At 39.8% G+C, this 144179-nt stretch overlaps 3 protein-coding genes across 6 annotated transcripts in view; 1 reads left to right on the top strand and 2 right to left on the bottom strand.

Annotated features, from left to right (window-relative positions):
- The window catches only part of DHX15 (DEAH-box helicase 15), a 40868-nt gene extending 9998 nt beyond the window's left edge, over positions 1-30870 (bottom strand). Inside the window, exons 1-11 of the mRNA XM_042870494.1 lie at positions 30718-30870; positions 26543-26885; positions 21995-22188; positions 21013-21172; positions 20392-20610; positions 11716-11883; positions 7295-7381; positions 5755-5904; positions 5505-5613; positions 4293-4484; positions 1187-1309 (exon numbers count right to left, since the gene is read on the bottom strand). Coding sequence (XP_042726428.1) covers positions 1187-1309; positions 4293-4484; positions 5505-5613; positions 5755-5904; positions 7295-7381; positions 11716-11883; positions 20392-20610; positions 21013-21172; positions 21995-22188; positions 26543-26885; positions 30718-30782 — 1810 coding nt within the window. The 5' untranslated portion in view covers positions 30783-30870. The remainder of the gene's footprint in view (positions 1-1186; positions 1310-4292; positions 4485-5504; positions 5614-5754; positions 5905-7294; positions 7382-11715; positions 11884-20391; positions 20611-21012; positions 21173-21994; positions 22189-26542; positions 26886-30717) is intronic.
- A 38932-nt stretch (positions 30871-69802) lies between these two features.
- On the top strand, positions 69803-71531 carry SOD3 (superoxide dismutase 3). Of its 2 annotated transcripts, XM_042870676.1 has the most exons (3): positions 69803-69959; positions 70072-70198; positions 70620-71531. In XM_042870676.1, the coding sequence occupies exons 1-3, from the start codon at positions 69818-69820 to the stop codon at positions 71359-71361; spliced, it is 1011 nt and encodes a 336-aa protein (XP_042726610.1). In that variant the 5' UTR covers positions 69803-69817; the 3' UTR covers positions 71362-71531. The 2 variants fall into 2 exon arrangements, with proteins under 2 accessions (XP_042726610.1, XP_042726611.1); XM_042870677.1 differs by lacking the exon at positions 69803-69959 and having other exon boundaries at positions 70097-70202.
- An 835-nt stretch (positions 71532-72366) lies between these two features.
- On the bottom strand, positions 72367-124709 carry CCDC149 (coiled-coil domain containing 149). Of its 3 annotated transcripts, none has more exons than XM_042870673.1 (12): positions 124619-124709; positions 115171-115332; positions 114619-114657; positions 103855-103962; positions 98369-98485; positions 96719-96891; positions 95179-95251; positions 93487-93571; positions 92192-92336; positions 85633-85709; positions 80447-80554; positions 72367-76415 (listed from the first exon to the last, which is right to left on the bottom strand). In XM_042870673.1, the coding sequence occupies exons 1-12, from the start codon at positions 124664-124666 to the stop codon at positions 75823-75825; spliced, it is 1728 nt and encodes a 575-aa protein (XP_042726607.1). In that variant the 5' UTR covers positions 124667-124709; the 3' UTR covers positions 72367-75822. The 3 variants fall into 3 exon arrangements, with proteins under 3 accessions (XP_042726607.1, XP_042726608.1, XP_042726609.1); XM_042870674.1 differs by having other exon boundaries at positions 72367-76412; XM_042870675.1 differs by having other exon boundaries at positions 124628-124691.
- Positions 124710-144179: the final 19470 nt, after the last annotated feature.

Here is a 144179-nt window from a genome sequence, read left to right as displayed (position 1 = left end):
AAAAAAATTCCCAGCAGATCAAAATCAAAACGTGTCAAATTTACTGTATTTGGATGCATTTTAACTACAAAAAAAGGCAAAAGACCCAATTTTCTACTTTACATCATGCAAAACTGAAGTTCAAACTGCACATTCAAGTAGACAGCGCAGCTTCATGCTTTATACGCAGCCCATATTAAGTGGAGCAGACAAACACGTATTTCTTATATTCCAAAGGTCTTGACTTTTCAGCCCAAGTTCTCCACATTTTGGTTCCATGTATTTTTAGAAACAGAACAACTCCAGCAGGTAGCCCTGAGAGATTTAGGCCCTGACCTCATCACATATTAAGTTACTGCCAAGGACATCAAACAGTCATTTTCCTTTGATGAATTATCTAAGGCTGGGTTCATTAAGGAAGAGAAGACTAACCTGAGCAGGAAAGCATCGGCTCAGGAACATACATACAAGATACCTTCAAGACAATTTGGGTCCTGTTATCTAAACAATTAACAGAACCAATTGATAGGTATCTCCCAGCTGCAAGTTTTAATTAGAAGTTTAAGCTTTTGGTTTTTTTTAAGACAGTTCTGAATACATACATTGGTGTGTTTAATTTTTAAGACACCCTTGATTACAAGATAAACAGTGTTTGAATTGTTTTGACACAGAATTCCTATATCAAAACTACAACAGAAACGACTACTAAGTTTTTACTTTTGTTGCTTTTTTTCATCCATTCACAACAAACACAGCTAGATCATAAAACATTACTTTTTACTTCCAACCAGATTAAGTCATCTTTAGATTTACAACCAGGATAAATTACACATTTTCTGTGCTGCTCACCCCGAAAAGTTACTGAACAATTATGCTTTTCTATGATTAGCATCAGATAACAAGTTTCCAATATTATGGGAAAGCTTGATTCCTCCTGTTCAAGGTTACCAACATTGATTTAAAAGCCTGGCCTGATTCCAGACTTTCTTTTTTTAAACATGATCTCTTTACCAGGTTTTGATTCTCTCTCCTAAAGAAAGTAGCATTTAATTAGCTCTTTTACATACTTAAAAGAAAATGTTAATAATCATAATAGAAAAGTATAAGAAGGCCCTATCTAGTCTCTCAACTGCCCACAGAACTGGGGAACAAAAGCTGCCCGCATAGAAAACATGAAGTTATTTTGCTACAACAGGCACACACTTACTTTGTTTGAAAGCATGGTAGACATTCAGCAGCGTCAGATGATCTCCATCAATGTGGGCAAACCTCATCTTGGCTTCATCTGCTGCTTTCTTTGCTTCCGTGGGACGAACAAAACACTGTGGGACTAAACAAGGTTGGTATGGGCCCAACACAAACGCCCATATCGATGAGTCACGCATTCACAGATAGAGGAACAAGGCCTAGCTAGGTCAGTTCACAGAGCATAGGGCAGGGCAGGATGGCCTCCAACTGCATCTTGGACTGTTTACTACCTTGATTTGGTACATCAACACCTAACCACATCTGTAAGACAAGAGGGTTTCAAATCTACAGAGTACCTGATTATTTTAATAGAATTAAACGTAGGCATCAAAATCTCTATTCTGAAGGCCATCAATGTTACCTATATATACTGGAATTCTCAATAGATCTTGGTTCAAGGCCCAGTGCTGATAGCTCTACCAGGAACTAGTATCATATAACAGAACACTGGAAATGCAAGTTTGCTTTCTCAGAAAGCCTCTGTCCTCTGCAGTGGATAAGAGCAGAAGGTAATTCTGGAACTATACTCACTATCACAGTCTACACAAGCGTTAGCTTTATTACAAGTCTGCTACTAAACAGAACATACCAGTACAGTCATCTTCCCAATATGGTATCGTTATCAGCACTGGTATACAGAAGCACATGTGAATGAAAATACCAAGACAAAGTTGTGATGGTAGCGGTAGTGGTGGAAGGTTAAACCGTCCTCTGACACTACTTGAAATAAAAACTGTGATGTGATGATCTCTGCCCACTGTTACACTCTCCAAAGTCCGATTTGGTCTTATTCTGAGCTGAATAAAAAAAAATAGTTTTAACATTCCCTTTCCAAGTGCAGACCACCGAAGACCATGAATTAAGCTTGCTACAATAATATCTGCGGTCTGTCAACATTCTTACAGGTTTGCAATTTCAATACAAATTTGCAATACATTCAAAGCGGTTATAGATCTTACTTTACAGAGATGAACAGGAGAAAAAAGCAGTTTAAGGAGGCCACACTGAAGATGTAATTTTTAAGAGTTTAAATTTCAATGAATCTAATGCCGAAGAAGCATTAATTTTGCAGCTAACACTACAAATCATTCATTTTTTCCCCAAGACTACAGTAGCCTGCTCATAACTTAAATCTAATCTCATCTGTCCCCAACAGATGACAACCTTTGTGTGTTCATTTTTAAATCCCATAAAATCCCAAGAACCACTGCATTTCAGAAGTATATTGAATTGAATACTAGATGTAAGTTCAGAAAAATGCAAACAATAACACTGAATCACATGGTAACAAACCAGAAAGTCTAATGCAGTAAATAAAACTGAAATGCAGGTGCAAAGTAAATACGCCATATTTTATGTCCTCTATTTGGAAGCAAAAATATAGACTATTTTAGTTTCAAACACACTAATAAAAGTAAAAATCAGTAACAGAGTAAGTTGGAATAATTCACTGTTTTGATTAGTAGCACTTGCTCTATGGAGAAGTTAGATATGTGAAATCCCATGGCAAGACAACAGAACTCTACAGCAACTTCTAAATTAATTACAAGCTTTTAATCTGCTGATTTATGCTATACTATTCTCTATTATTTTCTGGTATGCAGCTTTCATTTTAGTCCAAACTATTAATACTTGGATTCCTATCCACATCCAGCCAATCTATGTATGCACTTAAGGCATTATTATGTATACTGTCTACCAGATGCTGCATCACCTGTTTAAAAAAAAAAAATCTATGTGGAAAACAGCCCACAAATATGAGGCTGTTAAGTCTTTACGTAGAGTTTTAGTTACTATCTCGACAGTAACCAGCTTCAAGACAAATGTTTTTAAAAAAAAAAAAAAGCACAGAACAACACCACCTTACAAAAAGGGTTGTAAAAAAATGTCAATAGAAAAAGGACTAAGCCAAATCAACTGACTACAACAGACAAATCCTAGACTTCTGATTTTCTTTTAGTAGCTATTTCTGGGGTGGGTAGGGAAGAGTTGGGGGCAAGAGAAAGACAGGCACCAACCTACCACCACCTCCGCAATTAAGCCTACCATTAATTTAAAAAATTAAAGATTCTGCCCTGCCCATCTGCTCTGAGTCTGAACAATCATAACTCTCAACAAACATTTTAGCTTGCTTTAAAAAAAAAAAACTTTCATATAAATATACTGTAAGACTTAACCAAAGCAGCAGATTTTAAACTCAGATTTTTTTTTCTCATTGTCCAAGTTAAGCACATAACCAGTAGTTCAACTGTAAAGAGCCTGTTAAATAACAAACCCTAGAGACATTGCAATAATTGCGAATACAGAACATCCTGACTTTCCTAAGAACAAGATCTTGCTGCTTGTCCTAGAGAGACCAACTAGAAAATGAAGTCAGTTCTACGTAAAGTGGAGAATGAGACGCAAGGCTTGCTCAACAACATTTTTCTCTCAAGATCTCTCTTGACAAGCAGCTGTAATGACAGGACTATTCACTTTATGCAAAGTACAGCTGTGCACACAAATTAACTATCAAAAATATACACCCTCCCCCAAACTTGCTTTCTTTCCTTTAAAAGTAATGAATGCTTTTTAGCTTCCCAATAAAATTAATGACTAAAAATCATATCACATACAAGTTTAGCAGTTTAATATAATTTGTGCTCTAATTCTTTTGGAAATACTGGCATGTATCGCCGTGCAGAAGACTGCACTTTGATATTTCTCCTTAACAGAGAATGGATTTCACTGCCTTAAAAGCAGAATGGTTGAGTCGACATTTTTAGTCCTGATTATGAAACTAAGAATAAATTTACATTCCACTAGACTGAAATGTTCTATTAAATCTAATAAACACAGTTTAACTAAAACTTAATCAAAAAGTTTGATCCTATCGATGCGTGTTGATTTCTTAACATTAATGATTATTTGCTGCAGGTCTACAAGCAAACCCATGATGGATTAAATTTCTGACAAATCAGCTTTTATTAAAATTAACTTCAGATTGCTTGTGTTTTTGATGTGGAAAGCTCAAACTTCCCCCAAACTGAAGATTTGCACTTTGGTATCCCTTTCCCTAATATTACCTGACAACATGGCAGTAATAGATAGGACCTCGTTAGAACAGTTGTAGTCACAACTTGCAATAACCATTTTAGCCAGTTGTGGGTCCAGTGGAAATTCAGCCATCATGGATCCCAACTCAGTCAAGTCTCCATCGTCATTTAAAGCAGCCAAATAATTCAAGAGCTCTAAGGCTCTCATCAGAGTTTCAGGAGCTGAAAGAAATATTTAGGTAGTTGTATTAATCAAAGTGCTATTAATAAGCAAGAACAAAAATGCACAGACGACTTTTTTTCCACTCTCCATTCAGCTGGCTTCCAAACACAAAATTGTTACCAAATCCAAATATACACACCCAGATATGAATGAACTAGTAGATAAAAATCACTTCTGTAAAACAGCTACTAACTGGTTCAGGAGTCTTTGAATATTTGAAGAGTACCAGTTGTCAAGAGTCAAACAGCAGAAGCATTGTTAAATATTCACATAGTAATATCAATACTGTCCCAGAGCACTGACATCTTCTTGTTCAACAGAAAACAAATTGGGCACAGTCCCAGAATTTCAACCATGTGTTTTACTGAATCTGAACCTTCAAGAACTTCCCTTAAATCTGCATTTCTTACAAGTATATATTAAGCCTCCAAGAATAAAACAAAAAAGAATTCGGATGCCTGCTAAGCTAGCATACACACCACATAGCACTGTGCTAACAATGCAGTTCAGTAAAACTGCTTAAATGCTTATAGACATTTTTATTTTAAGTGGAAAAACTCAACCAGCTTTGACGTATTTATAGAAAGCTGATCCGTGAGCTTAATTTACAACACAACCCTGCTATTTTCAAGGTATTTCTAACATTTAATACTTTTACTAGATTCACATTAATTTTTTAAACTAATCCAAAAAGCATGTATTCAGCTTTAAAAATGCTAGCCAATTTTATTTACATGCAGTTAACTGATGTGCAATTAGAAAGTGTAATCAGGGTGATGAGTAAAAAATTCACCCAGCAACACATTTTTTAGTGCACATAATTTTGTCATATCCTTGCAGGTAAGGGGCATTCAGTAGATTTCCTGTTTCCACTGGAAGCTCTTAGGCAAACTGTTATTAAGATGCTTGTTTCAGTGAGAAAATAACATTTCATGTCGTTGTATAAAATATTCAACAAAATTAAAGATTGCAGAAGTTGTCTATGCCCATAGCAGACAAAAAAAATATGAAACAAATACCTGGAGGATCCATAAAATCAAAGTGCACCAAATCATCTATACCAAGCTTCTTGAGCTGCAACACTACAGATCCTAAGTTAGACCTCAAAATCTCAGGGTAGGTGTTATCCTAAGGGAAGGAAAAAAAAATTGACAGTACTGCGTAGTTTGGTGCTCGGAGGTACAGGCATTTGATTTTGCTTGGCAACACAACAATTGGCTACTCAGACCAAGCGCTGTTACAGATGCATTCCAGAAAGAGTAACCTTACCTGCATTTCAGTTTTGTAAGCCTTCTCTGTGTAAAGCCTGAAGCACTTGCCTGGTCTAGTACGACCAGCACGGCCAGCCCGCTGCTGAGCAGAAGCTTTACTAATTGCAGTCACCAAGAGAGACTCCACTCTGATACGAGGATTATATACCTATTTCAAAGTAGAATAGGAGCAGGAAAAGGAGATGAATGAACATCACTCATAGTAAGACTTATCTCAAAAATAAAGAGAGCTTTAAACTTATTTTCAAATGCAAGTTTGGACTAGAAATCACGAGCTGTATGAATCTGAAAGGGAAAAAACAATTTTTGCTCCATAATCCTTTGAATCAGTTGACAAAAAGCTTCACAACTGCCTAGAAAACAGCAGTTACTTTTAATTCTTTTATTAATATCATCTCCTGCCAGGCTTCCCATCGTCCTTAAATGTGTGTGTATTTTTAGATAAGATTTTCATGGCAGAACTAATGTGTCTAATTTGTTCTAAACACACTCTTGATGCTCAAGTAATTCCACGCAAAAACAAGTTGTCTTGATACAATTATAAGGTTGAATAATTCTATTCTACAGGTCAGAGAAACGTAACATCAAGGCTTGAATGCAACTGTAAAATCACACCAATTATAAAGCAAGATTACTTCAGGGCCACATGTTGATTTTCACATACAAAATACTCTGATATACTGCAGTATTTTCACTGCAGTTATACATAAGCAGCAGCCCACCCCCAGAGTTCATGAAACAGAAGAAAAAAATCAAGTTCAGATGAAAACCTCCTTCAGTTCATGGTCTAACACCCCCCTGGTATAAACAGGTGTAAACCATACTCAAAAACCTTCAGTTCTTATTACAGATGGTATTCAGCCAGAAGAGTTACTCACAGAAAGAGTTAAACCTAAATTATTGCAACATGTGTATTTAAGCTGCTTTGCCTGTACTCACATTCCGCTTTATTTCATTCTGCAGAAGTGAGAAAGGCTGACAACGTGCATGAGTGTTAAAGGAAAAGCCTTAAGAAACCAAGATATTAAGACAGTTACCAGTGAAAGAATTAAATGAAGTTCAAAAAACTTGAAATGTATACTTCATTTAGTTCGTGGTTTGACTACAAGCAATCTACTTCAGTTCTCTGAACGTCCCTTCATGTTCCAAGAAATGCTTCATGGTATGTGATTTTCAGAGCTGCAAGAGCATCCAATGAACACTGACAAGAAACAACACTAGCCTAGGTATTTATTACTTCTCTCTTCTCATTTTAGTGCTAGAGTTTCCCACGCTAACATGACTTAAACACGTAACTTCCAGCACCAGTTTTGTTTATTTTCAGCAATAAAGCATTTAGGAAATTCATATTCTACACAACTTCAAATGCTCTTACTCCAATTTTTGAAGGCTAGAGCTCTACTGAGCTGTTATACACTGTTGTAGCCAAATTTAAAAAAGGCAAAAAAAAAAATTAAGCACTGAGATTTCAATCGAGTAAGTCCTGTCAAAATGTTTACAAAGAAGAATTACCCAATCAAACCAGATCAACTACTTACCTTTTGTTTTGCAAAGCCAGGATCGATCACAAACACAACGCCATCTATTGTTAATGATGTCTCAGCAATGTTAGTGGACACAACAACCTGTTGAAAAATGAAAGTTAATAACTACTTGGTCATGAAAACACTCATACAGAGCCCTGATTCCCTGCAGCAAGAATTGTCAGCAAACTTTCTTCCACCTCATCAGTAACGAGCAGAGCTCTGCTCCAAAACTTTTGCTGGATCTGAAGACAACCGGATGAACCTGTACTGAAGTCTGTCCAATTTTGTCCACTGTATTTCTGTTCTGTTTCACTAATAATATTAAAAAGATTGTGTAGAGAAAAAAAAAAACAGAAGAGCAGATGTTTATAAGAGAAACTTCTATTCAAAATTTTGCTTAGCACTAGTAGAAAATGAGAAGTCACACCTGTTCTCCAACATCTTCTGTTGCCTTCTAAAGTCCTTTTTAAGCACAAAGATGGCAAGCTGGTTAAATAATATTCCATCAAGGGTTATGTAATCGTACTTTGATGAGTCACATTTATCCACAGATGCTCCCCTCCAGTTAAGCACTGAGGAAAGACTTCTCTGTTTTACACCCCAGATATTAACAGCCAAAATAGATACATGCTTATTATTATTACTCATACATTTTTTCACTTGGTTCAGAATAAAGCATTATCAATACACTCCAGCAAAGATCCTCAAACCCTGTTTAATTTCAACTCTGTCTTTTAAAAACACTGGAGAATCGAATACTCTCATATTCACATATTTTCAAGGTTTTGGTTTTGAGCTTCTACAGAATTTCTGCAGTCCATGAAAGTACAAAGGCTTATCTGAGTTCTGAGGGTTGGTTCACTGCCATTCACACACTTACGTTCGGTACAGCACTCCACAGATATTTCTAGTTCTCATCTCAACACTTTAAGTCACATTAAGTCACATATCACACAATAAAAGAAAACCTGACCTGCTGGCTTAAAAAAGATTCATAAGGAGTTCAGGGTGTCAGTTAGACCACTTACCTTTTATTCCTTAATTTTAGAGAACCACCATCACAATCTTCAGTTTAGCAATTAGAATTTGATTCTCCTAAAAATTTGTTCTGAATTACAATGAAGCTAGAGGCTGAAATAGATTGATAATCCTAACAATTTCCTTCTGGCCAATCATTTTGACAGACATTGTTCTTAACTCATTGCATCCAAAGTAGACTTAAGTGTCTAAGCTCACCTAGAAGCTGCTAAATAATGAATGCAATATTTAGGGGGGGGAAGCAATTTAGGATCAACATGGTGTTCCATCCTGAAATGATATGCTATTTAGAAATTCTTTAAAAAATACACCTCTCGTGGAGGAATAATCTACAAAAAAAGCAATGCAATTAACTGGTGACACAGAAGCACAATTGCACTGTCACAAAAATTTTGCAAGTCATTAAATATGCAAATTAAACTAGCACTCCCATGTTAAAAGGCTGGTCAAGCCACATCCAGCTTGCTGCTGCAGAATGCATTTTATCAGAAGTCTGAACTTTTTCTGGACCTACTAAAACACAAAGCGTTGCCCCCAGAAGCTTCACAGTGAATTACAAAGCAGCACTGAAAGGTTTCTGTCCTGCTTTTGATCATCAATTTCTACCAGAACACTTCTTCAGTACTGATAACTCAATACTGTTAATATGACTAGCCCACAAAGGCTCATCAATTTAACTTGAATTTCCTGGTCTTGTACTCAGAATTATGCAGGACTTTCCAGGAGTAGAGGAAAAAAATAGTTATAACAGTGGATCCCCTTGTATGTCCATATCTCCCTTGTTAATGTAACATTATTTAAAAAATAAGGAACAAATGTAATACTGCAAGAAATCAAAAACAAACTTAAGTTCCACGACATCTGAAGTATAAATCAGAAACAAATTTACATGGAAATCAGAAGAAGGAAATTAGTGCTGAATTATGTAAAATAATAAATTGTATCTAATTACTTTTAACTGCAATTTTGCAGTTTTAACTGCACTACTGTAATTAAAGAAATGGTTATGGCAAAAAGATTTCTAAATATCACATTAGCAGTTTGATACTCCAAAGATTTTCAGAGATTAAACAGCTTACATGGAATATTAACAAGCTACATATTAGCTAAACATTAAGATCTCTACATGTTGCCCATGCATTAATCAGCAACTCTTAAGTTTCCTGGAACAAAAAATAAAACATCTGGAAATTCCATTCTGTTATCAGGAACTGCTCTGTTTGTAGGAAGTGATGGGCAAAACTAAATGCCAATTTACACTAAGAGATTAGTCCCACAGTCTAATACCAAGGTATGTATGTTATCTTGCACAAATTTCAAATGGATCACAGAGCAGAGCAGTCAGATTCAATGCACCTTCTTTCCTCCTCCCAATTTTAAAAGGCACGTGCTAACCATAAAAGAGAGAATAATAAGGAAAAGCCCTCCCCACTTCACGATTTACCAGTAAAAATACCACTGAAAAACCCTTAAAAAAACAAAACAAAACACCATAATTTTGATCCACTTTAGATTCCCCCTACAAAGAACATGGTCACTACAGGTAATTGCTCTCAAGTTCAATACTGAAATGCTTAAAATTGCTAACCACAGTTTAATTTTAACTATTAAAATTTGCAGGCAGTTTATTAACTTCAGAAACCTGAAGACTGATGCAGAAGACATTGCTTCTCTCGAGTTTAACACTGGATTGATCACAACTGACTAAGTTACTAGCATCAACTTCCAAGTAAGACTCCCAAAATCACTTTCTTAGAAGTTGGTAACTCATAGAAACCAAAGCTGAGGAAATAATCAGACATCCATGCCCTTTGTTGTACATATTTATTCCTACACCTAAATGAGCCTTTCAAATGATTCAGAGCTTCCGAGCTGTCTTTCCTCAGCAGCTCTGAAAACCAGGCTCAATTGCCACCAGACTGGAATCAGGCACTCTGTAACACAGCAGAGGCTCAGCACTCACGGTCCTACCTGACACAATTCGATCACTAACTGAAGATAAAACAGTACCTTCTCAATTCATCGATGCGTTTTTCATTCCTAGATTTACCATAAAGAAATGAACCTACACCAGAGCCAGAACACTTCAGTCAAACATATAATTAGAAGCATAGCAAAAGAAGGGGAAAAAAAAAAATATATCTGTCAACACAATGATTTCATAGGTTTGAATCTGTTGCTTACATATTTTATACCCTCAGCTGAAACTTTTCCAGACTGTCAATTTCTCTTGTAGAAAGATAGTTACTACAAAGAGAGTCTCTTCAACACTGATACACTCTTTGACAGATCAACATAATGAGAAGTCCATGGTGCATCTGCCATCCTCTTAGCAAGATTAACAGAAACTGTCTATTTTGAAGTCCACAGTTTCAAACGAATTTAAATGAAACACACAGCTCTGAAAATCAGTTTCATTCACTGGAGGTATTTACTAATACAATACTAATACAATTGACTTGCAGTGTTAGTTTTGTGACTGCAGAAAGCATACAATCCAAAACACTGATAAGAAAAATAAGATGATTTCTCTTAATTTATTAAGTAATTTATTATTACAGAACACTAAGAAGTTGTCTGTACTATTCTACATACATTTTACTGTCCAAAAAGGCAAACAATCAAGGAATAAACCCCACCTAAAGCAGATAGCATGATTCAGCTTTGGCTGTAAAAAAAAAAAAAACTAACTTAGTAAATGCTATGATTTCATGCAGCAGTAGTTTAGCCTCAAGATGCTCTATCAGATTCCTTCAAACATCCATCCAGTTTTAGAGAAATATCCAGTTTCTCATGTGGTTTTTATATGCATTCAGGAATTGAACTATTATAATTGTGTGAAGAACGTGCACTAATACCATTTTTCAAGACTTGAGTTTTTCAATTCTTTTTGCCTGATGATTGAAAAGAACCCCAATTTCTTAGTCAGAATGATCCTCTAACTTGACAACTTGTTTTAACTTGTACATTCCCATAAGACTTTTGAGAAGCAAACAGAACATGACCAACCCCTTATAGGACATTACCTGGCAGTTTCATTTCCATAAAGAACACATTTCAATAATTAGTCAGGGAAAAAATCCCATCCCTCCACATATATCAAGTGGCTGTCAAACTCAGTATTTGCTCCAACTTCTCTTCCTCAAAAGAAATTTGTATGAATGCCAGTTCCACTCAGTTAAATCAACCTTTACTAGTAGAGTTTTGCATCATATACAGAAGGCAAAATTTTGAACTGCACAAAGAAGTAAATGTTTAGGTAATTCTGATTTCAAGTGATAAAGATTAAGGCTTCATTAAAGCTTTCTACTCATTTCTGTACACTTAAAATAGCTGTAACTGACTTAAATGCTCAACCAACTGTGAAGAGCATATTAAAACAGCACACTACTTACCTTTCTTCCTATTGCGCCGTTCTGTTTTTTTGGTGGGGGAGGTTCAAAAATCCTCTGTTGCTGCTGAGGAGGAAGGGTAGAATACAATGGAATGATTTTGATGTCACCCACTTCAGGACCTAAGTCATCAATTTCACGTTTTATCCTCTTGCAGGCTTCATCAATCTCCTGCAAAACAACAACAGTGGTTGAAAGAACTCCAAAGGAAAGCTAATCCATTCTATGTTAGAACATCTCATCACAATTGCACTATGCCTTTACCCAGAAAAACAATTACAATAACTTAATAAAAAACAAAAAATCCCAGGTGCTTGCCAAATTTCCAGTTAAATTTTCATGAAGCTCCCAGATGCCTCAGCTTCTTCCATTCTCTAATGAACAGCCTCATTTGCATGCAACATACTTTTTCTTTTAGTCATGTTTCCTAATTAATTCTCTACAAATTGTACTAAAATTGAAATCTCTCACCCTGGAATATTCAACTGCACTCATGACCTTTTCAATTTTCACAATCTACAAGAAATTGATGTGCAAGATATTTAAAATAAGCCAATTATGCTTCAATGTCACGTATCACTAATGCAATTATATGGAAGATTTGCTTCATTGTACCTAATGAGAACAAACACCTTTACAGTATAAACATGGATGCTCAGAACCAAACCTCTTAATCCAGTGCTTGAGATTTTGAAGTAAAATTAAATGGAATTCCATTTAAACAGCAGAACATACAGAGCAACAAACTCTGCAGACTGTACAGATTTTCTCAGGCAGTTCTGACCTCAGTAAAGTACTGCACTTGCTATTGCTTCTTACACAAGAGTTCAATGCAGCCCACTTATAATTAAGTTGCAGTTTAAAACAAAAGATGCAAGTCAGCTATATATAGCCTATAGATATGACAAAATGTAATAAAAATTAGGCCAAAAGAATATTACAATTCATTAACTTCATCTTAAAATTGCTAATATAACTAATTAGTATAATTAAGAGGTACTCTAATCAACTACTGATATTTCTAGTGAACCACTGATGGGAGGATAAAAATCACTGTGACAAGAAAAACAGTAAGCAAGAACATGTCTACAACATATTCCAAGAACAGAGGCCAGATTTCCCTTACAATTAATTCATCAGCCTGGAGTTAAAGTCATGCCTAGACTTTAACAGGAGCACATAAAATATCAGTTAATGTAATGCCTCTGTAAAAATCATTGTTTTAAATCATAATTATGGAAACAAAAGCAGCTTCCTTTGTAGAAACCATAAAATTCAGGCAGGACGTAGAACAAACTTGACAAGATTTGGAGATCATCTTTGAGACTTCTCAGTTTTCAGCATAACTGCATTCAGCACATTTTAAAGAGGCTCACATAGTACAACACTCATGTTCTGTACTGATCAGTATATATAATTAACAGAAGCACAGCAAAGCAACAGGTGCAAGGCCTACCTCTTCGATGTCAAAGTGCTCCTTAATAGCAAGCTTAATGCCTTCTAGCATTAGATTGCCCGTGTGAATGAACTGCACATATTTACAACAAAAACAACTTTCAATCAAAGGTGCATTTTGCCAACAAATCCAATATACCTTTCACAACCTAAGAGGCACACAAGAAACTGAGCTGGAATGCCCCCTACTGGTTCATTAACAAAGAATGAATTTATTTACATCGAAGCCAATACACAGAGTTCTTCTGACAAACCCTTCTAGAAAGTTCAATAGCCTCTCAGTGAGAAGTAAAAAACCTAATGTGGATGACACAACATACACAGTAGTGCAGTAAATTCATAATTTCATGTAACCATCCTTATGACAAAAGACTACATGTCAAAAATAAGTAGCCGACTAACTCAGCAGCTCAACTCTGCACATAGAGCCAAGTCTTCACAAGCTGCTACTGAACATCCATTAGAAATATAGTAAATAATCAGGCTGTATTACAAAAACATAAGAAGTTCAACACTAAATCTAGCACAGAGCTGAGCTCCTGATATGAAGATCAGGAAACCATTTCAAGGAATTTGAATATACTGCACTACACTGGAAAGATCAAATGTTGGACACCATGGACAGAATCAGCAGAAAATCATTCACACCAGAATCCCCTTGAAGAATGCAAGTCACCAAGAGCCAGTGCCACTCGTGTAAAGGCAATACAAGAGAACCCTGTAGTACTGGACTTTAATAAAACAAACTACCTCTACTTCAACAGCCATAGAGATAGATACGCATCTCTCTCCTCCAGCTGTACCCACAAGCACTCTCCAATTCCTGCAAAGCACAACTGTTGTTTCTGTCAGAAAGCTTTCCGAAAAGCTATCCCAAACCAGGCAGTCTTAAAGACATACGTAGTTAGAACAGTTTGGAGATACTGAGGATTCAGCTGTCAGATATGTTTGTACAACATGAAAGCATTTAAGTCTAACGGTATGACAGGTATGGTTGAACACACAACCCTAACTTCAATCCTCAGAGGGTTCAGCAAGTCTAATTCAACAGTCTCTATACGCAAGTATTGAAAGATTTTATTTTTAAAATAATTTTAATGCTTGCACATTGAGTCCGTTACAAAATCCCTTGAAAAGGAATTATTCCACCAACAAACATGTAAGATTTTTCTTCTTGGAGGGAAAAAAAGGGGAAGTATAGCAAACTTGTCTTACACTATGTCTGAAAAGCTCCTCTAAGAGCCCTGACAACTTCACCAGCTACTAGAGGATGTCAGTGCACTGGCAGCAGGAACATGTATGGGATCGGGGAAACCAGTCCATATGGGAAGCAATACTTTCCAGTGCTTTGTTTATAAAACAAAGCAAGAACACAGTGCTCAACTTGAATTCTTTTCAATTCATCAGAAGTGGAAGTACAGCCATCTGTATTTTCCACAAAACATGAAGTACGTTACTTATTCTTCTTGAATCTGACAAGATTTTTACTCCATCTTAACCCACTTTTCCAAAGAAGGCAGGCTGATGACTAGTGCCTAAGCAAGAAGAAACACAACAAAGAACACCGCCTTCAGAAATTTTTATCCTTCTCACTGAAGCTATGCTTCCATGCAGGTAGAAATGCAAAGAGTCACCAAACAACAAGGAAAATCTCAATTTGATGCTTGTTGACAGAAAAAGTCCTGAATTCTCAGAAAGCCAGGACTGCAGCTTTATATGACATTCTGGAAATAGCAATAACTGCTACTCATATCAAGTTGTCAATGAATTGAGAGCACAATGGTTTATTCTTCCTCTCACAGCTGATCAATACTTCTACAAACACACATGCAAAGATACTACTAACTAACCAGAGAAAGCATTAGCTGCAGGTTGTTACTTGAATGCTTAAGACAGCATTTTCATAGTCTTTTTTGTCACCCATCCATTTCATACTGCTCAGTACTGCTTGCATACCTTACCCCAAAGGATCACAACACCACTTCCTGCTTTCACAATACACAGAACAACTATTTACGCTGCAACAAGACAAATTAGGATGGTAGAGTTGAAATTCCTATCCTCAAGGAACTAAATCCCTTCCCCAGCCCATCCAAGAGAAAATATAAAACCCTTTATGGTGCTTGAAGCAAGGCATGAGGATGGGAAAAAAAGGGTAAATATCAAAAGAAAAGTTTCTTCAGCCCAGCAGAGGTGATCAAGGAAGACAACAACAAGCCGTCAATATTTAAAACTGAAAGGGTTCTAACTGATGTGGCTTAAACTCTGACTCACCAAAGGGCTTAATGAGTGATGAATTCCCACTCCATATGACCCTCCCAGCATTGATTCCTATCAGCAAATACTAGAAGAAAGTAAGACTAAAAACACAAACAAAGCCTGATAGTACTGTGGGTTTTTTTTGTTGCTGTTGTTTGTGGCAGCGGATGGTTTGGCTTGTTTCCTGGAAGATTCTACTTACGAAAGTCTAATCACAGAAAATCTTCTGGATATGACTTTTGGAGATATCTGTGCCAATTTAATTTAGAAATATATTGGTTCCTCAGGCTCTGCATCAGAACATAGTTAAGAGTAAGCAATAAGTGAAGCACAACTACGTCCCCAGCTCCCCCAAATTCTTCCAATACTGCATCTGCACTGTTAAGTGTGTCACCTCACTACTCCAATATTCCCTAGCTCTGAATCAAGAAGGCTTTGAACATATAATTACCAGTTCACCTAAAAGGAGCTGTATAAAATTAACCACAGAAGGGATCAATTTTGCTTCTTATCAAGCAGAGAGCTATTCCACCCCTTCCCTCCACCTACTGTTGAAAATAGTCTTTACTATATTATTTAAACTGAATGATCACTAGAAAGTCATTCATTTTCTCCCCGATGGTATTTATGCAGTACAGAATGAGGCACACCTACTGAAGGCTTATAGGAGGAGCACTTATGTATATTATGGAGTTAGAGCATCACAGCACAAGCAGCAAGTTTGTACTGAGAAAGTAGTTCTGCTGAAATGGTGGTTAAAAAAAAGTCTAAGAGGAAACCTGGAAAGACTAGTTGAATGAACTGTGAGTTCATGAGCTTAACTAATGAGTTAAGCTGCCCCCTCTAAGCTAGCAATTCTATCCAATAGTATGAATATCCTGCCCTTTGTGTGCAGCACTCATCCACAATACCATGGGCTGAGGCTTTACCTTGCACTGGAACTCAATAGCAGCTCCAAATGACCAAAGCTCCCCTGTGCCTCAAGTACCAGCAACCATCCTGGCTCAATTGCTAACGTGACCATCCACACAATTTGCTGGTGAAGCTCCAGCTCATCTTAAGACTGAAACCATATATTATTAGCTTTCAAAAAAAACCCAATTTTACAGAAAGACTGCAACTAATGCTGTCACTTTAAGAACACTTAGTACAATCATCTATGAGCAGAAAAAAATACAGAAAAAATAATTGAACTATTCTGTAAACATGATTCTTTGGAACTTGATTTCAGAAGTGCTTCCTTCTTCAGTTGACGCTGTACTGGAGGCCTACACAAAGAATCCCTAAACATCAAAAGAACTTCAGGACTGCTCCAGCTCTTGAAATCTTTTAAATAATTGCCAGCACAACTACAGCAGATCAGCTGATACACTACACAGTTAAGATACAGTTTCATCTTGGATAAATGAGCCAGTCAACTTTTAACCTTGAAGAAAACAAATGCAAAAAAAAAAAAAAAAAAGTCAATTTTATTTTGTGTAAAATAATGGGGGTGGAATACATCATTAAAAAAAACAGAAAGGCTCCACAAGCCAGAAATTTTTGTAGACACCTTAGGAATTCATAGAAGATGAAAGAATGACAGACAGGGTACAGCCAACCACATCTAGCTGTGATTTACAGAGTTCGTCTTTGTACTCAAGGGTACCTGAAACTTCATAAATTTCTTTCTTTCTGCCAAGGAATGAATGCAAACAGCTAAGATCAGAAATACTAAGATCAGAATAAGCAACAGCTACAATGACTGGTCCTCTGAAATTCACCATTCTAGAAGATGCTCACAGATTCAGAGAACCAAAACTTTGTAAAATACAAGATAGGAGACAAGGAAGGAACAGTCTTACAAGGATAAAGTCAACACTTCACCAAAGCTGAGAACTCCCCTGTCAACAAGTTAACACTGAACTTGTCTCAGCATAACTGAATACTTTTCAACTTGTTTTAGTGGAAATATCCAATGCTGGCATCTCAAATGAAAAGCAAGAAACTTCATGTGCCGTTAGCACTCGACCACAATTACTGGCATTACTCTTCTTCCAGTTTACAAACCTCAACTCATTCTACGTGAAGCTGAATAAGACAACCTGTGTTCACTGCAACCCACTACACATTAACCACCTTAATGCCACTCCCTCACTGCTGAGACTAAAGAAAGTTGTTAATTTTGCCTTCAGTTTCCCCAGAAGAAAGTCTCTGTCACTTTGTTTCACAGTTTCAGTGATTCAGCAACCTGTAAAGAAAAAAGTGACCTTGAAAGCAGTCTATGTGATACCACACACACACTTTCCAGCTATGGCAAAGGAAAACTGTTAGCGATATAGAAATTATCCTCATCCAATTAAAGACGTACTTAAGATTTTGGTTTCTGACAGTGTTTCAACTGGGCCCAGCAATACAGTTTTCCCTGATAACTCCTGCTTCCATCAACCTTGTCTTAACCACAATCCAGTTTATCACCTATATAAAAACCACTTCAGACTGTGGGAAGCCAAGATACCCTCTACCCTCTTCCTGCCTTAGACCACTGCGATTACCAACCTAAAATCTTTTCAAAAGATAACAATTTACACCTGCATGCTTACACTTCAGACATCCCAAACTTCATTTAGCATTGAAAATCCATCTTTTAAATAAGGAATAAAATCATCTTGCAAGTAATTTTCCAAAATAAAAACAAGAACTACAGAACATTACTAGCTGGGAGGAAAAGAAACATCCAACCAAGAATACAACTGTAAGACTTGAGCCACCGAGCCTACTGGATCTGAATCAAATAGCAGTACATACACCACACTTTCCAACTCTATAAATTCTAACAGATTACGTCACTTCAGATCAAGCAGTAGTACTAGACTTCATTATGATATTCAAAGATGGACCTAAAAAGAGCTCCAAAACATCATGGATGAAGAGGACAGCATTTCAAAGCATTTCATCTTCTCCACAGATGCTAAACCAGACTTCAACTTCACCCTAATTAGCTGAATTCACACCAATTCCAAGCAGAGCTGTTCCACTGTCATGGATACTTGGACTGGAGCACTCTATATAAAAAAAATAAAGAGAGTGGCTTACAAATGCAAGTTAATCAATTCAGTAAGACAATATAGGGACATCATTAGACATACTTACGCATAACTGTCTGCATGCATATCATATACAGAAGTTTTTCAAAACCACATGAATAACACCACTGTGTAAATTAACTGCGGAACTCAAAGTATTTATTCATACAATAGAACAGAGCCTCTCTCAAGTAGTAGTGAGTACTAAGGGATGAGTTCAGAGCCATTTACTCAATGTGAAAGTAGAGTTATGCCAATAGAGTCATTAACACCTGAAGATTCTGCCCCACAAGAACAGCCAAATTGTTGTATTGCATGATTAAGATCAACACATAGCAGTTGATGAGTTGATGCAGTGGACGTTAATCAAAAATTTAAAGGATAATCCTTAGTTCCTCCTGAAAGGAGAAAGATCAGTTTGATTAAGCACCCCGGCTAAAGACACCAAAATCCGCTAAACAGCTGCACAGCATGGTTTAATTTTTATCACCACCAATTCCATTCACCTATTTAGAACAGTTGATTCATTAATTCTCCTATCTACCAACCAAACACCTCTAACCTGGACCTTGTAATCAAAACCATAACCAGCAGGCTTCAAAGCTATGGTCCTTCAATTTTTTCCACTCTCCATGTTTTAACTTGCAGCAATGTTCTAAGTGGAAGAGGACTAATGTAAAAGCCCCAATTGTTCCTCTTAAAGTATTTTATTTTTGCCTCTAATGAAAGAGATTATCTGCCACAAGACTTTTTTAAATGGAATACCTTAGACCGATCTAGCAGGCAACATACATGTATCTGTATAACCAGACCTACACAACAGACCTGTGTACCTTTAGCAGCACTGATTATCTGTGTAGTTTCTTTCACCAGTTAAGGCTGTCTAAGTTTAGATTACAACAAGACACAAAGCTCTTTAAACCATTTGAAGGATCTCTTCAAGACAAGCACCTGCAAGAACAATGAGCTAGAGGAAGGTGTCTTGGAGAAGAGCAGAGACAAGGACAAAATGAAGAGGCTACAGGCTTAAAACAAAACAAAAATGCTGAGCAAATTGTCTGTTGAAATGAAAAGACTAGGCACAGTAAAAAAAAAAAAAAAAATCACCTGAGAATTCCCATTAGCAGCATCTCCACTTCCAGAAAAGAGTAAAAACAAGAACCCCAGTTTTGCTAGCTGCATTTTTTTCCTCCCTATCAGAAATAGGGATTGTACATAATTGATTGAATCAATTTTTCACAAGGCCTAATTTTTTTCTTTTTCACGTTTTCCTCCATCAGTCTACCAGATATTCAAAAGAATGTAAAAACAGATTAATAAAAATATACAGTTTACACCGGACAAAAGATTTAAGATTTCCACAAAATTATTTCTTGCAGTTCAGCTTAAGCATTTTTGTAAAATCTTTCACAAGTCACCAAGTACATTTCTGAGATATAACTCCCACCATTTGTGGTACAGAACAACCATGATGTAATAATCAAAGCTATTCATAGAGGGGAAGAAAGAAACATTTTAATTACAACTACTTCTGAGAGCTCTCAGCATCAGAAGCAAAGCGGGAACTCTTTGGTTACGTTGTACCACACATATCCACAAGTGAACAAACTACATTCTCAGTCAAATCCCCCATGCTACCAAATACCCAGATGTTTTGAGTTCTTTTCAGTACAAACCTGGGTTTTACATGCTGTTTCTATTTCAGAAACAAACGACTAAGATGAAAACTTTCACTTTACAGACATCTCGCATTCATTTCAAGTACTTAACTGCAACGTATGGCAAGCAGAGTTCCTCACACCACATCCCAACGATAAAGCAAACTGAACATTTCCACCTGTACGAGCCATTCTAAACAGTTTCTGCATGAAACAGTGTGTGGAAAAAGGAAAAAAAATACCTCCTGTCCAGTAAGAAACAGCAGAAGATCTCCTTCCTCTTCTTCACACATGTGAATCTGGATCACTGTTCGAATGGCAGCCTCAAGGTAATCCCTTTCTGGTTCTGGAGTATAGAATATCTCCACAGGATGGGTGCGACCCGGAATAGTTAGAAGAGGACAGTTATCAAAGTAGATCTGAAACTTGCCAGCATCCAAAGTAGCACTCATAACTATGACCTGTAGGTTTAGACAACAAAAAAGTTCCCTCAAAGGTTGACAAGAACCTGTGAAATATTACATGTATAAAATACAGTAGCAGGAAATGAAACTCCATTCCAGCCATGATTTAAGTATGCTTTTATCACTTCAATACAGCACCTTTATTTCCAGGTCAAAAAACCCATCCTAATAAAATACAGAATGGTACAGATGTAACTGTGCCTTCCCAGTATTTTCTTTAATACAAACTGCACTAAGCCCTTCCTAGCATTGTCTTTCTAATACAGCTGACCATTAACAGATCAAAAAGCCTGTTGATCTATGTCAATTGATTATTTTTCTTTATAATTAGCTAGTGGTAAACACACAGACACTCCAGAGTGATTAAACACAATGTTGCTAGGCTTCATCATTACTGACCTTCAAATCAGCTCTCTGTCTTACAACTTCTTTCAGCACTCCCATCAAAATATCCGTAGCCAGTGTTCTCTCATGGGCCTCATCAAGAATTATAACGCCATAGCGCTCCAGCAAAGGATCGTTCATTGCTTCACGAAGTAACATACCATCAGTCATATACCTGAATACAAAGACAATTTCTATTTATTAAATCTGATCTATAAAGAATCTTCTTCCTTATTATTCACTAGATTGCTTGAAGAAAGCCCTTATAAACCTTATTTTTAGAACGGAAGCATTAGTAAACTATTTCCAGCACAGCAACAAATCCATTTACATTTTCAGATAGAAGTTACCAAAGGGCGTACAAATGAAATCTGGCAGTAGAGACACAGTAGAGACTAAGCTTTAAAAATGAAAGTCAACAAGTTTTGGCAACATTTATGAGTAGTTTTAATATTACTACTGGCAAGCTTCCAGATCTACAATTAAAGACTGGAAAATAAAGGGAAAAAAAAATACAACTCATATCCTAGAAACACTATTCCTGCAACAGTTTCATTTTTAGCTGACCATTCTGAATGCGATCTGCAAACCATATATTCAGTGAGCTCAGTTTCACCTACAAAGCACTGATATCTAGAACAGCTGACAAAAAAAAAAAAACAAGAGCATACTCAAACTTCAGTTATGTGCCCTAGATTTAAGCATAGATGAGTCCTGAAGCTCACTAGTACCTCTACTTACTAATGAAGTAAACTCCAAAGTTCACCAGAATTATTTTGGGTGTGAAGTTACCACTGACAGAAGTCAGCTCAACACATAACTTTCCTTTAAGAACAACTCATTTTCAAGTCTATTCCACACCCCGCAGCCTATATTTCGTTCATCTGACACTACAGCCCCTATCTCTTTTCCACTCACTACTACTTCCTCATTATTCCTTTCAAAACTTTGCTAACACCCTGCACAGGGTCCCTTATTGGACAGCCACCATACTTACTTGAGAATAGTTTTTGCACTGCTGCAGTCTTCAAATCGAATGGAGTAACCAACCTCCTGGCCCAGCATTACATCCATCTCATCAGCAACCCTCTGCGCCACACTCATGGCAGCCACTCTCCTCGGCTGGGTACATGCTACTCCCCTCTTTGGTCCAGGTAACGAGCGCATGTAGTCAACACACCATTGAGGGATCTGTCAAGAAAAAAAATTCTGTTTCAGCCACAGTTTTAATAGGCAGATGCAACGTATATAACAGAGTAGTTATTTCAAGTAAATATATTTATAATTCCACTGAGGTGACAACTGGGCGTTCAAAACTGTCCAGACTAGGGAAGCAGACAGTCTAGTTAGACTCAACAATCAAGTAAACCACGCTTCCTTAAGCGAACATGTAACCATCTCTCAAGTTATCAAGGAAATAAACAGGCTCACAGTACCTCTGTTAGTTCAGTAGCTTACACTGATAGTTAGCAGCAGCCATCATGCTCAAAAGGAAAAGATTAAAGCTAACATGCAGGACTGAGATCAATAGCACAGTCAGGTGCTTTAAGTTTTACAGTAAACAAGTCATATTTCGTGTCTTAAAAAAAAAACAAACACTGCTTATTAATGTAGATTAAACAAAAATATTTTAATTATATAAAACCCGGCTACTCAGAGATCATGACAAATAAACAAGTTACACTCATTTGGTTAACTCCTGTTCTTTGACATTGTTATAAACAGATATGAAATCCTGGTGTTTCAGTTCCTATAACAACATGCTTTGCTTATTTGTCATGCACTGGTTTTCCAGGAAAGCAGGAATAATAAACAGCTTTACTCAGAAGAATTTGTAAGGTCAGTAAAAGCTTGAAGAAAATTTAATATTAACATGTTCCATGTGGTGTTTTATGAGGAGACAACTTCCAGTCCTAAGTCTCCAGATGACATAAAATCTACTCCTCCTTCCTAATTGATTTTAAAAGTACTCTAAAAAGCTCACAATTACAGCAAAAAAAAGGGTCACCATTTGTGCACTGAACCAATACAGAGCAGTAGAACAAGCTGTGTAGTTTTAAGTAACACAGGCAGATTTTTCTTCTCAAGTACTGTATTTCTGCAGCAAAATGGAAATAATTGAATATATGTATAACAGACAACTGTAGACTAATGAAAAGCTGTTTTTTCTCTTAAAAGGGAAAACAAATCCCCCATCTTAAGTACAAAAAACAAAAGGAAAGCAAAGTTTAACAACTCTGAACAAACAAATGCAAGTAGGAAATTCTATTCAAAACTAAAAATAGAAACAGCTCATGAATACTGAAGACATGAATCTGGAACCCTACCCAGTAGCACAAACACACTTCCCAGGAGTGGAGCGTAGGAAAATGAAGCTGCTTCTCAAGTGACCAGTAAAAACTCAACTCTGAATGAGGTGAAGCTTCTCAACTTTAAACAGAGCCATTCCTGACATCAGCTTTAAAGCAGATTTCTCAGGACACAGTAAAGGGAAGTAAGTAATTTAGAGGCCATTTTCCAGGAAACAACAAAACCTGCAACACTGGTATCACATGAAAGACAAAGCCCACGTGGATTTCAACGCATTAATGTGATTTAGAAGATCACCAGAACGTCCTGCTTTAGAAAAGACAAAGGACCACGATATCCATTTTCTATTTCTGATGACCACTTTTGGGAATATGAACCAGCTTCCATCATCCAGATCTTACAGAACATAAAGTTAACTTCACTGATGCAAAAAAAACCTACCTATAAAAATCCTAAATTTTCTTAACAACAAAAAAAAAAAAAAAAAAGATAAGCACCTCTCAACCTCAATGACTTCAATACAAAGACTTTCAAAGATAACCACCACCAAAAAAAAAAAAAAGGCAGAGACAAACACAGAGGCCTGCAGTGAAGATTGTTAAAGTCTATTTTCAAGCCAAAAGCCACATTTTTTTAAAAAAAGAATGCAAGACAGGAGTGGGAAGAGCACTGTTCTTCTGCCTGTTCCAAGATACTTCAATCCAGTGAGCTTTCTGTTAAAAGTTACAGTAGGATTCCAATTTTCATTGGTCAATAATGGAGTCCACTCAAGCCAGCTCTCTTGTACGCTACAAGGACAGCAGGAGATAAAGCCATGCTCAGAATAATGCTGCTTCTACATTTTCAGAGCCACAAAAACTTAATGGAAAGTGGCTTCCCTTGTTATGGAAAACATCCTATGCCTTATAGTTAAAACTCTCAGTAAAAGCAGATGCTACCCTACTATACTATCTAAAGAATACATTTAAATTATTGCAGCAGGACCACAAATAATCTCACACTTAAAAGGGAATGTACATTGCAAACAGCATATTTAACTTCTCTAAATGAGATTCAACTCATCCATTCCATAATTACAAAACTGAACTTAGTCTGAGAATGTTTAAAGAAAACAATTTAGAAGCTTAAGATTAAATTACAAAGCAAGCCAAGGCAAATACTGGAGAGATGAACAATTAGCGGCCTACATAAAATACACTTCAGTTTAATGTGGAGTTGGGGTTGCTTTTTTTTTTTTTTTTTTAATTTAAAATAAGTTTGTGGAAAAGGCTTTCATAGAAAATCCCATTTCTTCCTATTAGTTCCACTGCCAGGGCCTAACTTTATCAAACCTGGGGCTCATCAAGACTGAAGCAAAAAAACAGGATTTATGAAGGGAGGGGAAAGACTTGCCAAATGGCAGCTCACTCAGAAGTCCTGCAACTACTACAGCCTCTTTGCCATGAAAGTTAAGAATCACTTTGGAAGGACAATTCCCACAAGATTTCCATGGATGCTAAGTTTCTACCAGAAAACCTAAATAGCTCGTGTACATATTTCATTTGAATATTTAAGCACAGAATATTGTGTGCTATGATCAATGTGAGGAGATGGAAGCAAGACAATCATTCATCAAATTGTTTAGGACTTAAGCATTAAGAATGCAACACTATCACATTCAAAGCAACAGTTTCCCTAATTGACAGCAGGATCGTTTTCAGTGATACAGAGGGACTCAGAAGACCTGCAGCCTCGCAAGGCCAGGACTCATAGGAAGCACCGAAGACTCCAAGTTAATTTATGTGCTTTTGATAGCCTAAATCCCACTTTTAAGAAAGATGCATGGGGTTTCTTAAGTCTTTTCCATAAATTAGAGGTAAAGCAGTAACACAATTCAACAGCTGATGCATCTTTAAAAAAAAAAAAAAGCAACACAGCCCTAAGGAACTTTCTATACAAGGTACTTAAAATGTACAGTAAATAGCACAAAACATCACAACATTCAAGCATATAGATCTAAAAGGTATTCACTGTACTGTGTCCTTCACATTTTCCAGACTACCAAATTTTATAATAAAAAAATTTTTTAGGACTCGCAGTAAGTTAGCTATAATCCATTTTATGAAGATTAGAATGTATCCTTCAGTTTTTAACTCTGTCTTAGATGAAAGGCATTCATCAGATTATAGAACAAAGCTCTTTTTAACATCATTTTTCCACAAATATTTTAAACATCACACCAGAGAACAGCTCAAGACTTGAGCAAGTTCGTCCTGCTATAAACACAACGCAGCATGCCTTTTCTTGTGTCCTCCCCGTTTTCCCAATCCCCCAAACTCTTAAGGGCTGGTGAAGCTCTGCATCTGTGCTGTCACTGAGGAAGACATCAAATCAGGACCTGATATTTCCACTAAGTTCATACCTGTAGCACTGCATTTCACAAAACACTAACGTGATCTTATTTTTGCAACGTTTTTCCTACTTTCAAGCAACCATCTACATAAACAGCTAAAGGGATAAAAACTTGAAGCCAACACCTCAGTTTGTAGATCAGTACACTTCTGTCTAACAGTTAAAAAAAAAACAACCTATCTTCATTTCCCAAATATGTTACTACCAGAGAGCCTACAAAAGATAAGGCCAGAGAACACAACTGGGTTAAAACAAGGGAAGGCAAAAGGTTCTCAAGTATTTCTGTATTCATTGAGCAAATCAAACATTCATCAAGTAAGTTTTGCTTGTTACTTATGAGGTGTTTTGCATAATGATTTTCAAAGAAACCAAACGAAGTTCCAACCCCCTCACTTAGCAACCATCTCAACCTTTAAGAATTCCACAGTAAGTGGAGAAAGCGTAGAGAAAAGGCAGCTCTGGGGTGACCTCATTGCAGCCTTTCAATGCCTAAGGGGAACCTACAGACAGGAGGGGAATCAACTCTTTGAAAGGGTTGATAACTGCACGACAAGGGGAAATGGTTTTCAGTTGAGAGAGTGGAGATTTAGGTTGGATGTCAGGGGGAAACTCTTTACCCAGAGAGTGGTGAGGTGCTGGAACAGGCTGCCCTGAGAGGCTGTGGATGCCCCGTCCCTGGAGGTGTTCAAGGTCAGGTTGGATGGGGCCCTGGGCAGCCTGGTCTAGTATTAAATGGGGAGGTTGGTGGCCCTGCATGTGGCAGGGGGGTTGGAGATTCATGATCCTTGAGGTCCCTTCCAACCCTGGCCATTCTGTGGTTCTGCAAGTGTAAGTAAGAACCCACCTGTGTTGTTTTACCAGACCCAGTCTCTCCAACCAGCACAAATGACTGATGCCTAATCAAAATATCCGTGAATCTTTCTTTATATTCCCAGACAGGAAGCTGTAGTCGTTTCTTCAGTATGTCATAATAACGAGGTGTATGTGGTAGATTTGTGAAAGGGTTAATACTGTGTGGAATCATTGCTGGTTTCATAGGTGGTAACCCAGCAGCAATGAGCGTAGAGTTAGATGCAGCTCGCAGCTCCTTTTCCTTCTCCCTTTCTCTGTCACGATCTCTGTCTCTGTCACGATCCCTGTCACGATCTTTCCGGTCATCACGGTCCCTGTCTCGGTCGCGATCCTTCCTAAAATGAGTTAGGAAAGAGCAGAAAATTAGATACTTCTATATTTAAATGTTATGAGGAAATTTGAGCGCAAATTGGTTTTAAACATCTCTAATACAAAAGCGAATATAAACCAAATACTTCAGTGATTCCTTCCAACAATTCTCTGGAGTACAAAGCGCAACCATTTACATTTCTAATACTGTGCATCAATCACCATACACAATTACAGCCACAGTTCCTCTTGTCATAAGCAAGACTATGGAGAGCACCATCTTGACCCTCTTCATTTAATAGTTATTAGCAACCTGCTACGTATTCTAGACTTCTTACAATTCTTCCTGCAAGTGCACAAAAATATGACCATTAATACTCTTCTTGCCTAGTTAACAAAAGAATTAGGCCAACCACAGAAACAGATGAGAAACGAGCCCTGAAAAAGTTTGATCCTAATACGCCAGAACTACTTTGAAACTTCAAAAAAATACTTTCTCTTTTACAACTCTTCCATACAATTTTAACTCAACTCTGACTGTTGAGTTAGAAACTTAGACCCAAAACTAATAACACATTTACCCAAAGAACTGCAGGCACGTTTCCAATAAAAATCCAAAACATATCATGATTTAGCACTTTGAAATAAGACCCACTTTACCAATAGAGAAATTGCATTTTTAAATCACATTTTAAACCACTACAATAAAAAACATTATTGGCATTTTTATCTGTGAAACTTTTGAGCTAGATCTAGAGTAGAGTAATAAGCAAATTTCTAGCTAGAGTAAATTAAATGGACAGCAAGTGTGAACCAAACTGGAACTGTTACTCCCCAGTCACTGTTATCTCATTAATTCCTCCAGCTGTTCACTGGAACCAGAAAAGGAACCTATCAAGTTCTATCTACATTTTGTAAGTCAAAAAGTCTACTTAAAGGTCAACCAAGAGAATTGATTCTCTGTTTCAAGCATTTAAGAACAATACGAAAGAGGGGCTCAGATGTCAGCGCAGAAAAAAACAGACCACACATCACGTCCTCAAATCTAATCATTAATATTCTTTTTAAATAGTATTATTTTCCTAAAAAATGTCTCTCAGCTTTCCACTATCACTGAAATCTAGCATGCACACCAGATGCCTTGCATCAAAACAAGGGACAGGTAGAACGACAGTTACACTGCCAAGTGTTTTCACTAAAATTTCTGGCAGTTCTTTCATTAAGAAAATGTCACATTTAAGTCACTCCTCATCTCTGCACTTAACAGATTGACCATAAACCCTAAACCAAACTAATGTAAAAGAATCAGAACTTAATCGCGTTTGTCTTGTCCATGAAGTTCATAACGATCTTCATAAATGGGAAGAGTTTGCTGGTGATCGTGGGTTCTGTTGGGCAATTTGTTTGTTTGTTGGATTTTTGTTCCCATTTGAGGTTGCCTGATTTGCTACCTGAACTCCTTATGCCCACTCATACAACACAAATTGATGAAAAAACAGTAAAAATTACTTAGAGCACATAAAACTGCAAATGGAAAAGAAATGAGGTTAAGCCGCTATTCATCACAACAGAAGTCTAAGCAAATCTAACATCAGTGATATGCATTTTCGCCTCTACTAAGGCAACACAACAATAGCTGTTTGCAGTCCATGCAAACAAAAGCAGTTTAATGGACATCGCTGCTCTTTACATAAGAAAACAAAATCAGTGAAAATGATACCATCACACTAACACAGCAACTGCAATGTCACAACACCAAACAAATATGCTTAGAAAAAAAATCTATCAGGCTTTAAATTGTGTGTATGCAACTTGCACAATAGCACCGTAACAGATTTTCAAACAATTTCCATCTTCCCCAGAAGTCTTTTTCTTCACAGAATACTTCAAGACAGGTAGATAACAGACGTGGTGTCAGGCTACTAAGGCTGCAAACCTACAGCATCACTGCCATGTAGGGTTCCACTGAAACAGGGCTCAATCAAAAAATAACATAGCAAAAACTCAACATAATTTTACATTGTAGCCAGGTGATCCATGTTGAAGGCAAGGTATGCTGCTATTCTGTACACAATGTGGTATCTATTCAAGGAGCTAATTCAGCTTAATCCAGTTCCAAAACTGATTAAATTTCATAAAGCCACACTGTGCAGAATATGACAAGAATACACATGTTGGTAACAAGAATCTGTGCATCTCAGCCTTCTGTATAATGGAAAATCTACCAACCCTTACATAAGCCAGGACAATGAAAGACGAGTAGTGTGCTTTGTGCTAAATGAACTAAGATCTCAAGGAATACTAGAAATAAATTCAACAAGTCCACAGTGACCAACTCTTAGTCCTATGCCATTTAAAGCTTTTAATGGCAGATGAGGAAAGGACAAAGGGACACAAATCCTGCACCTGTGTAGGTTTTAGGTGCAATAAGGTCCAGAGACCTCTACATAAGAATTTTGTACCACTGTTGAGCACTGATAACAATTTTTAGGAAATGTAAGAGTTCTGAATGGCAGTAAAAACAATGTCAAATTATAAAACTTCCAGAAATACAAAACCCATCAGTCTCCAACAGACTTTTCATTATCCATACAACCAAAACATACCAGCTGAAACATTCAAGTAACACACAATTTTGACATCACCATTTGAAAATTTCACAAAAATCCATGGATAACAGAAAGTGAATTTGCACGACTTTTCTGTATACAAAAAGGAGTAATGTCAACTTCTGGCTAATGAGGAGAAAATGCAGTAGAGGAAATAAGCAGCTCAACTCATTTAAGAAAAAAAGATTACAGTGCTCCTATATGCAGGGATTAGTTGGTCAATAAAAAGCATTCTTTTCTCTTTAGCAGAGAAAAATGCATTACACTTGTGGCTGTAAACTGGAGTTGCACAAACTCACCTTTAGAAAAAAAGGCAAGTTGTGCTTCAAGACTGTTCATCAATAAACACCAACTGTTGTGGCAGACTTTCAGCTCCTGCAAGTTCTGGGAGCAGGAATAAGCATTCTTCTCAGAGCAACACTCTCACCTAAACAATGCTGCTGAGTTTCAGGAAGGAGCAGATTCAGGATGGGTTCTGTGCTTCCCAAGAAGGGCACGACAGATAAGTACAACCCTCCTTCCTGAGCCTTCAGAACACTGCAGCCTTCGGGGGCCCTTCACTCCCAAACCAAGACTAGGGAATATAAAATACAAAAAGACTGCACTAAAACAGTAACGGCACATCATCTGTGTTCCCACTGCTCGATGAAAGACCGCTAAAGCTGGTGCATCGAGTCCTAAAACGAACTTGGGCAAAACAAAGAAACCTCCTCCCTCCTTGACACCCTGCCCCAACCCCACCTGGCACTGCCTCCTCACGAGGCGCATCCCCGCCGGGCACCCGGCGCAGGCAGCTAACAAAGGAGTAGCGTTCCCACCCGCTCAGGCACTGAGCAGGCGCTACCTCACGCTGACCCCTTGGATCACGTTTACCACAGAAAGAAAACGACAGAAAGGCACCAAAAAGGAGACGCGGAGAAGGAGATACCGGCGGGCCGCACACAAAGCCCCGCGGGTGCGCGCCGAGCCGCTCCGCCCCACCGCCCCCGGCCCAACCAGGCCCGCGGCCCCTCCTTCCCCTCCCCGCCCGTTCCCCACCGCCGCCATCCGCCTCCCCCATTCGCAAGGCCAAGGCCAGGCCCAGGCCCCGCGCTGAGCCGCACCCGGGCCTCGCCGCTCCCATCCCTTCCCGCCGCCCTGCACGGCGGAGGTCCCGTCCAGCAGGGAGCGGCCCGGGCCCAGAATGGGCAGCGGATTACGCGGGGTCGGCGCCGATCTCCCGCCCGCCGCGGGCCGCGCTGCCCCTTACCCGTCAGAGCGCTTCTTGCTGGAGCTGTAATCGTCGCCCAGATCTAAGCGGTGCCGTTTGGACATGACGGCGGCCGGAGTGGCGGAGGGCCGCTGGGTACGGCGGGGCCGGGTACGGCGGGACGCGCTCTCCGCTCCTCGAGCAGCAGCAACGGCAGCGGCGCCGCGAGGCCAGGCGCAGCCACTAAAATGGCGGCCGGAAGGAAGCGCCGGGGCTGCGCGAGCCGCTGCCGCGCGCGCGCACGGGAGTGAGCTCGGCGGAGCCGCCGCTCGGCCCCGCCCCACGTGTTCCAACGGCTGCGGCCGGGCCGGCCCGATGGTGGGCGGTTAGCTCGAGGTGTGTTCGGGGTCCTGTCTTAGGGGCGGGCGAAACTCGTCTCCACAGTCCGTTCCGTTCCCCTGGACAGGCAGGCACTGGAAAGGGAGTTTCCACGGTGGAAGTTAAGAGCAGGATACTGCTGGCGCGTAGTTTTTGTGTGCCGTTGCATACGTCCGTGGGTGTAGAAAAAGGCAATCCTTCACAAGTCATCTGAAGCAGCAGAAACGAGAAAATCAGTGACATTCAGACTACAGGCTCTAAAGGCACGTGCATTTAGGATCGCTAGCACAAGTGAAGCCCACGTCCCTAGTACCAACAGGCATGGCTGCTGCTATTACATCAAAGTTCTCGAACGCAAACTGGTGTTTAGTAACACAACTGCTGAAGTGAGCGAGACACGTGAGCTAAAAGTGCCGTTTTCTCAATACAGTTAGCAGGTTTTGCTTGTACACTGATGCTTTATTTTCACACTTCCAGCAGAAATCTATGGCTCAGGCTGGCTCCAACAAACCTGTCTTCAGGGTTGTTTCTATGTCCTGACCTGTGTTCCTCATCTCCAGCCTCCCCCATCACCATCCAGGAGCTGGGGTAACCCATCCACACAAGCTGTGTTTGTCCCATGACTGTAGGCAGAGATGAGGTTGAGCAGAAGATGAAGTCAGGCAAATGAGATATCCCTAAATGAGATGCCCTAAATGAAAAGGATGTGGACTACTTCACCACTGATAGGAGCACTCTTATTCCTCGGCAGACCCCTGTGCTTTCACAACTAGTTCCTTCAGCTGTTTCTCCTCTAAGTCTTAGCAGCTGCCTTGCTTTCCAAAACAGTCACTTGATAATGCAGCATAGCTCATAAAAGGCAATCTTTTTAGACCTTCTGGAAAGGACATTTCTTGATGCTTATCTACTGTTGGACATTCTCTTCTCTGTTCCTCCCTGCTTTCCCAGTATATTTCATGCTTTCTCAGTGCTGCAGTAGTGGTTTAAATTGATATCTTAGATAAGATAGGAATGAGACGTACTACCATAATATTAACCTATCTGTTCATCTAGGTACACCTGATGAAAAATACATGTTTTCCAAGTCATCCTCCCTGCCTGTTTTCACTGCCTTTCTGCCAGAGATTACAACAACCTTCACCTAGCTACTTGCAAGAGTAGTCACTCCCCAGGCACTTTGGTCAAAGGAGTTAGGTTAGTTCAGATGTCTTGAATAAGAATTTTTTGTTAACTTATGCAAATCTGAGGCTAAGGGAGTATTCTCACAAATGGTTCAGCAATGGAAATGCCCAGAAAAAATCATTTAGCAGCAGTGACCTGTTCCACAGGCACAGCCAGTTTAGCAAATAGATGTTTGCCCACACTCCCATTGTTCTTCTGGAGTTACATCAGTATAACTACTGAAACATTCCAGGAAGACAAATCCTCAGTGTATATTTAGTAGAAGAGCATTTTTGACACTCGTTTTAAATAATACAACAAAATGACACCCTCAGCTCAACTGAAGTACTAGGCACTACTGCAATAAAATTTTTTCTGCTTAAAGTGATCAACTGAAATAAACATTCCAGGAATACTGGACTTTGAGCTTTTCATGCAAAGCTGGAAGTAATTTTCCAAGTTATAATACAAAAAACTCTGGAATATCTATGTCAGAGTTTGCCGGGGCTTAAGTGTAATAGGTTTCTCTCTATATGCCAAATATCAAGCTTATTTTCTCTGAGGCAGCATACACAGTGCTGCATTCCCAGAGAATAGCTAGAGAAAGCTTTCAATGCATCTCCCTAAGTGGCCTTTTAAATGATGATCTTAAGCAAAAGCAAATAATAGTGGAAATAGAGGAGACATTGAGTTTATTAGAGAAGGAAGCAAAAAAAAAAAAAATCTCCGTGGAAAGTGGGAAAATTGAAGGAATGCAAAAGCATTACATGCATTAGCTGTGAAGAGTAACTACTGCTGTGTGATTTTCAGAAGGGAGAGGCTGTTCAACAACAGGTACGTGGAGAGTTCTTCAGCTGTACATTGCAGATCTTGATTGCTCCTCCCTGTGCACAGCAGCATAAAGGCACTTAGGTTCTTGATCCAGGTTACCATGTGGCCAACCCCAGGAAAGGTCCTGGTTTAGGAAGAGAGAAAAGTAGAATAGATGTCTCAGCAGGTATGAGACCTTAAAATGGTTATACCTTCCCAGCCATAGGAAAAAATATATATATATATATAATATATATATATATATATATATAGTGTCTATTGGGGTGAGCTGGAGTACTGTGTCCCAGACTGATATGCCATGCTCTAGTAGTCTCTATTAACAGTTCTTTGCAGACTGCTGAACACACACTCCACCCGTGTTTTGAGCTACTGGGTACATAATGAACAATTTTGTCCCAGCATCCTGAAAAATAGTCAATCTAAGGCTTTCATCCTGCAAGCACACACACACTTTATTTTACTAATGCAATTAATCCTTTTAACTTCAAAGGGATTACTACAAGTAGCAAAATTAAGCATGTAGGTAGGTATTCACAGGATCCTAGCCCAAGTATAAGATGAAGTGAGAAAGAAAGACTGAGAAGCACAAATTGACATAATGACAAAGTGGTAAGCATTATGTCAAAAGCCTAAAGGATAAAAGGAATGTGCAAAATAGGGCATATTTAAGCATATTTTCCGCCTTTTCAAATACATTTGTTAAATAAGAATTTGGTTCACCCCAAGTCTTTTATAGCCATCTATAAAAATGAAAATCTCAGATCACTGAGGTAGGAGATATTTACGAGTTGCCTTCTGAGTGTTTATTCTTCTCTCAGTGTCTTACCCTAGTTTTTAAAAGTATACTCGTTGGTATCAAAATCCTCTTAGACAATTTTTAGTGAATATTTCTTTGATTTTCACGTATACATAATATTCTCATGTAATTTGGGTTAAAAGGAGCATTAACATTTAAAACTGAGACAGTGGCTGAGAAGAGTAACATCTATGAAATACTATATTTTTTTTCTGATTTTGTGTTGCCTTTTCCCCAAAAGACTAAGTATGGGTCTTAAGCAAGTTGTAATTCAAGTACATGCCCTGAAACAAATGAGGATTCTGACAGAGTAGTCCAGTGTGGCAATTTATTACTGCATGCAACTAATTGTTTCACCCCTCAGTAGAGATTACCAAGCCTATAAAGGGAAAAAGAAATGACATATATCCAGCCTATCATCTTAGCTGAAACACACCTTCCCTGGTTCAAGCTAAAACAAGGCTGTGGGTGATGTGAAACCACACTTACTCATCCACTGCAGGAATGGAATCAGAAAGAATAAGCACAGTTATAAGACAGACAGCTATGGGAGGGGGGAAGGCATTTAAATTTGCTGTAGCTTTACTGTTAGAGCCCTAGAATCTCTGTAGTATGTATTTATTACATGACTGGCCAGCTGGTGGTAGAATCAAGAGCTATGTTTTCAGTGCCATGGCCACACTTACTTTGCCAATATTTACAGTTTGTTTTGTAAAAATCATAGAATCATAGAATCCCTGGAGTTGGAAGTGGCCATTAAAGGTCAGCTAGCACAACTCTCCTGCAACAAGAGAGATATCCACAGCTAGATTAGTTTGCCCAGGGCCTGATACAGTCTCGCCTTAGAAGTGTCCAGGGACAGGGCACCCACCACCATCTCTGGGCAACCTGTTCCAGTGCCTCACCACGCTCACTGTAAAAGACTTTTTCCTTATATCTACCCTAATTCTACCCTCTTTTCATTTGATACCACTTCTCCTTGTCCTTTAACCACAGACCCTGCTGAACAATCTGTCCCCTTCTTTCCTGTAGCTCTCCTTCAGACACTGAAAGACTGCTATCAGGTCCTTGACAGGACCTTGGAGCCTTCTCTTTTCCAGGCTGAACAGCCCCAACTCTTTCAGCCAGTCTAACACTCTCTCCCTCTCTTTTTTTTTTTTTTAATCTACAGCACATGATATTAAAGAATTTCCTGCAAACTAATTTAATAAAAATAATAAAAAATTATTTATGACAAAGCAGTCTACTTTAAAAGAATATATATAAATGGATAATGTTCTTATCAAGTTACCCAGGAGTCTCAAATGCAAATGCAGATCACAGGCAAGCTCTCATTCTGTCCTCCCACCAAACCCGTGTGAACAAATGGACCTAATGCTGGTGTTCTGCCACATCACTGGAGAAAGAATACTTGAGACAAGAGCCCATAATCAGAGCAGGTTTTAAAATGTTAGACTTACATATTTTTCAAATTTAAAAACGTGGAGATGAATACATAGACAGATATAAATTTCTGCAGTGAAGAAAAGAGGCAGCTTCTCTGTAATTACAAAAACTAAACTTTGCAACACTTGAAATGTATATAAATCAATACTTTGAATTGCTCTGGGAAGTGTGCTCTAGGAAGCCAGCATAGTAACAGCAGTGTTGCTATGATAGCCAGCTTTATCAGCCATAAAGAGACTATCTGAACTTTTTGAATGGTCTTTAAACGTTATCCCAAATAGAACACATCTGTAACAGCCTGGAGGTCAGGAAGGTAGGAATGATCTTAGTAAAGTTTCATAAAGAAGACAGAGACAGAGATTGCAATTGCATATGTTAACAGCAAATTTCATTTTGAGCCATTCTAGCAAGCTGAAACAGTGGCAACTAATGGCTTAAGAAAATTCACCACATCTTATTGACAAACAAAAAATATACATTCTCCAATAACAGGGACAGATATTGGATTACCAGTACAATTACATCACCCTATCATAGTTGGGTAGCATTGGGTAGCATTTATAGGCTTAGGGACAAGTGGCTGGATGATTGTGAAGAGGTAAGGGACGTGGGGGTGTTGGTTGATGCTCGGCTGAACATGAGCTGACAGTGTGCCCAGGGAGCAGGGAGGTGATCATCCCCCTCTACTCAGCACTGGTGAGGCCGCACCTCGAGTACTGTGTTCAGTTTTGGGCTCCTCACTACAGGAAAGACACTGAGGCACTGGAGCGCGTCCAGAGAAGGGCAACGAAACTGGTGAGGGGTCTGGAGCACAAACCTTATGAGGAGCGGCTGAGGGAGCTGGGATTGTTCAGTCTGGAGAAGAGGAGGCTCAGGGGAGACCTCATTGCACTCTACAACCTCCTGAAGGGAGGTTGTGGTGAAGAGGGATTTGGCCTCTTCCCCCAGGCAACGAGCAGGACATGGGGCAATGGCCACAAGTTGTATCAGAGGAGGTTTAGGTTAGACATAAGGAAAAACTTTTTCTCTCAGAGAGTGGTCAGGCACTGCCCAGTGGTCAGGCACTGGAATGGCTGCCCAGAGAGGTGGTGGAGTCGCCGTCTCTGGCAGTGTTCAAGAGGCACCTGGATGAGGAGCTGCAAGATATGGTTTAGTGCTTGTGGTAGCGGTGGTAATGAGGGGACGGTTGGACTGGATGATCTTGTGGGTCGTTTCCAACCTTGTGATTCTATGATTCTATAATTTCACAGAGGAAAAATTAATATCTACAGTCTTCTGAGGACATGATGTCTGTGCACCAGCTAAAATAGAAAGGAGCACCAGACATAAGAAGCTACAACTCTGAAGTTTATACCCACTCTTCACTACAATATGAATAATCAAGTGTGTATTCTCAAATTTTAGCCGAGAAGTAACTTTGTAAGAGTACCTGTATCTATTGGAGCAATAACCAGAGTGACAATTCACTTCTGAAAACAAAACACATTTTCTAGAAGGAAATACACTGCTGTAGATAAGAAGCTATTTTCAGCCTCTAAGTCACTTGCCAAGGCCTTACGATCACCTCTAGTCCCCTTGAGAACCTTGCAATAGCAGATAATCATTATGTGCTTTGAATAAAATCTGAAAAGGTAGTGTTAATGCAAAATATCACCACTGAGCAAACTAGGTTGTAAATCTAATTTATATTCATTATACACTGAATTTACACAATGTTCTGGTAACTTCTAGGTCTTTCCAGTTAAAATAGCATTGTTTTAATACCTTCCACATTTGGAAACATCTGAAACTACAGGCTAATATGTTGTGTGTAATGGCAGTTTATCTTTTAAGCTCCTTATAATCTGACTTCTTCCTAGGCCAACTGAAGTCTTGGAACAAGCTCCTTAGATACAAGACATTTTTGGAGAGAAGTAAATATTTCATACAGAGTTTTTTAAATTCAAAGATCAGGTTTTCAAGCTTATTGTTTGATCTTCTGCTGAAGTAGTAGAATTAGAATAAATGCAAATTTTTCAGTTAGCACTTCTTTTGCAGAGGCCTTATTCTGTCTTGCAGTTGCTTTGCAAGTTTTTCACATCCACAGAGGGCAAACATACTACAGTGGTATGTATTTTCATTCTTTTTTTTTATTTAGTACAACCTCTTATTTGGTCAATTCACTATGGCGTTAGCTCCCTAAGACTTCTTTTTCTGAGTGGAAAGTCCTCTCTTTAATAGAATCTATAAAACATTCATATTCATGCCTGAGGTTAGGCTTGCTGGATCTACCAGTGTTACATCTTTGCTTTGAGTATTTGCTTAAGTATTAGGAAGCTCATCTGCATAGTTTCTGCCCACCTCCAAAAGCTACTGAACTGTGAAAGAGTTGATCTAGTAACCTCTACCTTGTGAACTACAGATATACAAAATAGTAAATGCTAGTGCTTATCTTCATAACTTGCATAACAAAGACTGCATAACAAAGTACAAAGCAGTAGAAAACTACACAGAATAAAAATCCATCATATCCTATAAATAGTCCATAACAAACCATAAACATTAATTATTGTCTCTTGCCCAGCTGGGCCAAATTTTTTTAACTAATGATCTTCCTTACTCTTTTCCCATGCAATCAAGTCTTTTTCATTCAACTGTATTAAAAGACCACTTGCAGAAAATGTCCTCAGCAGTGAGTGAAAACACTGAGAGTGAATTTAAACTTCCCCAGCCGTGTCAAAATGGACTGTATCCTGCCTCTTGACAACTTCATTCTGTAATGCCCCAGCTTGGCAAATTTAGGTCATTTGTTAGTGTGTGTCATTCTTCTATTCACAGCTTGGAATAACAATCAGAAAGGCAATATAAGAATCCTAAAGGAACAAAAAGAAGACATTCGCTAAATTTTCTTCCTTTTTCTTTCTTATTTAAGATGTTATTATACTACATTGCTTGCTCTGCACAGATATCCTTCTCTGTCATGAGCAAGTCTGTTTCTAGAGAGAAAGAAGAGTGTGCTGCTACAGCTGCTGCTTCTTGCAAAAGCAAAGGGAGTGATATACTCTGGTAAGTGACTTTTTTTGGTAGAGATACTGATCAACTTGTTTCCCCGTGGAAAACAAGGCAAACTCTATATTTCCTGCATTTTTTTTTTTAATTGTAATAGCTACGTCTAGATTAACATAAAGAACTGTCTGCTATCACATGTATCCCAAGGCTCATTTTGGTATTTCAAGCACTGGTGACCTTGCTGGTTACACAAGTTCTGCCTTTGCAAGGGTGAGCCATATGTACAGCCTTTTTTCTGTCTTATAACGACCTGCTCGAGGCACATGGATTACTGATCTGTATGCATGGGGATTGGATTTATTATATAAGTGCTGGCTTTTTGTCCACATTTGGAAAAAAGTACTGGGGAAGAAGGTGGTAAGGATCATTAAGGATTATACCGTTTACATAGTCTTGCTCAGACTCCTTAGACATGCAACTGATAGCAGAAAGCAGAAGCTGCTCACACTCAGGATTCATTTTCTTGAATCCCATCTTGCATCATACAAGTGCACATTTCCTTGTCATAAGAGATGCCTCTAGAAAAGAGAATGACTGGGAGTCATCTATGCTTGGTAAGTCATAGGCAGGCTACATGGCCCAAATAACTCAATGCTGGTTCAAACCTCTTTTCATTTTCTAAAAATATGTAATTATACTATATACATACTCTATGTTGTCATACTGTGCAGCATTGTATAATAATGACAGAATATTTTTCATGTAATATGTGAATCTCTAATGCTACCTTTATAGCAGTATGACACTATTATTATAATGCTATTGTAATAAGAAGGGGAGCAGAATTACGTTACCACAGGTAAAGAAGTGCTCCATTCTGCAGTTTAAAGGTTTTTTGAAGTGGCTCCTGCCTATGCAATGTCGCATGAAATATGTAACACACACAACCAGTGGTATGTCATATTTAACATGCAGCACGTGGTTTCAAGGGAGAAAAAGATTTTCAGAGAGGGTACTGCAGCACTGTCAAAGCAATCCCTGTCCTTCCCAGTCCTGACTGCTCACTCTTGTCTCTGCAGAACCCTTTCCCTTGTTTTAGCACGGCTATTTGGATAGTGCATCAGGCTGTGAAACTGATAGGGCTAAAAAATAGCCTAGCAACAACAACATAAAAGCAGTTTCTTAGCTTGTTTGGTTTCCCAACAAGGACAACAGATGGAGTAGCACAGGGACGCAGGCAAGCAACTGGAGACAGGACACTGTGTCAGCTGCCAGATCTCCTGAAAAAATCCATGACACATAACCACCTGACACTGCTCACCATGAAAAAAAAAACCTAACACTTGAATACGCCTGTGAGCAAATAATTATATATTTTCTTACATGAATAATATTAGCTCTTAGAAAAACACCTATTCAGCTTTTTGCATTTCTCAAAGATACCACATCATTTTACATTAGCTTTATTTTCCCATAGATTCTAATGGAAATTAATATAATGGAATGATTTTATAGTGAAGATTTCTAGATTTCTATTTTTCACTTTTTAGAATAAGAGAATGCTGCTTAGCACCCCCTGTGTGAGGGCTGGGCTAAGGACTTCAGTACAAATACTCTGTGAAAAGCATGCAGTGTCCTACAGCAAAACGTTTTAATCTGCAGGAAGACTAAAGAAAGAAAAGACATCTTGAGTCCTCCAAAATAGAAGCTGAAATGCTATAGACCTTATCAAGCATATGAAATCATGCTATATTCTTATATCCTCATCTTTTTAATAGCATATTTACTTGAACATTTAACAAATCTAAAATAACCAGGACAAGACAAGATATGGCTTAGTAGCGTAGTGGGTAGTAATGGTTATAAGAAGATGGTTGGACTAGATGATCTTGTAGGTCCTTTCCAACCTTGTGATGCTGTAAGTCTAAGACTTGTGCAGCTGTGTTGCCTATTTGTTGACATTCATTCAACAGAAAGCTCCAATATCCCTCCTGCTTTTTCTGCAACTCTGAAGTTCTCCCACATATAGTTTTTATAAGCTTTCTGATCAACTTTTATCAAGTCATGCACGTTAACCAAGGACAGATTTTTGGACATTTTTAAGTTACCCTTTCTCTTTTGGATAGAAATGAGTTGGGGAACACTATACATCAATTTTTCTTGGAAGACTAGCATAGCAGCAAAGTGTTAACTATCCAGCAAAGAAGCCTTGCTAGGAAGCTGGAGGTAATGAGGTCTTGTAATCCCTAGCATGGACCTAGTAGAGCTTTTCCATCTCTCTGCCTGTACAGATCCTGCAGGTGGTTCCCATCTCTGTCTTGATTGAAAGAAAGTGCCACTCCTGGCTAATGCCATGGTGGTTAATGTTACTGACTTAAAACATTCTCAGTAGTTAATACTACCACTAATTAACAGCTAACACAGGCACTGCTCAGCCCAGCTGGCAATGTGGCCACCATGTCTGCGCTGTACAGCTGCAGCTCTGCCTGCAGTTGTGGGCTCAGCAGCAGCCACGCAGTCAGTGCACTACCAGCACTGTGCTGACACTGAGAGCAGGGCACAGGGAGGGCAGTGCTGACTCAACTGATGGCAAATAGTTGTATGCATTTTCATATGTTGGCTAAACACAGTGCTCTGAACAGTGAAGAATACGCAGCCATGCTTTCTGTTTTGATAAAGAACTTTGAGAATAGATTTCAAGATTTCAAATAAAAAATCAATTTGTTTATGACACCATTTCCAGTTGTTATAAATACATTGCTTGCAAATTCTTAAACGGAATGCATAAAGTTGCAGTCTGACATTTAACTCAAAAAACTAATCATGACACTTCATCAGACTTCCGTAATCCCCCTCTTACCAGAGAGAAATATCCTTCACTTCACAGTCACACCTCATTTACATACATATTGTCGAAAGCTGGTGAGGTTTGTGAACAACTGCTTTCAAGGATGAAACACAGGAAGAGTAAAGTTTCCTCAAAAATCTGATATACCCCTTGAGACCTCACTAAGAGTCGCAGCCACTGCCATTGAACCAGCTAATGGTTGCACAAAAACAGTCAAATATCTCACTAGTCTTTTGGTTTTTTCCTCTTTCTCAATGTTTTAAGAAAAATAAAAATTAAAATGCTTTGTTACCTATACATTAACAATATTTTATGTTTTATGAGGGCTGCTCCAAAAGTAACACTACTTTATGATGTAAGCCTTCAATGTCAGCTGCAGTTGTTGGTGGTATGACAACAAAGGTTGAAGCTTCCCACTAACATTCCTTTACTTTCCTTTGTGGTTGCTTTGTGACAGATGGCAGCAGAGGGGTAGTCTGACATGGAAATACAGCTAAAACAAAAGGCATGCTGTTGATTTCCTCTAACAGCACCCATTGACATTCATGGATGCTAGCTGAGTGCATATGGAGACCAAATATTGGACATGAACACAGTGAGGAGGTGGTGTCGTGCTTCAGCAGTGGCAACAGTGAGTCACCACAGCTAGTGCAGATTTTCATTAGCACAGCACGCAGGCTGCTGTTCATTGCTGGTGAAAGATGCGTAGTTAATGGTGGTGACTGTCTTGAAAAGTTTCATAGCTGAGAATTTGCTCTATCAAATTATCTTATTGTGCTCTTCAAATTGGTTATATTTTCCATGGAAATAATTAGGAGGCATTACTTTCAGAGCAATTTCAGTAGCACGAGACACTTCCTCTTCATTCAACGTAGATCAGGAAAGCCAGAAGGTTGGACATCCATGAGTTAACAGACACATTCATAATCTGGTTTATCTTGCAAGAAATTGCTTTTATAAACTAACTCAACAGAAGTTAAGATTGAAATTAGCATCAGTGCTTTCAGTTCTCATCTTACTGAGCTGGTTGTTCTGAATTTTCTCTTGTTTCATAGGGTCAATATAAGAAAATGCTAATTAATTTCATCATAAGGTTTTTGAGATGTAGTTCACCCTAGCAACTCTACCTTCAGAAAGTCATCTCTTTCTACTTACACCTATCATTTGGATGCTCCAGGAGGAATCCTACTTTAGAATCACATCAGCTCCAACATTATGTTCCCCCTGGGGGAAGGAAAAAGAGCAGTGTGTATAAAAGATGAGAATGCCAAGAGGAAAAGCAGTAGTAGTGCAGGGGCAGAAAAACAGAAGATCTGAGAGATACAAGAGAAAGGGAAGCAAAAACAGAAGGAAGATGAAGAGAAAAAATATCTTTCTTAACAGAGACTCTTCTCAGACTTTCTAAAGGGATATGATTCTAAAGTAAAGACGGAAGAGTAGTAGGAAGAGACACTGAAAAATAAATCATTTAAAGAACAGGAAGGGTATCACAGTTTTTTGGCTTAAGACTCATTCATTTAAGGGGCAAGTTTGTGTCTCCCTGCCATCACCTTGGCATGAAGTTCTAAACATCAGCCTGAATTATCCTATTCCTTACAGTTGTTCTCCTTTAATCCTAATGTGTTAAAATATGTACAGCTCATGGCTTGACAACCCTGTCCATCCTAAGAAGCCTTTCTCTACTCTGTGCACATACTATGTATGTATTCCTGCATACAACATTTACTCCTGATTAAAAAAAAAAATAGAACTTACCAATGCTTATAAATCAATTCTAAACAGAAACAGAATTTAATTGGAGGAAAAAGAAGAATACAGAAGGAAGACAAGAAATAGAACAAATAAAGAGAAAAAGCTGCAGGTGAAACTCTGGTTGGGGAAAGGCAAAGCGGCCATATGTTCTAGGTACAGTGACACAGGTGTCCCAGGAGATGAGCCCAGATGCTGTGTAGTATGCAACTGTGACTTTGTCATTGAGGGAGGTGAGAATAAGAAAGAAGAAAGAGGAGCAGAAAGATTCTTTGTATTAAATACCATATTAATCTATTTATCCTTGGCTGAGACAGGAGCACAGCTAAGCATTATCCTAACTTCTGAGCTCACTGACGTTCAGTGAATACAGTTTTTTAAGTTTCATCATATTCCAAGACATGTTTTGCAGTACATCTCAATCTGCACAGGTGCCACTTTCCTACCTGCCCTCTCCTTTACGTGGTCTTTACCATCCTTGGTATGCATCAACACTGAGCTGCTGCACTGCATTTTTGATTTCTTCCATCAGCTTTCATTTTGATTCAAATAGATCTGCAGCTATTGCCAGCAGTTCCATAAACCAGGTCTGGAATATTAACAAGGTCTTCTAATTTTGAAGAGGAGATAAGTAAGGTTTTCTTTATCACTGAGCACAGTGTTCTTGTGCTTTCAACAAGAAGACTCCCTCCCAGTACAGATCCCATATTTCTAAGTAGATTTTTTCTAAGTAGATTTCTAGAAATATGTGCGTATTGCCATCCAACTAAGTTTCGTTCTTGTAACGAGTGTTAAAAGCATTACTACTCCCCCAAAAAATCCCAGAGCATTTGACTACTTCCTCTCTCCAGCAAGAAGCTTATTAAAAGTAGCAACCAAGTAAAAAATTGTATTTTCCTTTATATTAATTTGATGAGTATTCAAGTAATGGCGTGTTGGCCTGCAAAAATAACTTCATTACCTTCTCTTTTTAATCTGGGAGAGGAGTGGACACAGTGTATTCGTGCTACCAGATAAAAGTTCCTACTGGAATGATCTTCCTGAAACCTTTAATCAGCCCCCATGACGTTTGGAATCATAGCCATGACTGCGCCAAGAGTTGTGTGTTCCTCTACAGTTCTTTAAGAGCCATAGGTCTTTGGGGTCAAGGTCCTAATTTAAGGAACCTACATTAAGAACTCAGTAGCTGAGGATATTAAATAGAATCTTTTCTTAAGTCAGCTGTGAAGAGAGTAATGGCCAGGGCATATACCAGGGCATATCTGTATCCAAGTTCAGAGCCCACAGTTTGAAGGGAATGTTCACAAACTGGAGATGGTCCTTCAAAGACAGGGGCATCACATAGGAGCCATCAGTGAGCAGTGAGAAGAAGCTGAGTGAGCTGAGCTAGTTCAGTTGAGCAAGGAAGAGCTAAGCAGTAATGTATTAGCAGCCTGTTGTTCTTGAATGGGAGCCATGCCATAAAGATGACAGACTCAATCTTTTCTCAGTAAGGACAGAATATATAACAAGGGGGGCAATGGACACAAATTTTGTTTAGAGGGGTTTGGACTAGACCCATGGAAAACTACTTTCAGGGGAAGACACCACAACATGAGAGTGGGTTCATACTGCTGTTCCCCCAGGGAGACAACAAAGTCTCCATACTCCAGGGTTTTCAAGGCTCACCCAGAAAAAGCCATGGCTGACCTGATCCAGCAGCAGTTCCACTTCACATGGAAAGTTAAACCAGATGATCTCCGAAGGTCCCTCTCAGTGAGCTGAAAGTAAGAAGTGCTCTGAGACTACTTTAGTAGTGGCAGAGTAAATTTGAAGACATTATCAAGTAGCCAGCTGACACTTGAGGTAAGGTAACTATATCCAAGTTGTGCAACTCAGAATCTTTAATGACTGCTTCAGTAAGTCTTAGTGATATAAGGCACATGGATTTTAAATTGCATTAACCTTTCTACTACAGAGATGTAAATTGCTGCAGACTACTAGTGGATAACTTGCATTATAGATGTCCAGGCCAAGTTTCATTTATACATGAACACTGCTATTTCTCATCTTTATCAAGCTAGCATTTTTTCTTAAAGAAAAATTCAATTTTAAATAAAAGCACTGAAGAAGCAAACAAATTATCTCCATCTAAAAACAAAGCTTCCAAACAGAGTCTCCAGAAGCAAATGGAGAAGAAAAAAAAAAAAAATTCAGCCAAGGGTAAGAAAAGAAAAATACTGATTAATGAGATTTGTTTGTTCTGGGGTGTGATCAAACAGACCAGCACCACAGTCAATGATAAAAGGAGGCAAAGTGCTGCACAGACTGTTACATTCATCTGCTTAAAATTCGCATGGTCTGAGCACTAGAATAATTTGCTCCACACCATCTGGCAGATATAAGAAAAATGAATATGTAGTGGAGGAAAGGTATGAGGAAGCTTTCCACATTTTTTATAGCATGTAAAAATACTGGAGTTTGCAACGTAAGTCACACATGGCTGTTCAGTATTTTAAATGCACAAGCTTTAAACAGTCTAACAAATGCTGATTTTTAAACTATACAGAAAAAACCTATAACATGAGTACAATCCAACTCTGTATTTGGAAGTGGAATATAACGGCTATGAAATGCAATGCAGAAAGCAAGTGCAAGTATTACTTTCTGGACAGTGCAATTTGTACATTGCCCAACACAGCGAGGATAACTGCCTCATGGCTCTCAGCTCCACTTGCAAGTTCTGCTAGCAACCTCCAGTGTTGTTCAAGAAGAGAGATTCCAAAAAAAGCACATACTCCTAGAAGATTAAAGCTGCTATGGGATACAGATATGTAGATTGAACTTGTATGTCTCAAGGAAGTATCAAGCCTTCCCCCCCCCCCCCCCCCCGTGGAGTGTGTTTCTCCACAGGAAACACAGTATTCTTGCATCTTTCATTTTCATTGTTTGGTGTGTGGTTTGTGTAGCTTTTCCTCAATTTTGGTCTGTTATCAGCCAAAACAAAGATTCATTGAAAAAAGTAATCATAAACTGACCTGGATGCAGTCGGGCATAACATACGTGTCTTCAATCAGCCACAAAGCTCAGGCGGACCTGAATGGAATAAAGTTGTCTCTTTTTTGCCATAATTTGTCCCTCAGCTCTTAAAATAATTTTTTACATTGGAGAAATCATGTTGTTACTTTATTTTTTATTAGTGATCACATTACTAGCTATACAAGTTTTTTTTCCTGTGGAATACTATTCTCACGTGTCAGAGCAACTACTCCATGAAGTTGTACTTCAGCTTTTGTCACTAAAGAGTACTTAGAAAGCACAGGAGATAGCATTGCACATGGTAAGCACACGTTTCTCTCACAGGAACACCAGAGGACCTGTAGGTAACAAGACAGAGAACAGAAGCTGAGTAACTGCTTTCTCTAAATTAAAATAGCTGTAGCAGGGAGACCTTGTCACGCCTTTCAATATACTGGCTAAACACAGCCCTGTGAACAGGGAAAATATGCAGCTGTGCTTTCCGTTTGGATAAAGGAACTTGACAATAAGTTTCAAGATTGCTGGAAAAAACATCAATTTTTTTGTTTATTTGCAACTCCATTTTCAGCTGACAAATAAATTACCTGAGGATTTTGAAATGGAATGCATGGAGCTGTAACCAGACACTCGACTTAAAAATCTAATTGTGTCTCTTCACCAAACAAGCCCTCTCTTGACAGAGAGAAATACCCCTCCCTTCACAATCACACCTCATTCACATCACTGCTTTTTGGTAATACATACATTTGTGAAAAAGTGTTTCTAAGGATAGAACATAAGAAAATATTTTTTTTTCCTGAGTTATTATATCTCTGGCAACCCCTTTGAGACCTCACTAGAGCTGGAACCACTGCCATCAAAAAAGCTGATGCATCAGTTTCACAGAAACAGGCTCAAATATCCCCCTCATCTTATGGTTTTGTTACTTTCTGTAATGTGATTGAAATACAATGGAAAGCAAAAGACAGCAGAGCAGCAAGACCCCAGATTGCAGCAAGCAAGGATCCACTCAGACACAACAGCAGTGGGCACAGAAAAAAGTAGAAAGTGGAGAAGGAAAAAAAAAAAGGGGGGGGGGGAGGGGAGAGGGGAAGGAAGGAAGAAAACCCAAACCATAAACTACCTACATTTAGAAGGATCCAGGTATGCAGAGATCTCCAGCAAGACACCCTTACTTCCACTGCCAGCCCTTAAATGAGGTCTGGGAAGGGGTGCATCCTGGCTCCACCCCTTCCAGTCACTCAGGTTCATTGCATGCACCTGAGCTCCCCTGGGTTGGCCCTGCCTTCCCACTAGGTGCTCCATAACTCGTTCGGGCCATGACTGACACCTTCTTTTTGGTATTAATAAGAATATTAATTATAAAAATAAGTGTTGTTAAATATATACATTGTATTCTATATTTTATGAGAGCTGCTCCAAAAGTAATGCCACTTATTTTATGATGACGGCCCACAATGCCATCGGTGACTGTTGGTGCTATGGCAGCAGAGGCTGAACCTTCTCATCAATGGTCCCTTGCATGTTGTTGCCGTGTGACAGATGGCAGCAGAGGGGCAGTCTGACAAAATGGTGTCTGACACAGTGCGGATGAAGCAAAGGTGTGTCACTGAATTCCACCATGCAGAAAATAGCTCCCACAAACATTCATTGGCTCCAAACGGAGACCAAACAGCGGATGTGAGCACAGTGCAGCAGTGGCTATGTGTTTCAGCAGTGGTGACAGCAACAGCGAGTCACACCCACTGGTGCAGATTGTTACAAGAGCAGCATGCAGGCACTTGTTCATCACTGTTAAAAACACCTGGCTAATAATGGTGGCTGTGCTGGAAAAAAAGAGTACTTTGTAGCTGAGAATTTGCTCTGTCAAATAATGTTATTGAGCTCTTTGTATCAGTTGTTTCCATGGAAATAATTAAGCGGCATTACTTTTGGAGAAGCCTGGAAGACATGGCCCTCAACAGCTCCTCTTCAGTCAGAGCAGCCCAGCCAAGCCGAAGGGTTGGACCCTCCTGAGGTAACCCTTGTGCAAGGCTCCCTGTTGTGTCAGCACATCTCAGTCACCAGCGTTTCCTTTTCTGCAAGCCACTGTGAAGGCTGGTTAATTACAGAAACACTGCTAGGCAGTGCTGTTGCAGTGTTGCAAGGCAGTCATAGAGGCTGAAAAAGCATTTTTTCTTTTAGGCTTCTGTTAAGTGGCTTATAATAATTTCAGAATGCAACCTTTACAGCCCAAATTCATTGTGCTTGCATTCTACCCAAAGCTAATTTAATTAGGAAGTTCCAAACCCAAAATAAAGCAGAACCATATCAATTGTTCACCATGTTTTGTGTTGGCTAGGTGATAAAGGAGTACCTTTCTGTTACTGTAACATTTGAATAATTATTTCCGCAACAGAAATTTTTGTTTTATTTCATGCGTTTACTTCATTTGCTACATGCAGCCAGGTGCTGCATGTCACAGCTGAAGGATAGCCTCATTGCATGCAACCCCTTTTCAGACTTCTCTGCCACTCGCAGTTGAACAGCTTTCTCTCTCAGGAGGCTCTGATAGCAATGAGCATGTATTGGCTTCTCCTGTCTCAGCTCTGTGTTCTGACTCTCACTAGAGCTATGACAATAGCAAGTGTTGAGCAGAGAGCATTCTTACAGTCACTAAATAGAACACTAGGGCTGAAGAGCCTGTTGCAGTACAGCTTACTACATTTACTTCTGAAATATGCTTCCTTATCACACTGTGGAACATCTAGGGATTGTACAACTGCTGCTTGAGAAACACTCTCTGTGGGATCATCTACAGTAGGGATTTCACTCAGTTCTGTCGAAGTAAGGGTCAAACAGCAGATAGCCCATCCAGAGTTCTGAGATGGCTGCTGCTTCCATCTTAGCCTCATGGTAGAGAACGGAGTTTGGAAAAAAAAAAAAAAAAAAAAAAAAAAAAGAACAAATAAATAAGAATGGATCAGAAAAAGGAATTTAAAAAAAAACTGGGAAAGAAAATCCTCACCATTATTAGATAATTACCATCTTTAACTAGTTGGATTGGAACATTGCTGAGATACCCATCATTCTTACTGTAGTTTATAAAATCTTCACTTGCTGTCATGGTTTTTTTTCTTTTGCTTCTCTTCTCAATTTCCTGTGCCTGTAACATTCATTCCATCTGTATGACTATCTATTTCATCACTTTTTTATGACATCAAGTGTAATCTATTATACATACAACTAATACATATTATTTCTAATTGTTAATTTTCTTTTAACACTAAACCAGGATGACATTTAGCCAAATATTTTCTTGACTGTGAAACTGATTACTTTGGCCCCTGTCTGAAATACATGCATGCATTTAGAAGGCCAGGAGTAAATTTTGAAGGAAACTTCATTTACATCAACAAAAATATTGCGCATATTTTATCTGAGATTAAATGAAAGACAAATCTAGCTGTCTGTTTTGTACAATGTATCCACATTTCATTGCATCAGAATGATGTCAGGGAAATAAATTTGTGGGTGAAAAAATTTAATTACCTGTTAAATACAGTTTGTATTGTTCTAAGTGTAAAATATGAAACCAATTATTAAGAATCATTAGTATTATATGATAATTTAAGTCTATATGTAACTGAGGATTTCTTATCTTCAAGTTTACTGTAGAGAGCTCATTGGATTTCTAAAACAAATCATTGGGGACTGGACAAATGATATTTACACTCTTTTAATTACCCACTGAGATTAGTGTTTGCGGTCTGTGTAAGTAGGTCAGAAACACGGTGATGGAAATTAATTGTGCTATGGAACAGCAATGATTCATATGTTTCCTAGTCATAATTCTAGTAGCGTTTTCAAGATAAGCCTCCTTAAATAATTTATTTTTACGAAGATCTATTAACAACATTAAAAGGATGCTTAAAAATCTGAACAAAACCACTCACAGGGGAAGCCATTCCTCCCTGCATCCATCCAGTTTTACTTTGCTGTACAATTGTTACCATTTTTGGAGATATGCAAAGTCAGCACTCTGTTGCACGTGCCGTCTGCCAAGATTGTACGCTGTTAGCTGATTTTCTTCAAGTAGAACAAATGGGAAATATGTCACTGTTCCGAGCCCACTTTCAGTAGAAGCATGCAGGATTTGAGCCACTTGCAGGCACACCCATGTTGTTCCTTCTTACCACGCTCCGGAGTTCGGTACTTTGCCGTGTTCTTGGTCTCAGACACTTACAGCAATGCTGTACAACGCAATGCTCTGCAAATGTCAGATGTGCTGCAGCTCCCGACTCCCCCTCCTACTCGTTAGGCTCGAAGTCATGCAATTTTAAGGAATTACCAACTGGCACGGGTTTATTCTTTCATTACGCCCATTTGTTTTAGTTATTGCATTAGTTCCATTTCCACAGTCATAGTTACACTAGTGTATCGGCATTTCCCACTTCGGTTGTTTTTAGTGCATTAAAAATTAGGCATAAATATTGTTTCATGATCAAATTTGGCATAACTTGCTTTACAGGTCAAGCAAACACATTTTTCTTCCACAGATTAAAAGCAAAATCTGCTTGATCAAATTCAAGCCATTCCATTAGTTGGAAAACATTTAGGTTTATTAATTTGGAGACATTGTGCCAAGTTCTGCTCTTATTTATACCACTGTTAATCCAGAGTAACCCAACTTTGTTCAGTAAGTTAGTTTGAATTTATACTTGTTTCTATAAAAACAGTAAAAAATTGGTCCCTCTAAGCTAGGAAGAAAAAAAAAAAATAGAAGAAAAAGGAAAGAAAATAAACACTCATTAGAAAACACAACAACAGCAAAACAAATCTTGCCTGCCTGCTTATTTAGGGGTCCAAATGAGTCGGTATACAATGCTTTGCTGCTTCAATACCTGCCCCAGGAAGGGAGGCAATGGCAAATGCAACTCTCACTGACACTTCTGTGTTTCCAGTTTAGCTACACATCTAATTTATTTGTATGTGAATTACCGAGTAGCACAAGGAAACTGGTGTCCCAAGGAGAAAGGCTGCCTCTCATGTGTAAACTTTAACCTATTTCACACACAGAATCAGTGATTTACACACAAGGAGAGTTTCTGCACTATGCTCATCCACAAACCATTTGGATCACATGGAAACTTCAAAGTTTAAGTGTTCGAAAACCTGACAACATTTATCTGGTGCTCAAAGCATTTTACAAGGCCAAGACCTGCCATCCTCATGTCTTCTCAGCCACATCTGTTGCTCAAAAACCCAGTGCTGTAAGAGCTGCTTTAAATGATGTTTTAGAACGCTTTGATCCAGGTGGTGTATCTTAAAGCTGGGATTTCTGAACAAGGTCAATCGAACAAATCATGTTGGAATAGCTCTTTGGTAGGTTTTTAAGGTTGCAAATACTGACGAGCTGTTCCCAAGGAGGTCTCCAGCCACTGTACTATACTCAGAGGATTTCAGGATTCCACAGCTGTGTAAATCTTTAGTTAAAATTCCTCTGCGCATGTCTTGAGTTAGGCTGTGGTGTTCTCCATTCAGGAAGGTTGGTTAACTGCTCTTCCCATCTCCTGCCTGCTGGCTTTACCGGGTGATAGCAAGCACTTCTACTGCTGAGCTGCACTTTTGGCACCTTTTTGAATTTCTGCATAGTCATATATCTCTCTGACAAGGATATTCCTGCCACCTTCTGTTTGATGGCTGTGCCACTGATGGATTCCTTCTCCAAAACCCAGCAAGGAAACCCTTCCAGCTCAAATGAAGATCAATCGCACCATGCCTGAAGTTTTGATAAATACTTTTCATCATCCAATAATGACTAATTGCTTCAGGAGAGCACAGTAATTCTGATGACACTCATTTATCAGGTAAGGGAGAAGAGAAACTCGGACCTTTATAGCAAAGTCAGTCATTCCATTTTAGCAACCATATTTTACTTTATACAGTGTAGGTCAGCAAAGAGAGCCTCTCCTACCCTGTTTAAATTAATAGATAAGCCTTTCTGAAGACGAGGAGTGAGTAGCATGAATGTTGTAGAAAAGGATGCATTTTTTTTACACAGCCTCTGTCCTTATCTAGTTCATCTAATATTGATGATGATTATCCACAGAAAAAAACACAGTGCACTGTCAGTTAAAGGAACTGTTTCCATGTCTGCAAACAATGCTTTTCAGTCTTGTTGCTGTCTCCTGAAACCTACCTTTCTAATGTACCCATGAGTATTTTGAGATACTATATTACACATTCATACCCATGGGAGAGAGATCCCATTTGGGGGAATACAGAGCTGGGAGCTATGCTTCTCTCAGAACTTACCCAGAGAATGGCCCTCTTGCCAGTTGTCTCTGCCATGCTGGGGACCTTCCCGAAGGCCACAGCTCTCCCTTCCTCCTGCGGGACATGCTGGCCCTGCCTATTGCTCTGGTGGGCCTGCAGGTAGAAGTCCTGCAGAAGGAAAAGAGGCACAGAGGCAACTTTCTGAGACAACAAGAACCCAAGAACATACAGAGGCCCAAATATGGTGTCACTGGTGGAAGTACTGGAGGGACCTCACAACCCTCTTCCTGAGGGACATGGCAGATGTCCTCCCGTCCCTTCTGCAAGCGTTTGTGAACCAGTAGGTACCAGGTGCACCTTACGGACAAGTGGAAAATATCTGGTACAGCTCTTCCCTCCCTCAGATGTGTACTCTGTCAGTAGTAATGAAATACTGAGCCTGTGAACTTCTGAACTGATTGACTGCTTCTGTTTTCCAGAGTATTTCATCATGATATCGTATCAGGACTTTCTGTGCTGGCTTTTATCAGCCACACTTCAAACAACAGCAAATTAAACCTCAGCATTTTCCTCACATTTGGGGCTTCTGTTTGCAGTCCAGCAGCTGAAGATCTTCCTGCACTCATCCTGCCTCTCTCCTGGAGATCAGCAGCAATGGCAGAACAGGCCTTTTGTCTGCTCCTACGGGCTGCAGGAAATGGGCAGATGTATTCATTTCAGCCACCAGTGCTTTAGTACATGCTGTAGATCACTGCTTCATGCTGAGTGCAAGCCATGGGAGCAGATAACCTATTCTGTCTTTCTTGTGATGCAAAGCGATAACTTATCTCAGATGGTGTAGCAGTCAGTAGGGTAATGATCTTGTAGTTACCTGTGCAGGACTAGAGGATCAGAACCCTTGCATGTAAGTGGGAGCGATTGTCTCTTTGGTTAGTTCACTAGTGAATTCCACTCTTCCTGCTTATATACCTCTAGACGGCTTCCAGATAGTTGACTCAGCTAGTACCTGCAAGGTTTCATGCATATAGGTTTGATGGAAATACTTTCAATTTTAGAGCTGTGGCCATTTTGGTTGAAAGCCTCTGGGACAAACCTGCTTTGCAGTGAAGGGAGAAGAGGTTTCATTTGACCTCTTCCTTAGTAGCCAGTTCTCCATTTTCATCTAAGCAGTCTCCATGGGGCTTTGAGCTGCCACCTGCACTTAGAAAATCTGGGCCAGATTTCAGGTGCTGTGGATTGTTGTCACCCTGGAGGTCAAATGTCTATAAGAGAGAAGCATCTATAGCAGGAATGCTCTTAAGGTATACATGTACATCACATACAGTGCTGCCTTTGTTACATCTTGATAATATATTTGCCACTTTTGGGTTAGGCAGTAGCTGATAAGAACTTAACTTGTCCCAAGACAGTTCTCGAAGCTGGCTCTATGTACATAGATATATAACTCACTTGTTACCATTAACACAAAAGAGCATACTGATGAGTGCATTCAAATTCCAAGACCTGGGTTTTTCTTTCTACGGCTGCTGGTTATCATTCTCAAATCACCCCAGCATTACTAACAGCACTCCTCAGAAGCCAGCCTACAAAATTCTGATCCTTGTTAACTCCCCATTGATGTTATAGGAGATACAGAGGAGAGCAACAAAAAAAAAGATTGCATGCATGAATATTTCTATTTCCTACTTTAATGATAAATACATAGATAACTAGATAATTCTGATGGGCCTACCAAGACAGTGACTTTAATGGTTTCTTGGTGAAATGGCATCTAGCTTCAGATGCTGGCTCAGAGAGATACTGCCTTCCTTTCAACCCCAGTCCTCTGCAGAGAGAGATGCTGAACACCTAGTTCTTAGTTTGGTCATCACAGTGGTTCATAAGAAGCAAGAAAGCAAGGCTGAAGAAGCCAGTTAAAGAACTGGGCAAGACCATGGTGTGAGGTCTATTTCCTTCTTAAGTTCCCCTTGCTTGTTTAGTCCAGTTTTACCGTGGAAAGCAACAACAGTTATGAACCTGTGGTTAAAGCAAGCATAAGTGGTTGATTCAGTATATAGACCCCAGGCCATCCAGATACTTGAATATAAACAAATATCATTTGTTTATGACAAATGAAATGACAACAAAAACTAACATCCCCGATGGACATTTAGTACCCTTCCCTTTTTTGCCTCATAAGTCTGCTGAGCATACATAAACACACTACTATCTGTGCATAGTTGTTACTGTAAACTTGTACGTGTGTTAGAGAACAGAAGGTGTATTTGGTTACATTTCTTTGTGGTGGATATGTTAGCAATTTGCACTGGTTTCATTCACTGCAGTATCAAGAACTAGAGCTGCTTCTTCTCTTCCTAAACAAGAAACACAGCTCTAAGCTAAAGGGAGTCAGTGCTCTTCAGGCAAATTAGATAAACGATCAACGCTTGGCAGCAGTCACGTCTAAGGTGCAGCGGGTGCATGTATTTATGGCTGAGGCTAACTATTCAAGAAAGGGCCCTTTCAGGGCAAGCTGACTCTGGTGAAGCAGAAGATGGCAGTGTCCCTAGCTTCATGGTAGTTTGCTCCTGTTTTGCAACAGCTCTTTCTAGCTGGAGAATCTGCTACAGCTGTGATAAATCAGTGATAAAATAACCAGCAGAGGAGGGGTATTTCTGAGTCTGCCAGACTCCAAAAAACTGGTGCCAAGATGTTATATCAGGAATATCATGGTTCAGTACAAAACACTGCAGAGCTGTTCACCTTTATATTGCCCTCTTCCAAATGGAAAGAATATAGCACAGGCTGAGATGCCATACTCTGTATTCGCAGTCTGTAAGTTGGTTTGCTCTACCTATATATTGATGCAAAACAATTTATGTGTTCCTATATTTGCATTGTTCTTCTCAGCCCTTCCTTGTTAAAGATGTCAGTTTTTCCACGACCTTCTGATTCTGGGATTTAGTGTCCAAATTCCTTTTCTTCTCTGAGGGCATATCCTCTTTAATTCATTATTGTGTTCTGGTTTAAAAACCATAAAAAAACTCCAAAAGAAAAAGCTTTTTTTGTCTACATTTACTTTCCATACTTATATGCACACCATTTTGCCACAGCATAGATGGGCTTGTGTTTCAAAATGATGTGTTTTATGGATACTTACTTCTTGTGTCTGAAAGAATCCACCGTTCCTTGCTCTTAATTTCCATGCTCACAAAATCAGGCTGTTTGGTAAATAGCCTTTTTGTTGAGCAGCGTTTTCTGCAGGTGACAGCTCTGCATGGACGGGTACCAAATTCCTCAGCTTCTTATTTAAAGCATTATTTTAACCACGTCAATATTATCTTCAACAGAACCAGTGGCTCTTCTTCCCTTAGAGGAGAGTACCTGTTACTGTGTTCTTCTGATAAATATTTAAACATAGGACTATCAACTTACAACTCAGTATTTCTTAGTGCAAGTTCTTTCTGGCAGTGCACCTCAGATTACCCGTGTTTAATTCTCTTCACAAACAAATTCTGGCCAATAGCACTAATAATCCCAAACCACCACCTATTTATCTCCAGTGCAAAGGAAGAAACCCATGGCAGCCTTACACCTAAAGCTAATCTTACAGTTCCTGGAACTGTCTCCCCAGGTTTTTCACTCAGCTATTTTTGACTGATTGATATTTGAAGCATCCAATGATATTTCTTCCATCCCTACATAGCACAGTTCCAAACTACAGTCTAGATTTTTCCATAGGTAACCTATAGAGCAGACACAGTATTTTGAGCTTCAAGGATTTAGGAACAATCTGTTTATTCCATTCCAACACGATTATTACAGGCATGGCGTGTATGTTGTGTAGAACAACCAGTACTGACAGCCAGCATTACTTTTCTTAGAATCAGGGAACTGCAAAATGACTTGGGCTGGAGGGGACCTTAAAGACCACGCAGTTCCAAACCCTGCCATCATCAGAGACATCTTACAATGCATCAGGCTGTCCAGGGTCCAACCAACCTGGCTTTGAACACTTCCAGGGACGTGGCACCCACAGCTTCTCTGGACAGCTTTCTTTTTGCAAGACTCGTTATACTGTGTCTCCTGCAATCACCTTCTCTTAAATGCTGAAAACCTTTTGATCACTACTGTATAGGAAAGGCTGTCCTAAGCCAGGCTGCAAGTCAAACTACTCTGCCTTCTGTGGGCTATAGCATACGAGAGGAATTGCAAGAATAGGACAAATGGGGCAGCAAACACTGCTAAGAATACTCTTTAAAGCCTTCCCCAGCGTCTTGAGACAGCCATGGAGTTTGTGTTTTCCACATTTCATTTTATCATGTATTACTGGAACCGTACTCACTATATAATCTGAAATAATCTCACCTATCTCCTTCCAGTTCACATTTTGCAGGCTTTTTCTTTGTAGTGCCTATTTTTGCCCAGATACTGCATGTGACTGTCTGATACTATCTACTGTGGCAGCCACTTTTCTTTTCAAAACTCACAGCCTGTCTGAGCACACATTTTGCTAGTTTTCATATGGTTTGGTTCTCAGATGGGTGGAGGCAAAGGCCTTGGAAGCAAAGTTGCAAGGTGTGTTTCTATGGCAAGATCCAATCTCTTTTTCTTACAGGCACAGTTTAAGACAAATGAATCTGGATCTTGATGTGCAGTGAAAGTGCTGCAGTCTGGATCATATCTCTTTGAGGGCTGTGCATCCTCACTGATTGCTTTCTGCCTTTCACATCATGTACTAATAAACAAGAACAGGGAAAATATTGAGGAAGATGTATTACATCTCAGACTACTCTGTAATCTGCCATCTCCAAACATCTCTAATGCTGGTCCCTGCCAGCAGCATTACCTAACACATCAGTATTCCTATGCAAAAATAGGAACAGCAGCTCAGTATTGTGGTGCAGATATCAGCAGATGTTTCTTTAAAAAACTGAGAGTGGATCAGGAAGAAAAAATATTGTGTAACCTTTGTGTGGCTTCAGATTCCCATTCTGCAAAATGTGAATTGCAAAACTGAGCTCCGCTTGAAAGAAAAATTATAAGCTTAAGTAATTCATGCAGTGTAATTCATCAATATCAGTATGAAGAAGGAAAATTGGGTACCAGTGCTACAAGCTCTGGATTGTTATTAAAATTAGATTTCTATTCTCATATTAATTGTTGTGCTTACACGCAGAGCTCCTTTGGTAGGAGAGCACTCCTGTCCCAGTGGTCAGGCTGTAAACACACAACAAAAGCTGCTCCAAGTGTTTCCAGAGCTGCTGCTCAGGGTTAGTTGGAGCAGAGTGGTTCTCCTGGGTCTTCTCTGCTACAGGCCAGGATGACAGGTTTCCCAGGGAATTCCTTCCTTCTTTCCCCCTCCTCTACCCTATCTACAGCTCTCAATATATTTTACTGTTACTATAGTTATTCAAAAGACCCATGGTTAAGCTTCCCATGACCCAGTTCTTATGGTAAGGTGAATGTGCAAGACCACAACTGAGCAATCAATCTGAAGGATGCAACAATTTGAGTTGCATAGGACTCTACAACAGATAAGGGGAAATGGTTTTAAGTCGAAAGAGGGAAGATTTAGGTTGGATATCAGGGGCAAGTTCTTTACTGTGAGATGGTGAGGTGCTGGAATGGGTTGCCCAGAGAGGTTGTGGATGCCCCATCCCCGGAGGCATTCAAGGCCAGGTTGGATGGGGCCCTGGGCAGCCTGGTCTAGTACGAAATGTGGAGGTTGGTGGCCCTGCCTGTGGTGGGGGGTTGGTGATTCATGATCTTTGAGGTCTCTTCCAACCCTGGCCATTCTGTGATACACTGGCACAGTTTGAAGCTGCTAAGGCAGAAGCAAACTCCCTCTATTCTTTATTCTGATATGGAAAAGTTCAGAGAGAGAGAGTGATACACAGGAGAGAGCTATGATAAATTATCTTTAAGTTTGCACTTTCACTCTGCATGCTGCATAGCCCTCAGGAGCATAAGTTAATGTTCCAGTAAGATGAAAAAGAGATAGAGTTTTGGGAGCTGGTGCCACCTATATACACACTGAATATCAATGTCATTTATTTCACCTGACATGCTTACACAAATATGTTAAACTTCAAGAAAATTAGCTTTTCATCTTACTCTAGAAAGTTGAATTTGAGCTTTGGAAAGAAACCACAGAGCAATTCTTTATTTGTTAGAAAGCTTTAGCTGCCTTCTGAAATAAGGTGCTGCTGAGAATAGATGCATTGATCAAAGCTGCTCTGATCAGAGGGGCCAAGGGCTTTGTTATTGGTGTGGGTTTTCTGTTTATGTTTGTTCTTTTGTTTGTGTCAGCTTGTTTCCCTGACTCCTTTACCCTCCCCTCTCTCCCACACAGGTTTTTCTTTTTCTCCTGAGGAGAGCTCACAGATATCAGCAGTGAATGACCTGCAGCTGTGGGGGTAGTACTGTTAAAGGTAGTGCCGAGGATTTGCCATGTTGTGCCTCAGTCCTGGACCACGGTTTTAAGCAGAAGGATCTGGCCCACGCTTCTTTTGGGTTTGGACTATTGTCTCTGCTCTGATTTAACACGGTCCATAAGAGCCAGCAAAAGCTGGCTGCCTTCATTCCTCACAAGCCTCCATTATGTGGCTTGCAAAAACCGGATGCCTTGCAGCTTCGTTCTCAGTCCCCAGCCACCCAGTCCCCATCCAGTTGGTATTTTTCAATTCAAGCACTTTTGTTCTCAGAAGCAGGTGAGATGCAAGATTAAACAATCATTTTACAACCACCTTTCAAATACCTGCCAGAGATTTCTCCAATTAAGTTAATCCTCCTCTCTCTCCTTCTCACACAAACATTTTGTATGGAAGTAAATTCTGTAATTAGTCACCTAAATCCTCTAATCCCACCTGTCTGGCTCTGAATCCTGGCAGCTGGTTCAGTGGGCACAGGATGGGGCGAGCCCAGATCCTCAGGGCTTTGGGGCTGCTGCTTTCCACAGCAAGGGGGATGCTGCAGAGATGCAGCTCATCCTGGGACTGCCACGTGGCCCTGCAGCCTCTAAGGGGGGACAAACTCTGCCATTGGGAAGCATGTGCTTTGGTCCCCAGGTCTACATTCTGTCCAAAGATCCGCTTTCCCAATAACAGAAATAAAAGCATAGAATCGTTCGAGTTGGAAGAGATCCTTAAAAGTCATCTAGTCCAACTGCCCTGCAGTGATCAGGGACGCCTACAGCTTGATCAGGTGCTCAGAGACCCATCCAGCCTGACCTTGAGTGTCTCCAGAGATGCAGCATCCACCACAGCTCTGGGCAACCTGTACCAGCGCCATCAGTGATGAAAGCTGCTAGCTGGATGTGGTTTGACACAGCCCACATCACAATTTCAGGATGTGTAACTGTCCAGAAAATCAAAGCAGACCTTTCCTGTATATGATGGAGTGGTGTTGATCAGGTAGCTGTCTTCAGACGTGAAGCAGTTAACACAAAATGTTCATAATTAGACTTCATATTAGCTCTCAATTAAGGTGAGTGGGGGAATGTTCACACCTCTCTCAGTGCTATTATTTCAGCCTTACTGGCTGGCAGGCTCAACAAGACAGCAATGTATCCTTGTCATGGGGACCAGCTGTCCCTGCTTAGGTGAAACAGTCCCTTTTTTGTCATTCTGTCCCATTAAAATAATTCATCAACTCCAATGCATTTTAGTAGGGGCTAATGGTGCGACCCTTTTTTCCCTTCAAATGTCCCTACTAATTACTTCTACATATTGCTGTCTTTGTTATATGGTAAAATATTTTGCAAGTTCTCTTTTTTTCTCAAAAGAAAAAAAATTAAATGAACAACAACCTGTTTCCAATACAAACCTTTTTGGGAGGTGATAAGTCACTACTGGATTATTTTGTCTTTTCAAACACATTGCAGTTAATTGCTTTTTGGGCAAATATCTGTCAACACCCTCTGCTGGACGGAATCCAAATGCTCCAATTGTAAATCACAGACTGTGGTGTGGGCAGCTGGCCTCCATTTTGTGGGACTGCAGGTAAAGAAGCAAATAGGAAAAGTGGAAATCAGTAACTTTAAAAACTGTTGAATACTGGGGAAGGGGGAAAGGGTAAAGCTGGAAGGGGCCTACAAAGTTCTAGTCCATCCATCTGACCACTTCTGAGCTAAGCAAAAGTTAAAGCATGTTACTGAGGGCATTATCCAAATGCCTCTTGAAGGCTGGCAGGCATGGGGTATTGACTCTCTCTCTAGGAAACCTGTTCCAACGTTTGGTCACGCTCATGACAAATTTGTCTTAATGTCCAGTCTGAACCTCACCTGCCGCAGCTTTGTGCCATTCCCACATATTCTAAATATATATCTTAAGCTATAGACTCAAGCCATATAGGAAAGTGATATAGGTAATTTGTGGAAGGTTACACAACGCTAGAAAAATCAGACTGCATGAAAGATCAGACCATCTTCAGACCATTTAACTTGTTTTTAGAAGTCAGCAAGCTACATCTGAAAGGACAACTTCATTTCTGCACCCATCTAAGGGAGGTCCTCAGCAAAGAGAAATCTCTCCTGGTTGCTTTAAAGACCACCTACACTGCTTTTGAGGCTCACTTATGCAGTGGCTACCACTGCAGGGCAGAAACGGTCGAGTTTGCCTTGACTTCAGAGCAAGGCATGAGCAGAATCCTATATGTAGCCAAGGCTGATGCTGAGGATGGCAGCTGCTAGGGCCTCTGCCCACAGAGGTGGCTCGGTTCTGAACAGACGGTGAAGTTACTGATGCTGAGAAGAATGAAAGGAAGGTGAACAAAATCAATATTAAGATGTGTCATGGTAAGATATTTCCCTCATATCTCCTCTCCTCTCTTAAAAAGTGCCTTTCTCAAACACAAGCATCTGAAAGATATGACTGGTGGGGCATTTCCACAAGGTCAGGAGTTCCAGGATGACGCACACCAAAACAAAGAAGCAGAGCTGACTTCCATAGACCAGCCAGCATTAATCTCTGTTGGATGAGCATCTCAGCTTTCTGTGGCATTCCCATTGATAACTGATACAAGAGGAACAAACATCAAGAGGCAAAAGACTCAATAGGAATGAATCTGCTTTGACTGAATACCCAGGTTTCCCTCAAACCATCCTTTCTCATAAGGTACCACCTTCCTGCCTCTAGCAGAGGGGATGTTGAACGAGAGCTGTGGCTGGGTTTCCAGCTGGTTTCCTCACATCCCATATGTTTCTCAGCAAGAGGGAAGAGTGGGCTCATTATTCAGACAATTGAAAGACGCCGTGATTCATCAGTCAGTTCCTCATGGAAGGCTTCATCATCTCTGCTGTAAGGGGTTTCAGCTCAAGCAATCTTATATTCATTTCAAGGGGCTTCTTCTCTTGTTCTTTCTTTATTTCCTTTAAATTCAAATGAGTGAGCTCAATCAGCTTGATGACAGTACGATAATAGATTCACACCTATGAGAGTATTCAGAAATTTACCTTTCATATGACCTTGTGCCATGCCATTAAGAGAGACTAACACTGAGAAAATTTGGTGTGAAACTATGCAAGTAAGTCGTGCTCAGTGAATAAGAACCTGGTTTTAGCCTAGATAAAAGTTCACCAAAGCTCACATCAAGTTAAGGCTCTATCAAGTATAATAGCTGAAATATCTAAAGTATCCCAAGTGATACAAAATCATTAGGATTATTCAAAAGAATCTGAAATTTGGGGCAGACTTCCTCACATGAATCACATGTGTATAAACTGGTAAGAAACATTGCCCAGCATCATTACTTGCAGTTTGTCTCCCAGCCATTTCCTCTCAGAAATTACGTGTGAAATTAGGTGCGAATATGCTTATCATGTTATATGAGCACAGACACGTGCAAATATGTATTATGTGGACATGTTCTTCCTTACCACAGTATGTGCTAATAATGAGGATGATATATTTTTCTGTTCTTTACAATCTCAGGATTCCAAAAGACCTTCCAAGACCAACACTGATCCCAGGAATGCTAACCTAGTACCTCTAAAGAAAGAGAACATTCTCCACTGTTCCTACGTATAAAGAAACAAAACAACAAAAAAACAGGACAGCTAGTTTGCCTTTAGCTTGATGATATTTAACTCATATAGCATCGGCTATTCTAATCTTGTTTTTTGTTTGTTTAAACAGGGAAAGTATTACTACCAGAGACTGAAGATTTTCTGTTTTTAGTGAAATGCCACGGAGCCTTTACCTTCCACCTGGACAGCCACCAAACTGAAAGGACCTTGGGTTTAATGTCTTATCTCAAGGATATTATAATGGGTTGGCCTCATTATTCACAGCAGAAAAGGCCTTTGTCATGGTCAGATGGCTTTAATGTGTTTCGTATGCTACATAAATTCAAACTTGATGGCTCATTTATTTGTTGGATTGCAGCGTTATTCAACCTAAATGAAGCCTTGGTATTTACTAATAATTTGGGCTCTGGCTCTTGTTTATTTAAGCAAGTAGTGCCCACTGTCTCTTCTGTTGTCTGTATTAAGTTGGGGCTCTACTGATTCAAGGAATATTATAGAGGGGGACAAAAAACACAGAGAAAATAGCTTTTCATTTGTGGACAATTATTTTTCCAAGCCTTGAAAGATCAGTATTCCAATACTGCAATTTCTGACATCAATTTTCTCAGGGTCAGAAACAACTTCTCAGGCTTCAACTAAGCCCCAAAATACCCCCGTGAGGAAGTGAGTCATTATTATCGTCACTTTGAAGGAGGGCTAACTGGATGTGGTAGGGTGTTAGGTGGCTTATTCCACGCCAAGTAAAATTAAAGACACACTGGCTAAGATGCACCCAGAATCCAAATTGGCCTTTTAATGTCAGGACCATTTCCTGTTGTGATGTGACAACATTCTTTGATGAAACCACAGGTAGCAATTATCTAACTAAACAAACAAGCCAAAATGAAAATTTTCAGAACACAGATTCTCTTCTATTATCTGAAAAATAAGAATATATTGTTGTAATAAGGAACCTGTACTACGCTTGTACTTACGTTTGATGTACATCCTCTATTCTATCTTATATAAAGTCTTCTAATGTGATGTCTTTTAAATCTGTTTGTTTGGTTTTTTTTTTTTTGTTTTTTTTTTTAACTGAAATTCTGGATGAACTCCTCAAAAGCTGATTTTAAAATCCACACCCATAAGGATACTGTGGGAGCAACCTAAAAATTAGTTATTCATTAGATCAAAACAAGAATCTATCCTATATCTAGACAGAACTGAGTAAATATCCATAGCCACAGCAAAAGATACTCATCCTGCCTGCAGAAACATACAGTGGGATTTTTAATAAACTAAATAACTGCAAGAACCCAAATTAGTGAACAGAGTGGGACAGGGTCTTGTATGACTATCCCACCTATAAGTGAAAATACACAGACATTCATACAAATACCAAACATTCACTTATGCCACTAATTACACCTTAAAATTGATGGACATCATTTATTTTTCTCCTTTTCCTTGTTGATACAAAAAGGGAATAACTTGAACACTTATAAAAATCACTGTTCTGGCACTGAGCACTGGTACCTTGGGCCAGTTCTCCCAGTCCAGTTTCTGCTACCAAGCAGCTGTTGCTCGCTGTTGCTCCAGCCAGTTAATAATTTTCCACTCTACCAAATAACTTTTTGAGTGATTTATTAAGCGATTAGGGGTCTGCTCGGACAAATCAAATGGACTTTATTATCACAGCAGTGGTAATTCAGCCCTGTAGCAGAAGGGAAGGTGCACATGGAAATACAACACAAGGTCCTTATTCAATGCTTTCCTCTTTCCTCTTGGAATTGCAAACTGCATTAGCTGCGACTTAACAATCTGTTTTCTCTTCCTTTCCAGGATAGGCCTGTGTGAGCATCCAGCTTTGCAGGTGTACTGGGCCTGGCTGGAATGGAGTTGCTTCTCTCCATAGCAGCCCATATGGTGCTGTGTTTTGGATCTGTGTCCAGAACTGTGCTGGTAACACAGCAGTTGGGCTGTTGCTGAGCAATGCTATTATACAGTGATAAGATTTTTGGCTTCCCTAATTTGGGCCAGCCCCTCCCTCACTCCCAAAACGCACAGCACATTGACTTCAGGAGTATCAGTTGCATGGTCATTATAACTTCATGCTTTACAAGAAGAACTTTTTTTTTATAGCCTAGCACCATGTAAGGACATGCAAGTTATAGCAAGCTACAAGAAGTGTTAGATATTTTCAGTATATTTAAAACTTATGTTGAAGCACATACCTCATGCACAGCCCAGCTCCATACACCATGAGCACAAAGCACGGCTGGGGCCTGGCTAAGGGGCAGCTCTGTAGCTGTTTGGGATCAGATGTTCTTTAACCAGCACGACAGAACTTCCTGCAGAGTTGTTCAGGCTCACCCCTGTTAACAAAGTTTGGTAATCCTCTAATAAAAAACATCTAATCTGTCTCCAGCTTCTGTAACACACTTCATAACCTTATAATCCTCAGTTTTAATAACATCTGCAGGCTCTGAGAATAAAGCCCTGCTAGCGACACAACAGATGACAGCTCATGGGAGGGAACCCTGGAAGCTGGAGATGGAAAGTAAAACAAAGGAGAAAAAGGACAGCTTTGGAGAAAATTGATCTTTACCTTTGCTTTTCTTTCTTGTCCCCGTTAGAGAAGTTTCTAATGCAGCTGAAAAATTGCTTTTTTTTCAGCAAGGCCACAGTGAAATATACACCATGTTTTCATTCATTTATTACAAGCATCCTAACACCAAGAAGAACAGTACCAATCCAAGGATTTCTCCGTCTGCTCTGGAAAACAGCTGGTTACCCAATTTAATCAAGGCTGAAGGCCTCCACATTCATAAAGCAGCCCAGCAGGAGCCTCCTTTTGTACAAATGGGACCATCTTCCTGGGGGAGGGCTGCACCAGTGCTCCTCATTACAGCTAATGCAATGCTATCAAAGCTCCATGCCCCATGAGCTGAAAACCTTCCTGTAAGCAGGTGGCAATCTCAGTCTTGCTTATTAACGCATGCACGGGAGCTGGTAAATGTATTCCCATCATGTGTTTTGCCTCATACCCATTCTCTGTTTTTCTAGACCCAGCTTTGGAGATACTGGGGTTGTTTGTACTGCTGGGCTGGAATAGGCGGGACTGCCCTGGGCTGAAATCAGAGCCAGCAGAACAACTCTGAATCTCTACAGAGATCCCCAAATCCCACAGCATTTGGGAAACTCCGGGTTTGGCATCTGGGATCCTCCACTCAGTTCAGAGAATGGAAAACAAAAAAAGAAAATACAGATAAAACCAACCCTGAGTGCATCTTCAGGTGGAGGTGACCGTTCTGGTGCACTCCATTCCAGGATGACCCTGGCTTTAAATATTTGCCAGGTTGGGGAGCTATTTGTCCAGAGAATAATTCAGGTGCAAATATTTACCTTAGATAGAAACTTCCAAGGGGAGTTGGACTAGAGGATCTTTAAAGGTCTCTCCCAACTCTAAGGATTCTATGATTCTGTGACTCAGAGTCGGAAAAGATTTATGTTAAAATCCTTCAGGTTGGACACTGAAAACTTAAAGTGGTTTTCTTTGGCCTTCCTTAAAATTAAACCCGCACTGTGGTCCAAGAAAACAGTCTTAATGACTTACACTGAAATGTCAGAATGATTTTAAGCAAGGTAAGAAAACTGTTGTGTTGCTAATCCCTGACCGGCTGATCTCAACAGACATGCTCCACGGGAGAACTGAGATATGTGCCCAGGCCTAGGAAAGCTGCATGGAACCGAGAGATGCTAAGGTCAGGTGGGGGTCCTGGAACCTCAGAACTTTCAGAACAAAAATAGGATTTAGGACCTCGTGTTTTCACCGAGACAACAAAAGTGGATATAATTAACGCGCACTGTCAAACTCCGTTAGTCTCCCAGGGCCTCAGCTATGCTTACAAGATCAACACACTGGAATAAGTTTGGCTAAAAAGGTGGGGAGCCACTTGACCGCAAAGTCATTTACTCTACAGAAAAATGCATACTTTTGTTTCCTGTTAGCGTGACAGCAACTGATACAGTGGTGTTACCACAAACAGCCCCCAAAACACTGAAGTGTTCAGGCCCTGCTCCACTCACTGCGATTGACAAAGGAGAAGGGTAACTCAGCAGCAAACCATGCCTTATTTTTGACCTTTCCTTTAACCAAAAGATACCACAAGGTCTGTAGTGAAACACCTGGTTGAAGGAAGCCCATCCTGCCACACAGCACAACCAGCCAGGGTCCATCTCCACAAGGTGCTCCTACTCTCCTTTATGTGAAGTGGAAGCTCTGGCACCTGTGGGAGTGAGGGTCTATAAAGCTGGTGGAGGCTTGTTTGTGGGGTGGGGTTGTGCTTTGTTGGCAGTTATAACGAAGGTGGTGAGGAACACGAGCAAGCCGGAAGGCCTTTGCTCACAGGTTACGGACCCAAGCTTATGGGAAGTAAGGAGACTAGAGGTGTGAACCTTTGGAACTGTGCTCAGTCCCAGTTAGTGTGAGTTAACCTCATCTTTCCTTCTGCAGCTGATGTCACCTTAAAATGCAGTGTGACAGTTGGGCTGTTCTGGCAGAAGAGAGGCAGCAACGTGGGTTTGGGAATGCAAAAGTATAAGTTTGGAGTGCCCAGCACTTCAAACAGCACTTGGTATGGGGAAGCACGTAATGATTCTGCAGGAGGGGAATAACAGTAGTTTGTTGTGATATCACCAATATGTTCTGATAGGGACAGAAAATTATCATGGTTCCTGTGAGCTCTGAAGATCCAGGGGGGGCATAGCAGGGAAGGTGCAGTCAAGGAGTCACAGGAACAGGAAAGCCATTAAGAGACAAACTCTTGGCATTCACCTGACAGCTGGGAAGGGGATTAAACAAGAGATAGCTGGGACTTTCCATTTTTTCTCTATAAGAGAACAACAATCTTTGCACGCAGAGAAGACGCAGATGTAAATCTTAACTTCAAAATCTGTCCCACGTGTAACTCTTGTGTGCAAGCTTGCGGGAAAGGCCTCTGCTCTGAGGCACAGGGGTGATGGGATCTCTGCTCCTGGGAAGCTGTGTGCTCCCAGCAGGAGGACGGCCCGCCCTGTGTGCATGAGCCTGTCTGTGGTTTGGTTGCATCCAGCCCTTCTGTTTGTGGCTTGGATGACAGAACAAGAAAGGGAACTGATTAAATTCACAGCTGATACCATGCTGGAAGGGCTGTAAATGCACTGTAGGGAAGGATTAGAATTCAAAATGTTCATGACGAGCTGGAGAAACAGTAAGGGGTGGGGGAAACGAAATAAAAAGGAGATAACTCAGGACAAAGGTAAAATCCCATACTTGGCAAGAACAGCAACTGAAGTGATAAAAATGGAAGTGATTGCACAGGCAGCAGTTCTGCAGGAAAGGAGTGGGCAAAGAGCACATCACAATACAGACAGTAGCAGAGCCCACGCAGCTCCAGAGCAGTGCGAGTGTCCAGAGTGCTGTGCTATGTGTGCTTTGATGGAGGATCTCAACATCTTCCCAGAAGTGCTGGTGGTTGAACGGGAGCACAGTCTGTGCACGGGCCTTCCTCACAGCAGCAAAACCCTCTCCAGGTTAATGCTATGCAGCAGAACCGATCAATGTCTAATGGAACAGGGAGTTAACGCAAACACTAATAATAACCTAAATGATCTAATAGTTGGGTTTTGCCTCTGCTTTTTAAATTACATATTTATATTTTACATCCACGTGTGGAGATGAAATTCTGTTAAATTAGGCTGACAGAACCAGGAGTTTCTGAGCACAGCTTTTTCAGGATGCTTCCTCACAGCCCCTCTCTCATAACACGGCTTCTTCTCAAACTATTAAAGAGAAAGCATTTCCATGATTTTTCAAACTGGTGGTTGCAGGCTTGTTTGACAGTTGCATGATTCTTCTATTTTTTGTGAGAAACTAGTCCCCATGGTGAACAGTTTTGTTTCCCTTTTGTGTATTTATTTAACTTAATTTTTTATGAGTAATGCCCTGAAAAGCACATAGCTCTTTCATAAGGAGATTATAAATGGATGCTTATCTCAGGCACCAAACATCCCTTTAGAAAGAACCACCAGCTCAAGAAATGGGAATGAACAGGAAGAGAGCCTCAGCCAGCACCAGGCTGCACTGTGCCAGAACAAGGTTTTTCCCCGCTACCTCCTCTGGAAGATGTAAGGCTGCCTTGGCTGGCTGTCACTTTTACGGAGCATCGCCCTGCCATAAACTCACTGAGAGCAAAGCTGGTGCTGGGGAAACAAGCAGGGCTGCTGCTTCCTATGAAGGGATGCTCCTCCACACAGCACTCCTTCACCACTTTTAACTCTGTGCGACACAAATCAAACCAAGTGAAGCCGAGCACTGGTGTGCTGCAGCAGTGCCACCCCCAGAGCAGCCAGCCCTGAAGGGCACAGCAGGGACGGAGATCCTGGTGCACACTGGCAGCTGGTGTTTCTCCGGCCAGAAGCTGTTGGTTGGTTGGGACAACGAGGACACTATTTGTCGCCTCTTTTCAAGCAGGAAACTAAAACATGAAGGTGGGTACCAGTAGGCTTTAAGGACACACCTGCTTAGTGCTCAGCTACTGCCATCCTGCAGACCCAGAGTGAACATCAAACCACCCTGGCAATTGCATTTCTTGTATAGAGTGCATCTTTCTGGCAGCAGCCCACAGCCTCTCTTTCCTCTTGGTTCTGTACATTTCTGCCCAGCCCCTCCTGAGCAGAGCATCAGAAAAGCCCTGCAGAGTGCAGCCAGGGCCCCTCAGGCTTTAAGGACAGAACCCCAGCTGGTGCACAACAGCACAAACACTGCTGAACTCAGCATTACTGCCGGTAAGCAGCTACAATTCTGACCCCAGTTCCTATTTTAAAATGCCTTCTGTATGGACCTCTCCAGTGCAGAGGCTGCCAGGAATGGACTCAGGGCTGGGTGTGTGCTGTGCACTCTGAGAGAAAGACATCAGCTGTCCTGTTCCACAGATCAGGATCTGCAGACCAGGCCTGAGCAGCACGTTCAATACCACAGTGTCCCAAGCAGAACTGAACCTGGTGTTTCCCTGCTGATGATCCCATCAGATATTCCTTTAGTGATACTCTCCCTCACACATGAAGACTCACAAACAGCTAAGTATCCTGGATCTGACCTAGTGCACAGCACCCATAGGATCAATGCACATTTTTACCATTCCAGCAGCAGACAGCCACACTCCTCTCCCACATAGCAGAAGACGTGAACTGGCAAAAGATTTTTCTTCACCTTTTTCTTTACCCTTTTCTTACGCTGAGAACCATTCTGCATTTTTCCCAGCAGCTCCCCCCTCTCTCTCTATCTCCTCTCCTCTTGGCTGAGCCCTCATTTTGGGCACAGCCCATGAGGCACAGGGCAGAGCTATGCCCTGGAGCCCAGCTAGTTTCTCAGCTGGGGGATGGTGAAATGCAGCACGATGTGTGCCAGCTGGCTTCTGGGAAATGGCCCCGCTGGGCCCCCACTGACGTCTGCTGCCTCACCACTGCTTGGGAAACAGGGAGAAAACAGCTTCAGTGGGGCAGGGAACCGGGCAGACTGCAGCCCGTTGGCTTCAGAGATGTGCCTCAACGTCTGACAGGCTGAGTCCTGCCTTCCTGGCTTTAAACCCACTGAAACTTTGCTGTACATCCGCATGCTGGGCACTTTATGTTGCTAGAGGACCCTACTCAGTTTTGCCTAATGAAGAAATGGAAACACAAACAACTCGTGACGACCAGTGCTACCAAAGCTCCCAGTCCTGCCCCGATGCTGCTCGCTGTACAGAAGGGCGCTCAGTTACACACTCCCATGGACACTGAAGGGAAAGTTGCTTTAACACTCGGTAACTTTTTTTCCTTATGTTTTGGCCAGTTTCCTCCCCAGGCTCAGAGAGCAAGGACAAGCAGCTTAGCCTGCCCAAGACAAGCTCCTGCTTCCCTCTGTCCCTCCCACAGCACAGCCGGTGACCCCTCCCCTGCGCGCCGTTACCCAACTCACAAACAACGCTCCCGCTCACATCGGCCGATCCCACCTCGCCACAAGGGAGTGGAGACGCAGGGCTGGTGCCGAGCAGTGCTGCAGGCAGGTAACCGCTCCTCGGTTGTTGCTTTTTGTTTGTCATGCTGAACTCCTAGCCAGCATGGCAGTAGGTGGACCAAAATGAGCCTCCTGGCAAGCGGTCTTGCTGGACTTTGCAATAGGAGAAAAGCCTCTGTATAAACTCAAAAACAGATTAAGCAATGCTTCCTATTACTTGGTTTCTGCAGGGAAAGAGAGGCAATTTTTAAAGTTAATATCTCGTGTGAAATACAGAATAACTGCTGTTTTTTTAAGGCATGGCTGTCTATGTGTCTGTGTGCGCGTTTTGATTTGGTCTCCATTCAACGTGTTGGCTAGATGTAGAAAGTAGCAGCCCACATGGACTTGCTCAGCTGCTCCACTCTGTCCCAGCATGCTGCCCCCAGGCTGCAAAAAGCCCCTGACCCTTTCTGGCTCCTTGCAGGTTTTGCAGGCTCTCACTTGCCAGGATGCTTTTGCTTCTTTCTCTGGTCACTGGACTGGCCCTGTCTGCCTCTGGTGTCGTGACAGAAACAGGAGCTGATCCAAGCTGCGCATCACTTCATGATGTACAGAGAAAAGTGAATGACCTCTGGCAGAGCTTGCTCTATCCAGTGATGGCTGATAATGAGACTGATGGGCTGACCTACGCCACCTGTGAAATGAAGCCCAGCTCCAAAATAGATGTTGACAAGCCACAAGTGACTGGACAAGTCTTATTCAGACAGCATTACTCACAAGGAAGATTAGAAGCCATTTTTCACTTGGATGGGTTTCCACTAGATAACAACCAGTCTGGCAGAGCTATACACATCCACGAGCTCGGAGATCTCAGCAACGGCTGCGACTCCACAGGAGGACACTACAACCCCTTCAGAGTCAACCACCCCCGCCACCCGGGGGACTTCGGCAACTTTTCTCCTAAAGATGGCAAAATCAGAAAATACAAATCCAATCTCTTCGCCACGATGTTTGGTCCGTACTCCATCCTGGGCAGATCCGTTGTGATCCACGAGCAGGAAGATGACATGGGTAAGGGCAATAACAAGGCCAGTCTGGAAAATGGAAATGCTGGCAAACGTCTGGCGTGCTGCGTGATTGGGATCTGCAACAAGAACTTGTGGGAGGAGAAACAGTTTGAGGCTACAGACAAGAAGAAGAGGTGGCTCCGAACCAGGCTCAGCTGAGGACCTGCAGTCGAGCTACGACCCAAGCATTAAGTACCTTAGGATGCACCATTGGCCGCTTAGATGGCAAAGGGATTCCCATTTCCATTCTCTTGCTTCTCTGAGAAATGTATATCACTTTGTAGAGCCACCTTTCTGTAAGCTGATCAATAAATACAGCATCAACTCAACACTGTGATATATTTTCTTGAAGATAGAAGGTTCCCTTTTATGCAGTTTGGGAGTTGAATGCATGTAAGTAAGAGTGCTAAGATGAATGGCCAATAAAGAGGCTGCGCATCACAAGGGGCCATAAGTTAGATACAAAAGAAAAAAATAGATATGAGTAAGGGGAGAAATTGCCTCTGATTAGATGCTGTCCCTTATTTAGCTGCAAACCTGAGGGTAAAAAGATCTCTGCTTTCAACAGCTTTGGATGTTGTGCTGTAAGACTTTGGTAATGGACATTTTGATGTTAAGCTTTGGGTCCATGATGTTATCCTACTTGGATTTCCAAGTTTTACTCTCAAACATATCTAAGCTTCTTAAATGGTTTGGACTGTTTACACACAACTATAGTTGAGTCACAGTATTTACAGCAGAAAGCAGACTTAAATATTCCAGCTTTCCATAACCCCCCAGCAAAAACTCCTGAGAGCCTCCAGTTTGTGACTAGAGGCAATGCAACCCCATAATGGGTTGCATTCAAGCTTTAATACTGCTTAGATGATGACAATAAAAATGATGATAAAATAAGAACAGCAGAAATCAGTACTATTACTTTCAAAACCAAAAAAATACCCAGTGCATATCTTCACACAAAAAACTGGGAAGTTAATCAGCCAAATGGGACTGGGAGAAGTCACAGTGAAAACATGTAAGTCAGATAATGTTCAACAAACTTAGCAGTCTCACTCAATAAAGCTTTACTTTTCTCATTTTTAACAGCTGAAAATACTGCAATACTAATTCATGACTATCGTTCATCTGATACTGAGAGGAGGAAATATGCAGGTAGAACAAATGTATCAGGAAATGTATGCTTTTATTCAAGATGACAAAATATATTAATAGGGTTGAACTATGTTGCACAGTTAATCCAGGCAGCGACAAAAGAAGGGTTTGCAAATAAATTATACCATGTCATTTAAGAAGTAAAACTACAAAACAGGGGCTGGTAAACAAAACCCTATCTTTTAGAAACGTAGCCGACTTTCAACTTCATCTCAGTTAAGATTTCAAAATACATTCCTGAGCTCATATGGATTAAAGAAATTCTGCTGTCTTTATTATACAAATTACTGTACGCTAAAAATAGTCTCACTTAGAAAAGAGGCAACGTTCTAAATGATGCCTCTTAGCCTGTCGTTTTCACAGAATTATTTCACAAATTCACGGAGTGTTCTTTTTCAAATAACCACAACAGTTCTTTCAGATGAAATCCTTCTCATAGATAATGCATGAATTTGCTCACAGGTGAGGCAATGTGCTTCAAATCAATTTATGGAATGCATCCTCTCCAGCTCCTTGCTACAACGCTCCCCTTTGCAGTTTACTTCCCCAGAGCTCAACAGCAAAAGGTTTTACACCTAGATGTGATTTCTCTGTTTCTGAAGTCCTAGAAAGAGGGAACAAGTCTAAAAGAGACTCAACAAAATAGTGCTGATTCTACAACAAAACAGGAATGGATTTAAAACAAAACTAACAAAACCAAACAAAAAAAACCCCACATAATTCTAACAGCACAAGAGCATCACTTGAAACAATACCTAAGACAGTTACTGACAAAACTAGTCAATGTGAGATCACAGAGAGAACTCCTGCTCTTACAGCTGCCCCAGTATTGAAGCCTTGTGCTCCTGGGAGCAGGCTAAAAGCACAGCCAGAGTACCCATTCACTGAGCAGGATGGGCAGGATGGATGGGAGCAGCATTGCAGCAGTGAGATGGCACTCTAAATGTGCTCTCCAGAATCCAGATCTCTTGCTGCAGTTTAACGACTGAGGGCTAATGAAGTGAGGATCGTTACCAAGATGACCTAATTGCAGGGCTGTACACCAGTTTTCTTCTCTCAGGAAAACCACACTAAAAGAATCAATGAGTGAGGTGCTGAAAAGCTGCTGCTGGTCCACAGCTACTTCCACCTGCTCTGATTTCTGCACTAAGCCTTTCATCAATTAATAGCATTAACTGGCTGTTGAGGGACAAGGAGCAAACGTCAGCTCACACAGCTGTGGGTCAGAAAAGATAGAAGACAAGGAAACAAAGGCCAAAACCATCCCTGAAAATTTCAGAGCTCAGCTATGTGAAATCCTGCCCTTTTTACTGGCTTGCATCAGTTCTGACTGCATTGATATTTAGCTCTGCATAGGATTACTCTGTGAAAGATGGAAAAGAATGCATCTCAAATAAAGTGATACCCAATGTAACATTCAAGCATTAAAGGAAAAAAATCTGCCACATTCTCCTGGAGATCTCAGTTTCTGCAGCTATTTCTCTTCTGACTTGTCAGTACTGCCATATAAATGAGTCAATAGTGCAGTCAGTTCCAATTAATGGGAACAGCAAAACAATCTTTCAAATGCTTAAACTCTTCTTGGTTTTCAGGTGATGAGGAACTTAAATTGTCATCAGGATAATGAAAGAAAAACTTTTTACTGCTTCATGTTCCTAACACACTTAAATATACAGCTGTTTTTTCCCTAAGGGCTGCTGCTTAGCATCAGCAAAATGCTGCAATGTCAAATTACCTTTAAAGAGAAAGGAAACCTATTTGAGGAGCACTGTGACTACGGCTTTATTGCCTGCACAGACAAAGAAAGGGTTACCCGGCTGCACCTGGTAGGAAAAGCACAGGACAACAGCGACAAGCCACATTTTTTACCTTCTCTCCATCATTCCTTATATTTGTATGTAATCATTTACATACAGCCCTTCTTCTGCTGAATACAAATTGCTCATGGACTCTGCCACCTTGATTATAGCAGCACCTGCTAGCTCAGTTTCCATATACAGAAGAGTTTGTCAGTATCGCTAATATAAACTCTGTTTATTCAGTAGCTGACAAGTGGGCTGTAAAAATTTGCAGCTGGCAGTTATTTGTCAAAGGAGAACTCAATCTGGGAGGGATTTTCCTTTTTATTAGTAGTATTTTATTAAATTTGGTTTAATTCTCTCTGATTGGTTTCAAGTTCTAGGAGTGAGAAATGAACATTTACAGACAATTAGGTCCCAAGCCAGCAGAAAAATTGCCTTGACGGCTGCTGGCCCATAGAAGCTCCACAGCTGCAGAGACTGTTCCTTATGCTACAAGCAGGAGAGGAAGGACGTGCCTCCCCTTCTCCAACAGCTGCTAACTTCACCGTTAAGTATTCCCTTGTTGCTGCCCTCCTTGGAGCAGAGTGGCACAGCTCCAGCATCAGGAGTGTGCTGGGGAATGACACAGCAGCCTCCCTCTCCCACGTTATTACAGGAATGTTTTCTTATGACTGAATATCAACACAGATAGAAGTCAGACAGCAACAACACAAATAAACCTACTACTACACCAAAAACTGGTGAAGTGAGGAGGAAACAAACATTTGAAAAATGTTTGTGTTTTCTAAAACATTAGAAAACAAACAAACACAGATTTGGAGAGGAGAGCATGTAAGAGAGAGGCTAAAATCTACCACCCGCTTCTCCAAGGGTGTTCCAGCTCCTGAGGGCTGAGGGATGCAATTCTGGAAACATAGAACGTGAAGGAGGAGGACAAGGCATCACTGGTTCTTTTCTTGCTGCTCCCTTAGCTTTGGAACAGTACTGCTGTTTCTCACTGAAAGACTTCCTTCTTTCAGAGCATCATTAATTCACATTCTTAGTATCTGGTGAAATAACTCCGTATGTTTTCATGAGATGAGCTGGGAAAGGGAGGGCAAAAATTTGTACAATTGAGAAGATAGAAAGGTTTGAAATGAGATAATGATGTACACACAGGGATGGTTTTCAGAAAGGATTCTGCTTCCTTATAAAGCAAGGATAATTTTATTCTAAGTATGCACTTGCAAAGGGAAACAGAATGCAGTCTGAAAAAAAAAGCAAAAGCCAGCAACCTTAAGATACTTCTCAATTTATCACTCCAAATTCTCCATCCTTGGAAGACACTTCTAAGCATTAAGATATGGTCCAGCACTAAGACCATACACCTCACATGTACATGATACATCATTATCACTGGTCTCTGTGCTACACTGTTGTAAATTATATCAATCATTACACAGAATCAGAATGATTATACCTCATTAGCTTCAAGTTCTTCCCCTCAGACAACTTACATTTTTGGTATACTGCAGTCAAAACTAACAGAATACTGTTATCAGACCAATATTAACAGACTGATGTAAAAAATCAGCTCTTTGACAGACTTTCACTGTTCATAGTCACAGTAGCATACGCACTTGCAAGAGGATTACAGTGAGAAGCTTGAGGGCTTGGATTTCATACCTCAAGCCAAGCTGTTATCCAAATATTCACAGTTTTCAGAAGGATCAGATGGTTCCTTGTTTGCAGTTTCAGGGAGCTCCTCAAAGCTGATATTTGTGTGCGCAGTTGTAGCACTGAGACTCCCATGCCTTTCGGGGTCCTCACTGGGCATCACATCCACAGTGCTGCCATTCTGACTCTCTCCTTCATTTGTAATTTCACAGTCACTCTCTGAGGCTTCATCACTGCCTTTCAGGCCCTCAGTTTCAGCTGTCTGCTCATTTTCTGAGGCTGAGGGGTCTGCAGGGTCAGACGGGACCAGGTTGAGTGATGGGAAGCCTTTCTCAGATGAGCCATTAAACTCTGCTCTAACCACAGTCTTCTGCTCTTCAGATGAATTTTCTGTTCTTTTCCCTTCCAGTTCTGTAACTGCCTGTTTTGTCAGTTTAATTATTTGACTTCCAAGCTTGTTTATTTCCTCTTCCTCAGAATGTAACTGGGGTAATGAAGGATAAAAGTGTTTATTTTGGTTTCTGTTATTCAAGTTTCTGTCCTCTGAAGCCATGGAATCACGTGCAACAGCATTAGTTTCTTCATGCTCCCTCTTCTGTTCTACTGAAAGAGAAACAGAACAGCAACATGTGTCATGTATCTACATATCTGACCCAGAGACCATTCTAATAGCATCAGAGCACAGAGATGTTTACCTCAGTGAGGAATTTCCAGTAAATCTCTATCTTGTCCCAGATCCATTTCTTAGATTATAATCAATCAGCACAAGCATCTGGCTGGATCACGAGCTGTCTTCCCCTAACACTGACAACTTCCAAAGTTGATACCATACTGCAGAACAGCACAGGCAAACCTTTTCACAGGAATATCAGCTCTTAATCCAGATGCTCAGCTGCAGAATATTTTTGGCACAGTCTAACATGGATCCCCAAACCAGAACCACTTTATGGGTTAAAACAAACTTCATTTCTCTTTTTGCAAGCTCTCATCCACTAAAAAGTTCTGTTATTGATCCCACATTTCTCCTAACATAAAAGATTATTCTAATTTGAGTGACATCATAAAACAAAGCAGCAGTAGGAGAATATGAAATATACAGAAAGCCAAACACTGAATAACGTGTCAGAATAGGGAAAACAGCAACGCGCAAACAAACAGCTTCGAAAAGGAGAAAGAATTTGTCCTCGCCTCTGCTAAGTACAAAAAGCCTCATTGAAAATAAGCTTGTGAAGTCAAGTAAGAAAAATTAGGAAATGCCAGAAGTATGGCAGCACTGACAGCTTCACATGACTCTTGCACTGCATATGCATTACCTTTCAGTATATGAGCATTTACTCTGTTTCTCCCACAGGAATCCCACCTTGCTCAATGTAAGAGCGGCTGCAGGGAGGGATATGAGCTACACAATAAAGAAACCCACTGTCTCTATCAGACCTGCCTCATTTATAATTTGGAGTGAGAGAGACAAGGTTGGCAGGAAGGGGACATTCTAACTACCATTAGGAAGATGGGATTTAGGCCTGTGGAAAACGCAGGGATAAATTAAATTTCAAAAGGTGATCACCCACTGGATCTAATCCTCATTATCTGAGCGCTCAGCTGGAAACAAGGAGCTTGACTTGCAGCACTGCTGTGCTCACTTTATACATATGAACACACACACTCGAAGTGCTTGAACAACAGTCAAAACTTAGCTACCCAAGTTGGCACTCAAAATTAGCAGGGTGCAACGTTACTCTCTGTGCACCTCAGTTTCTTCTGACACCATTCCGCCACTCTGCTGCAATTTTGTAAAGACAACTTGTTCCAAAGCACTACAACACCAGAGAAAAATTCATAGCAAAACAGCGCTTTTGTCTTCAGAGAATGCTTGAGATGGTGCACAGCCAATGCAACAGAAATAAAGTGTGCAACAAGGACAACAGAAGGGAAACTGATCACTAGCAGTTCCAGCATTCAAGTACAGCATATCACACAACACTGGATATTGGGCAGACTGGATTAAGAGAGACTTTGTGTCAAAAGACAGACTTTAATTCATATGCTGGTACTGCGTCGTCAGGCATTTTCTCGCAGGAACTGCACAGCACATCCTACAGACTTCTACCACTCATCCTAACTACAATGATGATAACAAGTACAGACTACAGCAAGGCTTGATGAGATCAAGGAGAGCAGGCAGATTAGATTAAAAAAGGATGGAAAAACCCTCTGATTATCTGTAGATACAGCTAAAGTAACATCAGACATATATTCCTCATCAGAAATTTCTGCTATATGTTAACTTCAAGGCTGAAAAGGTTTCCTGGGACAAACACACACCAAATAGCAATGGTAGTGTTTAAAGAAGCACAGTGTGCTGATAGGACATCAGGCCTAGTATTTAACGATATGCAAGAATTGCACTTCCATCACACGTATCTGTTGTCACTTAACTGATGGTTCAGCTGATAGTAAAATAAGAGTGTTTTTTGTTTTTATTTCTGAAATAATTCTAAATTAAAGGCCCTGCTTGTTTGGTAAGCAAAGGCTGATGAACACCCCATTCCTCCTCACTTCGGAAACACACTGTAGGGATTAAGAACTGCAATACACACCAAACTCCTAAAACTTAACAGCAGGCAGTTATCCTCTGTGCAAACACAACTGAAATGTTGTCCTCATTTATTTAATCTGTCAGAGAGGTGGGTTTTAAGTTTGAATTCCCACTATCAGGTATACTGTGCCGCATGCAAATTAAAAACAAGCTGTACGTGCAGGCAGAGCAGTGATTTCTTAATCCACTGCAGTTTAAACACAGGATTTTTCTGTGATTCTATTATAATTATGAAATGAGGAGTGGTAAAGAGGATGACCAACTGGAAGCTAGTTCTTCTGATGATTGTCACAGTCCTAATCCTTGGCTATGTTCTCTCCACGGCTGTTTTCTTTTCATATTCTCTTCCTTTGTCTAGAGTTTTGCTCCTACCTGATATCCTGTTGTTCCCCCACTCCCTTCATATACTCTGAACGTTTCTCATCCTCCTTTTAGCGTTTATCACCACATCTTACTTTCACTGTAAGAATTTGCATTCCTCTCTCCTGTGCTCTGAGCTAGATGGAGGTTCCTCCTCATGGAGAATTTATCTTTTTCAACTCCTATCTACTGTAGCCTTCCCATCACTTCAAAGCCTTCCATTCCTCCCTGCTCCAAGTTTTGTTCCCTTCAAGCTTACATTATCTAGAAGGAACAGCATGTGTAGTGTTACCTGTGCTGGTAGCACAAAGAAAACTCAACAGAATCACTGTTCTTTTTTTGTTGTTTTTAGCAGACAAGAATGATTTAGAATGGGGTGGGAACTCAAACCTTACTTCTCACAAGTAGAAACCTTTTCCCCAGCTTGCAATTTCCTTGTCTATTAATTGTAGGTATACAAATTCTTGAATGTTTACTTAAAACACAACAACATAGTCATCAAAACTAAACATGAAAAAATTACGTGGTTGATATAAAAGCTGCAGTAGAAAACACAGCATGGTAAGCTTCAGCCTAGAGGTAAAGCTTGGAGGGGTAACAAAGCAACAGAAACAGGGTTTGATGAGCACTGACAGGCAGCTTTAATCAAAGCTGTAATACTAACTTTACCTAGGACAAATACATAAAGGAAATAACATACCACCACCAAGTAAATACTTTCAGTAACTGCAGATTTAATGAAAAAAAAATCAATGATTAAGCTGGCAAAAAAATGAATACTTACGAGCTGTTATTACCGGCTGGAGATCTATTTGCTATGGTTTCACTTTATTTTTAGCAAAAATATCAGCTGATCAAGATTATAAAAACGATCAGTCTGACTGTCAGGTTTTACCAGATGATAATATGGATAATAAAGTCAAAATTAGGCCACATTCTATTTAGTTTCAGGACTAACGAATAAATTGTTTATGATGCTTCATGGTTTGCTGCGCAAGATCTGGGCATACCAAAATATTATGCTGTTAAAGAGCTTACCCAAATGCTGAAAGGCAAGTGTAATAATCCATCTCCCATCTATCATGAAAAACTCAGGAAAAAGTTGAGGTTATCGGAAAAGCACTATCTTTTTGCTACTGTCACATAAAGCTTGAATTTGGAGAGATGTAAAAGCTTGCTATTGGGGAAGGTTTTGAACAAAACACATGCAAGACTATAAAAAAGCAGTCAATTTCTCCAGGAAAACGAGGGGGATATTTCAATTTAACAGGCGCAATCAGGAAGCCTTTCATCTAGATATCAGCTATAATGCAGCAGAGTGCTACGCCAGTTCCACAGACTGCTTTCCTACTGTGCATTTTAACAGAGGAAAAAAGAGCAGGAGGCTAACATAGATGGCACAAATAACTTCTCACAGTATCAAGTTATCTGGCGTGAAAATTCTTTGAAGTGTATGACCTGATGTCTAGCACTGTGCAATCTCTTCAACAGTCATTTTCCAGAGGTTCCTTTGCTGTATGTACTGGGACCAGCTATCCCTTTCCCTTGTGGATGATTTACTCAACCTCCATCGGCACCAAAACCTCGCCTTCTGCTATCCCAGCATGAAAATTTATTTTTACTTGGAAAGGAATGCGTGCCCAGCTTTCATTGAGTTCCTTATGCTCCAGGTGCTCACCTTGTACTTCAGCTTGCTGTGGCTTATCAGTAAATGCTAACAAGGGTGACCTAGACCGCTGTATAACAGGCAAGGATGCGTCACTGAACGTTATAGTATCCTTTCCACCTGAAACAAGGAATGTGTTAAAACCATTAATTCACCAATTACGTTCACTGTTCACTAATTATACGCAAACATATCCTACCATTTAACTTTTTTTTTTCTGCAGTGTTATGAAAAAAGCACAGAACGGAGGAAGCATCTCAAATGATCCTTCTACAGTACTGAAAAAAGTACTCTATCCTGGAGCTGGAATATGCAAGTTAAACACTGAAAAAGGCTTTTATTTTTTTTTTAAACTTTTAATACCAAGTAGAGGACAACCTTTGAAAGAAGAGCAGGTGCTGCATACAGCTAATTGTATTAGCCATATAATTCAGAATATTACAAATCAAACCATACCAAAAATACTGGAAAAATTAATTTTGGGTAAGGCTAGATACCAAAACCTGGATCATTTGCATGCTATTACAGGAGTGTTCAGCACTAACTCTTCACTTTCTTACCACTTCATGGAGATACAGTTACCGCCTGATGTCACATATATAATTTTACACTAGAGGCTAACACATATTGTCCTACAACATTTCCTTAAAACAAATAGGTAAATAAATAAAAATTAAAGATTAGCTTAACTAAGAGACAGGACAGAACAGAGGGAGCATACATTGCTGGGGAACAGGAGGGATTTTAATCTGAAAATTTCCCAAATATTTCTGAACATTTTTGTTTCAAGCCAAATGCAAGAGGGCAATTTTCCAGCTCTTTTGCAGAGAAAATTGTGCAAGAAACTCTTCAGCTAAGGACTCTGCTGTATATGCCTAGTCTTTACATATTTTAGCAACACAGAAAGCAACACCTGCAGACCCTTTAGGAAGTCCTCCACTATTCAGGATACTCATGTCTGTAATGACTGACACTACCTTAAACCTAGAGGGGAGATGGCAGGAAATTTGCAAGATCAGCTAAGCATGGTGCTTGAGTGGCCTCCAGAACAACTGTCAACTGATAACTGATGGCTGGGAAGGTGGCAAGCTACTGCTCTATTTATCTCCATAACAATGGACATTTATGTAACAACCACTTCTCTCCTCTAAATCTGTTTGTACATTTCACCTTAAGGCAACATCCTAAATCTAATCACCCATCCAAGACAAAGTCTTTCAAAAGAGCACCAGGTCAGGAGATACCCTGAATAAATCCTTCACTAAGAAAGTTCTGGAACCTCCCAAGAATGAGTGAAAGTCAAGCTGTTCTCACAGAGTCAAACTGGGCTGCTCCATCTCTAACAGCTTTTGAAAGCACTGCCTGTTACTACCTTGATACTGAAGGTATTAATGACTTTTTAATATCCTTATAATGTTGGGGTATATACTGCAGTGATACGAATGTAATTAATGGTTTAAAAACAATGACCTTGTCAAGCTTTGATCCCACTATCAAGTATGCATCAGAATTCTGCCTTCACTATAGCAAGTAATAAAAAAAAAAAACTAACAAAGTAGAGCCCTTGCATCTAAGCGTAAGGCAAAATTAATTAAAAGGAAAAAAAAAGCCAAAAGAAATCCAATGGCAACTTTAAAGCGCAGAAATAAACCCTAGGAAAATGCACTTCAAAGTAACATTGAAGAAATTCTGTGTACGTAGTCAAAAGCCAGATGAGCCGAAAATGTCCAACAGAGGTGGTCAAACTCTAACAGATTATGAATAAAGAATTTTGGGAGATGCATTGTTAACTGTTAAGTGGAAAGCAGAGAGGTTTTTTTTGGTAGTAGCTGTCAGATTTAAATAGCAAAGCCTGAGATAGAAGATTGCAACACAAGCTTCAGAAAATAAATGACTTCCAGCCAAAATTTACACAGGAAACACATTCACTTTCACATTTTTTCTCTGAAAAGCAACCCAGTTACAGAAAATAGAGCCAAGCTCGGTATCCACACAGCTCAGCAACAAATATGGCCTGAACAGTCCAATGCATATTATTTATTAACAGTGACTTTCATCCATTCATGAAGGAGGGACATGGCTGTTGCTGTAGCATATTTTGCGAATCATTATCTGAAGTTGGATTGCACACGAGGACCTTCAATTAGCTGCCATGTAAGCTCAATTTTATAACCCGTACTGCTTCGTGCAGAGCTCCCCTATGTAAAGGATTTTAAAAGGACTCTGGTGAAAAATATAGAGATCTCAAAATAAGGGGACAATTAAGTTATCAAAAGGAATAAATTAATTTGCTTTCTTCTTCAGAAGGAGCACGCATCTCTACAAGATTCTCAGGCTTCAGGATCCACTCATAACCTCTGCTCCATGTAAACTGCCCTACACCACAGCAGCTGCTGAGCCCATTAATTTGACCTCGTCACTGCTTCACACTGATTACTGCAGAGGAAGAGGCAGCACAGAAACTTTCCTGTCATCCCAGACAGAAAAAGGCTGAGTCACAGCTGAATCTTTTCTTAGTCTTTTCTTTAGTGTATATCTGGAATTCTTGCGAACTGATACATTTATAAACATAGAGAATTACTGATCTGGGTACCTAGTGACATCTTTTTGTAAGAGTAATAAGCTGTGTTTCCTCTGCATTAATGCTGAACATACCAAACATATTATGCATGCATATTCGAACCAGCTGTGATGGATGTAAGACAAGGCAAAGAATTAAACGCTTCTGCAAACATCACTTTCTCTACTTATTTCTCAAAACAAGTGGTCTCATAAAATGAAAATCAGAGATATATCTATGCCCAAGATTACTTTCTATTTAGCAGTGAATCTCACAATAGATTCATTTAATTACAGCCCATTTTTCCAGATAGGGGAGCTGAGAAGTTTGTGATAGGCAGAACTTTTACAGAAACTGAACCTACACAAACCATTTCACCATTTCAAAAATGAAATACACATTTCCTCTTGACTTTGCTTTGCTGTTGTTCATTCAGGCATTTCATAAAAACAGGACAACGAATACGTCACCTAACAAAAATAATTAGAGGCAGTCAAGCTCTTTCTTACTAATATAGTTTATTAACACAATTTGGAAGATATTAATACCATGGTATCACTGGATGTTATAAATGTTACACGGACAGTGATGCCTAAGTAGGAACATTAACTTCAAATTAAAACTCTGCGATTCGTAATGTGTGTTCCTTTCAGTGGTAGACTAAACATCAGCTTTTATCTACATATTTTTCCAGTTTCAGACAAGAAGTTCAACTCACAGCTAAATAAAGCTTTTTCCTCTTTGAATTTGAGACTGCCTAGATAACTTCCATGAGACATCCTCCATGTTCAGTCCTTTGCCCAACCTAGCGTTCAGCTGCAGAGCCTACTATGAGACCTCCTACACTATGTGTTTCATACCACCTTTTCATGGAGCAGTAGCTTTCCACACTCTGAAAAGTGTTTACAAGGCTCTCTGTGACCACCTTGGAACTACAGTGCACCTGGAAACAAAGCCACACTCTTGATTTAAATGTGAGGCAGCAAATCAACAAATCAAACTTGGTGCTCAACAGAACACACAGTCCAGTGTAAAATTCCAAGATGATCTATTCTTACTATTTCCCTCATTTCAAACAAATTGCTTTGTAGAGCAGCCTCTATTTCTGTTGTGGTCATCTGAATTCACTTGACTAAACATCTTAATCTGACAGATAGAAAAATGTTTAGATAACATTTCTATTTATTTACATGCAGAGATAATATTTAATGTACTGCTAAAATAAGTTACTAAAAATATACATGTCAAGCAGAACCTACTCCCAAATCCCACTGAGACATTGTAGCTCAGGCCTTCAGGCAGCAAAAGAAAGGAAGGAAAGAAACAGTTGTTAATGTATAAATATTAAATTGATGTCTTACCTCCACAGATAAACAATGGAGCCATTTGTTCCCACTGTTCCTTTTTGTTGTTGTTTTTGGGTTTGTTGTTTTTTTTTTTAATACATTTTATAAAGATTAGAAACACTGCTTTTGTTAGCGTACTAATTTCATGGTTCTGTTTCTGACAAAATTCCTACAGTACATTAATTTGGTAGGTTTGTGATACATTATTTTTACTAGTGTACAGAACTACATTAGCAGGGTCTTGACAAACATTACACCTGCCCTGCCTGGACAAAGGCATTCAGCACTCCATGCATCGTAGGTAACTACCTGAGGAGTAAGCCAGGGGAAGAAATTTGGGACCTCCAGTTCTGGAAAGCACCAACGAGAGAGAGAGCCAGTTCCAGAAAAGTGATTCAGAATGCCTACTATATTAGGCCAGAAAGCTGAACCACACTAGTTTTTCACCACATCTCTTCAGCTTTGTCAAATGTTTCCTTCTAGATGGAATGTTTAGGTACATAAGTTTATGGAATGTTTAAGTACATAAATAAGTTTAAGTCTAACCCATGCTAGTTCCCACCCCACGATAGGAAGCTGTAAACAACAATGCCTAATGGTGCAAACACCAACAATGGAACAATGTAATTTACAGTGGTTAAGAAAGATACAATTAAGTGTAATGGGGAGAAGAGAAGCAAGAAGTAAATGTAAATTAAATATTGTTCATTTTCCTAAGAGAAAGGTCTATTAGGAAGCAGATTAATCTCCCATTACTTGTGTAATTCAAAACCAAGTACAATACTTAAGATGCTACAGGGAATAATCCTGTTCTGGAGAGACAGACTACAAAATTTCAGATCATTTACATTTCCAGTTTCTCTGAGATTAACACTCTACAGAAAAATATTACAAAACACAGCAATAAAATTTGTGGAAGTAATAAGACGTACAAAGTCAATATATAAATCTGTTGAAAAACGTCATGGTTAATATCCTATGTGTATCATATTATACAATGGTTTCAATAAAATAGTTCCAATTTTTTTTTTAACCTGCAAGCTATGGAGAAAATTTTGTTATTTCCAGTATTTAATTTATTTGTAGTATCCATATTTGAAAGAAGGCTTAAAGAGCCTTGAGAGTTTTGGCTTCAACTTAACATTTATTAAAGGCCTCAAATTTTGCAAGTGTGCTGAACAGCACATTCACAAAATAGCTGTCATTAAAATACTATAACCAAGCTTTTCTTAAATGCAAATATGCCCTTGAAAATTAAATAACACAAGCTGTTCTCCTGAATTTTTACTGACCTGGAAGACTCCACAAGCCAGCAATTTCCAAGGTTCTTAATTTCTTTTCTAGTTCCGCCACTCGATTACCTAGAATTCTATGAAAAAAAGAAAACAAGAAGTCAGGGACATTCAGTTGAAATGAAATTCCCTGTTATATTAAGGTACCCAGAGCCTAATTGTTTGTGTGACTGCAATTGAATTTTGTACTTGTTACTTAATTAGTGCAGTAAACCCGTTAACAATTTTACTGATTTTTACTAATGGCATTGGACAGCCTCCCCCAGAGTTCAGAGAGAGCAAAATATAGTTGTCTAATTTATATCATGATTAAAAATTAAATCAAACAAAAAAGAACAAGAAAGATTAAAAAAATAATCTTGGATGAATTGGACATTCAATCTTTGCATAACGCTAATGATTAAGAATAGCAACTCCCAGTATTTCTATTTTCTCGCTTGCAACTATTTCTTCCTGGCTACTTTCACTTTCTCAGCAGCTAAAATCAGAAGATAACAGCTATGCAATCCAAATGTGCAAAACTCAAGACAACATCTGGATTGATTCAGCAATCCCAAGCACAGCTTTGCCTACTCTTATTTACAAGGGTTTGTCTGTCAGTGAGATTGCTTAATACAGCAAAGAACAGCCTTTTTAGGTGCCAAACTGTTGCCTTATTTACTAAAAAGCTTAAAGCTCTTTAGTGCTTTTACCACTCAGCCACTCAGTTTTCACTGTGTTTCTTGGGTCATCTCTTCTTTTACATCTGATTCCTAAATAAATACTATTTGCAGTTAGCTCTCCTGCTGGATTTAACGTTTAGACTTAATTCCCTCCCAAGATCAAATGAGATTCGTATCTTGCAAAGCTCTTTTTTTTTCTAATGAATTTTTGAAAATGTTTCTCTCACAGGCACAGCAAGTCTCCTAGAGTCAAAAGTCTCTAAATAAATCCCAAACAATACTCAGCAGAGTGAAAAAGCTAGACGAGACAGCAATTCTAAACATGACAGCAGAGATAATGGACAGCAAGCTTTATTCATCAAATTACAGCAACAGGATAAGTCAGTTAAATTTGAACTGAATGCTGAGAAGCAGTATACTGCAACACAGCAAGGCAACAATATCCTCCCAAGCTCACCAGAGCTGTGTAATACTGCACTGCATGCTCTCCACCTAGGGCTTTATGCTGCAAACATTTGAGCATACTGGGAATGTCATTACTGACAGAATGACAGAATCTGGGTCATGAAGGAAAGCAAAACCAGCAAATATTAAATGGACTAGAGAAATCGATTAACAAGGACTATGTATTTTTGAAATCTCCAATGTGAGGGCTCTGCAATGATATAATAAAAGCTTCTAAGTATTTTAAAGACTACAAAAATAACAGTTTGAGAGGGAGACTGTAAAAGAGAAAGCTTAGAATGAACATCAAAGCAAGCATGGGGCTGTATAGGGATATAGAACAATTAGAAAGCAAACAGCCCATCACGTTTACAGGCAGAGGAGAAAAGACATGTGGCAGCAGTTATTTCTCCAGTGAAAGTCAGCAACCACACAGGCCACCAAGGCTATGATAGATCTATTACTGCCTTTTTGCAATAACTGCTCAAGACGAGATTTCACTTTCAGAACGCTTCCTTCTGGTACAAGGGACTCAGTCCTATTAACTTTGTTTTCATAGTCCTGTGCATTGTGCTGGCCTGAGGGCCCACTGAAGGTCAGCTGAAGGATATGGAACCCCCCTGGCATAAGGATAGAGGAGACAGACAAATTGTGAAATACTCTTTCCAGTACGTTAGCTTTGTGAGGGAGCCAACAAAACAAAGCCGATGCGGCTAATGGTTGTCACTACAAATGTATCGCGATTCTGCACTTTTGCCAGGAAAAAAACCCAACTGGTTATTTCAGTAAGTGTCTCACCACTAGGCCCAGGACAGAAAAGGGAGAAAAAGACATCACCTAGCTGTATGACAGACCAAACCTAAATTGACCTTCTACATTAAGTTCAGCTACTCCTACTCTTGTTATTCAGAGAGCAGCAATTCTCTTGCTTCTCTTAAACTTTATAATTCATTTATCTGCTGTACTACGGTAATTCTAAAGATTTTTGTGCAACTCTATCCTGGTAATTCCTGGTAATTCCTACTGAAGCCTCAGAAGAGATCCTGAGCATTCTTTTTTTTATTTTTTTTTTAATCTTTGTTGCAGTTTCTCATGTACAAGGATCATTCTGCAGCTCTGAATGCTGCTCAGCAGAAAGAGAGGACAATCCTTAACCACAGTCCATTCAGTCAGGTACAGAACACATACATAGAACATGATTCTAGTTTGCTCCAAACCACATCACTGCAAGAGAAGTATGAGAGCAATTAATCCTACATAAAGCTGTGTGTGCTAATGAAAGCATATACTGAAAATCCTGAAAACAACACGGTTTGCCCTCAGTTTCTCCTTTCCCCTGTGTCCCTCCAAATAATTTCCCACCTCAGTAGATGCTGTGGAAAGTCTAAGTTGTGCTGGCCTGGAACAGCAGATATTTTTGAAGGGGCTGTGCGAGTTGCTAGCATTCAATTCCCACATCTATTTTCCCCTCTCTAGCAACAACAGACCAGACCCTTTAAAGAAAATAGAAGGATTGTGTCATTGACAAAGATGCCAATAGCTATTTCCACTGTTCTCTGGTTATGTGCTTAATGCAACAAGGGAGTTTGTCCAAACCTCCCTCCAGATTAAGGCTTTAGAGAAATACGTTGTTCTGGTGACAACAGCAAGGCTCCCACCTGAACACAGAAGATCCCTTCTGGCAATTCCAACTCTTCCCCAAACACACGGGCGTAATCTCAAGGGAGCTTTCTGACTTACAGTACCTGAGATCCACTCAAACTTATCTTTAACTTAGACTTACTTATAGAAGGTGTATACCCTCGTATAGACACAATCTTCCAAACACCATAAGTAGGGTCTGTCACAGTAGCTTATCTAGTTTTACACATCACGTGGAAATATCTACTCACAGGTTGAGGCAAGCTTTTTAGGTCTTTAGAAATAATAGAATAAGTGTAGCAGTCTAAGCAGAAGAACAGCTATGAAGCTCATCTGGCTTGCATGAATGCTGGCACTTTCATGAAAAAATTGCACTAAAAAAAAAAACAAAAACAAACGTAATAAACTGTTTATTGCTGGAAGCCAAAAAGATTTTTATCCACTTCTCAGAAGGGTTAGGAGTGTTTATTTTCACATTTACTTAACTATTTAGTCTTGCAATACATTACTGCATACAGAATTCATTTAAAATGTCTTTTTTCAAATTAAGCGGATGTGCTTGTGAGGAAAAACAAAGGATGTTACTTAAACTTAGCAGCAATAGCACCGATCACACAGGGAAACCAACCCATCTTCTCTCTAAATAACTTATATATCTTTTTAATCATGGAATCATAATACAGTTTGGGTTGGAAAGGACCCTAAAGAGCATCTAGTTTCAATCCCCCTGCCATGGAAGGATTGCCATTCACTAAATCAGGCTACCCAGGGCCTTATCCAACCTCACCTTGAATGCCTCCAGGAACATCTCCGGGTGGCCTGTGCCAGCGTTTCGTCACTCTCACAGTGAAGAATTTCTTCATTACATCTAATCTTAATGTGCCCTCTAGTTTGAATTCGTCACCCTTTGTCCTATTACTAACACTCCCTCATAAAGACTCCATCCCCACCTTTCTTGTAGGCCTTTTTCTTTCTAAAAAGGAAGCTAAAAAAATTACAGGCTGGATTTAGCCCTCTCATTTGTAGGCACTCAGTCCCACATTTCCTTTTACCATACCAGATATTTAGAAAAACAGTAATAATCAAAGTGCATCTGTTTCAAGAGCAAGTGAAAACAGATATTGGTTTTAAACTGGCTAACAGCAGAAAGTTAACTTCAACAGTACATTCAAGTTACAATCCACCAAAAAAAACCTACTGTCTTGTTATTATTTTCATTAATCAAAACACTAATTTAGTGTACTGTTACTGTGAAGTCAAATAGCCTTGTTTCAATAGTCAAGCAAGAAAACAGGTTATGACTTTGGAGTAGGCTAACTTGTGGGAGGCAAATAACAGTCTTGAAGAATCCCTTTTACTGGTAACAGAATCACTAACAGATGGAATACCTATCATAAACCAAATGTATAACTTTTTTTCTGAATAAAACAACCACTCCAAAATCTCATGTTCTTTAACCAATTTCATCTTCTTCACACAATAATCTGCACGGTTAACTGTGTTCTCAGAACACTCTACAATAAAAGCTTGACAAACACAGTTAAAGCATTGAAGGAAATACTTTAACATTCTGATTTATGAAAACACTTTTGTCATTACATTTCTCTCTAGTTCCACTTCCTTCTCAACTTCCTACAAAAGAACGATCTGCTGCTAGTGCCAAGGTTGTGAACTTGCCTATTCGCTTGTGCAGCAACCTAAATCTCACATCTAACCTGCACCAACTAATTGTGCAGTTTTCTATTAAATTTCAGAAGACATCAGACTTCACTCCTAACTTTTAAAATAGTAATTAAGTGTCCTCAGCAACAAGCTAATGCACCTGAAACAAAGGATGTTTTTTTCCTGATGTCCTACTTGCATTGCCCTCTTTCACTTTAACCCTTTTGTGACTCAGGTGCTTCTACGTGAAGTTGTTCCCATTCCTCCCAGTTACTTAAAAGCTTCCTTAATGAAACTAAAAGCCAAAGGTGGGAAAAAAAAAAAAAAAGAAAAAAAAAAGAACAAGCATTACTGTACAAGAATGTTCCTGGGCCTTTCACTCAACTTGCTCAGTATTTTCTGGCTTTCCATTCTGTTTTTTCTCAAGGCATCCAAAGCACACTCAAGTTCTAAGCATGCTCCTTCCTTGGGAAAGAGATGGACTATCACGACTCTCTAAGATTTTATCTTCTGTTGGTCACAAAATCCAACTCCAAATGTGTTTTCGTGCACACATCCAATCTCTACTCCAAAGGCTATACCAGCTGGGCACACAGATAAAATAATTGTATCTCTTGGTGAAGACTTGTCTCAAAAAAACTATGCACAGTAGTCAAAAATAGAGATAATATTATCAGAAAGTGAAGCAATCATCCCACCAGTACATTTGAGAGTCATAGAGGACTGCAAGAGATGTAAAATTAAAAAGGAAGCCTGCTATGGCTATAGTCAGGAGTATGCAAATTACAGCACCAGGAAATGATGCAGCATCAGAAAGTAAAAGGCAAAGACTGGAATAACAGAAGTTATTCTCTTACTGTTTTTTCTGATGTTCCATTAGCAGCAAGGAGGGAGCAAGCAGACTCCTCATTTATGCTGTTCAGTGCAGGAGCTCACCTTGCATTTCACAACAGCCTTAAAAGCATGAATTGACTGAGCAGCCATCAGTTGGAGCTGGGCTACATTCTCACTGCTTTAGTCTCCCTTCAGCTGATTAGGCATTTGCTTTCTCAAGAGTATTCGAGAGTGGCTATAAACTGCTCCTCCACTTCTGCTGCCACATCCCTAAGAACTATGCAGTGAAGTCTGCCTAGTATCATAGTTACAAATTTTCAAAATGAATCATCTATTCTAGCAGAATACAGTTCATTTCAGAGCTACTCCTTCCTTTCACAAGAGATAGCTGCCTGTTTCTGACATCTGGTCCTGATGTGCTTTTGAGAAGTCTGAATAATCTCTGATTACCAGTAGTGACTCAGTGTTGCAAAAAGCCCCCTTAAAAAAAAAAAAAAAAAAAAAATCACCAAAAAAACCCCACAAAAAACAGAAAAAGTCCTAAAGAAAAAAACCACAAAACCTGAGCATAGAATTGAGGCACACTTCCTAGCTCTGATTTTCATACACTACTTAAGGACAATAACATCAGAATGTCAGAAAATGTGTCAAAAATGATTATATTCTGCCATGATAGATGTTATACAAGATACAATAAATTCTACCGATGAGTAGAACAGCTGAAGGTAAACAAATTCTCCTTGAAGCTTCAGTTCAGATTTTAAGAAATCATATGGTAGCAATGTAACTGTGTTTATCTCCTAAAACTTCCGGCAAGTAACTACAGGAGCAACAGCTATCATCCACGACACATAGGCTACTTGCCTGTAACAAATGCCACACTAAAACTTTTCATACTGTCTCCTAGGTGTAACATTTGCTATTTCCACCAATGTTTAACAGTTGATCTATCATATCTTCTCCATTTCAAGGGTGTCCATCCTCCTGGCTGCTTTTCTTTAGCCCTCTCTACAGATGACTAGCAAGAAATGCCAATTCATTACAAGAAGTCAAACGATTTACTATGGTTTGCCTTTAAACTGGGCTGTAAATCAGTCCTTGCCTAGCAGTGGCAGTCAGGTCTCTTTAAACTGTATTATTTTCTCCAAACACATAGTTTATTTCTGGCTCTAAAATCCACAGTACCCACCCACCTGTTTGCAATGACAACAAATTTTCTGTGAAAATTCTTTCCCATTTCCCTGAAACTACTCCCAAAACTATGACTTTTCCATAGCTTGGTAAGTTCTGTTTTACTTAAGAGTAATGCTACTTACTTGTTGGTTTGCCTTTGGTGTTGTATGACCATGTTTTTTTCATGGATTGTTTCCAACAACGCAGTGGCCAGTGATTTGAGATCTGAAATGGACTGTGGTGTGGCTGGTAGGCTACATCCATGATCCTCAGACAATAACTCTTGGACTGTAACATTAAAAACACAAAAGAGTTTTGGCTTCTCAAGCACAGAGACATTACACAAACATTTACTCAGCATTAAAGGATTATTGGCATTACTTAAATGAACATATATATAATTTCCTTTAAATAACAAACCCAAAAGACCAGAAACATAATACAGAGCTGGCATAAAGATGGTGGCTTTCTGAACTGACTGTTCAGAATCCACACCAACTGCCAGAGTAAGAATAGGCAGCAACATTCTGGGTGTGGAGCACAGGCCTTAACGAGGAGCAGCCGAGGGAGTTGGGATTGTTCATTCTGGAGAAGAGGATGCTCAGTGGCTACATACTTTAGGTTATTTCCATTTCATGTGAAAACAGCCATCCAAGAATTTCCTTTGCAGTACAGAGCCTGTTTACCACTCAACCACATTACAAAGTTCACCAGTGTCATCAACTTCTATAACTAGAATGTGGCTCTGTTTATATTTGTACAGGTCAACGTGGAGAAGATCAGAAGCATAAAAAACAAAAAAAGGAAAAATGAGTTTTAACTGTCATGACAAAAAATACTTATCTTACCTGTGTGTGTATGAACATATTAACAAGGTATACTGTTTGGCACTGAGAATTTTCTCTAGCATTTAGCTCGCTGTTTTTGTTTGTTCGTTTCACCCTTTTGCTTCCCACAAAGAAACATGGGAAAAGAAAACTTCTTGCAAAGTACCTGAATGTAAAACCTCCCCAAAATAGGAGTAAAAAACCTAATTTAGGGCCCCCCCTCTATCCATCAATAGATTTTTCATTGGACTATGAATTGGGATTGCCATTGTTAGCAGAGGAAAGAGACTGAATAGAAAAGTGAGGTCAAAGAAAAGTCAAGGTTAAAGTTGCAAACAAGCTTAGAGATAAGACAAAAATGCATTTGATCCAATTGTCTGGTTGGGGGGTGGGGGTGAATAAATGGCAGAAGAATAGCAAAAGGGAAAGTAATACTTAAAAGACTTTTTTTTTAATCAAGTCAAATGAGAAAATTATGAAAAATTAGCACCTTATAATAAATACAAAATAAATATTTTTATTTGGTTGGTAAGGAAAGTGTTACTGAAATTGAGAAAAAAGAAAGGATGAATTCAATGAGATATGCAACACCACGCTGTGTTTATTAATACCTTGTTTTGCAGACAGGACTCCAGTCAGAGCACTGCTACTGGATCTACTATGAGTCTTCGAATTTTTTCTTCTCTCCAATGCATTCTAAGGAAACAACAAATGTCTTATTCAGTAAAACAGCAGGTCAAAAGTTCTACTCTGTTCCTTCTATTAGGAGTAAAAATGTGAAACTTTGGATTTGGGTCTCAGAACTTCACAGGGCCTGAAGCTACACTAACAGTATCCTACAGGAGTGTGATCTTCCTGGAATATTACAGAAAAACTGCAGTGTTAAAGGACTCATTCCATCACATTGAAATCACAGTGCTTCAGTCTCTCCACCACTCCCCTGTCCTTGTGCATTTTTCAGACTAGCACATTTTTGAATTCAAGAGTGAAGATACTATAATATTCTGTAGAGAGTATCAGTTGGGAACAAAATCAGTCTTTCCCCAGCATTTCTTTGGATAGGCTTCAAAGGAGAAACCTCAAAACCCCATTACCAGAGCTTCTAGATGCCTTATAAGAGGACGTATTGGCTTTCAGGACTTAACAGTAGCATGATACAGAAACGAGAGTCCAGTTTGTCCTGTGACATAATACCAGATGCTTCCACTCTGAGATACCCCTGTCATAAACATGAACAGACACTGACACAAACTTGACGGTACTCTCAGGAATTTTGCTCACGCACAAAAAGCACGCTGTTTCATATTGACCCACATGGTTAAGCAGCCCTACTGACAGTCCTAGATACCCAATCCTGTCCCGTGACAAGTAGATCTCTCCTCCTGTGCACCAAAATCACATCAGAAAATGATATAATGCTTGAATGCAGGAAAGAGCAAGAATATTTTTGCTCTTGGAGTTCAGTCCTGAAGGGTTAATACAAAACAATATATACCTTATAACCCAGGAACAAAGTAATAATGAAGACATAGCACTCATTAGGGTATGTGAAGAAGCAGTGATGCTGTTAGGAACAGGAAGACAAGACCTGCTTGTGATGGGAGCACAGACACGCTCATTCCCCATACACTGCATGACCTGATACTTTTCACCTACAGCAGGCTGGAAGGCTCATCACTCTCCTGCGTGACTAACAAATGTACAGTTAGAAGAGTGGCATGATTAGGACAGTATTTTACAGGGTTACAGTTAGAAAGATTATCGTGATGAAAAGAGACAATCCAAAATGAAATGCTCACCCACATCCTAGGCTTGCAGTAGAAAACTTCAAAGGAAGGGATCTCCATAAAGAGATCCTTCCCCAGTGGCAGTCAGCCCTTAAATGGGGTCTAGGAGAGGTGCAGCCAGGCTCCACTCCTTCCAGTCACACAGCTGAATTGTCTTCGCCTATGCTCCCATGGCTCAGTCCTTGCCTCAGCTGATCAGTGGTTCAAGGCTGTGACTCAACAGTTCCCATACACCCTCCCCAAGAGGTGCCACAGAACTTAAAAAGGTCACTTCATTCTCTTTTCCATGCACCCCTAACGGGTACCACTTTTGTACTAGACTGGCTGAAAAAGCCTATAAAAGGAAGATTACTGAGCATGCACAATACATACATGCTAATATTGTCAGAATGTTCATGGGGGATTTTTCTTTGCAGGCATAATTTTATTTAAATACATACAAACTTGAGAATGAACAACAATCTTCACAAACACCAAAGCGCAGATTAGATGATAGATGCATTGAGAGGATTTTACCTTATATTTAGTAATATTAGATTTAAGAAGGTTCACTTCCTCTTGAATTTGCTTTAATCTCTCTTGGAGGTACCTGGAAAAAAAGAGAAAAAAAAAAAAAGAAAAAAAAGAAAGAGATCTTTCATATAACATTACCTTCACTATTGCCTCAAATATTCCTCTTTACTACTTGGAATGACTCCTCCTTTACCTACTGAGAATGCTGTTCCCCTTACAGCTTTCTGAGGGATAAAATAACAAGATCTTACTGCTTTTGACCCCATAACAATTTTGGCAAGAAAACAAATTGCATCAGAAAACTAGGTTGCCCTTCTCTTACATTTGTCAGGCATCCTGCACAACCATATTATATAGTTCTTCAGGATTTTGGGAAGGGAAGCTGGAATGATATATTTATGTCTAGACGAAATAGTCAGAAAACGTTTACTCATCTTCTCTGAACTTGAAAGTTGGTAAGATGAACACCTAACATTCATATGTATGCCAAAACAAGACTCAACTAAGCAGAGCTTTTGCATTGCACTATCACTCAATTCATGGTACTTCCCATTAGTAATCACAGAATATAAAATTTTACAGCTAAAAGATGATGTACATAAACTAAAACAATAGTTTTAGATCTTCCTCGCAACCTTTAGGCACTTTGGTTAGACAGCAATTTCCACACAAGAAGAAATACTTTTTAATGCATATAAAGTTTACATAATATCCTCTCACAGTTAAACCACCCTTGCATTAGGGTTTGTAACAATTTAACTATTTCAGTGAAAAAAAAAAAGGGGGATCAACACTCAGAGAAGGAGGAGGCTTAAACTGATAGAGAACTAATAGACTACATAAAACAAAACAAAACAAAAATGCTGGGAGGAAGCATCTGGTTTTACTCTATCCTACCTGAAGTACAAGTAAAAGGGAAGTACCTTACAAGCCATGGTTCGCTTTAAGGTAATTGTCGACATTAAGGGAGGTACCTGCCATGACTTCCCAGTGCTTCTTCTGTTGACCTTTGTGGAAACCATAAAACTTTTTTTTTCTTCCCCATGGAAGTGGCAAGAATATCTACACAGGTGACTTCACAAGTACAGTGTTGTTGGAAAATCACACCTTGTTGACAGTCACTCCTTACGGTGAAAAGTATGTCCAAAAATGATAACTCAGTGTACTTGAAATCCCTATTTACAATTCAGGATTAGCCCACTTCAACTCACTATGAGTTCCTTAAGACACTGATTTTTAATACTCTCTTAGTGCCATACAGCGACAGGAATAAAAGGTCTGCACTTCTCTTTCTTGCCCAAGACAAGACATATTAGGGAATATCACTTACGTCTTTGTAGCCAAATAAAACAGCATTACTAATTTTCTGCAGCATAACTTTCCCAATATTCTTTGATGGTTAGTTACAGCAGAAACAAAATAGTCAAAGCAAATGACCAAATCTCTCAGTTGTGAGATTTTGTTGTGACTTACTTCCTGGTGCTCCTGTTGAAGCAATATGCTACTAGTTCTAAGGAAACAGTGAGGTGTGCCATGTACTCACCTGTTCTCCATACAGAGAGCATCTATGTCAATGATACGGTTTTCATGTCCTCCTAAAACATGATTGAGTTCTTGGTTCAATCTATCAGACTTATCTTGATAAAAAGAGCGTTCTTCTTTAACATCCTGTAACTCATCTAGTGCAGATTGAAGATCATGTCTCAGAGCCTCAATCTGAAGAGAAAGGAGAGTCATATCAATGTTTTGAAGTCTAGAAAAAAGAGTGCACAGTGACCAAACTGAAAGCACCTACAATCAAGCACTACATCTCTGATCAGATGGATTTTTGTACAGTCTTTCCAAAGCTCACATCTCCAGTACTTTTACTCTATTTTGTTATTATTATATTCATTTGAATTTAAATAACCTTAGCAGTTAGACTTGTTTTACAAAATGACTAACACATAACAGCAAAAGAAATCTTAATTCATACTATAATCTTGCTCCAAACATACTAAGCTAGTTTTAGAATATAACATCTAGGTCTCTGAGAATGAACTGAAACAAATTATAACTAGGCAAATTTGGAAGATTAGATAGAAGAAAGTCTGTAAGTGGGAATTTGTACTACTTATAGGATTTTCAGCAATAAAGCTCCATAGAGTAAAAGGAACTGAAAGAAGTAAAAAAAAAATAAGCCAGCATGGAATTGACAGGGTGAGCCCTGCTATTAAGCAAAAGGGTAAAAGAAATTAAAAGAACATTCAGGGACACAGAGCTTCAAATTTCTAAGGAGAGGAAACAAAAAAATGTTGAATAAATTCTGCAATGATTTGAGAACTCCATGGGCAGATTAAAAAACTCTGATGAACTAGACAACAGAAAAACAGGTAACGAGGCTACATGCTGAACAGACATAGAACCTGGGGACAGAGATCACGGAGGAATCATACTGGAAGAAGACTAAGAGCAGGCAAAAGTCCTCCTGGTAAACTAAGGCAGTAATGCACTTGATGTATAGACTGAAGAATAACAAGAAATTTGCACCTTTTCCTGGACCACAGAATGGCTGATTGAGGGTAGAACTGCCATTGGTACGAATGAGCACAGGATCAATAGAAAACAAAAATCCAGAACTGCTCAGAAAGCTATGTATCACTTTTAGGGAAAGTGCCTGATGGGCTGAATAATGCCTAGCATGTGATATTGATACAAACTTGATGTAGAAAGAAGAAACCTGATGAAATATTTTATCAAAAGGGAGGAAGGAATGGCTAAGATACAAGAGGAAAAGGAAACAACCTCACATGTTCTACAGAAAATGTGATTCATAGAACATACATCAGCCATCATATACTATTTTGAATACTACATTTTTAGTTGCTTTCACTAAAAAGTCTTTTTCATTGACAACACTCAATTGTCACAAGCTGTTGATGGCTGCACATGACAAAAAAGAGCATCTATAATCTCAAGAAGGAATTGCTGAGATCAGAAAACTCATTCTTACCATGTATACAAGCTTAAATTAGTGCTTTCTTTACAATTCTTAAATCAGTAAGAAATGCCTCAGTAAAAATGCCAACACCTTTACCACTATTTGCAGTAGTAGATAGTGGTACCAGCCTCAGAACACAGGGGAAAACTGCCATTTACTTGCAGTAAGGCAAGCTCTATAAAATACAACACCATGTGCCTGTTTTGTTATTACTTGTTCTCGAGCCTTCTCCAGTTGTTGAACAAGATCCTCACGTTCATGTGCTGCAAAGTGGCGAGCTCCAACTTCGTCATCTCCAAGTCTTTGCTTTGCTATCGTCATTCGAAGGAGCTGTGATGACAAAGACGTATTCCGTAAGCAAGAGATCACAGAATGTAGCATGAGAGTACCTCTAGGTTAGAAAGTAAGGCTGTTAGATTTCATCACTTCCAAGCCAAATAGCTGGTATTATTTAAACCAGATGAAATTTTCTAGCTGAGGGCTTAATTCTGTTCTCAGGAAAAAATTCCTGTCAAACTCTCCGAGCAGAAGAGGTGCTGCATTACATCCTGCAACATTAGTCAGCAGAGTATACAAATATCCAAATGCTGAAAGACCAAATAAACACAAAAATGTGGTCAATAATTTTTAGAAGTGGCAGGAATTAATTCTAGACAATTCTCATAAAGCCAATTTCATATTCGGATCATAAAATTATCTGCAGCAGAAAGTACATTTCCTAGTTAAGGGAAAAAAAGACACCAAGCAGTTCTCAGCATCACTTTACCTATGCCACTTAAAATCCCACTGTGCTACACTAGTGCAAAATTTGCATTAACAACTGCTCATCAATTTTACTGCTCTTTTTTTTCATTATTTCAAACAAGTTAATTCACGCTAAAACCTAACAAAGAAATGGGCCAACAACAAACAACTTGGCTAAGAAATGCAAGAAGCTAATGAACTCATCAGCTTTGTGCCCGCTGAAAATAGCCTGTCTTGAATTAATACACAGCTGTATTAAATATCTGAGGCAGATAGGAACTACCTTTGAGAATTATCAAGTATTAAAATAAGACTCTATAAGGCATTCAGCATTTGCAGTTGCTTATACTGTGCACAGCCAGGCAAAAGTGTGGCCTCCCTGGGGCCTAACTTGTAGAAGCTCCACAGAGACTGCAGAAGCTCACTATGATAACCAGCCTGAGCTTCCCTGTATTTGACTGTACCAAGGAATTAATGTACATCATTACAGAAAAAAAAAATCAATCTTCTGAAGTAGAGATGGTACATTAAAATTTGTCTTTGGTATTTATGGGATGCCAGTCACTGTAGCTGCAACATGCCAATTATAATCCTGCTGATACAAGACAGGTTAGCAAAATCACCTTCCCCACTTATTTCAGCTACAGTTTAGTACAGTCCAGTGGAGTTTGTATGACTCTATCCGATAGGCAGTTCACTTGCTCAGGAGAAGCAGTGCCCCCAAAAGTAATGCTGGGGAATACATTTCCCTCTCCCCACCAAAAAACTACTGCACAGTCAGGAACGCTGAACAGATCATAGAAGATATAATTCCTGTTAATTCCTTCTCAAAAAAAATAGTCCAGAAGGCAACTAGCAAATTCTGGAATGATCTCAAAGCTATGTAATAATTTTTTAAAGACTAAAAGCTCAATAAGCACAAGTCTTGATAACGTGATTTAATGCAGTTAGATTAATTACGTTTCTATAATCTCTCTCTGAGATAATCAGAGGTATCAGAAAGGTAGTAAGAAACAAATGCAGTAACATTTTAAGACTCAACCTTGTTCAGAACAACTGGAAATGGGAAGAGGATTGCAGTTTACCGAGGCCTCAGTGCCTGCAGCACTGCAGCACCAGGCTGGGAACATATCAGGGCCGCGACTGTGCGCTAAGAGCAGCCTCCCTCCTGCACAGGAGGGGTGATCATCAGATGCAATTATATCCGTGAGCAATTAGTACTTGCAAGGTCAAACAGTCTGCCAGTAAAACAAAAGCTATTTACTAAGAAGTTTGAGATAAAGAAAAAAAAAAATAAAAGCATGAAGTCTTACAACAAGAATGCTTCAGAACCCCAAATTCCATCAGTAAAAGTACAACAAACATAGACAAAACAAAGTAAAACACCAATCCATAAAACAACTGAGAGCTTCTCCCAGGCAGCTGGCTGATCAGAGAGCTGGCAGGGCACAACAGGCCAAGTCCTTTAATTCTGCACTGCAAAAGCCTCACAAGGCAGCACTACCTGCTGTAAAATTCCCACTTAAAACTCTGTGACCCAAACAGATACTAATGCCAGGGGGTTAAGAGTTTATTTCATATTTTAGTGCTTTATTACAATTTTTATACACTTGTCCTCTGGCTGCTGTATTTTTATTTCTATCATTCAGAAATCACCGAGTAAAGAATCACTCAAGTTCATTTTGCAGACACAGAACAGGTTAATGCTGCCCCTCAGGAACCTGCAAACAGCATTCACAACAGAACAGAATGGAGTTAACAGCACCTCACCAGAGATAGCTCCTGTTCGTCAAGAACCAACGTGTTGTTAACCCAAACACTCTGATGCTGCAAGCCACCAGTCTGTACTGCTTAAATATTACACTTCTCTCCTGATCAGTGTCAGCTAAAATAGCTATTCATAAAGTAGCAGCACTAACACAACGCCTCAGAGGTTTCACTGCAAGAGCTGCTGTGCCAGCTAGAGACAAAAGATAATGTCTGTGCCAAAGTTTTATGTCCCTGGTTATCTACAAAACATGCAAACGAAGAAGGGAAAATAAGCACAGACAGTAAGTTCTTCACAGAAGGCAGAAACCATCATGTTTAGCTACAGTCACTGACAGCCATTATCTTTCCTAAGTTGCCTATAAAATCTCAAGAAGTAGATGAGGACTATGCAAACTTGCAACATTAAGTCCCATTTCTGCCAAAACAGATGCACCACAATTAACATTCTGCACCGTTGCTGCCTTACAATAACAAACTGTCAGTAATACCACAGCTATTGTTTCCCATGCAGCTTCCTTTCACTTAGCACTGCCCTCCACAGCCTACATTTCTTTGCGTGGGTAGGAAGACAACTGAGTCATCTAGTCTTCCAGAAGCCTCCAGTTTCTCTCGTGCCTTCCATTTTCCTCTACTTATGAGAAAGAATGAGATCTCCTAGCTACGCTCACTCCAAGTTTCAGTGATTGTTCTCCAAGTATTGCTGTCAGAATGTTAGAAAGGAAAAGGACTTACAAAGAACTGTATCACAAACATGGAAAAGTTTTCATGTGTCAGAGCTGATAAGAGATTGTGATCCATCATAAAAATAAACAGTCCTAGATATCTGCTGCTGGAGTGCTGCAGTCTGACTGCTGCTGTATTTCTGAAACTGCAGCAACAAACCCTTCCAGAGACTGCCTAAAGAAATTTTATTTCTGCCTATTTGATTCTGGTTGAAAATAAATGAAAAAAAAACTAGTCTACTTAAGTCAAATTCAAGTACTTTGTCATTGCCTGTTAACATACTTAATGTGGTTAGAAAAAAAAGGTAAAATGCAATCACTGTAAGGTCTTCTTGCTAATCCCAGTAACTGTACCCAACTAGCAGCAAACATGAAAGCAGTTAAAAACAAGTCAAGCCATCAAAACATTTCTTTATCAATAGGGCTAATGTGCGATATTTAAAGATTTTTCTTTCTTTTTTAGCCATACAAAGCTCTTGCCATTCAGTGACAAAGCCTGCATGAGTCACCCCTGCTCAGACATAGGCAGAATTGTTCATCCATAAGCAGCTTCACTTGCTGCAAAAGCAGCTGTTTGTTCATCTCTTGCCAGAAGTAAGGTTGACGTAGACCAGCTGGGCAGGATGCCCTCCCTCACTTTGGAAAAGCAGAGAGAAGAACGCAGAGGAAGAATGTAAGAACAAGCAAATTATTATAGTTCTTTGGTTTTTTTATATACCATGTATTATTTGGACTTTAGTGCCCGAAGTAACCCAACTGCCAGTACAGGAGAACTGATGAGCAAAACAGAATGGCTTCAGGAACAAGTGTAGAATTTTATCACCAAAGTTGGAAGAGAGAAAAATCTGACATAGGAGGGAAGCATTAAACCCCTCAGAGAGATGGCAATGTTTTTTTTTTAGGCACTTCAAAATGTGTAACCTGCCTTCAAAATAAGCTCTATTTCTCATTTACTAGTAAAGTAAATAATGTGTTCCAAAAATGAAAATCCCAGTCTAAATTAATCCCTGTCTGATGTAATTCCTGACCACCGCTCCCCACCCCCCTTTATTTAGTGATGCACTATTTTGCACATTTTGAACAGGGCCACAGTGGGCAGAATGACCCTTTTTGTATTCCATTCCTTATGAGAGTCATGCATTTAAATTCACTCTGACAATACAGATATCAGAATGACAACCAGCTACTATCACATTAATTTGTAAGGCATGTTTGAACAAAGCCACTTCAAGCACAAAGAAGTAGATTCTGTATTACCAACATCATGTATTTAGAAGGAGTTGGAATAAGTACATAACCTTGATATTTAAGTATGCTTTAATTGTACTACCTTTGTGTTCTGTCTGGATTAACAAACATTTGTTACCAATTCAGGACTGGCATGGCAAAGGCTGTACTGGTTCTGCAGAACTGGCACTGCTTTTAATGCTGCAGTGTAATTCAAACAGTAGATGAACAAAAAGTACCTGGGGAATCCTTTGAAGACTTGAGCAAGTTACACTGAATGTTATGCACGGGACAAATTCAGGCCTCATATGGCCATTTCAACAACTCCATTCGCATTTCTAAAGATCTTTGTGACAAACAATGCATAAAGCTGCTTTATCATAAAATACTTAGGTTTGAAATAAAATAAAATGGAAAGAACAAAACTAACCTGATCAATTGAAAGAAAAGAGCTCTTATTCACTTTTTTATATCCTGTAACTTTAAAGTGGTATTTGAAGAGAAAGTTATCATTCCATGTTTCACTTTTTACTTGCGAACTGACTCAACTGGTCTCAAATTCAACCTTTCACTAGTTTGATCTCTGAAGGTACTTCTGCATATGCTCCAGCTGTGAATGTTACACACATTTGGCATGAGTTTAAATATTTCAATTAACAGAGACAACAGGAGTTTGATTAATACCAAATGGCAGATTTTGAGCAATGTTCCACATAACTTGCTAAATTTAGCAATGAAATAAATTAGTTATGTAACAGGACAAGAGCATTGCACTAAGCTAAATATACATTTTTTTAATGACCTGCTCCATATTTTTGTAGGGAAAAATATGCCTTCCTGGTTTTATCATCTACTAATATCTTCCATTTTCATTGCAGTGAAAAATATCACATGCTGAAGATGAAATGCTTATGCATGTAAGAGGAAATATCACTAATAAAATACATTTAAAAAATAACTCTGAGATTATTAAAGCAAGGCTGGGTGCAATATTTATAATTAAGGACAAGTGAGTAAAAGCAGTAAATCAAAATATCTAATGAGCTGCATTTACTGCTCTCTTATATAGGCTTCTTTTGTTTGACTGTACTGAGCATTTATTGTAATCCAAATATTCTAGAAGTTCTGTAACCCATTGTTTTGATTTAGTTCTTTGTTTTCCTAAGAAGCTAATGCAAAACTCCAGTCCTGTTTACATATTCCAGTCAATTTAGTGATAAATTAAGTTTATAATACCTTATTGTCCCCTTGTACTTCCCCGAGTCTCTGCTGAAGCTCCCTAATCTCTTCTCCAAGATGTTTATTTTGATCTTGAGCCTCACTCAGCAGTTGAGTAAGATTTGCCTAGAAAAAAAAGCAAGTATCAGTCAAAAGTTAGTGCCTATGGAGATAAGTGCAAGTGGTAATTGCAAAGAAACACTAGGTTTAGCCCTTATCTGCCAACAATCTTTACTTTTATAGTTATTGGTATTCATGCTTCATGCTTCATTGGAGAGTCACCAGGGTTCCTTCATCTTCAATAGCAGAAAATACATACAGCATGCACGCATTCACTTTTCCAGAACAGCACACAAAACCCAAACAAAATAAAATGAAAATATTTACACTAGTTCTGGCATCTTGGCTGGCACCAAGAGGAAAACATAGAGTACTTTGACAGTATTTATAGAAAGTTGCCAAAATTATAGTTTTAAACTTACATGCAATTAGACAAATGGCATAGCTGAGAAATAATTATGATCTAATTATGTTCTTTAATAGTCTTTAAAGCAGATTCCTATTCAATAAGGCAGAGCCATTCAGAGTCACTGCCCCTGTTTGGAGCTGCACCACAGATACCTAATGGCACAAAACTTCAGACATGGCCTGATTCGTGGTCTTAGCATAGAGACTTCATAAAGAGCAGAAATGAAAGCTAGAGATGAATTCACCTGGAGGCAGGGAAGCTTCCCAAATAAGTTAAAAGCCCATCATGCACGTTAAGGTGAGCAATCTGGTATATAATTTCACAATTCCATCTGCTTGATAGCTAACCAAAAAACAAGCAATATTCTTCTTTCCTAAGATATCTGAAAAGGAGCAAATACTACCAACAAATTTTTTGCCTAAAAATAACTCAGAAATACACAAATATTGACTTTACACAGGGAAAGTCTATCAAAATGACATCTCTTCTAAGAGCATTATAATCGTGGCAGCTAATATGCAGCCTTTAAAGACATCCCCTACGCCAGCTAGGTATGTCATCTATTGTCATAGATCTGAAGGATAGAAAAAGAAATGGAATGAGAATTTTCAGCTTCTCTGAGGCAACATTTCTAAATTAGCCCTATACAGAGTCTCTGGATTTAAGGTCAATGCATCAAGTGACTGTTCCTTGTTCTCTCTGAGTATTTAAGTTCAGTTTTAGCGTCCTTACTTGTTGCTCTTTTTATTCCCTCATTTCTCTATTATTATATCTCTTTATTTTTTGGTCCTGCTTTTTTACCTTGTCAGTTTCATTACTAGGCAGTCTCATAGGAAGTTTATTGGTCTTTCCCTTTAAAACCTCTAATCTATTGAACCAACACAGTTGCCACCCCTGCAATCTCTCTGTTTACTAAATGCTATTTCCACACCTCCTGCTTTATATTTAAGTCAACTACTAACACGAATATAGCTATGCATGCATCTGATATTTCCAGGATTAGACTATTAAACCAGGACTTTCGTACGATGGCATACAAGGAAGCTGGCTCCAAACTCCAGCTGGCCTAAAATAGCAATACCTTCTAACTTTTAAACAGGAAAAATAACTCAAGATAGTGATATCTCCTACTAGATTCAATGACTCAAGCCTGATTCACTGCTATCATTTCGACCTTTCTGTTCCTCTGAGACCCAAGGTTCAGAAGAGAGTAACTTTTCCACAATTCTGGAATAGATTCAAGCATTTTTTAAATTACTGATAGGCCTAGAGTCTGCAAATAAAATAATGTGAGAAAAGAGCCTAATTGTAAAAACTGTAAATATCCATCTGCAGGGCCAATATTACCTACTCATTTTATTTTCAAGACAACAATCACTCCTCAAATATGCTTTGGTATTTCTTTTCCTATGCGTTAAACAAATGAATAAAAGTCATTTATGTACTGAATGAACCAAGGGGCTTCAGATCGCATTCAGTCAATGGTTCTGATAGGAATTTCTTAATGGCTGCTTAGAAGAAATAAAACAAAAACCCTATGCTTCTATGAAATTGTATTTAATCTGAAGTACCCACAGCTTATGCTCAGATGATTTTTAATCAACTGAATCCAATCAGTAAAGCGAACCAGTTGAAAGGAACACTATTTGCACAAATCTCCCTGAAAAAAGAAAATTCTACCTATAAAGTCCCTTTTTATGACGAGTCTGAACAACTCCTGACACTGCAACAGCTATTTCAACACCAGGGAGGACCTCAGTCTTGCTCATCGGTCCTTATGGCTACAACACCAGGATTCTAGCAGTCAGTAGTCAGGACCCAGCTTCCAGTAAGTCCAGGAAATGCATTACCATGCTTATACTAAATCTTCCTGCTCAGATTTCTTTCCCCTAAAACCACTTCTTTTGCAGCGTGACTGTATGCTGAATTTTATTTTTCAGCCATATAAATGACTTAACATGACAAAAACCTTTCTACTTGAGACAGGTATTTTGGAAGAAACTGTAAACAAAGAATTTTAGACACCAAAATAAAACAGCTTCATTTAAGCATACTAAGAGCATTACAATGAGCTAAGTATAGACCTGTTCCTTAATGCAAAGCTTCTATTATACTGGTGTTAGACTAAAACAACTGAGCTATGTCACAGGAGCAGTCTCTAGCAATTACTCATTTCCCTGGCTTAGAGGTACCATACAACATGTAATTTAGATTGTTCCCTGTTTTAAAGGTTTTGGCAAGAACTCATTAAAGCTCCGTTAAATGTGGGTAGAAGGAGAATTATTTGATTTTCAGGTGCTCTGCTGGGCTTCAAGAGAGCCAGCCAAGAAGATACTTTGAACAACACCTGGACTTGGTACCAGTACTTTGGCACACAGAAGAGAACATACCATATGGTTGAAAGATGATAAAATTAACAATGGAGGACCTCTAAGAATATATTTTATGAAGAAAAGGGAGAAATTGTAACCCAAGGAAGGAGAAAGGTGATTCATTTTTCCAACTGGCAACTTCTTCTCAATATTCATAGAAGACACACAGAATTCACTTAGAAATTCAAGACAAGTTACTTTAGCAGGGAAGCTAAAGTTTGTTTCATTTACCTGCATAACAGAACTCTCAGAAAATTAGTCAAATTCAGCTTTCCTACTGTCAGTTTCTTCAACAGTTTGATGCTAAGTGAAAACTTAAAAAGAGTCCTGTAAACTGCCAGAGATTTCACTTCTTTCACTCACGCTACTCAAAGCTGTGTCTTTGAATGATGTGGATAAATTTATACGCTGTGGTTAAAGGAAGAGAATCATGGAATGGCTTGCATGGAAGGGACTTGCATGGAATGGCTTGTGTGGAAGGATCACCAAATTCCAATCCCCCTGCCACAAGCTGCTAGATCAAGTACTAGATCAGATTGCCCAGGGTCCCACCCAATCTGGCATTAAACCCCTCCAGGGATGGGGCATTCACAGTCTCTCTGGACTAGTTCCAGCACCTCACCACTCTCAGTAAAAAAACTTCTCCCTCACTTCTAACCTAAACCTCTCTTCCTTTAGTTCAAAGCCATTCCCCCTTGTACTACTACTACCTACCCATGTAAAAAGTTGATTTTCCTCATGTATATAAACTCCTTTTAAATACTGGAAGGCTGCAAAGAGGTCTCCCTGCAGCCTTCTCTTTTCCAGACTGAACAAGCCCAGTTCCTTCAGTCTACCTTCTTAGGAGAGGTGCTCTAGCCCTTGAATTCTTTCCTGTGTTGGGTGTCCTAGACTTGGACAAAGGACTCCAACTGGGGCCTCATGAGGGCAGAATAGAGGGGAACAATCACATCCCTCACCCAGGGAAAGGGAAAGATGCAGAGTTCTGTATCCTTCCACAGCCTCATCTTTTCTTGCCTCTGCAACAACCCAAAACAGGAAACTGTCCTCTCTCAATGCAGCCACTTGTTTTTCTAATTAACAAAGAGAATTTCATTCAAATATATCAGAAAATCTTTCCAGAGCTCGGTCCACCCTTAGTGTCAGCTTGGGGTATACTTGAGCCTCCACAGCATTCTTCTACATGTCTGCTACAGGAAGCATGCCTGTATATTTCAGCACAGTTCAACCCCACATTATAGTACTGGACAGAAGAATTTATGCCAAAATTGCTTTTTCTGCTAACCAAAAGCAAGTGCAACATATGGCAAAGATCCCACTAGAAGCTGAGAGAAAAAGTGTGATGTGGGAGTGCCCACTGGGAAGTGCCTCCTTTTTTTAGCAAGGAAAAAAAAAGCAATACAGAGCAGACAAAAAAGATTCACTGGGATGGGATCGTGAAGCCTTTCCACTTAGACTTCTGTTAAAATTCTCAATAATATTTTGAGGATAGAAGGTTGAAGAGAGCCTTACTTTCAGCCATGGACAAACATCTGAAACTACTGACAAAAATACCTATAAATATGAATTTACTAATGCAAGTCAGTTGTCAGACAGCAAGAGATCTTTGCTCATTACTGACCCACAGAATTTGAACTGATGACCTTAAAGAAAAACTATAAATAACATGGAACTGCAAACAGTCATCTCTGGCATTACACACTACCCTTGAATTTGGATTCTTCAACAATTTTGCAAATCTAGCTACACATTCACAGTGTTATTTTTCTTCACATCACTTTAAAAAATGATGGATAGTAACACAGGCTTTAATATACCTCTCAATCCTCTTGCACATAAATCTTATCTGACATTTAAAAAAAATAAAAAACTTCCTGCCTTTAGATGCTGCCTGAAAAAGTAATTTGTTAAGGGGAAGAGAACTTCCAAAATACCTTTACAGTTAAAAAAAATATTTTAAAATACAAACAGGTATTATTTCTATACCACAGCTTCCAGTCTTTTGTTTTTTTCAGCCACACCTTCAAACAAAGAACACTGAGTTCTTTGAGTTCCTAGGACAGGTGGAAAAAAAGTGTGATGAAACATTAAGCACACTTGATTGGTGTGACTGATAGCAAATTTAATTGCAGTTTCTCCTGCAGTGCTTTTATATGATTGCAGTGGCTGAATTAATACAGAAAAACCTGTTTTGCTTACCAACTACTGCTGTTCACCTACAGTTTCCTTACAATAAAGAAGCAAAAATCATCTTTCTTTTTAAGTTGAAAGATTATGCGCAGAAGACTTCTACATTTATATGTCCTAGGCACATTAAATACATAAAATGGGTCATATTTCCCCAAGAAAAACAACAGCAAAAGTCAAAGCCTTGCCGAGCAGTCGAAAAGAAGGAACACCTCTCTTCTTCTGACTATATGCACTTTGAGAAACAGGAAGGAATCCCACCACAGAAGCAAACCAGTCAAAACTTGACAGGGCTTTGCAGAACAAGAAAAACTTGCTAACATTCATATACTTACAAGATACTCAGCACTCTTGCTTATAAAGCTGTTTTTATTGAGTTGTTTAATAAAACCAGAAAGCCATTCTATCGCTAGGCATATAAGCCAAATACTCCTACCCTCCTTTACAATGAGTTTTCTGTGTGTTAGCTTAGTACAGTGTTACACAGGATCAAACAGCACATAGCCAAACTTAAGGCACACGCTGAAGACTGACAAAGAAAGAAAAAAATGTTACCATCAACTACAGACTCTTAAGAGGACAGTTTTTCCAAAGCAACTTGCTAACATACATCATAAGCAGCAGGTGTTAGTATTAACTTGTAAAGCCTTTCTTGTTGCCCTTGGCATCCCTGGGCAGATTCAATTTCATGTGGGATTCATAACTTCCCCAATTCCATCCCAGCTGTTTATACAATGCACCTGTACTCCCTCCTAGGTTACCTGTCCATGCTGTCACTTTCTGTAGGCTTTCCTTTTGTGATTGAGTTTGTCCAGGAGCAACTTCTTCATCCACGAAGGTCTTCTGGTATTTTTGTCTGACTTCCTTTGTGTTAGGATGCATCATGGGACCAATCAGATCCTTGAAGATGCCAAAGTGTGCTCTCCCAAAACCTCACTTCTCAAACATCATGAGAAGTTAATTGGCAGAGATTTCTTCAATGTGAAGTTTCAGCAGCGTGCTTCAGTTCCCTCATACTTCATACAGGCAAGAGTAGGGCATCAGTTTTTTGTTGACAGCAGATGAACGTATTCAAAGAGAAATGATTAATTTTTACTTATACAAAGACTGCCATACTAGGGCAGAAGATTGTTTCATTGGTTTAACAAAAATGGCTGCTTTGAGACTCTAGGGACCTAAACTTTGTCATAATGCAGACAAAGAAAGAATCAAAATCTCTTAAACACATTGAGTGCCCTGACTAATTAACAGACTATTTATCAAGAGTATTCAGGTGCAGAGGTGGGACAAGTATCTTTATTCCATCAAGGTAAGACACAGCAATCAGAAGAGCAGAGCACATGATAAACATCAGATCTGAACAACACTCAAAATTTTAAAGAGCGACAGTCACATCTGTTAGAATCAGCATTTCGTCTCTCCAAGCCTCATGCTCACTGCAAAATCTACAGGTGGAAGACACCAGTGTCATTTCAAAAAACATAATTCACAGCATGTTCAGGAAATCCTTGATTTTGCATACATGCAGAAAACAAAATCTCTTCCCTGACTATACTCGCACATTTTGAAATCCATGGGAATGTTGTTCTCTCAAGTGTCACAAAGGCAAGTGATCTCACTGTTCTGCACCTGCTGCCTCACGCTGTGGCAGTCAAACATGCACCTACAAACCACAGCAAAGCACACAGGTCTCAATCTGGCACATGCATAATGTTTTTCATCTTCAAACCCTCTGAACAAAGGAGGAAATCACATTAATCTTCACAGCACTCGTGAGAGATAAATACAAAATGATTGCTTACCCCGTACGGTGCTTTATCTGAAGATTTTATCTCACAGGACTCTGAACGCAGCTTTTGTGCCTTAGCACAAGGCTAGCAAAACTTCCTGAATTCATTAATGAAAAATAGTCACAGTAATCATTTTTTTTCCAACGACATCAAAAACGGTCATGAGGCAATCCCTGAAGTTTGTTTTGAAACTGCATTGACAGTTGAGTACATTAAGCTGGAAGCAGAAGTGAAAAGGACCAAAATGGGTCCATTTGCAGCATGTCACAACATATTTCTGTCTGGAACCTCCAGCCTTTCTGATGTTCTGCTTGGCTCTAAATGCCACACTCATGAATTTATACATTAACAGAAGTCAAGCTGTCTAAACGAAGTCTCAGTGAGTGGCTAATGTGCTTCCAAGATGTCAATCTTGGCTGAAGCAGTAAGAGTTTTGGCTTGAATGAATCACCTTGACATCTATGGATACCTATAACAGGGTCAAATGCCATGCATGACTTTCAGGGAAGAGGCACACAAGTTCTTGATGAGCTTTCTGATCTGACAAAGAGATTAACTGGAAAGCTGTGCTTTGTGGTACGATTATGTCACCATTAAGTCATGAGACTCCTAATAGCAAGGGTGTTGTTAGCATAGGACTCTCATCAAGGTTCTAGAGCTGCTTGGAAAGCACTGGACCCACTTGCCTAAAAGAGAACTGATAGAGAAGAGAGAATGAGTACTAAACAAACATGCAAGGAAGATGCACTAGGATGATTAAGGAGTTGGAGCATCTTTTATGCTCATGTGAGGAAAGGATGAGAGACTTGGAACTATTCAGCCTGGAGGAGGCTCAGGCAGGATCCCATCAATGTCTACAAATACACGACAGAGGAAATGAAGAAAAAGGAGCCAGAACTAATGAACACAATTTAAAATGTGAATTTCTACCCAAACACAAAACCTGTGAGACACTGGAGCAGGGTGCCCAGAGAGTCTGTGGAATCTCAGTCCCTTGAAGATATTCAAAACCCAGCTGGACAGGGCCCTGGGCAAGCTGCTTTAGCTGACCCTGCTTGAGCAGGGGGTTGAACCAGATGATCAAGGGGTAACTTCCCACCTCAACCATTCTGATTCTGAGATGTTTAGTCTAATTTAATTTGCGACTTTGCATATTTAAAATACAAACATGAAACCTCACCAGAGAACACACGCATTGAAGCTTTACTCTTGACACACAACAACAAAGCTTCTCTCAGACTAAAGTTATACCAAAAATTTAAACAATGTGGAAGACAACAGTAATCACTGTAAATCAAGCTAGAAATCCCACCAGTCTTTTTTTCTTTAACTTTTCCAGCAATGCTACACTGCCCAACAGATTCCTAGTATTTGTCATAAAATGTCAATGTCATCAAAATGTTCTGTATCACAGCAAATGCATATAAATGTATATAAAATGCATATCACTGCAGAGTGGGAGATTTTCAACAACAGAGGCTCTGCAGGCAGACTAATATTTTAACATGCTTTTAAAATAGGAAATGTCTATTGTTTACGATCTCTGGTGAATTCTAACATCAAAAATCAACTCTTCATTATTCCTACCTTCCTGAAACATTTCATTACACCATTATTTATCCAAAAATTACTCCTGACATCACAAAACTACATTACCTTCAGCTGCTGCACTTAATACTGAATGTTTGGTGTAAAGAGGGGCCAAGAACACATTTATAGCTCATAGACTGTGATAGCACTACTAGTGGTAAAACACCTACTGTGAGAGAAGAGATTACAGCAACACAATTTCTCGTTCCCACTGCTGCTGCTTGGCAGAATGGTACACATCTAGATTATGACAGAGATGTGTACCATCACACACACGTGGCCTCAAGAGGGAAAATACTGCGGAGTGTTGCATGTAGTGATACCTTTTAAATGAAACCAGTCCATATGTGCTTGCTGATTGAAATTGCCCAGTTACATGAGATCTCCATTCAAGAGAACTCTGTGCTGTGACAAATGAGAAAAAGAATGCTATTGAAGAAAAGATGTTTTAAGAAGTCACAAAGCAGAAGAAAGGTGAAAAATGAAGAAACGGAGAAGAGAGTAGCAAATCCAACCCAACTATTACTGTTAGCATTGCAGACTGAAGTTTTCAACAATAATTTTTCATTTGCAATACAGAAACGTAACAGGCAGCAAATTGTTCAGCATGTGATGTTTTCATCTCACTCCTGACCGCAAGAACAGCATGTACTGTTGTGTCACACAAAATTCATTACAGGATCAGGATCTTTTATGAAGTGGCTGCAGTAACAAACTTCTCCCAGCACATAGCTAGATTTTCTGGGTAAAAAAGGGAATGGAAAAGTCCAAAAGAGCACAGACAACTTAACTCTTTCTTGAGTAAGAAAAGGTACTCAAATAAATGCATTTACAGTAACAGTGGAAAAAATACAACTTTCTTTTATTATGCTTTGGTGCATTTCTCAAAGTAAAAGTATTCTCTTCCTGAGAAAGGTTGCCCTGACTACTCCAGATCAAACACTTTGTGTGTTATAGACAACTTCCTGAGAAAACAAAAACTCAAGAAGGGAGCTAGCAGCCTATTAATATACAGGTTATAATACATATTGTCCTTCGGGGAGACATCAAAAATGACCGCATCTGAGAACAAGATTTTCTTTCTTTCTCATCTAGCATGAATACATCATTTCTTCAGAGAAAAGGACTCCTAGCTAGATTAAATGACTTTCCAAGCACCATGATGAAATTTGCCAAAACTTAACATAGTCACAGCATCCGAATTCAGAATAAATTCTACCAGTATTTTAAAAACAAGCATCAGCTTTATTTGTTTTAAAAAAATGTAAGAGGAATTAGAACAGCGTCTATGGGATGCTGCCAAGTCTCCCTTCCTATTCATCTCTGTAATGACCCATATACTACATTGCTGATTTTATTTTTTTTCATTTTATTGTATATTCTTCAATCCCAATTTGAGTAGTGACAATGCTCAAACCCACATCTGGTCATAAAGTTTCATTAGAACTGTGTTAATAGAATTTAAACAAATTATGCAAAATAACAAGTATGTTAAATGGTTCTGCACTGAGACACTGACTTCTCAGCAGCTATTTGTTTAAGTGCATGAAGGAGTAATTACATTGCCTCTGAAAGTTTACTTTAAAACAACCAAAACTCTACGACACTAAAATTTTAATAAAATAGCAAGAAATACATTCAAACTCCAAGGGAAAGGATGATCAATAAAAATTCTGCCACTGATACCCATGCAATATCCATGGTTCAAGCAATCCAAGTCTGAGACTTTCGAGACTAGCAATTACATGAACAACTTTTGTCCTTTTGGATACTTTTATCTTCTCACATATTTTCCTATGGGCATTATTTTTTTTTTTCTAAAAGTTAAGATAATATCAGGGTGTGACAAACAACATCCTGCAATAGGGACACTGATTAGAGATTTCTGGGGAAAAAAAAAAAAAGATTTTCAAGGGAACCATAAAATCCAATTACTGTTGTTCTTACCACTTATAACCCATAGAACTCAAATGACTTGGGAGAGTACCTAATGGAAAACAGTACCCACAACAATAAAATAATAATTATAGGATGCAGAAAACACATTCCCAATCTGCTTCTGAAGTATGAAAAGTTCAGCCATGAACTCATTTTAGAGCTCAGTGCAAAAAAGATAAACAAGAACAAAGTCACATTTCTGTACACTGCCCAGATTCAGTCTCTGGTGATCATAAAAGCAATAACCATATATTCTAATTAATGATATTTCAGGATTAAATGTTTAGAACAAAGCAAAAGATGTCTGAATTTATAACTTGACTGTTCAGTTTGCAGAAATGTTTGCTTTTTACCAGATTCTATAGTTAGCATTTTCACACTTTTGCAAAAAACTTTCGAAGCAGATAAGTAATGTCAAACAAAAAATAAATCCTACCTGTTTCCTCTTTTCAGGGGGAAGGGATGGATCTCCATCCTACAAATAAACAGATGTTATTGACAAATTACTTCTTGAGCTTTGAGTCTCACTTCTTAACACATAATTTTAAGTAATTTTTTTTTAATTGTTTCAAAAATACTGCATCTTGATTAACACCAGTAATGTTCATTTCACCTTACATTTTTTTTCTAAGGCTGAATATTTTTTTGTCTTTCTAAAACAGCAGGTCATTACAAATTTATTTTGCATTGTTTTTCATAACGGTACATTAAGTTGCTGTGGAATAATAATACTGCAGTCAGTTTTTAAATGGAATTATGACTGAAACTAATTTTCTCCAAGCACAAACTGTCTTACTGTGTCTCATATAACAGCCACTACCTCATCGGTGCGGAACAAATGAGTAATAATATGATCAGGACTGTACAACTGCAGGGCTACTATAAACAAGTACCTAAATGCTTTCTACAGCACTCATTATAGAATGCTTTTGATATTCAAGTTGCTTCTTGTCCCCTTCTCATGTGGTGTACAATAAGAACAACCTACAATCAGCTCCCGGTACTTCTTTTTCAGGGACTGATGTCGTTCTCGAAGCTGGTTGGCCATGAGCTTATACTGGTCTCTTTCCTGTTGACAAGTGTCCAGCTCTTTGGAGAGGATCAGCAGCGCCTCCTTTTTACTTTCGAGCTTCCTCTTGCACACCAGGTACTGCAGAGGAGAAAGAACAACATGAATCTTACCAGTCACTCCTACCCCAGCCAGTACTAGATTCAACAGTTTCCAGTTTTTCACGGAGAAGATGGAAGACAACTCACTGCACAGAATGAAACTCTGTTACAAATCTTCTTAGCTTACTGTTAATCACTGAAAAGAAATTTGTTATTTCAGAATCATGAAAATCCATTTGCAAGGCCACATGCTCTCCTGACTACCGTGAGTTACAAAATTTAGCAATTCATATTTCCACTCTTTTCCCTCATACGTAACAAAATGAGAAGTCTCACATTTTGGCCTGAAAGCCCAGGAAGGTTGCTGGAAGAAGCAGCCTTTGCAAACGCCCTTTTCTACTTGATTCCACAAGAGCCAGCTCTGCTAGCCACCAGCACTTCCTGCTTCGTTCTCTCTGCCCTCCCTCTTTTCCCCACTACCAGCAATGTCCTCTGGACTCACACTTCTCCCAGGCAACGAAAGACGGCCCTGTTATGACCAAAAGAGCAGTACAAGTGCCTACCAAAAAGTACCTGAATCATTTTAGTGTGTACCCTATAAACACTGACAAAGGAAATTACTTCACAAGAATGTGAAATAATGCAGGAATATTGCAAGCATTTGAAAGGAGAGGGAAGATGCAAGTGAGACTTTCTCTCCTTTCACCACCTCTTACTTGTAGGGCTCATACACAAAGCGAAGCAGAGCTTACAAATCTCATTTCTTCTATATTTATCTACTTCACTGCATTTCCCTGTGGAGAGGAACATCTACAGCAACTGAATTTTACCTATCAGAAGCTTCAGGCAACTTCTTCGATTTAACACAGTGGTCAGTCAGCAGATTCTTCTCACCCACCTCCTGACACTACTCATTCTATGTAATATTTCTAATTCTGATGTTACATGAAATCTGGCACTAAATACACTCTGACTGTGCTCTGCAAGAGACCAAATATCACAGCATTCATGAAAACAATTTATAGTTTCATTACGTACTCTGACAAGAACACTTTGTCATTACGGGCTCGTGCACAAAGCAAGAGCATCAGCACTTCCACACTCTTCAAGTCAACGCTGTTCTTTGGGATAAAAATCATCACCCATATGTAGAACTTAGTTGGAACTGACTTTGTTAACCTCAATTTCAAGGAAATGAGAGAGGGAAAGGAGATTTTAGCACAGTACTACAGACAACATTTTCCAAAAACGGTAAATGCTTAGTTGCAAAAAAGTCGAAAGGGAATGAGAAAAGCAATTCCAAGAAGGATTTGAACTCTCAAAAAGGACACTTCTACCTTGGATTAATTTTATTTCTGGCACTACTGAAGTTGAAATCCTGCCATAAATTTTCTGGATTATGATGCCTTCGCATCAACTTTACAAAGGCAACTGTAACTCTGTACTTATGTCCTTACTGATACCTTACACAAATGTCAAGTCCCCTGATAAAACATGGAAAGGCATCAGAAGCTAAACTTTAATATTGTCAGCAAAAGATTATAGTGACGTGGTAAACTGCCCTAAACTTGATAAAATCATTCTTTCACTTACAGTGAAATACTTGTCTTTGACAATCTATTTTCTCTTTTTCCAGCTTCATCTCATGCCTTAGTCAGTTCAAAAATATGCCTTCACTATATGCTTTGTAAGTAAGTACAATCTGACACAGTAATTACAAACAACTCCCCCAGTCACTTAAAAAACACAGAACAAAACAAAAACCCCAAACCCTGAACCAGCCCCATTCCTGCAAATGGCCACTCATGGGGTGCTGTGTGAAAGTCAGAAGCTCATCTGGACTGTGAGCTAGATCACAGAATCCTTACCAGGCAGGTAACATAGTGACAAACAAAACCTGCTTCTGCCACTACCATGCACACCTTCAAGGCAAACCAGTGGGGCTTCACCTTTTACAGCAGCATTGGTGAGAAAAAAGGAAACTCTCCATTATCTGTCATGCTGTCATATCTGTTTTGGGCCCCTCACTGCAAGAAAGATATTGAGGCCCTGGAACGTGTTCAAAGAAGGGCAACAAAGCTGGTGAGGGGTCTGGAACACAGGCCATATGAGGAGAGGCTGAAGGAGCTGGGAATGTTCAGCCTGGAGAAGAGGAGGCTCAGGGGAGACCTTATTGCTCTCTATAACTTCCTGAAGGGAGGTTGTAGTGAGCTGGGGGTCGGCCTCTTCTCTCGTGTCATTAGTGATAGGACCAGGGGGAATGGTTTCAAGCTACGGCAGAGGAGATTCAGGCTGGACATGAGGAAGTATTACTTTTCAGAAAGGGTGGTCAGGCACTGGAATGGACTGCCCAGGGAGGTGGTGGAATCACCGACCCTGGGGGTGTTCAAGGAAAGACTGGATGTTGCGTTGAGGGACATGGTTTAGTAGGAGCTATTGGGAATAGGTGAACGGTTGGACTGGGTGATCTTTTAGGTCTTTTCCAACCTTAGTGATTCTATGATTCTATGATTCTATGATTCTATGCCAGCAGTGGCTGAACCCTAAGCAGGATGCAGAAACAGGAGTTCAGGACCTACATGAAAAGTGTAATCGTCTGCAACTAGCACAGAATAAGTTTTACCTTGGTTAATTAAATGCTGATGATAGACCTTATAGAAGAAAGTGGCCTGGCATCTCTTACTCTGGCTTTTACCATAAAAATCAGCATCTAGTGGGCTTTTTGAAGCCATTTTTGTCTTCTGCATATATTGAGTTTCCCAAATAAGTGGCATAAAAATAGCAATAATATATAGTAATTTGTTTCCATGGGTTGGTGGTACAAGAGACAATAAAGTCACAGCATTCTTGTGGAATTTGATTATTCAGCAGAGCTATGGTTCCAATTCCAATTACCATTTTTGAAAGAAAAACAAATGATAAAAAGAAAGACCTCGAGGAAGTAATTCAATATGGATATGCTTCAGAATATATATTTTAAAAAAAAAAAAAAAGAAAAAATTTACTAAAGACCATAAGTTGACTTAACCAGTGTATAACAGATAAGAACTATACTTGCAGAAATAACTGAGTCCCATCAACAGTCTTCTACACATGAGCAAAGGCGTGCAGCCAAGCTGGTGTGCTTTCAAAAGGAACATAAGACTTTAAAAGTCTTTATGGAGCAATGCAAGCACTAAGAAAAAACTTCCAACACAGTCTGAGAAAAGGAATTCAACAAATGCTTCTGGCATTTGTACAAAGATTTCTTCCACTGCACTTGACAAAAGAAGGCAATGTCTCACATACAGCCTATCAGTGAGACAAACAAGTGCATTCTGTTATCTGCTGTAAGAATACGGTATATTCTTGTTATTTTTTGTTTCCTTTTAATTGACATTTCAAAAGAATCTTTGAATTTAAAAAACAAAGTTAAACCAGAACAAGCTACTACGCTTTCAGTCTAAAAGCTACTGTGTACAACTTCTCGTATCTGTCTAGTGACTTTTATCTATATTCGCTGTTATCTGTAATAAAGCAAATTATAATTGCTACAAGGAAGATCATAATAATTAAAGGAATATATATGACATCCTACATTACTGCCTGAACTGCTTTACAGCCAGATAACTGCTTTAGAGAAATTGAGTGAAAAAAGACTGACATTACAGGAGAGTGGAGCTACTCCAAGGTGACTCTACATCAAACACTTACTATTTGTCCACTGCTATTTTTAGTGGTAGATCCGGACACATCTCATTAATGGCACCACAGACATGGTCTAAAAATCAAATGAAGCTGGGACACGTCAAGGTTTTCAACCTCCTTTTTTCAAACAAACAAACACACCAAATTCCTATCATAAAATAAATTTGTACAAATTACTTGGCTATTTCATGGCAATTGGTGCCAAGAACGAAAATACCTGAGGCTAAAAGCAAAGATATTTTCTCCAAGATCTGCTTTGAAATCAGCGTGGCTCATACTTCACGTTCCCTGAACACTCCAGGATTTTGTGTCCTCCACATGCATGGGACACCATGAGGTACATGGGCCTGGAAATCCATCATTCACCACACTCTCAGAGAAACTGTAACCTCTATTCAACATCCTTTGGACAATAGATCCAACTACTAATTAACTGCCTTCAGTTTTATCAGATTTCACTTCACTTTGCTCCTGCAGGCAAATTTGTTGCTCAAGTTACAAGTGGAAAAGCCCCAAAATGCACTGCAACATCACTGTCCGGGTTGTTTGCTGGCCAGGTTTTGGTAATGTTGCTTCCCAGAAGTTGGAAGAGTTTAACCTGAAGTCATCTGGAAGAGCCAAGCACTCAAACTCAAAGCAATATGCAATTACTTGCCATTTGCCTCCCATCTCCTATAAAATCCAAAACAGTGTACTTACCTTGGCTGTAACACACAGTACCAACTCCTGACCAGCACTTCCTCCTCTGGCTACCTCCTAACTTCTGGAGTTTGACACAAGTTTGTATCATTCACTGTAATGTAGACAGCTTGCTCAGAATACCACATCTTAAGCCTGGTGACAGTATTACACCAAATCGAAGCTGTTGATCCTTTAAGAATTAACATCAAGTCATCTCATTTGGTAACTCAGAACACCTTCACAACGTGACCCAGCCCTATGTTTGCATACTAATATTTGCATTACAAACTTCACCATGTTTGTTCCCCAGTGTCCTTGTGACTAGGATTCTATGATTCTATGGTTCTATGACTAACTTAGTCCAAACTGCAACATGGAGACATGAGAAGCAGACACTTGCTTTGCTGCCTGAAATGGCAGCAGGCAGGTGTCTAGCACCTCTCACAGTTACCAAGAACTATGGAAAAAAGTAAGTCACAGTGTAAGAACCTTCAGCATTTCCACTCCCTTTCCCAAAGGAGGAAGTCATTAATTACAGTGCCAACTCAATCACCCAGGGACCTCAGAGCATCCATTTCCCTCAATCTGTCCTGGTCTACAGTTGCTGGCATTTGCCCTTATTCTGAAAACCTCTAAGATGAGTGGTTCTAAACCCTGCACAATCCCCTCAGATGGGTTTGTTTAACTACACTTCACACCGTCTTTGAGAAGTCAGAAAATTAAAGATACATTGTAGTTATGAAAATCTCACTAATTTTCCTTCCTCTTCTCATTAGTTTATTGTGCAGCAAAAAAGGCTAAGTTACAGGCAGGTTAAGTTTCTCACTCTTATTCAGAATTCACATCAGGAACACATGGCTATTTCAACCAGAACTACTGCTCAGTAGTTGTAGTTTGGATAAACCATTCCCCAAAACTATTCCTCCAAGTTTTAATCTGGCAGTTATTAGGGAAAGAAGCTCAAGAGCACATTCCCTGTGCAGTGCCAAAGATCATACACAGTTAATAATCAAGAAGTAGCCTCTTGAGAATGACAAATTAAATGGAGACTAAATTTCTTCCAACTAATTTTAGGAAGCACAGTCATGCATGAGTAGCAGTAAATAGCATAAAGTAGATGCTACAGTATATGGGAGGTGACAAGGAAAAAGTACCATTTTGACGTTGGATTTAATTCTGAAAACTGGCAAATGCAAGAAGGGAGCCATCAGAAAGAAGGGAGAGCCACTCTAACCTATGAGTATCCTAGGAAACCTGCTTGCTTTCAGTGGAAAACAGGGCCAAAAGTACACGTCTTCCAAGCAGTATGATGTCAGAACTGGTGCCGACTCTGAGGAAAGGCAATGGCAGAACAATCACTGACTTCAGTAGAAAGCACTGTAAAGACTGTACTGACAGAAGTCAGCAAGGACAGAGGTGGTGTTGCACACTATGCAAAAGTGGTTTTTCCCTATCACAAATGATCTTCTGATACTGCTCAACTCATCTCACCACCCCGTGATCATGCTAATACTTATTTCTTTATCACTATTTCTGTCATCATCTCTAGATCACATGAATTCCAAGGCAGATAACATGAAAGTCAAGCAAAAACTGAAATCACTCTCCTCTGTAGCAGAACATTCAGAGTCGGAAGTTTCTACAACCTCTCAAAACTACCTCACCTATCCTCGAACAGCATCCATACACCACAGCTTTCACTCCCATTAACAACATTTAGTTATGCTTCCTCTCATCCATACAGGGAAGAAAACTGAGCCAGTAAGGAATTGACTTATTTGAGTTGTCTAAATTAGTAACTTAGCTTATCCAGAAGTCAGACTGGGAAGTAAGCATGGACATTTAAAAATACTTAATAGCAAACAAACAAAACTCCACAATGAAGATTTTGGTCATCAAAATTATTTTCACAAACTCTTTTCAGTGAAGAGCCCTGTATAACATCTTACCATAACAGCTTTCTAGCGGCGCACTCAACCAAACAAGTAATATCAGCCAAACTACCTTTTCTTCATCCTCTTCCTGGTGGGACAGATATCTTGTTTGTATCATGGATTTTGGTGTGTTTTTTTGTTTTGTTTGTTTGTTTCCCAAATAAAGAAACATTCAAAAACACGTTCAAAGAAATGAGCCCTCCACTTGAGATAGTGTTTTGAGATTTATTAAAATCACATGGGTTTGGAGGATTTAGGTCACCAACCCATCTCAGTCCAGCCAGCAAGAAAGTTCTTGCTATGACATTTGTGTCAAACAAACAATTATTAACAGATATTAATGCTACAGCTTTACATTATCTTTTAAATATCTTAAACATGGGCTATGCAGTAATGCAAATGGTAGAAAAAAATCCAGACTTCAGGCAGACTTCTTGTATAATATAACAGAGTGCTTTACCTCTATGTATATCCACCCATGAAGAATTCTTGAACTCTGCTCAGGAGTGGGCAAAAATTACGTAGATTCTCACTCCTGTAGCTTGCTCTTTTGTGTTTAGTTTTCAAGATGGAAAGAATGACTCCTTCTGTTCCTTCAGTTTTTGCAAAGTTGGCTTTTACCCAGCATGCCTTTCTATGTCAACCTATTCAAAGTTAATGACTATTCAAGGTACATATGGCACAAAGACTGTTGAGCCAGGTGCACACTATGCCTGAAAGGCTGTAGCACAAGTGGAAACCACTTGTAAGCATGGAGGCCAAACACATGCACGAAGCTGGTGATGAGCATTATAAAAGCAGTGAAAGAGATGTGAAAGAGCACACTGCAGAAGGCGCTAGAGTGGAACAAGAGAAAAAAAGACAAAAACAGTAAACACAGAAAAAGAAAACACTGAAATAAGCAAGCACTCCTTCTAATGAAGAATAAAGAGCCAAACTACAGAGATACACAATTGTGTGTACAAGTGTTTGTCTATACACCTATCTGTAAGGATCAAAACTGCACTCTGCCACTTTTCCTAACACCTGCAACACCAGACTTAAAAATCTTACAGTTGCTTTGACAAGTATTTCAACAGAAGTGCCTTACAGCTTTCAAATTTGGAGGACCAAGTGTGTGGAAATGAACAAGTATGTCACATTGATTTGAACCTACTGGCTTCTGGCCTTTTAGGTCAAGATTTTATATCCCACTCCGCGTTTTAACTGTCCATCAGCTGTGTGAGTGTGTTTGGTTAGAGCTACCAAGTCTCCTCCTGCCAGCGTTAAACCTTATGCTTTGACAGTGCCTCAAAATGCTTGTATAATGTGTACAAAACAAATTTTAAATTGCCTAACTGAATCTAAGAGCTCTGGAAACTAAGCTCTATATCTTACCCTGAAATTACATGTTGAGAAATTGGGTAAATCAGAAAAACAAATTACAATTTACTTAATAAGCCAGAGCCACTTTCTCACAGACCCCCTAGCACGTAAATGGGTAGATCACACAAAGTTAATCACAATAGTGGAAGAAGTATGAAGGCAGAAGAGAAACTGTATCACTGTCACTGTGTTCTACAGACTTCACATAGAAACAAAGCTTACAGCCTGCTGTAGGAACAGATAGAAGGGATGTCACTACGTCTCTGTTTTTGAAAAACAAAAACAAGAAAACAACAGGAATTATATGTATGCTACAGTATTTGCAGGAATGTAGCTTAGCACAGCCATTAAACTTTGCTACAATCAAGAAACTTTAAAACAAGTAAGTGTTCAATTTCTGGATTGAGTTTTTAGGTTAAATCGTAACAGAAGTCAAAAAGTTCTACAGTAACTCTAGAGGGCATTCAGAGCTGAGAACAGAGCTGTTCGCTTTGAAAACACCTTGTGAACTGTTAGTAGTTCTTACCCTTCCCTGACACACAACACTATCCCTGCCCACAAACAAAACTCCCATTTGGGAAGAGAGATGGCAGATGCAGTGCTGCACAACCACGTACTGAAAGCGTGCCTTTCACTTTCTTATGGGTTATCTTGTGCGTTTGAAAGCATGGTGTGTATGGAAAGACTTCAGTTCTGAATGCAGCGCACAATTCCGGCACTCATGAATTCTGAATTCATTGGGACACGTCAGGTTTGGCATTGAACACGTGCACCTTTGACAGGGCCTTAGGCCATGTTTAAAAGCATAGCAGAAGCAAAGCCCTCCAGAAAGAGCAGTTCACTTCTGCGGATGGTGCTCTGAAACAGTTAGGTTCTCATTTAGACACGAGCCTTTTGTGAAGGCAAAACAAAGTTTTGTTTGTTAGCTGTAAAAGTAAAATGGTATTTTGATGTTCTAAAGCAATTCCATAAATCAGAATGCCAAACTAGTCAGAACAGCATGGTATTGCCTACTGAATTGGCTTAACATTGACGATACTCCTTAAAGGATCCTGGTGTCATGTCGGTTTGAGTCTGGTAACATCTCTCAGATGAACATGTGCACTTGTAGACATCAAAGAACTTTTAATATGGAAGCAGCAGATAGCATTTGCTAATCTTTACCCTGAAAATCCACTTCTACCTGCATTAATGGCACCGTGGATGACAACACCCTGCAGTTTACGGTGCGAGCACTATACAGGCTGAAGCGCCCGCTCCGTCCCGCCGTGCCCGCAGCCCGCAATGCAACGCTGGCGGCAGGGCTGCAGGTGCCGGACCTCCCGGCTTCTGTCAGCACGAGGCCTGAGGCCTCAGATCCGCCCGGCTGTCAAACCAACAGCAGCGGTGTCACCGGTGCGGACACACCGCCTTCCAGCGAGCGAGCGGGAGTTAAGGCGGGCGAACCGAGCGGCAGGGCCGGCCACGAGACGGAGGAGGCAGCGCTGAGCGGGCTCACGCCGTGCAGCAGCGGCCGCACCCCGCCCCGCTCGGCCCTGCGCGGCTCAACCTCCCGCCCCGCGTCCCCATCGCTCCCCGGCTGGGGCCCGCAGCCGGAGCTCCGCCGCACCGCGGCCCGCCCCTCACCCGGCGGGGCCCCGCGCCCTCCCGCCGCCTCACCTCGCTCACCAGCCCCTGCCAGTCGCTCTCGCTACGGTGGGAGCTCATGGCTCCGGCCGGCGTATGGCGGCGAGCGGCTCCGCCCGCACCGGCGCGGCCTTCCGCCGAGCGGCCCGCGGGGAGAGGCGGGGCCTGGCCGGGCCGCGGAGCTGGGCCCGGGCCGCCTCCGCGCTCCGAAGGCGCCGTGCGCGGTCGGGCGCCGGGAGCGGCCTGGGCAAGGCACGGCCAGACCCGCGTGGAAGGAGCGGCCCGAGGACCGCTGGTGTCACCGGCGGAAGCACGGCAGCCCGAGCGCGATGGGGACGTGGTGCTCTCTGCTCGTCCGGGGGCCTCGGGGGCTCTACCTACCCTCATCTGAGCAGCGAACGCAGCTGCAGCGTACTGCGTCCTCACAGACAAAATCCACCCAAGGCACGACCGCCTCAAAAATGCCTAAACTGGGAAATCCGGCTACGCTGTGGAGGAGAGGAATTGGATGGATCGAGAACCTCAGATCAAAACAAACAAGTAAAAATCATAAAATGGCTTAGGTTGAAAGGGACCTTAAGGGCCATCAAATTCCAACCCCGCGCACATGGCCATCTTCTGCTAGATTAGGCCACATAAAGCTCCATCCAACCTGACCTTGAATAATTCTAGGGATGGGGCATCCACAGCTTCACTGGGCAACCAGTTCCAATGCCTCACCACCATCATACTGAATATTTTTTTCCCCAACATCTAATCTAAATCTGCCCTCTTCTAACTCAAAACAACTACCCCTTTTCCTATCATATCTGTCCACAAGGAAGAGTCCATTTTCTATCTTTCCCACAGGTCCTCTTTAAAATACTGGAAGGTCTCCACAAAGCTTTCTCTTCTCCTGGTGGAATAACCCCAACTCTCTCAGCCTGTCTTCATCAGAAAAGTTCTCCAGCTCTTTGATCATCTCCGTGGCCCTCCTGGGAACTCACTCCAACAGATCCCTGTCCTGCTTATTTTGGGGTTCTCAGAGGTGAACACAGCACTCATGGTGATGTCTCACAGCAGTGGAGTGGAGGGGAAGGATCACCTCTCTCACCTTGCTGGCCGTGGTTCTTTCACTGCAGCTCAGGATACATTTGGTTTTATGGGCTGCAACTGCACATTGCATCTTATATCAAGCTTTTCATCCACCAGTACCTCCAACTCCTGATCTGCAGGACTGCGCTCTATCCACTCATCACCCAGCCTGTACTGATGTTTAGGATTGCCCCCCACAATTATTCTTTGTTTTAAATAACACAATAAACAATCCAAGATGAAACAGTAACACATATCACTCCTTACCACAGTATCTCCATTGTTAGGATGTTGTTTGTGGTTTGGCATCTAGCAACAGTGTCATTCTGTTCTCTGAAAGTTAAGAGTCCTTCTTTTACAACTTCACAGCCCTTCAAGCAGGTGACCCCTCAGTCTCAGCATGAATAACATCATTTCTTGCCCTGTCCCTACACTTTCTTCTTCATCTTTCCTGTAGGTCCTCCTCAAATGCTGGAAGACTTTAAACACTGGACTGTCTCCCAAGTGCCTTCTTCAAACAAAATAACCCCAACTGTCTGAGCCCTTCCTAACTGCAGAGGTGCTCCAGCCCTTTCATCATTTTCATGGCCTTCTTCTGGACCTGCTTTTTTCTATTTCAGGTGAGTAATTAGCAGCCTATGTGGAAAGAAGCATAGGTCACATATAAACTCAGAGGAACTCTATTTGAATTAAATTAACAAGTCTAATAAATATCTACAGTTACCTGCATATACATATATTTATATATATATATATATACATATATGTAAATGTATATATATATATATATACATATATGTATATGTATATATATATATATATAAGATCAAAAGAGCTGCTGGCTTTGGCATGGAGCTGTAGTTTGATGGGGTATATGCAGGGTTCATACATTTTAGGTGCAAATTATAAATCAAACTTAGACATTTTCTCCAAATTATAGACCATTTTCTTCTAAATTAGCTTTTTGTCATCTCTAGGCATTCTGTAACTTCAGTGCTCTAGAGGGTACATTCATCTTTCCTCCTGTTCATATTTTTCTGTGGTCTGTTATTGCACACATTGTCATGTGTGCAATACATTGCAAGCCTGCACATCCTCTCAGGCTTCTCAGCAAACCCTGCTGAAAAAGAAAGCATGTCGTTCGCACAGGCAAATAGCAAATAATGAAAATTACATGAAAAATAGCTATAATTTAAATGCACTGATTAGAATTGTTAATGGTATTAGAAACCCCATAATTTTCATATTATTGTAATAGTTAAAGCTTTACCATTACAAGCATAGTTGAATTCAACAATCTTTTTCCTAGCTTTAATTCTCATTTATGGAATGTGTCTCTGTTTTCTTGGTCTTGCAGTACTCCACACTCAGAATGCTCTTGCAGAAAGGGCTCTGCTTGTAAGATAACTCTCTAATAACCCTCATTTTTTGAGGGATGTCACTCATTTTAATCCCAAAGCTGCTTGCAGTCTTAACAGACAAAAGTTTTCATTTTTATTGATGATAATTATTCAAATGAGAAGTAAATATTCATGAAAGAGAGGTTATAAATCAAAAGGAATTCTCAGCACTTTCAGCTCTTACGATTTTATCAAACATCTGATGAGAGCTTGTGTTTTTCAGAAAGCCCCAGCTCTTGGATGAGAATAACTAATTTCTTCTGAATTAAAAAGCAAGATTCAGGGGAATAAATAAAAAACAAGCTGAAGTATGTTTTGAATGGACTTAATAGGATAAGAAAGGAAATAAAAGAACACAAATATGTATTTTTAAATAATCACATTTGGTGCCTGATAATAAAGTCTTTTGGCAGCTTCTTCACCTTTTCCAATTCTCTCTGTTTTACCTACCAGTAAGTACTACTTACTTTACTCACCACTGCAATGCTCCTACAGAACGGACCTGGCCAGGATGAGTTACTCTGCTGGACTATGAGCAGATGTTCCTACCTCAAATCACATAAACAAGCCAAGAAAATGATTGAAAAGAAGTACTATCAACCCCAATTTAGAAATAAGAAGCTGAAGAGAAAAGCAATTGTCTTGCTCAAGAAAAGCAAAAGTCTCAAACAGAACCAAGAAGCAGAATTGCAGATTTCAGGAGTACTGAAACATTCTGTTGCTTTGTCTCCACGTTACCTCCTTTGCTTTCCTTCTGTATGTGTTCATTAGATACACTGAGCTGCTTCTAGTGCTTCATCTCTTCCTTCTGCAACACTTTCCATATGATCAAACTTCTTGGTATCTTGAGTTCATCTGTTTTTTAACCAGGTTACCTGGCTTCCACTTCTTTAAGTATTTTCTACATTTCATTGAGAAGGTTCCAGACTTTCTAAACAGTTTTATGCTTTATTTATTTATTTATTTATTTTTGGTGTGTGTGTGCTTGGACAAATTACACATTCAGAGCTGCATCCAAACTACTCTGGCTCTTTTATGCAATTTCTCAGGTAACCAGCTCTAGGAGATTTCACCAAGAGTTTTCACTTGCAGATGATTTAATCAACAATTTTAAAACAGAACCTTCAGAAAGCTGTGTCTTTGTAAGACATAGGTAGAGAAAACAACCCTGTTTTTTAACCATGGATAAGCCAGTGAGTGGATCACTTCACATTTTGCTGCTTATTTTTGTCATCATTTCTCTACTGCACTAACGTGATCATTACATTCATGTCCAGCTCTAAAGAAATATATGATCAAAAGAACGGTGTAAATCCTTAAGATCTGGGCAAGCTACGTAATTGAAATGTAATGAAAATGTGTAGTACTTGTCCCCTGAAGGATGATTCAGTCTGACTCTGCACAGATGTTTCAGGGTTCCATTTAATCAGGGTTTAAATACCTCTGAATGAGGCTCTAACCTATCATAGGTAAAACAGATATTTTAGTACCTTTGGTAATTTATAGCGCTGTTATTCTGGTTTGCATTCTTGTTGCATTCTGGATTAATACACACTCAAAGCCTCATGTGTGCATTTTGGAGGGAGCATCCCATGTTTAGGAGTGCATTTATGTGCTCCCCAATTTTTTTTATTTCCTTTCATTTTTGCCTTTCCTCATCAGAGGCTGCTTCTTGTCCATTTATATTCCAGCTGCACCTTCTCAATTTTCTCAGGTTCATTGCTGGTTTCACTGTCCTGTATCAGCTCTTCTACTTCACATGCATGATCTGTCAGCAGGACAATATGATCTGCAGATCAGAAGCAGTTATTCATTTATGTTGAATCCTTTTGTGCCCAGTCAAGTCTGTGAAGGACACATCTTAGGCAAACAATAAAGGATCTTTAAAGTGATGGTGTTTCTTTTTTCTTCCTCAACAGCTTTGGTCCTTCACTCTATTATGTTATTTTGTATTTAGGTGCTGAGTGTTACATTAAAATTGGAGACAGTTTCTTTTTTTCTGCTGTTACATGATTGTTAGCTGGAGCTACTGGATTCTAGAGTTCAGAGTTTAGTAGCTGCCTCCTCCAGAAAAAAAAAAGAGAATGTGGGAGAAGAGACAGGATGACAGGACCTGACTGTGAATTGCAGAAGACAGCTCTAGGAAGGGTGAGGTCAGGCCGAAGGAGGGAAAGGAAAAAATACTGTATTACCTAAACCTTAGGAAATATGGGGTTCCTTGAAAAATAGCTGTTTGATTGCCTACTAGTTTGCTATGGTGAAATGTTCTGAAAAATAGGTAGAACTGTGGACAGAGGTATTTGGTCTGGCCTCTACTGTCAGTTAACACCCACTGCACAGAACTGCTGGGCTCAAACGCTCTCTTGAATGGACATAATCCTGATGTGAACTTCAGTGAAATCCCATGGCAGCAGCAGGCTATGGATGAGCGTGTGGAAGGTGCTGAGGAGAACCAGAATCCAACTCAACCAAGAAGGAATCAAGTTCCTTAAGAGCACATGTGAAATTAAACGATTAATAATTTAATGGATAGTTTTGCTAGTGATAGTAGATAGCTCTGTGAGGTTTATGAGTAAATTATTTTACTTTCATCAGCAGAATTCATGGCCCTTCTTTCCCTCGACATAAAAGTAAACTCAGTAGGAACTAGCAGTAAAGAAAAAATAATACAAAAATTGAGGATCATATAGAATCATGGAATGGCTTAGGTCAGAAGGGACCTTAAAAATCATCTAATTCCAGCCCCCATCCATGGGCAGGGTTGCCACCTTGTTGTTATAATCAAATATAGACGTAGTGTAAATAAATTCTGTTCTCCCAGAGGCATCAAACTCCTCCTGTCAAGAGCCTCTCACTGCCCTCCTTCTGCATTATTATTATTTCCCTTAAAATATCTTGCTACTGATGGCACTAGAAATGCAGTATAAGATCAGAGAAAATATTTTGTCAAGTGACTCAGACAGGCACAACTGATGGGTACCAAGGAAATGTGTACTGCATTTTATGTTCATCTAAGTGTGCTAGAAAAATTTAAGAAATAGTTCATTCTACTGAGGAATTCAGGTAGGGAATTAAGGCTACTTTCTGTTACTGTGAAATTGAAGAGTGCCCTAGTACTGTCATCAGATCTGACATATGAGTGGCTTTTCAGACTTGTAAGTTCATTTTTCAACCAGAGGAGTATATCAAATCCCAGAAAGCTGTCTGGCCATTTCAGAGACATTTATTGCTGTGACCACACACTCTTTGGCACAAAGACTATCACTTTCCACATGTGGTCAATATCCAGCAGACGGTAAGCAAAAAAAATGAGGTGGAGATCCTGCTCTTCCTAGTCATTAGGAGAGAATAAAGAAAGAAGGATGGCTGACAGAGAACACAAAAATAAAACTGAAACAGAACTTGTTAAAAATATCACAGCAAAATATTTTTCCATTTGAAAATGTCTATTTGAAAGAAAAAATCAGTTCTACGCTATGATCGGTTTCAGATAAGGTCATAACTGGGGGGATACAACCTCTCTCTCTTCACGTAAATATTTAGTTATTAAAAAAAGCAACAGCTTTAACAAAAGAAATTAAGGAATCTGTTTTTATTTTCCAGGTTTTAATCAAGCAGAAAGAAAAAACTGCCATAATTCCTGTGTCACAGTATCCATGGGAGTGAATGCTGCTCTAAAATGATTGTGTCTTGTCTTCTTCCCTACTGCCTTCTTGTACTGATCATGCAGAATCAAGGCACTGGACAAACACCTGCTTTATTTTGTTTGTATTTTCTAATTGCTCTATGTTACAAAGCTTCATCTTACACCTCCTTAGCAGGGTGCTTACAAGCTCTTTTTAAGCATACACTCCTCTTCTAGCCATTCTGGACAATATATACATGTTATGCAAAAGCTGTCAAGATATTCCAGAATTTCACTTGGCTTTTACATTTTACTGATGAGTTTATGATCCTGTTAAATTCTTAGGTAACAAATGATTGGTTCAGTGAAACCAATCTTTAATTTATTCATTGCTGCTTGTCTCACCTTTGAATTTCATAACTTTTGCTTTTATTCTTGCCTCTTAAATGTTTATTTTTTAAGTGATCTCTTTCACGAAGAAGGGTTTTGTTTTCTTCATGCTTTTTGGTCACTGAATCAATTGAAAATATAATCTCCTATTCTGAGTGGATAGTACCATTTATTTACTCACTCTTACAAATGGTGAAGGCACCAAACCAAGCAGAATCAATTTTGTACCAAGCAGAACCTCTTAAACCTAGGTAAGGTAAGGTCAGAGAACTCTGATCTGTGTTTAGCAGTAGATAGAGATCATGGGCTGAAGTGGGTACTATCTCTGGTCATTACCTTGTGTTCCAGAGGCAGTTTGGAGGAATAAATGAGTATCACAACAGCTTCTGAATCACAACTTTAAGCCAATCATACTGAAATAAATGAAAATTGATTTGAAATAATGTGTATATGCTATGCAGGTCTGTGGTATCTTTAGTTATCTGTTTCATATCTGCCTTTTTCTGCAAGTGGTATTCCCCACACCAGCCATAGGAACGAAAGAGTATGGAGGTCTGTATCAGCAGTTTGGTCTGCTTGGCTGTATGTAGAGGTGGGGAGGCAAAGACTTGCAAGCCTCTGCTGAACAGGTCTGCTGTATGCTTTTGCCAACCTTTTGTTGATGAAGGGTTTTCTCTGCCTGAGACTTAGAAGTTTAGCTCAGGAGCCCCGCTGAGTTAAAGTATTTTTGCTTTACAGAAAAACATACATTTAAAGCCTGGAACAAATAAAATTAATTTATGCTTTCTCCACTGGAGGTGGGGCCCAGAGGACCACTCTGCTCAGCTTCAGGGCTAGAAGATGGGGAGAGACCTATTGTGGAACACCAGGTGCTATGGGGAGCCTAATTCCCACCCAAGCTTTAAGACACCTGGCCTTTCTGCTTTAATAGAAGCAATTGCGTTAGTGCCTGAAGAAGTGCACTGAGTAATGTGGCCCCTTGTTATTTCAGTGCTTGAGGGGGGATGGCAGGCAGCTCGCATATGAAGAATGAGACTTTGGTAGAATATCATCAGTTATTAAGAATCCCCTACGAGCTTGAAGTGTTTGCTCACAGTCATTCTTAGTACAGTAGTCTTCTAAGTCTATCTCTACAGTAAAGAGAAAAAATCCTCACATTAAGAAGAGATCAAAGCTTGGTTAAAGCATGTGGATGCTTTGCTGATGGCCAGCACCGAGTGCCCTCAAAGTCTTCACTATTTATAGCTTTCACTGACAGCACAATGCCATTTTTCTCAACTTCAGTGGTTGTGCTGATTCTGACACACCAGGAAAATGTATCTGTTTCAATTTGGAATTTAACAAGGTGCACAGATGGTGTTAAAAAGCAGGTAGAAGTGGTTAATCACCTATGAATTTTAGGCATTTTTCTGCTATCCACAGAGGACTTTAGAAGTGCATTTAATGCACAAAATCCCCCACAATGATTTGCATTTTTGAGGTTGTTTTTAGATCAATCACTCCAGTGAGGTTTGCGACTCTTCACTCCAAAGCTATGAAGACCTCCCCATGTCCACATTCCTATCACAACAAATGATTTGGGTCCTGCATCACGTGGCATTCAGTATTCATGTTCATGCACATCCGTACCTCACTGCACCCTGAATTGTTTCATTTTACTGACACCATCTGTTTCTTGTGCCCAAACCAATTTGTATTCCATTTCAGGAGTTGTCCCCTATGCTCTGCTTTCTGACCTTGTAAATCGATCTCCTGTACAGTGTGTAACAAATACTTTCCTGAAATCTGGATGAATTATGTCAACAATTTCATCTTTATCAATTCAGCAGTGCATTGAAATGACCCTAATACATTTGTCATACATGATCTTCTTTTAACAGAACTACGCAGCTTTCCCCTTTACTAAATCACATCCTCAACTGAATTATAATCTACTCCCTTACAGATGTTTCCACTATCTTGCTCACTCCTAAGGCCAATCTTACAAGTCTGTATTTCCTTGGGTCTGCCCAGTGTCTTTTAGACAGCCATTGAAGTCAGAAATGGTGAAGTGCATTTCAGGTAAATATCATCAATATGCTACTTAAAAGAAAGGGAAAAAAAAAATTAAGAACTAGTTAAATATACTCCTGGTGTTCAACAATGGCTTCAGAAATTTACTGGAATGAAGAGAGTAAAGGGAGATTTCTTTATAACTGGCAGTTAGTGGCATTGATGGATCACAGCATAGCCATTCTCAGTGTGACCAAATAATTTCACTGTATAGAATTTTATATAGCTACAGCTAAAATTCAATGAACTGATTCAGGAGGTTCAGTATAAACTATAACAATAAGTTAAGCCCTTAAATTGATTTGATGTTTTAAAAGGATAGGGAGCAGCAAGATGCTTGCTCATCTCGTCTTCTTTCACAGATGTAACTTTAACTGGAACTGTAAACCCAAAGCAGAATACTGGGGGATAAGGGTGTGTAATGTGTGATTTAAAACCTGTCCTGGAAGTCAGTGAGGATTTGAGTACATTAACTCTAAAACATAACTGGAGCATTATAAGGGTCCATCCAGAAAGTGAGGAGGATATTTTTTTAGAAGAATAAAGATAAATTTCATATCTTAAGAGGCTATTTTTTTTAAGAGTATCAGGCAAGATGAGAAAAGAAAATGACTGTGAAAGAAGCAGCAGAGCAACAGAGCCATAGATAACCACTCACCCTACTATCCTCTCAAGATATGAGCTGGGGATGATTTCTATCAACAACTTCCAAATATAACATTAGTCATCTCTCATTATGTTGTCAGTCTAATTTGAATGCAAGTTATTCAGAGCACATGGCTGTTTTGCCTTTGTGTTTGCCTGTAAAGCACAGCACACTCCAAACCAGGAAAAGAGAATTCTTGCATTAGAGGAAATAATGTTCTAATTGAAATGCCTGTGTGTAAATGTTTGTTTTGTAATAAACCTTGTGAAACCTGTCCCTGCCACACCACACGGAGCAATTTTGCAAAGGAAGTAATTGCAGCTTATTTTATACTAACCCTAGATAGCTTGTTCACAAAAAAGGAATGAAAAAAGCTCCTAACAAATTACGTGAGTTTTTGGAAGAAGAAACCTTCTGAGCTCACAAGATTTGGTTTTGACCCATCACCTCAAGTTTACAGAGCTCTTATGTTGAACAAGCTCTATGTTTGAGATGAAATCCTGAATTCACACTGAACTGAAACTGAATGTTTTTCAGTGACATTAGAAAGGCCACAGTTTCAATTCTTGGTTTGGATATAGGAGTCATAAAAGTTTTTGCATGCTGTGGCATGGTTACATCAGAATTGAGTTCTGTAGAGATAATCCACAGGTAATGAAGAAAATTCTATTTTACTAGGTCAGTGAGATCCAACATACTCACTGTGACTCAAATAGTAACTCCTTATGTGCTAGCAAGCCCTCCTTCCTTCCTTTAGCTCTAAATAATAAAAGCATGAAAATTTAACTGAAGACAATTAGAGCTTGAGAATATGTGTCTGCTTGCCCTTCATTAGCCAGTAGGTAATCTAGCTTTCACCCTCCCTTTACTTTTCCTTCCCCTCCAGAAATGATATATCTACATTAAATCTCCCTGTTCTCATTGTGCTGGTTCTTTTTCCCTCTCTCGGAATTTCCCTTTCTATCTGTGCCTGACCTTTGCTCTATAAGGATTTCCTTTTCTCTGTAACTTTGTGCCTTTGAGCAGTGCTTCCTGCTTCCCACCCCAGGATGACTGAGGAACAAACTCTCTGTTAGGAAAGTCCAGATCAGAGGTGCTTTCTTCTGCATGTGACAGTCATGGATCTGCCCACACGTGGTCGGACCATCACCTGTCCCAGATCTCTGGGCAGCACATGAGAACCACATCCAGCCCAGGGATGACAATTAGGCCACTCACATTGTGGGGATATGCTGTGGCTCTCACAGAGCCTTTGCTCCCTCCCTAGCATGCGAGGCAGGACTTTGCAAGTTGCCATCTAACGGTAGAAAGTGCGATAATTTAACAAACAGGATGAATACCAACTATATAGTGCTGGGATATAAAAGGCGTATTCTCGAGCTAAGCCAAGTGATGTGCAGTGACTATCCAGCTGAGCGTACAGCCAGAGCAGTTTAACAGACAAAGACAACTCTTCTTCTGTCTCAGTCACCAAAGAAACCCAGCCAGCAAGTAAGCCTAGGTGCAGGGCCTTGAACACCTCCCAAAGACACAGGAAAATGCTTTAAGCATTACTCATGTAAATGCATTTTGTGCTTATTCTGTCAGGGTACACATGACAGCACATGAGGAAATATGAACAAACAGTCTTAAAACCCTGCATGAAAGCAAGCCACACTGACAAGATCCAACAATGGGTTTCAGGACCGGTCTTGAGCAGAGAGAATTTTGCTTCCATAAATAGTTATTAAAGGTGACCTCATATTAAGGTGCTACTTTCAAATTTACCTCCCCAAAAGCCTGAGTTGCTTGGAGCAAGGCTTTTCATTTGGATTGTGCCTGTCACTGCATGAAGCTGCATGAAACTGCAAATTTGGAGAACATGAAATGGTTTGATTGATCCCAGAACTCTTCCAGTACAGAGACTTACTGAAATGTGCTTGCCAGAAAAAAAATTGTCTGTTCAGTGCTACCACCATCACGTCTAGGAAATTCCTCACAAAACTAACTTACCTGTGATCTTAGGCAATATGTAAAGTTGAATGGTAAGAGGGAATGCTCACCATCATTTAATTCTTGAATATGTATAAATATCCAGATAATGCAAAAATCCCCAGAAGTAAAAATAAATTAAAAAAACAAAACAAATCAGTTTCAGTGATAGAAAAAGTATTCATAATAAAGAAAAATCACTCGTGATATAAACACCACTGACAAGCCACATATCTGGAATATACCTGCTGCCTTGCCATCTGCTTATCAGAGTCATGACTGGGCTTTTCTCTCTTTGTTTCTGAACAGTTTCACATCTTCAGACAGTTTAGAGGCAGTATGAATGTGAGAAATGAAAACAAAGGAGATTTTTTCCTGGTCACTTGAACCTTGGATTTGAAGATCTAAATTACCTGCCTTATGAGAGTGAATTACGATGCTTAGTCTGAAACAGAACAGCTTTCAGTCTACAACAGGCACGCTTTGCCTGGGTTGCATGCTTTCCATGGGACAGGATTTCAAATGCAGCCCATGTCCATGTTAGCCATATTGGTACCCTGTACCTTGCCTTGCTTTATCTGTCTTTAGAAGTCTTTGTTCAGTAAGAAAGCTTCACTTTAGTCTTTCTGCAGATTGTTTTGTTGTTTATGATCCTCCTCAGGCTGCTGTTGAAAATGCTTTTTCCTCTTCCCAGTGGGAGAGTACAACATGCTGTTACTGTTTACAGCAAATAGACCATCATGACTATGCAAGCTAAGGAGGAGCAATACATATACTGGTTTATCTGCTGTGATATTTTCACAGTAACTTGAATATGTGCATATTAAAAGTAGTGTTGCTATCAAAACGCATAATTTTGTAAAGGAAAAGAGCTCAGAATGAATTTGTGGAAAACACTGTGAAAGAAATAACTTGAGAGTAGAGTCTGTCATTAATAACTTGTTAAGAATTGGCTTAATTTTAGAGACCTCTTAGAGGAGTGTAATGCCATTTAGTCTACTTAGGAGTAATATATTTGTTCCAGAAAACAAACCAATTAATACATATCAAGCTACAAGTTATTGCAAGAAGAAAGACTGAAAACTGCATTCTGGAGAAATTATTTTCAACTTCACTTATATTGATGCAACTCAGCCTGTCAGCTAGCTGACAAAGAAGAGGTCCAACCCTAAGGAACAACCAGACTTGCAGACTGCAAAATTCAACACTGAGACTTGGAGCAGGAGGCTGCTCTTGGAAGAAATGAAATTACTTGCAAACATCTAATGACTACTACTTGACTTTCTGCAAGACTTTCTGTCTTGCACTTAGAACTCTGCCCACATCTGCCATTTGTGCATGTATACATGCATTAATCAATATACATCGCTCTCTCTTTGAAATATAAAAAACCTGTCAGTTAACATCAAAAGGACTTTGGTATGAATTATAAAATAACATAATAATTGACTCTAACGTGACCTTTGGAGGTCCTATGGTCCAACACCTTGCTCACAGCCAGGAAATGTCAAATTCAAGTCAGATTATTGAGGCATGGTGTAGTTATGTTCTTCTCATCTCTGAGGTGGAGGTCCCACAACCTCCCTGAACAAAATGGCATGGTATTTGACTACACTCTTTAAGAAGAATTTCCTTTCTAATATCTAACCTGAATGTCCATTACAGCAGCTTCTGTCTCCTGCCCTTCAGCTATGTGATGCTTGAACATAGAAGAAAAATTGTTCTGTGTTCCATCTGACGCTACACAGACCTACCCACACTACAAGGCAAGGAGAATGAAGATATTTTCTGCTTATTACAGTTTCTTTTTTGCAGGCTGCCCTAAATTAAATTATACAGTCAATTCTCCATTATCAGAAGGTAATGGCTGAATTAAATGTTTTCTATTGATGCATCACACTGGTGTTCAGATACAGGTTTCCTGTGCCTCAAGGCTGCCTTTATGAGGATTAACTAGTCTTTATTTCAATGGCATAAGTACTCTGGATGGTTCATATTTATGAGAAATATGAGACATTAGTGATATTCACTTATTCTTCTACTCAGAAATTAAATTACTGAAAAGCAACCCTAAGAAATAATCATGTCTTAGCATTACTTACGCATTGTGTAAGTAGGTGGCTTAGCATAGGCCAAAATGTCTATTGCTGGATGTTAGGGATCATGAATAAATGACTAGAAAAATGCAGATGGGGAAAACCATCAACTTCAATAAAAGCAAAGGGACACTAACAGCTCTTTGTCTTTAGAATATGAGTAGCAGAGGGGTATTAACTGATGCCATAGTATCACAGTATGGCTTAGGTTGGAATGGACCTTACAGATCATCCAATTCCAGCCCCTTGCCATGGGCAGGGTTGCCCACCACCAGGTCAGGCTGCCCAGGGCCCCATCCAACCTGGCCATGAAGGTATTAACTATTGAAGTAGCTAGTTAATAGTTAGTACGTGTTTATGTTAGCTAACATACAGATAGGCTGTGTGGGGCATGTCTGTATCTTCTTAGTCTGGACTGGTTTACTTAATTTTTGATTAACTGAGTTACTGCAAGAGCCTAAATTATAATTTTCTTTTTAAAAATTAAAAATTACTTTCATTACAATGCTTTTTGAACCCATAACTAAATACTAAATTAGGTGGAACTCCGGTCAGTCATAATCACTGATATATCAGCTTGGGACAGAGCAAAATACAACTTAGGTCTTCAGCATCCTGACCTGAGTTTGAACCCTTCTAACAACGTTATCTCACATGTTCTAACAACGTTATCACCCACAGTTCTGAAATGCTGAAGTTGACGAGCTTCAGGCAGCCTTCACGGCTTTAATGCAGAGGAATTTGTCCTGTACTCACTAGGGGGAGCCCATGTGATCCCAGGAATACTAAAGAAACCCTGGTTTTGACAGAAAGAAATGAAGTGGCTTAAAGGCAAATAGCAGCAGCGCCGATCTTTTCCCAACCCGCCTGAAAATGATCTTAGTCCCTTTTCTTCTTATGTTGATCTGGGGTTTTTATACAGACTGCAGTGAGAGAAGGAGAGTTTTGGAGTACTATCTTTTGAGAATCTGGCATTTTTACAAAGAGAAGAATATTTGTGCTTCAAATACCAACAGGGCCAGCAATGCTCTGGTCTGAACAGTATTTAATGAGGTCAAACAGCATGAGCACTGCCGAGGTGCTCACTTAAATATCCCCCGATCAGCAGGACAGCATTAACATACCTAGACACTCCTCTAGGCCCAAGCCCTACTTATGGAACAGTGCGTTGAGGAGGTGACCTCCCCATGCTCCTACATTGCACTGCCTTGAGGAGTCCGGCCCACTCACTGGTGGAGGAACGGACTCACCACGCAAGCAGCTGGGAGAGACTTCAGCTTTGCCTGACCACTGGCACAGTGCACATTATATGCTTGTGCAATAGATGTTACGTTGCCTTGTTCTTCTTCATCCAACTGTGCACTACTGCTCTATCTTCCTCTGATGCATGATGAAATGCAACCAGAAGATATACATAGTCTACCACAGACCACAGCAGAGGTAGCTGAAGCATCATGGGGTTACTCCTGTCACACGGGAGAGCAAAACAAACAGGGGCTTCCTTGAGGGCTTGGCTTGCCAACACTTCACCGACCTACCTGTAGTGCCATTAGCACTGCATTTCACTCACCTGGGCTCTTGCAATGCTTCCCATTCCTGTTTGAGGAGGCTTGTTTAATTTTGCTAACGACTCTGAATGAAGATAAGGCCCATGTGTGTAATAATAGACTAAAATTAAACTTCAAACAAATTATCTGTTAGGATTTAGGAGAATCTTATCTGGGGAGCAATTAATCCTCACTGCTTGTTTAGGGGCTTTAGCGGGCCACTGGGGATTTGAAAGAGAACACTTTCTCAGTCTGGCGCACACACAACAACTGGGAGCAAAATACTTAATTTTTCTGGCTATGCTGAAAAAACTAAAACCCCAAAAAGACAGCTTAACGTCTAAAGTGTAGCTTGAACTGATTGCAAACCAAATGCAGCTGCTGTACATCATCAGCTGTCGCTGTCAAGTCCCTGGTCTCCTTGTGACTAATGTCCCTGCTTCCTTCGTCGCTGCTTATCAGGATAATTCTGTGAGCTGTCTCCTAAGCCCTTGTGCTCCACTCTGCGTGGTTTGGAAAGTAGCCATCACACCATCCCAGTGACACAAGGCTGCTGTGAGGAGCATGCTACTCGATCTCACTTAGTAATTTACCAGAAGGAGCAATAAGCACCTATGGGACTCGCTGCTGGAAAATGCTGGGGCAGCTCATGGTGAAGTTGGGAATGGGGCCAGACCTGGGACTGGCAGAGACTGGACGTGGTTGGCCCTGTTTGAATGTGACCACTTCACGGCGGTTTGAGGGCTTTAATCTCAGGGATGATTTCAGACTAACAGTTTTGTTCTGCTTCACCAACCTGGAAGTAATTCCCATGACAAAGACATAAAGACCTCTGGCAATACCTTCTTAACTCTTACCATAGGAATGCCTCAAATTTCCATCCAACATAAATTCTTGATGGATTTCTTTCATTTTTTCCCTTTTATCCATTTTTTCTTTCAGCTTAGCTGCCCACTCCAGTTTGGAGTGTGAAAGAACAGCAGCAAGAGGGAAAAAAAGAGAGAAACAGAGGAGCTTCACTAGTTGGCTAGTTGGGAGGAAATAAACAAGGACTCTTTAGAAACATATACTAGTCTGATAGTCAGGAAAATCATGTGGCATAATCTCCAGAGTTTACTAAATTTCATGTGTTTTTTTATTTAATATCAGTATTTTTTTCTGGCAGTTCTGGGGCCATAGAGTTTGCAGACTGCGGGGTAAACAGCACTCCCCGGACTGCACAACTGTACAAGAACAGGAACTGCCTGAAAACACTGTCTCACATTTCTGTTATTCTCAACCACACAATGGGGTAAAATGCAAATTTTAGATGAATACACTCAGATGCCTGAACTCTGCAGAGGCTTCCGCCAAAACTGAGGAGATTCTACTAAGTATACTATTGAAATATTTTCTATATTTAAATACATCACCTTGCTATCAGATGGCTAAAGTTCAGAGTACTTTAAGATAACTAATGAGTAATAGCATGGGTTCAGTCTAAATCCTGACAGTATAGAAAACTGAATGTACACAAGGGAGACAAGGAGACAAGTCACTCTTGGCCTACATCAGTGATGCTCTTTGTCAGGAATTTGAACAGAAGAGCACTGAAGCTCACTCCGCCCCACTTGGCTCCCCTTTTCTCATTCCAGAGCTACTCGTGACCCCACATCATTTATCACAAACATCAGGTGTCAATAGAGCAATTGAGGGCAGGTGGACTGCTGTCTTTGAAGTAACTTTTCCATCTCAAGGAGAGTGAGAATAAAAAAGGGAAGACTTCACAGCAAAAGCTTTTGGCAAAGACAACAAACATTTAGCCACTGAAGCCTGATAGCCCATCTCAACGAAGAGAGGTGCAGGGTTGTCCAGCCCAACAAACTGGAAGATCCACCAGCCTAGACATGTCTGTGAAGCACATGCTCTACCACCTACTGCTGTGCAAAGGGTAAACCTCCCTGCTCTTTTCTTCCTTGTAGCACCCAGCAGTGCTGCAATTACACCAAACGAACGTGGTACTCTTGGCATTTCTGTTATCCATCTGCAAAATGTAAGCCAAACCAAACTTGCAGCAACTGAAATTGTTCTCTCTTACTATGTATTGAAAGGCATTGAAGGACTTGCTGGCAACTGCTACCTGCATGGTCATTCTCAGTAGGCAGCCAGGCAGGACAAGGCAGAACTCCCTAGAGGTGCATGGTCTTTTTTCAGTTCAGCCTTTAAACGGGCAGAGAGGTCACTACTAAGCAATCTCTGGTCCGTGCAAAAGGAGTATGTTATCTTGGCAATACTTCAAAAGCTTTCTGACCTGAGGATTGAAAGACCAAAGGCAAGAAGTTAAGTAGTTTGGTGTGCTGAAGACATGGTATAAGACTCTTCTTACCTTTCTTGAATTTCCATCTGTGTCTCCTGCACAGCTCTTGACAATAAATGTTATATGCTTTATGGCAATAGATATTACTAGCAAAAGGCAAATATATTCTCAAAGGACTGAATTTGTTGCCATGGCAGACAATGCAAACAATACGGGGTTAAATACAAAGAGACAAAAGAAAGCTCTTCTATTAAAGTAAATAAAATCTCATTGCTTTCTATTCAGCTCTGGAAGGTTTACAAATATCCTTGCTTTCCGTAACCTTGCACATTATTGAAAAGATCTTTCATTTACTCTTATTTTTTGCCATTCCCTTAGATATACTATTTCCTTGCAACTTCTGAGACTGAGATGCTTCTTTGTGCTTGACATACCATCAACATCAGCATGCAGAAGGCTTCAGAGAGAGTAGAAACTAACAGAACAAAAAACAACAGAGAGGAACCTTTCATAATCATTTTGCTTTTGATTTTCACACACTTGTGCAGTATGATGTATCCATTTGTAGATTTTTCAGAAAATCTTTTTGAGCTGAGAGAATTCAGATTTGATGACATTGAAGAAAAATCTCAGTGAAAGAGGAAGTCTTGCCTTTCTTACTTAGAAGTTACCTCACACCATAGCTGTGTGCTCATTGTGAGAATACTTTCAGTTTTATAGAGGAACTAGTTGGAGGATGGGTATTGATCTGAGAACACAAAACAAAAAAATAGTGGAATTTTACAGGAGTGATGCTTACTGGAAGAAGCACCCATAATTGGATGGTCACCAGAATGCACACACAGTTGGTATACCCAAGCACTGCTCAAGGTCACACTGCAAAAAGGTAGGCTGTAGGAAGCCCCAGGACCCCCCTTGGCATAGAGAGATTTGGGCTTTCCTACTACCCAAGTTCTTACAATTAGGAGGGCCCAGCAAATATTCTCCTTCATCCACCCACTGGAGAGACCCTGGCAGAAACTCATGGCCTACTTCAGATCAGGGTATTGCAAAAGACCATTTAGCCATTGTTGCCATAACTAGATAATTTTACAGTACACATAGATATCTACAGAGAGATGGTCTTGGGTTGAAAGAGAAGATCCTGAACTAGCTACCAGCATAGACAATTGAAGGTGAAAAAATGCATGGATCAACCTGAGATGTTTTCAGTGAAGACAAACTCAATGCCTTGGGTGCAGTGGGAAGCAGTAGGAGTGACTCACTCTCTTCCCTAAATTATACCAGCGCGTGGGGCAGGCAGTAGACATTAGCTCCCAGTTATTCCAGAAGTTAGTATGCGGTGCCAACTTATTACTTCCTAAATAGCTTCAGTGTCAGTGCTAAGTGGCAACTGAACTGACTGTTGACATTCACTGCAAGGTCACCAAGCTGAGTCTATACTTAGGAACAGTTTGTCACTGCAAACGACATGGAAGTGATTTCATCTACGTATGTCTTGAGGAGGATAAGAGAAACAGGGAGCTAAATAGTCTTAGAATGGCTGGATTTTCAGTGCAAGTTGTTATTAGCAGTGTATTTCTTTCCTGCTCTCCTTCCATAGGAAGGAACATATGAAAAAACAAACACCAGGCAGCACTCCTGTGCTACACAACAATGGAGTGCTAGCACACACTGCCTGATACCAGTTTGGGCACCCTTGCCCTGATGGAGCAAGGGTGGGACCAGACAGACCCAGAGGGCCCCTACACCTTAGCCATGCTGTGGTTCTGTGACTTTTTCTGTTTTGGCTCAAGTCCTGTTCCAATAGTCTTCAAGTTACCCAAAAGCTTTATCTCTGCTGATCCATTCTATAACAGGCCTGGCTAGCACAGACAGAATAAAAAAAGAAGGTAGAAAACACTATTAATATTCAGGTCACTGAACTTGGAGGAGTCAAAAAGCAGATACCAAAGACAGCAACACTAATATGAAATTGAGTAACAGCCAAAAAAAAAAAAAAAATGAATATTCCTGCAGTGTTTCTTAAGCAATCTAGCATGCTTCTGCTGATAGCTGCAGTAGATGTGCAGCAGTTCTCACTGCAGAACTCTTCCAGTTTTGTGTTGCCCCCTTTATGACCCACATGAGCACCTTGTAAAATCAATGGATATCAAGATGTTACAATCACAATATAATCAAGAGAGTTAGGCAAAGTGGACAATGATAACAAAAGAGAGTAAAATGGAAGGCTTACCCTTTGGCTGGGCTCACCACAAAACACCAATAGAAGCGATCTCCAGATGAGATCCTTCCCCACTGGTAGCCAGCTCTTAAATAGGTCTAGGACAGGTGCAGCCTGGCTCCACCCCTTCCAGCAGCACAGGAGAATTGCCTTCACCTGTGCTTTTCTGGCTGGCTCATGGCTCGCCTCAGGTGATCAATCAGAGGTTCAGGCCGTGACTCAGTAGTTCCCATACACACCTCTTCTATGAGGAGGGGAGAGAGAGCTGGAGTT

Source organism: Lagopus leucura, unplaced genomic scaffold (genome assembly GCF_019238085.1).
Source record: "Lagopus leucura isolate 7727_CA_CO unplaced genomic scaffold, USGS_WTPT01 Super-Scaffold_100004, whole genome shotgun sequence".
NCBI classification, from domain to species: Eukaryota; Metazoa; Chordata; class Aves; order Galliformes; family Phasianidae; genus Lagopus; species Lagopus leucura.
This window is presented reverse-complemented; position numbering and strand designations above follow the sequence as displayed.

Coding starts and splice junctions, on each gene's coding strand:
- SOD3 (XM_042870676.1), top strand. CDS start 69,818: ATGAAGAAATGGAAACACAAACAACTCGTGACGACCAGTGCTACCAAA. Junction 69,960..70,071: donor GAAAGTTGCTTTAACACTCG/GTAACTTTTTTT, acceptor TCCCTCCCACAG/CACAGCCGGTGACCCCTCCC. Junction 70,199..70,619: donor GGTGCCGAGCAGTGCTGCAG/GCAGGTAACCGC, acceptor GGCTCCTTGCAG/GTTTTGCAGGCTCTCACTTG.
- CCDC149 (XM_042870673.1), bottom strand. CDS start 124,666: ATGAGCTCCCACCGTAGCGAGAGCGACTGGCAGGGGCTGGTGAGCGAG. Junction 115,333..124,618: donor GGCAGGGGCTGGTGAGCGAG/GTGAGGCGGCGG, acceptor TCTCCTCTGCAG/TACCTGGTGTGCAAGAGGAA. Junction 76,416..80,446: donor ACAGCAAGCTGAAGTACAAG/GTGAGCACCTGG, acceptor TTTCTCTTTCAG/TAGAACAGAAGAGGGAGCAT.